This window comes from Martes martes (assembly GCF_963455335.1).
Source record: "Martes martes genome assembly, chromosome: 8".
In the NCBI taxonomy this organism is placed as follows: Eukaryota; Metazoa; Chordata; class Mammalia; order Carnivora; family Mustelidae; genus Martes; species Martes martes.
Window position 1 is genome coordinate 26,805,316 of NC_137895.1, and position 123,776 is coordinate 26,929,091.

The following is a 123,776-nucleotide window of genomic DNA, read 5'->3' on the forward strand; positions in this document are numbered from 1 at the left end:
AATTAAAAAGTAAACAGATGAGCTAAAAATTGGAAGAAAATATTTTAATGCATAAAACCCAAAAGGGGTGCCTGGGTGGCTCTTTTGGTCGGGCAGCTGACTCTTGATTTCAGCTCAGGTCATAATTTCAGGGTTGTGGGATCAAGCCCCAGGCCGGGCTCCATGCTTAGTGGGAAGCCTGCTTCTCTCTCTCTCTCTCTCCCCCTGCTCCACACTCCACTCTCATCCTCTCTCTCTCTCTCTCTCTCAAATAAATATATAAATCTTTTTAAAAACAAAACAAATGTACGAAAGGTGTTTTCAATGCGTATTTCAATGCATAAAATCTAACAAGGGATTATTATTCAAAATATATAAAGAACTCCTACACATCAATAAGAAAAAAAACAAACAGCCCAGTGGGAAAGGAGGCATAGGATAGGAAGAAGGAATTCCCAGAAAAGAAACATAGGACCAAAAAACATAGTCACTAGTGATCAAGAAATGCAAACTATGACAACAATGGCCCTCCATTTCATATCCAGTTGTTAAAAGCACAATACCAAATGTTGAAGATGTGGGGAAATGGAAATGCTCATACACAGGTAGTGACTATAAATTGATATTACCTCTTTGGAGAATAATTTTGTACAAAGTTGACAAATGGGCATACCCAGACAGCCCAGCAATTCTATCGCCATTTTTGTATCCCAGAGAAAGTCTGGTATCTTACCTATAAGAACCCATACTTGAGGATGCTTTTGGCAGAACTGTGTTTGGAGAAACAGATACACTTTAAAGTCTACAAACAAAAGAATAAACAGAGAGTCTGGTATACTCAGAGAATGGGATATACATAGTGGTTAAAATGAATTAACTTTATCTAAAAGTATCAACATAAGTAAATCTTGAAACACAATGTTGAATCCTAAAGGCAAACTACAGAAGGATTAGGTGATACCAAGCCTTGTCATTTTTTTTTTTTTTTAATTTTACTTATTTGACACAGAGAGAGAGAGAACTCACAAGTAGGCAGAGAGGCAGGAAGAGAGAGAGGAGAAAGCAGACTCCCCGCTGAGCAAAGAGCCCGACGTGGGGCTCAATTCCAGGACCCTGAGATCATGACCTGAGCCAAAGGCAGAGGCTTATCCCGCTGAGCCACCCAGGCGCCCCAAGCCTTGTCATCTTATTAGAAGGTATCAGCATCCTTCCAACTTATCTCTTCCCTGAAATACTGGAACAGCCCAATGGCTTACCCATTTGTGTCCCTTCTTAAGCCATCTTCCCCTTGGCAACTCTGGCACATTCCTGCTTATACCTTTCAATGGCTTCCCACAACAGCCTTAATAAAATCCAAATTCCTTTTCGAGGTCTCCTTGGCCTTTCCCAATCCCCTCTCCCCTCCCCCTACCTCCTACCCTTCGATGCCCCACCCCCCCATGCCCCCTGGTATTCACATCACCCCAGCCTCTGTGTGAGTCTTGGTTTTCCACGGACACTTGGAACTCATTCTCATGTGAAGGCAAAAGCACTTGCTTGCTGTTCCTTCTGCTTGACTTGTTGTTTCTTACCATTTAGGTTTTGATTTTAAATGCAGTATCTTCAGCAAAGCCTTTCCTCAGTGCCCTACCAACCCCTTCATTCCCCTAACCCCGCCAATCTGGACCACAATATCCTATTTCATCATTTTCATGCATTTACAGATACTCTCATTTATTCATAGTTATATATTTAGGAAAAGGGTTTCACCATCGCATTCCGAGGGACAAGAACCGTGCCCACCACATAGTGGGCGCTCAATAAATATTTGTTCATTTGTTTATGTCAATGTTTAAAACACACAAAACAATGCTATAGAATGTTACAGGCACCTAGTTATGTAGAAAAAGAGAAAACCAAGGATAATAACTGAGGTAGAGTTTATTTCTGAGAAGGGTAAGAGGTCAAAAGGATCAGAGAGTGGGACAAAGAAGCTTTAAAATCAAAAGAAATACACAACACTTATTAAATACACAACACTTATTAAATCTGTATCATGTTAAATTTGAGTAGTAGTTATACAAGTATCGTGCTTTTCTAATCAAGATATTTCATAATGAAAACACAATTGTGCTTCAAAGAGATATGAAATGACAAAATGAAAAGAGATAGAGAACAAATTAGTAGCCATCAGGGTTTAGGAAGGAAGCATGGGGGCAGTGCCCATACATGGGAGCTCTTGGTGGTAACTGAGAAGTTCTATATCCTCCTCCTGCTTGAGCTTACAACCTCCAGGTAATAAAATGGCACAGAATCATACAGACACTTTATACCAATGTCAATTTTGTGGCCTGCATGTGCTAGTTACATAAGATGTAATCACTGGGGGAAACCGGGTGAAGGGTATACAGGTCCTCTCTGTCCCTCTCTGTATGATCTTCACAACCTGCAGTGAATCCATAGTTTTTTGGTTTTTGTTTTTTTTAAGATTTTATTTATTTATTTGTCAGAAAGAGACAGAGAGAGCATGAGCAGAGGGAGGGTCAGAGGAAGAAGCAGGTTCCCTCCTGAGCGAGGAGCCTGATTTTTGGGGGGCCTGGGGGATCACGACCTGAGCCAAAGGCAGATGCTTAACCAACCGAGCCACCCAGGTGCCGCCATAGTTATTTTTTATAAAGAGAACTATGCAGCCCACCTTACCTAATACAATTTCTATCTGACAGATGAGACAAGTAAGGCCCTGAAAAAGAGAAGCCATTTTTGGTAGGTGGTGCATGGGACACGGGGCAGGGAGGCCTACAGAACTTGCAGTTTTCTTTGAACAATCAAATCATCAAATGCATGGGTCTAGATCCCTTGGTAGCCCTTCCTTAGGACTCTGAGAGTACACGGACTTCCTAGTGAGGGACTCGGACTGTAGAGCATAGCTGCAGATCCCAGATATTAAAATCGGATAAACTTGCCTCAAATCCCAACTCCACCACTTATGAAGGGATGGCCTTCTACTTCCAACTCTTTGAGCCTCGGTTTCCTCGTCGGCAAAAAGGGCAATGTGAATACATGCCACACAGGGCCTTTAAATAAAATAACACATGCAAAGCACTTGGCATAAAACTTGGCACATAGCATGGGAAGAGTGCAATTAAAAGTCAAGAAACACATCCTATTCACTGTAAAACAGGGACGCCTGGGTGGCTCAGTTGGTTAAGCGTCTGCCTTCAGCTCGGGTCATGGTCCCAGGGTCCTGGATGGAATCCCACATCAGGCTCCTTGCTCGGCGGGGAGCCTGCTTCTCACTCTGCCTGCTGCTCCCCCTGCTTCTGCACTCTAGCTCTCTCTCTCTCTCTGACAAATAAATAAATAAAATCTTAAAAAAAAAAAAAAAAGAAAGAATTCCAAATACGTTCACTATTTGTCCCAGGGTCCCACCTTTGCATGGTACCGTCCAACCATATAACCAGTTTTTGTGTTGGGTGAAGTGCGAAGATTCCTACTGTGAAATAGTAAGGGGATGAGGCAAATTCCCTTCACTGCCTATGTCTCCTCTTTGTTATTAGAAAGTGGTTGGGAGACCCAACCAGAGGAAAGGAAAAGAAAAGAATACAAAATAAAATGATTTATTTGATTGGTATGAACCCACCAACTACAATAAGATAGAATCACGCATTCAACGCCGAAAGAATATAGACTCTATTATTAGACTGACCAGACAAAGAGCCCAGAACTGCCATATGCCTCAAGTTCTCAAAGGCTAGACGGCAAGACTCTAGACTGTGGTTGTTTAAAGTTAAAAAGAAAAATGAGGGCCCTTCTTTTCTTTTGGTCATGAACTAACTAAATGTCAAACTCCTGAAAAGCGAGGGAGTCTCTGTGAGGAGAGGCGTCGGGCTCCGTTTTCAGTTGGCCCAAGAAAGGCATTCCGGCTCCAGACGTGCACACACACACACAGTCAAGAAACTGGAGACTCAATTTATTCTCAAAAGGTACATTAAAGTTGACAACAAACCCTCTTGAAATTCTGAAATCAGGGCAACAAAGAATTATAGAAAGAACCAGTCTCTCAAATGAATTGATAGTGACAAGGTCTGTGCTGCGTCTGAAGAAATAACCTAAATCAGGTAGCTGGAAAAGGGAACAATCTAAAATGCAACTCGCTTTTAGAACTAAATCACAAAAATTTGTAAAAACTCTCTGAGGTTTTCCTAAAGGGACTTGGAATCAGTAAAAATATGGGTCTATTATAAAAAGAGAAAAAAAAAAAAGGTTGAGAATGTTTTTCTTTTCAGGAATGAGTGAGATCCCAAAAGCAAAGCCGCCCCCTCACAAACGCCTCTAAATCTGTAATACTTATGACAAGAAGTGCTTGTTTCATTTTGACAAGATTTTAAGCACACTAGTAAATCCGAGTTTAATGCCCATCCAATATTTTGCGAAAGTAATGAAGTCAAGGTAGTAAAAGAACTCTCAATAAATCTCTACTTTTAAAGCATTACTGACAAGAAGAATTGGTACCCTGTGTTTCTGGTTGGCTTATTCAATTTGACATAGTAGCAGAATGTAGTAAAAGTTGCTTAAAGTACTGGTTACATAATGGTGAGATTCTTTTTTAATTTTTATTTAAAACACAAAGATTAACAACCTACAAGCACTAATTTTCCCCTTAACTCCCGGTGTTCGAGAGCTCGTATTCCTCCACTAACTCTCTTATGTAACATTCTTTCTAGCAATGTGAGCAAATATGTATTCATATTATCAGCCATCCGAGCAACAGAATTCTCTACAATGAATTAATTTCATATTAACTACAAAATAAAAACAGAATTACTTCTAAGCTAGTAAGATGAATAAAAGGAACCAGAATATTTCTTCTCATGGAAAAGAAAAATGGAAAAATCATATCCACTCCATTAGTAAATTATTAATCAAAGGGCAGAGTTGGTAAAGAATAGCTTCTAAAGTCTTAAAGGACTTAAAAAGTTACAAGAGTTGGACAGTAGAAAATATAATAGCTAAGAAACATCTTTGTTTCACTTTTAAGCCTTTTTACAGAATATGTAGAAAGCTGTAAAAATGAAAGTACTGTAATATTGAAGGTCAATTTTCGTCAAAATGAGAGGAGATTCAGGGTTTAGCTAAAATTTCCTATCTTAACAGTATCTGCATCTCTCCTTAAATTTAAAAACATTAACTTGAATTCATTACCTTCAGAATTCAAAGAATAAAAAATGTATGTATGCGAAAATGGTAAAAGCATCTGACCTTAGAAACCAATTTATTTTTCCCTTCTTATTTCAAAAACAATTTATTTCCAAATTTCCAAAGCAAATAATCTCCCAGGTGCTTCCTGCCAGTTGTAAAGAACATTCTATTTAGGGACAACATTGGAACAACACATTTCGCCTCCTCTCTCTTCCGGCTGGCTTCCAATGTGTTGCTGGGAAATTAAGAGTTTGGAATTAAGAGTTTTAATTAGGCAAGCTTTCTATGCCTGTTGGTTTATTTCCTTTATTTTAAAGGCATTAGTCTCTGCACGGTGTAGTGGAGCTGCGTACAGAACCACAGAGGGTCAGACCTGAAATGGGAGTTATTTTTATTTCGTTCAGTTTGTTTGTTTTTCCTTTTTGCTGACACCTAGATCCTATTCTGATGTGACTGTGTCTTTGTTTAAGATGACTTTGGAGGGCAAGGGAGCAGGGTTTTAAAGGGGTCATTTTCCAAATAAGCAGGTCATTTGTGAAACAAAACACGTGTGAAAGTTCTGTGATTCCCAAAGAGTCGGCTAAAATGGACAAGGTATTCTGGGGTGCTACTGTGACTTACACAGCAACTTAACAGCCTCTCGAACCACAAGTGTTTTGTAATGTGACTTGCATCTTGGTATCTGCTTATACCTTGTTTTCACCTGTAATAGATTTTAACGATAAAAACCTTAAATTAAAAATAAGAAAATGAGCTGTTTCTGGGTCGGTGGATAGCTTTAAGCATTCGAAGTCATAAGCAGATTAACTGTCCCATGGTGGGGTTAGACTCCAGATATGGAGTCAAATCACTGTGGTTAGAACCACAAGCAAAATTATTTCCCTATCCAGAACTAGGAAAGCAATTAGTTGTCCCTAGACCTGGCCACCCCCTCTGGTATTAGTGAGTGGGTACGAGAGGGTAAGCGGTTGATCGGAAAAGAAACAAATACAAAAAGAGAAAGCAGGAAGAGAGAACACTGATACCAGAGGAGAGAGAGTAGGGATGACAGGCTCCTTTCAGGAGGAACTTCGTACCATGGCTCTGCTCAATCAATGTCCTTTGAACAGAACTAATGGAAGATGATATTATTACACATTTTTTAAAAGGGGGGGGGTTCTGATTCTGCCCTACGATTTCGAGAGACAGTCCGTTGATTTAACTGAAGCCACAGTCAAAGCATGAAGCCATGTTCCTGCCCCCTTGCTCTGGATGTCTCTGGTGGGGCTGTGCCTGAGCTTCTCCCACTGGGTGCTGGGCCAGGCCTCTGGCTGGTTCTAAAAGCCCCAGGGCAGGGCACGTAACGTACCCTAGACTTCATTTCTGGAATGGAAATTTAACTTCCAGGTCATTTAATTAGCAAATGAACAAGCTCATTTGGTCTCAGTAGTAAACATGCTATTTAAAAATTAACAGTATTGAAAGGAAAACCTTCAACTATGCTTACAACTTAGTAGACAGTCATTTATTTAAGGCTGAAATATTAATCGGTGCAACGCTTTTGGAATTGGATTTGGAAATATCTACTAAGATGTTAATGTGCATATGCTTTGACCCTAAAATTCCACTGCTTGAAACGCACTCAACATATATATTCCCATAAGCACACAGCAATGTTGGCACAGAGATTTTTTTTCCTGCATCATTGTAACAGCAGAAAACCGGAAACAACCTAAATTTTGCCCGTTGGAAAGGGATTCGATTCAATCAGCGAAGGTGCCTTCAGAGACGGAATACTACAGATGTTGGAAAGAACCTGGGTGAACTTTTTGTTACATAAAGATATATAAAGCTATACAGATATGGAGAGATCCCAGATATTAAAATAAAAACACTAGATTGTAGAGCAGAATGCATAGTATACTATTTGTCCTTAAAAAAAAAATATTTAAATATGTGCCTAGTGTTTTACAAAAAAGAAACTTTTAACAATAGTGACCTCTGGATAGGAGGTTGACAATTTTATTTTTCACTCCCTATGCTTCTGAACCATTTCAATTTCTAATCACGGTAATAATAACCACGTTGCTAGTTTTAGAATAATTAAAAACTAGCTAACCATATAAGCTTATATTAAACCCACATTAGCAAGACCCAAACGGATGCTCCTGGAGGAGACAATCCACGGAAGCCACATTCTCATGTATATCGGGATGACTAAGCCTGAGGGAACAGATGTTAACCCATTAGATGCACAGCAAAATGTGAAACACAGTCATTTCCTCTCAATTCCCGGCTCAGCTGGTGTATTTCGAGCGCAATGACATCGGTCTGTGTCTAAGGGGCTCCTTTGTCTCGACGCTGCATCGCAGGACAGGTTGGGGGGGAGCTGCCTGGCCACAGCCACCACGGAGCTCGGGGCTCAAGCAGGGCTGTACACAAAGAACTTTTTCTGTATCACCCAGTGGCCCGGGATCCCTTCCGCGGTCACAGCCTGTGTGCACGTGTCGCAGACCTTAGAGCCACCCGCTGAGCAGCTCTGTTAGAAAACTCCCAAGTAGACGGAAGGCAAACCATTACAAGTGAGCTTCCTCCTCCCGCAGACAGGCAGACAGACTGACACACACACACACTTCTTCTCCAGACTCCCGTCTTTTTCTCCCTCCTCTAACTGTTCCTAGAAATACCTACAGGGCTATTTCGTTTCTGGTCTTGTATACAGAAATCAAAATCAGCTTGTGTCCAGTCTCTCGGAGCAAGTCTCGGTTTCTAACCCCATTTATCGGCCGTACAAGTTCTCTCTTCTGATGCTGCATTAACCTGCTCAATAAACGCCTTGGGAAAAGTTGGGTTTGAAGGTCTGTCACTTAAATACGTCTTCCAAATATAAAATTTTCCTCCACTGTAATTACATTTCAATAATGCATTAAAAAAAAAAAGTCACTTTGCTCACAGAGCTTTCTGAGGCTTAACTACTGTGCCAACAAGTAAAAACTTGCTCTCCAGCCAGTCAGTGTTAAGGGAGAAGCCAGTAAGTTTAAAGAAAAGTTAACTCATTGTATTCTCAGGTAATCTCTCTTACTTCTTCGCTAATAGTCTCTAACTTGCCCTTCAAATATTTATAATACAAATGAAGAAAAGGCATGCAAATTGGGAGGCTAACTTTTCCAGAATGTACTCTTTCTCCCAAACCCTGCCCACCCTCCCTACAAAAAACAGTAAGAGTAAACAAACAAATCTCAAGGTTAACCCCAAAGTAGTCTCTCTAATTACTGGGTTGAGAAATGTTATATAGAAAATAAGGGGGAAGTGTACCTTTTTCTAAAAATTTGGGGGCTCATCTAGTGTCAGTAGCTAAAGCTGTATTTTACTGCATCAGTGACTCTTAAAAGTCCAGATAGTTGCTTATTTTTGCCGAAAATCCCTATTAACAATCCAGGACTTTGTCAACCTTTTCGGCTTTGGCATTAATGGAAGGCGCTGTTAACAGCCCTCAAAACTAAAGTTCCTTTATTTCTTCTGCCACTTGAGAAACAGTTCTGCCACAAAATTCTAATAACACTAAGTTCCTACAAATCAACTTGGAAACGTCTAAATGTGTTTTTCCTAGAAAAAGTGCCAGACATCAATTTTATCTGGCAACCATCAAAACACATCAGACCACAAAACTATACATTCCTGGACCTCACAAGAAGCACGACAAGGAATTTGGGCCAGCCAACCAAGGGTTTAGCTGCAACTCTATCTGCAGTCTACAACATGGGCAACAACTGAAATTCACCTCTGCTACCAAGCCAACGAACACCACTCCCCACCCCTGCGGTCCCCCACAAGGGAAGGGGTGGAAATTTCAAATCCACCGTCTCCATTTCTGGTTTGAGATTACAAAGGATTATTCGACTCACCATCACATTAAACTCACTTCCACAGAAACATCCAGAAAGCCCCAGTAATGGAATTTTTATTTGCACATTCCGTGTTATTTTATATGAAGACAAATGACAGAGAACATGGGAATTTAGGTAAAACACCAATTTCCTAGAATGTCACGGTTGGGAGAACGTGTGTAACTAGAGTATGGCATAATTGATGTACACGCTGACCTCAAAAGAGGAAATACCTTTGGAATCTATCAGTCATTTATTCAACACCTAAAATGAAAAACATAGTGGGGATTACAAGGCAGCTTCCCGCATGGAATTTGCCATCTAGGGAAGAGAACAGGACAAGAGTTCGAAACTGTAGGGTTGGCAGGTGGAGAGGAGGGGGACTGAGGGATAGTTATTTTTCATGATGTCTTTCCATACCGCTTTATTTTTTTAAAACCCCGATACATGAATGACATTATTAAAGGCTTAAGAGCTGAACAACATTAGTGACGGGAAGGAAGAGACAGTTGTGACAAGCAGTAGGAAGAATTCTGCTCTAGCCAGAAACCTGATGGGGAGTAGGGGACACGCAGATCTCCCTCTGCCTTATGTCCCAGATCTATCAACAAGTTCTGGCTCTCTCTAGAATCTCCGGTAAATTCTTCCTCCTCATCTTCCTCCCACCACTACCTTAGGCTGGACCACCTGCTCACAATCCCCTTCCTCCAGTACTTGAGTTCTGACCTTTTTTTTTTTTAAGGATTTTTTTTTAAAGATTTTATTTATTTATTTGACACACAGAGATCACAAGTAGGCAGAGAGGCAGGCAGAGAGAGAGGGGGAAGCAGACTCCCTGCCAACCAGAGAGCCCAATGCGGGGTTTGATCCCAGGACCCTAAGATCATGACCTGAGCCAAAGGCAGAGGCTTTAACCCACTGAGCCACCCAGGCATTCCACCTAGATTTATATTTGAAAGAAGAGCTTGATTTCAGTTTGATATTAATGACAAAAACAATATAATTTTTTTTTTCCTGTCCAAGTTCACGGATCCCAAGCATTCTTCCCAGGGATCTGTTGGAAGCCCAGGGGCTGGATTAAGAAGCCCCGATCGAGGGTCACACCTCAAGACCAGCATCCGCATCGCCATCAAATCTGAGGCTATCATTCTCTAGGTCAAAAGTCTCCCATAGCTCCCCTCACTTCCTGGGGACAAAGCAAACACTTCTGAAAGGCAAACAAAACCCTTGGAGCTCTGTTCTCTGCTCACCAACTTGGACTTATCCCCCAACTCCTGGAATTCCCTCACCCTGCTTCTAGCTCAGACCAACTCATGCTGTCAACACTGGGTCAAAAGCTGCTCCCTCCCTCTCTGCCGCCTTCTGTGATGCCTTCAAGCAGACAGAAGCGTTTCTTCTCTGCTTCCGCTGCCTGTTGGACATACCTCACTATAGGGATTCTCTTACTGTACTTTGGTCAATGACATGTGTCTCGCCACAGAATCCCTTTGAGGCAGCGACTGTTTTTGAACTTTCGGCTGCATTGCCTCGTGCCTGTCACATGCTCAGTAAATATCTGATGATGGACCGATGAATGAAGGACGAGATAAATGACATAAACATGAAGAGGGAGAAGTCAAAAGACAATGGCACAGTTTCTGATTTGGGTTAATGTAGAAAAAAATGGAGAACGAAGGGAAAATTGTGTTCAAGAAGTTTAAAATTATGTACAGATTGTAATTTTTTCAAAGATATTAACTCATGAATGCAACAGAGCAGAACTGCCTGTGAAAACCCAGCTTTATTCTGGTATTCCTACTACACATATATATGCTACAGAAGAAGACCCAAACTAGGAATAGGATGCGTGCTAAAACAAGGTTTGCAAATCCATTGTTCGAAATTTAGAATACAGTTTCCCTCGGGAGCGAGTTAAAATTAGTAAGATGTCCAATTTATCTCACAAAATCCGTTTGCGTTGTCACGTGCCTGAATGTCTCTATGTTCGGCTGAAAATTGGGAGAAAGTAAGACTGTCCGATGCTGTTACCATATAGCCAATTAAACAGAACAGTAAGCAGAAGAAGTGAATGGGCACGTTATTTATCCGGAATATTGATATTGGAGAAAAGACAAGTTTAATTTTAGCAGGGTGAGGAAGCCCGGAGAGATATTTATGAAGATCAGAAGGAACTTCTGGTTATTTCGGAAGCTTCTGAGGTAAGTAGCCCTAGCTCTTGAATATGTATAATTTCACTTCAAGACTTACAACTGTTTCCCTTTGGCTCACACAAAGGAAAGAGAGAAGCTGTTTTGCAGTACTTGAAAGAAAGTTTTGGAAGACAAAGGGGAAGGAGGAATGCAATTCAAGAGGCTCTGTGTGTCCTACAAAGGTTACCTGAGGTCGAATTAGCCAAAATATTTAAAAAAAAAAAAAAAAAAAAAAGGAAGCTAGCTTTATGGGGCATGGTATAAGTGGGTACTATTCCTGCTGCTCTCTGAATGTTTCTGGTTTTCTCACCCTTCCTGGGCACTGGGGAGGCAAGACTGCCTGGCCCCCTGGTGTGTGGGCTGCACCATCTTGCAGAGAGCTGGCCAGTGGGTGGAGGGAAGTGACCGGGCTTGGATTTCTCCTTCCCCACCGGCTAGGCACCTCAGCCACGTTTTAGGAGGTGCCTGCTTTGGCAGCCTGGGTTCTAAAACGACTTAGGAGGACCACCCCCCCCACCCTCCCCACCTCCCCCGTCCTCTGCCCTGTGACATCTGGCAGTATGTATGGGCAGAGAAATCTGTTAGGATAGAGCTGTTGCTGTTTTCCACCAACAGAGAGCGTGGGGCTGTTTGTTCTGTAGCGTAACCTAGTTTATTATGAGCGACACATTACTCATCTTGTTTACCTCCAGAGAAGAGAATGACAGGGATGAGACAATGTGTTATGGCTGCCCTGGACAGAGACCTAAAGGAGAACAGAGGAAGGGAGAAGAGGTGTCCGTCGGATGGAAGGGATCTTCCCCGGTGCTCAGGGCTTGGGCCCATCTCGTTTGACTTTCAAAATTAAAGACCCCATAATTACCTGCCGGGCAGACGGGGTATTAACTGCATGTGACTAGAAGGTCCATGGGTACCCGGCCTCGCATACGTCACTGAAGTGGCGCTAGCTGGAGCCCTCAGAGCTTAAAGGCATTTGCAAGTGAGAAAGAGGATGCAAGAGTGAAAAAAAAGCTCGGATTTGGGAGTCATACTGGCTGGAGTTCAAATCTCAGCTCTCCCTCTTAAGTCACTAAATCCCTCTACGTGTCCACCCCCTTATCTCTAAAATGGAGATAAAAACAGAACCTACTTCAAAGGTTTGTTGGGCCGCCAAATGAGGTCCTATTTGTAAAGTGTCAAGGGCAGCATCCGGCATTACTTAATGTTCTAGCTTTTTCCAGTCCCCTGGAAGCCCAAGATTGGGCTTGTTATTGAAGGGCAGCTTCACAGGCATGCCTTGAGCTTAACCAACCCCCATGGCCTACCAAGTACAGCTCCAAGCTGGATCTCGTGGGAGCACTCAACCATGACTGAGCTCCCCCAGGTACTTCCACGGGTAACAGCTGCACACCCCCAAAGGTGTGCCCCGCTTTAAAACAGATCCAGGAAAATCCAGATACGCAAGGTGGATAGATTGGGGCAGGATCAATCATGCTCCAAGATTCTTTCTTTCTTTTTTTTTTCTTCAAGATTCTTTTCATTTTACCAAAGAATCCAAGATTCCAATAGACTTTTACAGGTTTTTTCTTTTTCTTCTTCTTCTTCTTCTTCCTTTTTTTTTTTTTGAATCAACTGCTTGACAAAGAAAAGGAAAACAATAGAGCTCTGTGGTTTTCTTGTCCACTGAGGATCAATCACAAATGAGAATAATCTATGTAGGTATGGAAAATGACTTGTGAGAGCACGACCAGTGCCCACGACTTTCTAGGAGCCCGTCTCTACCCTTGCTCAGGGAGCAAAGACAGCCCTCCGGGTCCCTTGATGAAGAAAATGTATCCAAAGAGTTAGTGTGAGAAGAGATGACACATCCGATTCCAGTTCCTCCATCACAACCAAGATCTAAAACCCCAAGTTCGAACTCCTCAATTACAGGGTCACCCTCAAAGATCCGCAGCTGGGGGGAAACACAAAATTCTTCTAACTAACCAGGATGAAAATGCAATCAATGGACTCCAGCTGTGAAAACGCCCACAGTTAAAAGGGAATTATTTTTCTCAAAATAAATGAAAATGTATTATGGCATAGAGGTAAGATCTACACTATAAGTTTATGTTGAAACTGAGACTCCACAAAAATGCGGAGACTGCCTCTCCCGGGGCCACTCCCATCCCAGTGGGAGAGAGATTGCGCGCACATCTGCGCACTTGGGGTACGTCATTGGAAGGGATCAAAAAAGCAGGAAGGTGCCAAGCTTCTCCTTTTACAGATAACAGAGGCCCTAAGAGATTCAGTGCCTGGCCCCATGTCAAACGATCAGAAATGGACCCCAAGTTTTCCCAGTCCTGAAAGAAAATGTCTGCTACCTGCATTTTGTCCTGAGCCCATACTTTCTAATGGATTACATTCTTTCCAGCTTATCTCTGAACTCAGGCAAAAGACCCTGCAGGCAAAGCATCCCATGATGGGAACCAAAACTACCCCCTGAAGGAATCAGGACTGCCCGGAAGCCAGCAAGACTCCGAGTGACTGACCCCAAGACAATGATTGGCCTTTAGCTGCTCACAGGTCTGTACCTACCGACCCTTCTCCCACATTTCCTCACAGAAACCTTCGAGTGTCCTAGGCACTTTGGAGGCCATCTTTGAGATGTTAGTCTGATGTCCTTCTGGTGTGGGCCTCCCTGAAGTAAATCCCTTCCTTGTTTTACCACCCCTCCTCTCTTTGCCTTTGGATTTTGTCAGTGGAGGGTGGCCGAACCTGGTGTGTTTGGAACCCCCTGAGCCAGGTGCTCCCGCACCCCTATGGCCCAATTACAGTTGTAGTTCAAGTTTCTGCTCCTCACCACCACTTCCTCCTTTCCTGAGAATGGAATCGGCCAAGTCCCCCAGCTTGCCGGGTGTGGAAGCCAGCCTTCCAAGGGAGGACCTAAAGCCCAGACTCCAGGGTAAATATGAGCCTGCAGATGGGGCAGGGGGCCAACATCTGCAGCCCTCCCTATCTCCTCCCAGTCGTGTTTCCTCCTCTCCCTACGCCTAGCAGCTCACACCTACCCAGTCTCCTTAACTCCACTCTTGCTTTGTCCAGAACATTTTCCAAAGGGGCTCCAGAAGCATGATGTAAAACACAAACCTAGTTTAGTTACTGCCCCTTTCAAAAGCTTTTATCCACGGCCCTCCAGATAAATCCCAAGCTATTAAGATCTGCAAGATCTACCCTGACGCACCCCTACCCTCCTCTCCAACCTCTCAGAGAAACCCCTCCCTCACTGAGGAAGTCTGAAGGCTCCCTGCTACCTTTCAATGAGCAGACACAAGGCACCTTCCCCTGAGGTCTTCTCCAACCCCGCAAGGCAGGGTGATGGCACCTGGTCCACAGATAACTATTATTGCCCTTGACATGGCATCTTACAGTAAACCGTTCAGAGAATTTAAGCTTCTATGGAACGTGGGATCCTGAGACACAAACCTTGGGCTCAACAAAACCTGGGTTCAAACCATGACTTCACCAGTTCCTGGTCAAGCTATTTTCTTTCTCCAAGCCTCAGTTTCATTTGAAATAAATGGGGAAATACATACCTTACCCGTGTGTTGCAAGGGTTAAATGGAATAACAAGGCAAGCCGTAGAACATACTAGAACATACGAGATTGTTTGCTAAGGATTATTCCTCTCCTCTCCATCTCTCCTCCTGGGTATCAAAGCTCAATCATGCAAGAACAGTTTTTTACTCTTTCGTATTCCTCATGAATAATACAGCAGGCATGCAATAAATGTTGGCAGAATAAAGGGGAGAGGGAGGAAAGAGGGCTGAGAAGGGAGGGAGGGAAGAAAGAAGGAAGGAAATTCAATAATGAAATGATGAATGAATGAAGCTAGAAGCAAAAAAGAGACACTGATCTGTTAGAGCTAAAAGAGCTATTTTATATATTAGTCACAGGACTTTGAGAATGTCCTGTTCCTCCCTACACCCTCCTAACTCTGCAAGGATAGCGGCAGGCACTACTGTGTCTCTAAGAAAAGATACTGAATCAAGAGACTAGCCGATCTACCAGGAAACAATATAGTTCAATATAGGATTGGCAAACATATTCTTTTTAAAAGATTCCATTTATTTATTTGAAAAAGAGAAAGCTTGAGCATGATGTGGAGAGGAGGCAAAGGGAGAAGCAGACTCCCCCACTGAGCAGGGAGCCCCACATGGGACTTGATCCCAGGACCCTGAGATCATAACCTGAGCCAAAGGCAGACGCTTAACGGACTGAGCCACCCAGGTGCCCCACACACATATTTTTAAAATGCATTCCTCAATTTGTTCATTCCCGTTCTGCTCTAAACACTGGAACTCTTACAAAGGAGGATACAAATAAAGTGATCTTACTCTAGTGAGGTCTCAGTTATAGAGGACAGAGAATACCTCCATCAGTGATGTTGTTGAACCAATCATGGGGGAGGGGGAGCCCAATTTGCTGTGTCTGCCAATTTCTGCAGCGTAACTATTCCCACCGAGGCTAATTTCAATCTGCCAATGATTTACTCATAAGGGTAGAGCTCACAAAATCCCTAAGTACAGTGGACCAGCCCCCCCTTCTCCATACGGGATGCATTCCCAGACCCCCAGTGGATGCCTGAAACACGGATAATGCTAAACCCCACCTATGCTAGGTTTTTTCCTACACATACATCCCTACGATAAAGTTTGATGATAAGTCAGGCACAGTAAGAGATGAACAATAAGGATAACAGAGTGACAACAATATTCTGTAATAAAAGTTGATGTGAACGCAGTCTCTCTCTCTCTCAAAATATCTCACTGTACTCACCCTTCTGGTGATGATGGGAGATGATAAAATGCTGACGTGAGCAGAGGAAGCAAAGCGAATGACACGGGCATTGAGATCATGTTAGGCTACCAGGGACCTTCTGACCCCACGTCAGAACGAGGCTCATCTGCCTTGGGGACCGCAAGGGGTCATGGGTAACAACCACAGCCCACAGCTTGCAGGATAAGCAGCCACGACTGGATTTAACGCCAGGTTCTCAGGAGCCCTAGGGCGGGCCACTGATTCTCCAGCCCCCTTGCCTTCCTCGTGCCTGCCATCTTTTTAGCCACTCTTGCTCATTAACAGCCTCCCAGCCTGATGGCTGAGGAGCCTAATAGGAGAGATCAGAGAAGCAGCTGATTTTTCTGTCAGTGGTTCTAGCAAAGCAGACTGAACAGGGAGGAAGTAGACACTATTAGCTAGAACGTGTTTATGGGTTTCTATTATCCCCATTCTCTCTGCCCCATATTACTGCAAGTAAGTGAAAGCAGATGCCCTAATCAAATGTGCAAAACACAAACACGCTTTCTGACCAAATACCGACTCAAAGGCTACAACCTGGAAATAGAAAGAAGGAGAAGACAGCTATTTCAGAAACCTCAGAAAGGTCAAATTCATCAAGATGGCACAGGGGATGTTAACATGGAACTTTCTCTGGGTAGAAACAACATGGAAAATATTTTTTTCTGAATGTTAAAGATCACAGCAGCCTTCTGGACCCAAATCTAAACAGGAAAAAGCGTACCAAACTAACAAGGGAAAAACCGTTTGGCAAAACATACATTTTTGTCTTAACGCAGTTGGAGACCGGGGAGACTTAGAAAAGTTTTACGAAGTTCTGGGATGAAGTCTCACCCTCTCTGCCGCAGGAAAGGGGCTCCTTGGGTGGTATTTATGCTTCGACAGAAGGGGAAGGCGGCCTCGCACTCTAGATTGCCCTCCCCTTCCCTGGGTTTCTAACAGAGGCCACCCCACGGAATACTTCACAAAAATGTGCTCCTGATCTCTACGGCAAGGCAGCGTTCCTCCAAGCGAGGGACGGAGTTCAGAGTAAGAGTTGTCTATAAAAGCGGTTTTCTTTTTATGGCTCAGTAAATGTTTGTTGATGTGAACCCCATTCTCTGTGACCACACTTGTCGATCCAGTCTGATCCAAAGCTCCTGAAGGCGTAGGAAGGAATCTCTAGGTCTGCTCCAAGATTTCAGCTTCCTTACTGTCTAGGCATTTGGGATTCCGGGGCTTTTGGCGTCCTAGGGTCTCGACAGCTGGTACTCTACTTTAGTAGTAAAGTTAAGGAGCCTGAACTCAAGCCACACAGAGGAGACAGTAGAAGAAAATCAAAATGTGAAGGTGAGAATATGAGGAAAAAATAGGCCGACGCAGGAGGAGAGAAACAAAACGATCACAGACTCATTCTTACAGAGGTGAGGAGGAGGGGGGGAAGGCATTTCCCTTCCATTCAAACAAAGGGCAGTTTAACAGTGAAGGAGCTCCACTACTGACATTAAACACACACACACACACAGCCCATAACAAAACTGTGGCATCTGGGGCTCCCTACTTGTTTCACAACCTGAAAGGAATCAGAGATTGGGAACAGATTTAATCTTCAGGTATTCTAAATCACTGGATTACCCAACTCAAGGAGAATATAATTGCCCTCTTTCACTGGAGTAAACAAGGCTAGGCAGGGCTGAGTCAGATGAGCTAAAAGGCACATTTATGACACAAGGGGGAGAGAGTCAGACAGGAATCCACTGTGCCATCACGCCCAGGAACAGGGGAAAAGAAGGGGTTCCATCGGTGAGGACTGGGGGGATCACTGGGCACCCACAGTTGCATGAGAATCCCCTGTGCAGAAGGCAGAAAGGAGATCACGACACAGCATGGATGACAGGTTTTGGATTTTAAAACCGCAAACAGGGGGCACCTGGGTGGCTCAGTGGGTTAGGCCTCTGCCTTCGGCTCAGGTCGTGATCTCAGGGTCCTGGGATCGAGCCCCGCATCGGGATCTCTGCTCAGCAGGGAGCCTGCTTCCTCCTCCCTACCTGCCTCTCTGCCTGCTTGTGATCTCTCTCTGTGTCAAATAAAAAAATCTTTAAAAAAAAAATAAATAAGACCGCAAACAGATTAGAAGCAGATTAGAAGCGCAGAGGGGTTAAAATTAACGCTGCATGCTAATGTGGGTAGAGACATCATAAAACTCCGTAGAAGCTTTCCCCAGGGTTGGGGTGGAAAGAGCCGAGAACTGGCATTATCTCACACAGCATTCCGAAGGCCTGTTCTAAATCTTCAGAGGCAAAAAAATGTGATGTTAAAAGCACTGGAGGGGGGCACCTGGGTGGCTCAGTGGGTGAAGTGTCTGCCTTGGGCTCAGGTTGTGATCTAGGGGTCCTGGGATCGAGCCCTGCATCAGGGCTCCCTGCTCAGTGGGGAGTCTGCCTCTCCTTCTGCCTCTGCCTCCTTTTTTCTGCTCATGCTGTCTCTCTAGTAAATAAATAAAATCTTAAATATATATATTTTTTAAAAAGGCACTGTAGGGCTTGCAAGGTACAAAAGAATACTGAGCATTCGCGCACGGGGTAGAAGGACACAGCTTTTACAAATGCGAAAGCTGAGGTTAGACTATCTGGGCTCCAACACCAACCCCTGCCACTGAGTTGCTAAACTCTGTGTGTGTGTGTGTGTGTGTGTGTGTATACGTGTGTACGTGTGTGCGCACGTACAGACAAATCTCCTGACCTCCCTGGGTCTGAAAAGCCTCCTTTGGGAAAACGTCAGAACTAAAATATAGGATCTGAAAAGTGATTTCAAGCTTTAAAATTCTAGGAAATAAAAAATTGGGCGAGATGACAGGCCTCTTAGTAAATGAAAGGCCTGGAATGAATGACAACCCTTTTTTGCTTTGAAGCATTAGAACCCAGACCTGACCCTGACCACGGAGACAAGACAGGCCTCGGCCCAGCTGTTCGATGGAACCACAGTCACTCAACCCCCACCACCCTGTGCCTAAACCGACAACCGAGAAGGGCACGGCGCGGTCTCAGGACATTCCATCCCTTGGATTATTTGATGACGTCTCTGTCTCCTACTCTCCTACCAGGGTACAATTTTCTAAAAGCAGAAAAAAGTCCTTCCCAAGAAAATAAACACTCCAAACAACTGTCCCATTCTGTTACCTATTTGGATTACATAATTACTATGAAGTCAAGACTTTCTTACTGACATGCCAAAAAAGAACTCAGCTCATAAGCTAAACTGCCTTTTCTTCACTGTCCAGAGGTCTAAAAAACCCAAGTCCCTAAAAAGCAGACCCTGGACCCCACTACGATGGAAAAAAAAAAAACAACACCACAAAAAATTCCACTACCTCAAATCCGCTCAGAGTGGAAACGTACATCAAAATATTTTAAGTCCATGGAGATAAGTTCTGTCTACTCTATTCTTTTAACGGTAACAACCATAATACATACCCTAATCCCCCAAAGTGCCCTCCATAGGGAAAGAATACTGGCGATTTTTCCTGGGTCTTTTGAGGATAATTTACTCAAGTGTACATCCTAACTTCTTGGTTCGACTATTTGTCGAATGGGGCTAGCAACAACTGGTAACTGGCAGCATTTTCCAGCAACAAAGTAAGACTGTTAACCCTCTCCTGACTTACCCCCACACCAGGAAGAAAACCCCACCAGGCCAAGTTGATGGGAATCCCGCAGAGTACATTAACTAAGGTACCCATACTCTTCCCGGTTGAGGGAGCAGTAAAAAGGAACCGAGGGTTCCTTTTACAGCCTGTTCTCCTGTTCTAACTTGTTCGTCTGGATCAATGTAGAAACAGCAGCAATTTGCTCTTCATAATTCCTCTCCAGGAATAAAAAGGGCTAGGATGTTCCTGGAATGCCTCCCCACTACAAATCAGAAGGTGTACCTCCTGTGATCACTGAACTTTGCTCATTCCACGGGGGTGAAGATTAGATGAGATAATGCATGTGAAATGCTGAAGGAGAACTTGACACACGATAAGCTCGATACATAAACAATGTTCGATACATAAACAATGTTTGTAATTACAACAACAGCAACAACACAGTGAAAAAAACCCCACACTCCCCTGTCCTAAAAAAGACTGTCTCCTGATGCTTATCAACTTCCTTGGAACAGGGAAGATTGAAACGTAAGGTAATTGTTCCACAGCCCAGCCCAGAGATAGGGTTTGCTAACTTCTGGTTTGCTCATAACTAGCCACCTGCTAGTTATGACACCTATGAAGACCTTGCCACGGTCCCATGAGTACTCATACCCCGCTAGTCCGTCCAATTCTCATCAGTGACAAGGATCAGAGAGTCTGAATCAATGAGAACAGAAATGCAAAATACCTTAAAGAAATTCCAAAGGCCCTGGCACCAATCCTGTGGAGAGGTTTTGCCAGAAAAGTCAGACGCCCCACGGGGCAAATTAGGCACAGAATCTGAAGACCCTAATGAAAAGGTCCCCATCATCGACCAGACCCCAGAAATATCCCTCATCTTTAAATTTTTGGCTACAAATAAATTCTTCCAAAGGCACACCTAGCAATCTTTTGTTTGGCTCTGCTGTTTGGACATGCATAGTTATGTTTTCCTTGCAGGCACAAAACCATTTTTCAAAAACTTCATGAAAATATGAATATTTTCATGATTTGGGGATAAGCAGATTTTACTATAATTTACACCCGAATTTTCTAATTCATTTTGGGGCACACACATGATCTGCAAACGTTCACTTTCCCAATGACACACCAGAGTATGTTAACTACGCAGGACATTTTTTTTTTTCAAATGTGGCAAAATAAATACTTTCTGGAAAGAGCTTCATCTGCAACAGTCATGAGACTTTGTGACAAAAAAAAATAGCCATAAAATTTCTAATTTTTATTTTGTATTAGGCCTACTCAACCCATAAAATACTAGGATGTGTCACAATTTTTGTAGGTTTCTAAACCATGGTTTTGGAAGCACCCGGGGCATTAGTGTGATGCCTATTTAATGTGTAAAAGACCAGGCCACTGGACAATTCTCATACTTTCTAAACCGTCCTTTCCAAAATGCAAAATGAGGCCCATAACTTTGGAGAAAGATAAATCATGTTCTACACCTTGCTAAATATTTGGTTGATTTCACGTGACCTAGGTTTTCTTGGCAACTGTCTATTACCATGAACGTGTCCGTTCTCTACAATTCAGAGCAATAAGTGCAACTTGTAAAAGTCAAGGTTTTTCTTTTTATTTAATACATTCTAATCAAATAGTAACAGCAGTAAATAAACACTTTGAAAAAAACAGGCAGGTATCCCCCTATATCCGGAAGAGAATTAAGTCAAAATATTCTACATGGTAGAAGGGAGACAACCGTTGATGTCCATGGTTAGACAATTCAAGGACAACTTGAAAATTTCTACAGCCATTTCCAAAAAGTCAATGGCAACAGGTGGGGGACACAGCTACTTGAAAGGATCAAACGTCCGTATCTACATAGTTTTGTTTTCAGGGATTGAGTTGCACCTGTAGAGCACGACATTCTTGTCTTTAGCCTTAAAGGAAAAGACCAAGTCTTTTCCATGTGCACCAGTTTGAAATAGTTCTGAGATAAGGCTCCCTTAAAACAGATTATACTACAGTACTCATTCACATGAGAGAGTTCATACATGTAGTAAGAAGTCAAATACAGGATTTCATGGTCATTTTTTTGGTTGATTCGGTTAATTGCATAAAATGAAGGATAAATACTCACAAGCATATCTGTTTAACAAAACTCCTAGGTACATCAAGAATGCAAAAAGAGAAAATGGCCTAACGGAGACTCTGACCACCGGGCATCTAAAACTGAAGCTAAGCCTGTGTCAGCCGGGGTTCCTTCCACTGCTTTCGTCCTCCTGCATCCCCTTCTCTCCTTGCTACTGGGGCGTGGACCTTTGACCTACCAGAGAGGAACCTCAGAAAGGTGAGGTCTTCTGAGAAACCATTCCTTTCAGCCTTTACTCGGGACATTGGATTCTAATGGAAAAGGATTAACGGGTGGGTCTTGGTCAGCCTTTAGGAAGGTCAGCATCACTCCCGTGAAAATCTCTGGGGGAACTTTAAATGCCTAGCTACCTCGGCACCCATTTAAATTAGATGCACTTCAGCTGTTTTGAGAATCCCGAGGAGTTATCCAGAGCACTCACTCAAGTTTTGGTTCTCTTTGACATAGCTGCATTCGGAGAGACTCTAGATGAGGCAAGGTTAGAAAGACAGAAACACTTATACCTGGAATTTATACTCTTCCAAGTAATCTTTTAGTCTCGTTGGTAAAGGCAGTCCCCAGATGGTACCGGTACATTTGTTAATGGTGAGTCTACAGAGATGTTGGAGCGGCCGCACGGCTGTGTAGAGCGGTTTGGTCAGGTAAAGGTGGACGGTGCCGTTCCGGGGGGCTTCCGGGCCCGTCCGCTTATCCTTGCACATCTGAACATAGTAGTCGATCAGATGAACCACACTGTCAAATTGTTTAAGCTTGGACTTGACACATATGATAGAGTCCAATCTGAATTTCCCATCTTGGTATTCAATTCGCAGATTAGTTGGTCCAGCTGATGTCTTAACAGATATTGTTAGTAGGTAGTCTGAATGCGAGCTATCTCTAATCAAGAAAGTTCCTTCGGGTGCCTCTTTTAATTTCTCTTTGGCTTCATTAACAGTCATACTTCCCCAGTACCAACCTGGGGGTTTTGTTCGAAAAGAAAAAGGAGAGAGGGTGAAATAGTTATTATAAGGAATTTTTTAAAAATAGGGTCAATACTTGGCAACAGTTTCTCTAGCTCTAAGTAGAAATGGGTGAGGGAAAGTCTCCCAGAGACTAACACTTGTGGGAGAAATTTAATGAAAGGTGGGTCCATTTTACCTTAGGAACCCACACTGAGAGTCTGTTTTCGGTTTTTAAAAAGTTAGCTTTCTGTAGCTGTTCTTTACATTCTCTGAACATTTTTCTCCTCATGAAACAAAACATTTGCAATGATGACAAAGCAGGATGCTTCTAGCACTATTCAAGTGAAATCAAAGTAACTTAGAACTAAATCAGAAGTCAGAAATAAAAGCCATGCCCTTACAAAAGTGGAAGGCCCGACTCCAGTAATTCCGACAGGGTAAAAACTGAAAGAACTTTTTGGAAGGTTGGTGTCCACCGCCCCCTCTCCCCGTATCTGTTCTGGGCTGCATCTCTGTTCAAAGCCCCTGGAAAGCCCTGCTATTTACGTCTTTTCAAAGTGCAGACCCCGTTCGACAGCTTCTGCTTGTTGCTTTGATTAAAACTGCCTTACCAGGCATTGAGAAATGAGGGAAACCCCGACTGATAATTAGTACTTCAAGTTTACAATCTGCAACTCTTTCTCGGACTTTGCCCTAATCCAAATCACAACCGTCGGTCTCCCCAGCATTCTCGATTTGATCTGCCTGCGCCACCCCGGGGTCCACCCCGCTTTCAACAGGGACTTCGAGACTCTCTGCGTAATAAGTCTGACGGTGTGCTCCCCACCCCCGCCCCCAGAAAACTGCTCAGATACTCGCAATCCCCCGGGCCCCCCCGCTGAGGGAAAGCCAGTGGTCGCACTCAAAGACCGGAACTGCAGGTGACTTTCCCCTCTTCCCAGGGCCACCAAAACTTCAACTTTGCCCCAAACGGAAGCTTTGAGGATCCAGATTTTGAAAGCTTGCGTGGTTTGCCAGATTTTTTTCTTTCAGACCCGAGCGAGCCCCGCAAAGCGCAGGACTGCCTCGAAACCAGCAACTCCCTGGGCGAGCGGCCCCTGAAGGCCGCGCTCTGCGCAGGGGCTCCGCCGGCCGCTTTCCTCCCGGCTCTACCGCAGCCGCCTGCACGGCAATCCGTCGGTCCTTGGAACTTGGCCGCCAAGATCCCGGGCAGCCGCGGCAGCTCGGCTCGGGAGCCGGATGCAGCTGGAGCGGCGGGCAGCGCAGCGCCCACTCGCCGCCCTAGTTCCCCGCGGAAAGGGAGGCGCCTGGCACTTTCTCCCGCCAGGGTTCAAGCCCGTGCACCGACCCCGGAGCGGTCGCGGCAAACAAAGGTTCCACAGCCCTATGAGGCTATTTCCAAGAAGCCCTTCTCGCGGTCTGCCCTCCCCTAGGCCTCCGAGTCCCTCGAGAACCACTTTTCTTTCGCATTCCCCAGGAACCGGGGCCGTGCGTGCATCCTCTCCGCGGATCCCCTGCCCGGAGGCGGGAACGGGAACCGAGGGGCCCTAGTTCCATCCCATTTCTTTGCCCCTATCGCGGCCCCGCTTCCTAGCCGCGCTCCCCGCCAGCAAAACCTGCAACCGCGTCTTTGGGGAAGCACCCCTCTCACACGCGTGGAGGCTGATCGGCTCCCTACCTGTTTGACTGAGCTCCCGTAGGGCCTTCGCCAAACGCGCCGCCTCGGGGGACGGCTCCTCCGCGGATCCCGCGGTCCCCCACTGGCTCTGCGTCCCTTCCGCGCCATTCCCGGAGGGCTCGAGGCACCGCAGGGTCATGGGAAAGGGATCACCGTGGCAAAGACAGGTGGCCACCCGCGATGGGGTCAGAGGGGGCAAGCGTCCTTCTTGAAAGTCAGTGTCTGCGGGGTATCCGAAATGGTGGAGGGGGAGGAGATGGGGTGCTTGGGGTTCTTCCTCCCCAGGTCCCAGTGGACGGATGGCAAAGTCCCCCGCAGGCGCGGTCACCCAGAGTTTGCCTGCAAAAAGAAAGTATGGGGTTGGGTCAGTCCAAATTGGACCCCTGTGGCTGGGGTGTGGGTGGGGAAATAGAGACGTGGAAAATCCCGGGGACTCCTCCGCGTCTATGCTCCTGCACCATTTAACCCCAAGCATCCAGGGACTGCCCCGGCCCAGCTGTAGAGAAAGGACAGAAAGCAGGGATCCAAGACGCAGGAGTGCGGAGGGAGAAGGGGTAGGGAGGGACAGGATGAGGGTGGGGAACAGGGTGTCTTCCCGCCCAGGGCTACTGGCCGAAATAGCAGACTAGCAGAGCAGAGTCACCTGTGGATAAGGTGGTAAATACGCCCTAGTCAAAGACAAGCAGAAAAATTGTAAAGGAAAGAACAGGAGACATCCCCAAATTTGCACTCCTGTATCTCACACTCTGCACAGCCCAGGGGCTCCGGGACGAAGCACCCTGAGCCGCCAACCCGCGGCGCCAAGGTGCGGAAGCTGCCGCACCCTCGCCCGGAGGCTGCCTCGCTCCCCTTCCACCAGCTTCCCAGCGCCCGCGTGGAGCGGAGGTGGGGGGCGCCGCCGCGCGCAGTGGCGGCCGCTCTCGGGGCCGGGCGGCAGCGGCTGCTATTGCTGCCGCCGCCGCGGGCGCTGTCGAGGAATCGACCCAAGCGCTCAGCCCTCGCGGGGGCTCGGAGCTGCAACCCCGGCCGGGGCAGAACAGGCGGCAGGGAGCGCCGCTGGACGTGTAAGACCACGATCGCCGAGCCCTTACCTCGGCCTCGGCCGCCGCCTCCACACTAGGCAGCCTCCCCAGCGGACATGGGGCGGGAGACCCGGGAGGGGCCCGGGAGAGGAGGGGTGTCTGCCCGAGTTTCCCCTGTTGACTTTTAATTTGGGAACGAGATGCCTGGGGATGCGCTCTGCGGCAGCCAGAGTTCTCTGCGCAGAGAGCAAACAAAAGCGCCGGGGACCATCGCCTGGAACCCCCGGGCTCCGAAATCCCCCACCCTGGGCAGCTGCTGGCTTTCCCTCCGGCGGCGACCAAGGGGGTGGGAAGAAGAGAGGGAGGAGGAAGGAGCTAGGGCGGGAGGCAGGCGGGTGGGGAGGAGCGGCAGATCTGGTTATTAGGAGGATTATTAATTTGGATGGCAGTTTGGAGCTGGGGAGGAAACTCCGGAGACTTCCCGACGCCTAGAAGGAGCCTAAGAAAGCAGGCAGTAGCGCCCGGCCGCGGGACAGAGCCGCGGCTCCGACTGCGTCCCCGGAGGTTTGGAACTGCGGAAGCCCAGGCCGCCAGGCGCTCGCGGCCGCGCCCCGGTGCCCTCCCCGGCGACCCTCCTTGGGGAAGAGCCTTCGGGCTCCCCGGACCAATACCTGCCGCCAGCCCCCGGCCGAGCTCCTCCGGCACCCCGGCTGCGGGCGCAGGGGATCCTGAGGCGGTGCGTGCGGGGCTCCGGGGCGCACTGTCCGCGGCCCGCGCAGCGCCGGTAGCGGCGGGCGCGGAGGCTCATGCTTCAGGGGAAACCCAAGGCCCGCGAGCCGCTGTGGAGGCGGCGAGACATGGCAAGAGTTAAACGTCTGTCCTCGGAACGGGGTGTGCGCGCGACTTCCCAGCCCCGCGCGCCTCCCTCGCTCCCCGCCTCCCTCCCGGGTCCGCGCTCCTCGTGCGCCCCGCCCGGCGGCTGCGGAGGCCGCTTTCCAGGAACTTTCCAGGAATCCACCTCACGTGACCGCGGCCCCCGCTTCTGCTTTAAAGAGGCTCCGGCACTAATGCGCAAGCTGCAGGGGAGGCGAGCTCAGAGCGCTCGGTGCGGGGCGGAGCGGCGTAGCCGCCTGAGAGTCCGTCCGCCTCCACCGCACAGCTTCCAGTGCTCGCAGGCGCACAGGAGAAGCGCCCCTGCCACCGCCGTCCCCGCTTCGGCGTCCGGAGCCTGCACGCCCGCCCCCCCACGTGCCAGCTGTCCGCGGGGGTCTGAGGACCCAGACCTCCACGGCCCCCCGCGAGGCTCTGCCTCTCCCACCCTCTCCGCGCCTTCTCGACGCGCCCCTCCCGGCTGCACATTTTGTGAGGGCGGGGGGGCGGTGGTTCCTGACAACGGCCCCTCTTGCTTTACAGCACAGTCATGGAGTTGGAGAGGCCCCTTTCCAGGCACCCGCGCTCCCGGGGGAGCGGCCCGGAGGCGGCGCCCTTGCCCAGGTCCTAGAAGGCAGCGAGCGGCTGGAAAGCGGCGCCTCCTTAAGCAGCTCTAGCGGCTCCCAGTCTCCTCCCCCAGGCGCTGCCACTCGCCGTCTCCCGCACCAGCCGCGCCGGGCTCCTCCCACTCTCCTGCTCCTGCTTCTCCGCGCCGCTCCACCGTCTCCTTCCGGCTGGCCGCGCTGCTCACCTGCACTGGCTGCTGAGGGGGGCGCCTTTACCTGCGCGCCCCGGGGGTGCTGGGCGGCCCGCTTCTGCCGTCCCGAGACCTCTTGCCTCGGCGATTTCCCGCCGGCCTGGCGCCCAGGGGCTGGGAATTCGTAAAGATCCCGTCACTTCCCTGCGCGGAGACCCTCACCTCCTCCCACCCGGTGGGAAGCCGCCTGGCCTCAGTTGGAACTCAGCGCCTTGCCGGCATGCCCTTCTCAAAATGTGACCTACTTTAAATGTGACCTACTTTTTGAAAACCATTAACACTCAAGGGAAAACCGGATCCAAAATTTCGATAACCATTTTTCTTTGAAATACTATTCTATTGCATCAGCGCTCAAAAGCTTGAAAGGTCAATGGCCACTTTGAGTTGTAGCAGGGGCTATGGGGAAGTTGGGCGAGGAAGGGGGAGGAGCCGTGGGGGAGGCGCGGCTCACAAACTGTGCCTGGTGCCCCCCCTGCTGGCCCTAGGAGGGAACGTAAACCAGCTCCCTGCTTTCCGGGGCCGGAAGTCAGGGAGAAATTTTCTCAAGAATTTTCCAGCTTTTGAGTAAATAACTAGGCAAATGGTAGGTAGGTGAGCCAAGAACTGAGGGGGCATGTCTCAGCTAACGAAGGGCTTTGTCGACGATAGAATCATGTGCATGGAATCATGTTTTGTTCTTTTAGAGCCTTCCACGTGGAGGGCAGAGCTAATTCAACCCCAGTTTAAACTCCCTATATAGTAGCTGAATGATTCTGCCCAGGTCATTTTAACTGTCTTTGGACCCTCGGCCTTTTCTATAAAATTAAGGGACCTGAATCCAGTCCTGGCTCAGGGACTGGGATGAATGAATGAACAGATCAGATTCCATGTAGGGTTTGTGTATAGTCTGTGGCCCCCCGAATCTTTAAGAACTACTAGCCATCTACTAGGGTTCACTGTATTCTAAATTATACCATATGGCTTCTGTTCCTTTCTAGAGAATCCCAGATGAAGGATGTACATTTTATAAAGATAAATTTCTACTTAATTGTCAGTTGAAATGAATCTGCCAGCAACCCTCCTTAATGGGCTCTCCTGTTGCCTCCTAACCTGCATTATTCCCTCTTTTGCACACACTGTTCCCTCTTCCTGGGACGCCCTTCCCCAGATTGGGTGTGTGGGCAGCTCTCATCATTTAGGCCCCGGCTCAAAGTCACCTCGACAGACAGTCATCGTCCACAAAAATTACAGTGAGCACAATGCCAGCTGTAGGGGCACCAAACTTTGTAGCAAAGTAAGATTTCAACTTTTGTTTCTGAAATGTCTCCAGCCATGCCCAGCATTTTGTTGGCCTTTTTAATCCCTGATAAACACATAGGGGAGCCTCTTAGGAAAATATTTATGGGATCATGTTAAGTGAGAAAAAGTAGAATATGAAATTGTATCTATGCTATGATTACAACTTTATACAATTATGTATGCCTGTGGGCAAAAGCAGAAGGAAATGTGGAGAAATGAAAGCAGCTGTTTTTAGGGTGGCAGGATATGGGTGAATTTTAAAATTTAGATTTCCTAATGCTTTTCCAGTATTTTTTTTTTTAAGATTTTATTTATTTGACAAAGAGCACAAGCAGGGGGAGCGGGAGAGAGAGAAATAGGCTCCCTGCTGAGCAGGGAGCCAGATGTGGGGCTCCATCTCAGGACTCTGGGTTCATGACCTGAGCCAAAGGCCCCGACTTCACCGACTGAGCCACCCAGATGCCCCCTTTTCCAGTATTTCTGATACAGTTACCATTTTCCAAAACTACATATGGATCAGTGTCTTCAGTGACTCAAAGGGAGCAGAGTATAGTTTGTAGAGCTTAGGACCCCAATCCTGATAGCTCTCTCTCCTGAGCTCCCAGACCTGCCACTCAGCATTGCCTTCCAGGTATCTAATAGACATCCCCAGTCTAACATGTCCCAAACTGAGACCTGATGATTTCTTAAAACAACCCCCCTTTAAGACAAAAAAGCAATTCCTCCTTCATTTCCCCCCATCTCTGAAAAATGTCATTTCTAGACTTCAGTTGCACTGGCTAAAAGCCTTCAAGTCATCCTTGACTGCTCTTTTTCCCACAGCCCACATCCCACGTGTTGGCCAATCCTTCAACTCTGATGTCACAATGAACCCAGAACTGAAGCCCTTGCCACATTTCCAGCATACACTGGCCCAAGCCTGGCTTACCAGTCTCAGCCCAGCTGGCGGCTACAGCCTCTTGCTGGCACCCTTGTCCCTCCCTTGTCAGTCTTCCTGACAGAGCGGTGAGAATAATCCTGTTTAAACCAAGCCATGGCATATGCGTCCTCTGCTCCAATCCAAATGGCTACATCACCCCAGAGTGAATAACAAAATCCGAGTAGCCACTCACAACATCCTACAAGATCTGGTTCCATTTACCTCCCTGATCTCGTCCCCTCCTGCTCTGTTCCTTAATCGTTGCTTAAGACACAGTGGACTCCTTGCTGTTCCCAAGACCGACTGCCCTTGCTCTTTCCTCGAAGCCTTCTGTGCTGCCTCCCTGACCCAGCATGCTCTTCCTTCAGACAACCGCATGGTTTGCTCCCTCACTTCCTCAGACCTCTATTCAGGGCCACCTTAGTAAGACCTTGCCTGCCCACCCGATTCAGAATCGACCTGCCGCCTCCACACGCCTTTCTCTCTCTTCGCTGTTCCAATTTTCTCCTTAATGCTGATCACTATCTAACCTAGCTTATATCTTATTTACTGGTCTGGTTTCCTGTCTTTCTCCTGCACTAGACTGTGAGTTTCATGAGGACAAGTATTTGGATTTGCACTGTTCCCAGCTATGGCTCAGCACCTCGAACAGTCCCCAGCATGTGGCAACCATTCCGCTGGATGTGACCGCTGGATGAGCCAGTGGCTGGGTGGACAGTGCTTTAGCAGGTGGCTTTCAAGGTGCACTGCCCAGGCATGGGTCTTCACTCTGCCACCACTTGCTACATGAGTGAACTTGGGCAAATCAATCCGCATTTTATGGAGATAATACTGGAACTTAACGGGGCACCTGGGTGGTTCAGTCATTAAGCATCTGCTTTCAGCTCAAGTCATGATCCCAGGGTCCTGGGATCGAGTCGTCACCACCGCATCGGGCTCCCTGCTCCACGGGGGACCTGCTTCTCCTTCTCCCACTCCCCCTGCTTGTGTTCCCTCTCTCGCTGTCTCTCTGTCAAAAAAAATAAAATCTTAAAAAAAAAATACTAAAACTTACCTTATAGGGCTGTGGTGACAATAGAATATGATCACTATACCTCGTTATCTGTAGCTCTGTAAATCTCTATCTCATCTCTGTTCTGTTCAGTGGGGCAGATGCCTGGCTGCAGTGGGGAACCATCATTCTACTTGAAGAGGAAAGGGAAGGTGATTTTCACAAAGCTGGAGAGTTCCTTCTGTTGTCCGCATTGGGGAATTGCCGAGGCTAGAACATCTCTGCGTGCCAACCTCAGACTGGCTGTCCTTGGTGTGCAATGCAGATGTTCTGGTACGGGAGTTGGCAAGCACTCTACAATGAGCTTTTGCCGAGCTGCAGAGAGTTTTTTAGTTCTTGTCTTAGGAGTGGGGGAGCTACAGGATGATCATTGCCACCATCTCTTCCTTTTAAACTTGGTCAGGTCACCGTCACCACCACAACCACCACCACATATCCCCCACCCTCACAAATCCCTGCGGTTCTGGAACCCATGCCTCTAGAGAGCAGGGGACACAGGTTAGTCAACAGAAGTATCTCATTCCCCTGGACATGGGGTTTCTTTCCAGAATCACAGCCTAAGCAGGTTATTTTCTTAGGATTTGATATAAGTGCTGCAAGAGGAATGATCCCTCCCCTTCTGAGATGATGGGGAGTAATGACCACGGAAGCCAACTTTTCTGCCACGTGGGAGCCCATCAAAGAATGGAAGCAACAGAGAGGACAGCAGGGCTCGGGTTTGAGGGAGAGGAAGAGATTCCTGAGTACTTGACTCCAATATGCCTGGGGCAGCCCCACCCTTGGCCTTCTCAGATACCGGAGCTAATGAGTTAATTTTTCCCTACCTTGTGTGATTTGGGTTGCTGTAACTTGTAATCAAAGATGTTCTTGTGGGGTGTGGTGAGTTGGACGGGGAGGAATCCATGGTAGGGAATGGGAAGAGAATTGAGAAGAAGAAGAGAGCCGTCTTCTACGTGATGAACATCTCTTACTTCTCTTCTGGTGCTTCTCAGTACCAATTCCCTTTTACAATGTCCTGCTTGCTCGAGCCCCATAAGGGAGGACGTTCCCTGGTGTCCTGGCTGGCTTCAGTGCTCTGGGTCAGGGACTGCAAGAAGGAAAAGCCAGGAAGATGGCTTTCCCCTAGACTTCTAGGACCCAGGAGCTTGGGAGATGGCCATGCCCTTCATCTTTCTATGCACAGAAGTTGAGGGGAATCATATTCTAGGATAGTAGCTTTTAGTATAAGGTCAGAGATCTCTCAGAAATTCTAGTAAATTCTAGTAAAATCTATGGACCAGAGTGGGTCATATTTGATCCCTCAGGCTGTTAGGGTTGGTATGCCAAGATTCTTTTTTTAAATGAATCAAATTAAAATTCTGGGGATTTCACCCCCAAAGTGATCCAGATTTGAGGGAGATCCATTCCCTCAAGGCAGTGATCAGCTGAAGCGGGGTCATGGCTGCCCCTATTAAAGGCTCATTCATTAAAGGCCCTCCTGTTTCCCACAGTCCTCACCATTCCCTGTTGTCTTCCCAACACTGAACATTACTTGTCATCTGTCATCACCTTTGCACTGTTGTCTCTCTTATGGTGAAGAACTATTTCTCGGGACCCAAGTCTCTACCCGAAGCAGGGAAATAAAAGATCCAAAAGACTGGGTATTTCAAGACCAATTGGAGAGACCTTATTTCTCCATGAAAGTGAAACACACTCCAGTGTGTCTAATAAGCCAAGGGTGGCCAAGTTGTCATACCTGACCCATTTCATTCTTCTATATCCCTACATGGCCCAGGCATTTGCATACAGGCTCCATCCAAGACTTTCTCTGCAGAAAAGTGTTCTGGAAGCACAGATTCAGGAGATCAATGGACAATCTGAAGGCTGACTGTGAATCCCGAGGGTCCTCTTGACCTCAGGTGAGAACCCTGTCCTAAGGGTGATGGCCTCCATGGATATCCTGCTCCGGAGAGAAAAGTCTGCCTTCCTCATGGTAGGGATTCTCTTTATTGCAACTGGTCTATATAGTCAGAAGATCATCAATTATGGGACATCTGGGTGGCTCAGTCGGTTAAGCATCTGCCTTCAGCTCGGGTCATGGTCTTGGGGTCCTGGGATCGAGTTCCACGTTGGGGTCCCTGCTCAGCGGAGAGCCTGCTTCTCCTTCTCCCTCTGCTGCTCCACCTGCTTATGTGCTCACTCTCTCTCTCTCTGACAAATAAATAAATAAAATCTTAAAAAAAAAAGATTATCAATTATAAGATGGGTTCCAGAAAGGACATTATTTCAGTAGTGCAGAATAATTTTCTTCATCTACTTTCTTCTCCCTCACAATGTTCTAATCCTCTGACTTCTTCGTTTCTCAAACACACCAAGCCTAACCCAGGGCCTTTGTACTTGTTCTCTCTGAAATGTTCTTTCCCCGAAATTCGCATGGAATCGCTCCCTCACTTTGTTCAGGTCTTACACAGAGACGCCTCCCTTTTCTTATCAGTGACCATTTCTTTCTCCTGCTTTGTTTTTCATCTCAGCACCTACTACTACCAGACATGATAATGGTTTTTATTTGTCATTTGTTTCATGTCTCTCTCCCCTTGGAACATAAGCAGGGACTTTGTCTATAAAATCACTACTGTGTTCCCACTGCCTAAAGAAGCTTCTGGCCCCTAGTAGTAAAAATTATTGAATCAATGAATGAATGAATGAATTGAATGCATCTACAAGTAAGGAAACTGAAACGCTTCTACTCCCTTCTTTCTGGCCTGGGTGCCTTGAATCCTCATCTTCCCCACCTAGATGTGCTTCTCACCTTAAACTGTGGTTTCGCCTTTAAGACTCTGGTCTGTTACCAACGGGGACTTAGCTGTTTTAGAACTTCTCCTTAATCTCCTGGAGCCTGATATCACAACTATGGTACTCAGTAGACAGCATGTGAGGGACTCACCTACTTATGAAACATTCTTAAATGTTCCAGGCCTTGGGACAAATATAATTCAGCCCACTCTTAAGGGGATCTCTGTTTAGTGAGGGAGACGCTGCTGACCATTCATTCTAACAAAGGGTTAAAAGTCATGGAGAAGAGCACACACTGGTTTTGCAAACGGAAGGAAGCACCCCTCCAAACCGCCTTGGGAAGTCCAGAAAGGCATCACAGGAGAGGGGATCTTGATCAAGTCCCTTAACTTCTCTGGATTCTTGTTTTCCCATGAAAAATTCGGATTCCATGACCATTAGGTTTCCTTCTCATTCAAATCACCCTCCAAGCCCTGTTCCACGACCTCCCAAAGAGCAACTGACAGGTGTCATTAGACTCAAGCCTGGGCGGCTTAGGTATGTTTGATTTTCCAGAGAAGTTCACAAAGGTCAGGGCCTGGAATGATGATGTGGTAAGTGGAGCAGTCCGAAGAAATACCTGTTAGTAAATAACAAACACGGCTCCTGGCTTAGTCATGGAATTCTGAGAAGCACCAGCCCCCAGTGAACCAGTCTGGAGATTGGCAGTCACGGATGAGACTAACTTTAACCTAAGGCATGTGGCAACTCGGAATAACACAAACACTCACCACCACTGGGAGCCACAGGACGATCTCCATATGCGTTCCACATTGAAAGGCCAGGGTGCTCACCTGGCACATTCGAACGGCAACGGCCATGCCCCAGATAATGGAAACCAATGTAAAATCTTCAATTCCCCTGGATATGGTGGCTTAAATCTCTCTTCACCAATATATTGTAGCCCATACTCGATTTTATTCTTAAAACACTTAGTGGTTAAAAAAAAAATGCCAGTGTGCATGTGAATAAATAAAGTCAAAGTAGATTAAATAGGTTGTTCAGTACTTATAAACAAATCGTCCTTAGGAAAACAGTATAGGGTTTAATATGAACAAAGAAAACCTTTTAAATGGAAAAGGAGCTTGGAGGGTAAGTTACTTTTTAAATAGGTCCTTCAAATCACTTAAAGTGCTATTCCAACAAATGTGGCTGTAATATTTTCAAAGGTTATTTACAGTATTTGAACAGAAGCAAGTGATAAAGAGTCGAGGGGGAAAGTTAGTTTCCTTTGTTTTGGAAAATATAAATATATAAAGCCATCAGAATATATAAAGAAGATAATATATGAATAACCCATTTGGATATATTCCAGGAAGGTCAGATTTGTAACAATTAAGAAATTGTTACATTTCAGTATGTACCAATAATTCTAAAGTAAACACAAAAATGATTTATTTTTTATAAAATTTAAAAAAATCTATTTAAAAATAATTCTGTGAACATCATGCTGGGAAGTCCTGTCATTTTTCCCTTTGGCTTTTCCAGTGTTACTGAGAAGGCTTTTATTTCAAGTTCTCCTTTTTTCTTCCCTCCCATTTTTTAAAAATTTATTTAACACAAAGAGAGATCACAAGTAGGCAGAGAGGCAGGCGGGGGCATGTGGCGGCAGGCGGGGGCAGGCAGGGGCAGGCGAGGTGGGGGAAGAGGCCCCCTGCTGAGCAGAGAGCCCAAAGTGGGACTTGATCCCAGGACCCTGAAACTATGACCTGAGCTGAAGGCAGAGGCTTAACCCACTGAGCCACCCAGGTGCCCCTTCCCTCCCATTTTTAAAACCAATACTTAAAAGAGGCAAATTTGTCTCACAATGTCATCAGATAAATCCTTGTCTTTCATGACATAAAATTAGTAGCCCAAAGTCTACCATGCCTTCTGTTGTGCCACTAGCACCTAGTTTCCCCTGCCCCACACTCATTGCCAACCAGATTAGTTCTATTGTAATCTGTTGATTCCAGCCATTTAATAGACACAAAGATGGCATAATAATGATGATATAATAAATAGAGATGGTATGAATAAATAAATATCACTGATAACAACTGGGAAATCAGAAGACAGTTATGACAATGTCTCACACAAAGACAGTTGCTACAAAAGAATGAAACATTAATTCCTGCTCAAAAGAATGGATAATCTGTATAGCCCCATCTCTATTTAAGAAATAGATTACAGATTCAGAAAGCTTCACTGGTAAATTTTACCAAATGCTAAGAGATAACACCTATTCTTCACAAACTTTTCTCACAAAGTAGACATGGGCATTTCACAATTCCTTCCAGGAAGCCAGCATCTTTCTAGATACCAAAGAGAGAGAAGACAGAAAAGAAAACTATAGACTAATATCTCTCAAAAGCACAATCATCAAATATTAGCAAATTGAATCCAGAATATATAAAGAAGATAATATATGAATGACCCACTTGGATATATGCCAGGAAGGCCAGGCTGGTTCAATATTCAAAATCAGCCAGTAATTCACAATCTCAACAGACTAAAATAGTAAAATCATATAGTTATCTTAATATATTAAAAAAAAAGCATTTATAAAATTCAACATACATCCATCATAAAAAAAAATTTCAGCAATAGAAATTTCCTCCATTCCTTGAGAAAGGAATTTCCTCAATCTGACAAACTTTATCTACAAAAGAAAAACCCAGCTAACACCACTCATAATGGTGACAGATTAAATGCTTTCCCCCTGAGATTGGGAACAATACAGGAATGTCCATTTTTTTTTTTTTTAAGATTTTTTTATTTATTTATTTATTTCGCAGACAGAGATCACAAGCAGGCAGAGAGGCAGGCAGAGAGAGGAGGAAGCAGGCTCCCTGCTGAGGAGAGAGCCCGACGTGGGGCTCGATCCCAAGACTCTGGGATCATGACCTGAGCCGAAGGCCGAGGCTCCAACCCACTGAGCCACCCAGGTGCCCCAGGAATGTCCATTTTTAAAACTTCTTTTCACTATTGTGATGGAGATGCTGGCCTGTGCATTAAGACAAGAAAATAAATAAAAGTACATAGACTGTAAAGGAAGAAGTAAAAATGTCTTCGGTTGCAAACAGCATAATCATCTACATAGAAAATTCTAAGGGATCAAAAGTACAAATAGTTACTACAATAAATATGTGAGTTTAGCTAGGTTTCAGGATACAAGGTCAGTACAAAAAATAAATCGTTTTTCTATTCACTAGCAACAAACTACTGGAAATAAAAATGTTAGAAATATCATCTACAATAGGTTTAAAAGCATGCAATAATTAGAGATAAATGTAATCAAATATGTGCAAGAGTGGTACATGAAAAAGAAAAAAAAATTTTAAGATTTTATTTATTTATTTGTCAGAGAGAGAGAGAGAACAAGAGAGCGAGCACAAGCAAGGAGAACAGCAGGTAGAGGAAGAAGCAGGCTCCCTGCCGAGCAAGGAGCCCAGTGTAGGACTGGATCCTGAGACCCTGGGATCATGACCTGAGATGAAGGTGGATGCTTAACGACTGAGCCACCCAGGCATCCCGAAAAGTAAAATTTTTAATGCTGAGGGGCGCCTGGGTGGCTTAGTGGGTTAAAGCCTCTGCCTTCAGCTCAGGTCATGATCTCAGGGTCCTGGGATCGAGCCCCACATTGGGCTCTCTGCTCCGCGGGGAGCCTGCTTCCTCCTCTCTCTCTGCCTGCCTCTCTGCCTACTTGTGCTCTCTGTCTGTCAAATAAATAAATAAAATCTTTAAAAAAAATTTTTTTAATGCTGAAAAAAGTTAAGGAAAATTAAGCAAATGAAAAAAGAGGCCATGCTCATGGATGGGAAGGGTTGATATTGTGAAGCTGTCATTCTCCCTAAATTGATCTATAGCTACAACACAATCCTAAACAAAACCTCAACAACCTTTTTTGTTGTGTTGTAGAAATCAACAAACTGATTCTATAGGAAATGCAAAGGACCTAGAAATCATTTTTGAGAAAGAATAACAAAGGTAGAAGATTCACTCTGATTTGATGATTTCTTCTTCTTCTTCTTTTTTTTTTAAGATTTCATTTATTTATCTGAGAAAGAGAGAGAGAATGCACAAGCAGGGCGAGGAGCAGAGGGATACTCAGAAGCAGGCTCTCTGCTGAGCACAGAGCCCAATGCGAGGCTTAATCCCAGGACCCCGGGATCATGACTTGAGCTCAAGGCAGAGACTTAATTGACTGAGCCACCCAAGAGCCCCTTGAAGATTTATTCTAAAGCTATAGTAATCAAGACAGAGTAGTACTGACCTAAAGATGGTGATACAGATCAGGGAAACAGACTAGAGTCCAGAAATAGATCCACCAAAATATAGTCAACTGATTTTGAACAAGTAATTTGATGAAGAAAGGATAGTTTTTCAATGGTGCAGGAACAATTGGGACATCTGTACACCAGAAAAATGAACCTTGGCCCTTACTTCATACCGTACACACACATTAATTTTAAATGGATCATAGACCTAAATGAAAGAGACAAAATTATAAAGCTTCTGAGAAAATACTGGAGAAACTCTTATTACCTTGGGTCAGGCAAAGTTTTCTTTGATAGGACACAAACATCACAAAAGGTAAAAAAAAAAAAAAAGAAAAAGAAAAAATTGATGCATTAGGACTTCAACAAAATTTAAAAATTTCTGCTCTTCAAAAGATAATGTGAGTATTTCTCAACGAAGCTGTCTTAAAAAGATAATGTTAAGAAAATTTTTAGGGGTGCCTGCGTGGCTCAGTCAGTTAAGCATTTGCCTTCTGCTCTGGGATTTGGGGACAGGGCCCCACATTTGGCTCCCTGCTCAGTGGGGGCATCTGCTTCTCCCTCTGCCTGTTGCTTCCCCTGCTTGTGCTCATGAGCTCTCTCGCTCTCTCTCTCTCTTTTTCAAATAAATAAATAAGACCTTTAAAAAAAAGGAAAAAGAAAAATTTTTTAAACTACAGACTTGGAAAACTATTAGAAAATTCTGTATCTGATAGTAGACATTCTAGATACAAGAATACTCATAAAGAACCTTTACAACTCAAGAAGAAAATATAAAAATCCAACTAAAATGTGGTCAAAATATTTAAATAGACACTTTCATCACAGAATATATATAAACAACAAATTAGTTATTAAAAGATGCTAATTTGAATTTAGAGAAATCTAAATTAAAACATGATAAAATACCATTGTGCACTCACTAGAACGTCTAAAATTTAAAAGATTGACATTACCAAACACTGGCCGGCATACGAAGCAACTGAAACTCTCATATTGCTGGTGAGAAGGGGAAATGGCAAAACCACTTGAAAATAGCTTAGGGTTTCTTGTAAAATCAAACATACGCTGCTTCTGTTTAACAACAATATTACCCCCAGGTATTTATGCAAGAGAAATGATTTCATATGTTTACACAAAGGCCCGTACGTGAATGTTCATAACAATCTTAGTCATAATAGCTATAGACTGGAAACAACCCAAATGCTCAGCAACAGGTAAATAAGTTAAAAAATTGCACTACATCCAGACCATAGAATAATATTCAGCAATTTTTAAAAAATTGAAAAAAGAGCAAACTACCAACACATGCAACAATTTGAATTAGTCTCAAGAGCGACACGTTAAGTATGAGAAGCCAGGCACAAAAGGCTAAATATTACAGGATTCCATTTACATGATTTTTTGGAAATGGATTAGATGTTACCAGAAAATGGGAATGGATGAGGAGACTGACCACAAGAGAGCATGGGGAGACTTTTCGACTTGGTAGGAAGATTTTACATCTTGAACAAGGCAGCAATTACATGACTGTATATAACTGACAAAATTTATTGAACAATACACTCTAAAGGTGTAAATTTTATTTTATGTAAATTATTCCCCAATAACCCTGACTCCTAAAAAGGTAAAACTGAAGAATAACTAACTTGGAGAGGAACAAAAAAGGAGGAAATGCTGAAATCCGGACATTATTCAGTCTAAGAAATCAATGTACCTGGAAGATTCCATCATTGAATAACCTTCCTTTCCTCGAACCCACATTTTGGCACCAGTACAGCGCTCGCCCTAGAAAGACAAATAAGAAAGGTTAAGACTGATTTTTTTTATTAAATCCCTACTACTTAAAGGTCTTGAACACATACCCTCAACCCCCACCTTAATTCAAGTGATTCAAGAAAGAGAATAGTTCAGGGTCAGTGAAATTACAGATAAGAAAAGATACTGATTTACCTTTCGTACAAAAACAGATTTGTAGGTGCCTGGGTGGCTCAGGGGTTAAAGCCTCTGCTTTTGGCTCAGGTCATGACCCCAGGGTCCTGGGATCGAGCCCCACATCGGGCTCTCTGCTCAGCAGGGAGCCTGCTTCCCCCCCACCTCCGCCTGCCTCTCTGCCTACTTGTGATCTCTGTCTGTCAAATAAATAAATAAAATCTTAAAAAAAAAATAGCACTCTTACTAGATCTTAAATGCTATAACCACAAAAAAGAAATAATATTACAGGACAAGAGTGGTAATCATGTTGCAATATATAAATGTATGAAATCAACCTGTGGTTTACCCTAAACTTTTACAATGTTCTATGTCAATTATATCTCAATTTTTAAAAATAAAAATAAACAGATAAAAAACAAAAATACCACTCCTACATTCTTCCCATTGCAAGGACCTTTTCTTATCTGTCATTTCACTGGCCTCTTCATTCTTAAGGTCTCAGCTTAGTCATTGTTTCCTTTGGGAAGCCTTCGGTAACCACCCAAGCCTGGGGCCCCCTCTGAATGTTCCCGGGGCATCTCAGCTTCTGGGTAAGTAAACACCCACCACTTCATTGTAACTGCTTGTTTTCCCCACTAGTCTTATATTCCATAAACCGGAAGACCATATCTTATCTGTCTTATTCACTGTAGTAACTGTACTAGTAGTATCAGTAATAGCAGAATAGTAGTAATAAGAATATGGGCTAATGTTTATCAGAAGAATACCTGTTAATATATAAAGTACCTAAGGGTTTTGCTGTATTAACTGATTTTTAAAAATTTTTTGAAGTTTTTTTAAACTCATGTCTACACCTAACATGGGGCTCAAACCCATAACCCTGAGATCAAGAGTTACACGCTCCACCGACTAAGCCAGCCAGGTGCCCCTGATACAGGAACTCCATCTAGACTTCACAGTTACAGGTAGAGCCTATTATTCAACGTAGGTCCTATTGCTATCACATTTCACTGATGAGGAAGCTAAAATATAGAGAACCAAGGGACTCGGTTGAGGTCGACATTCTTTTTTTTTTTTTTTTTTTAAGATTTTATTTATTTATTTGACAGACAGAGAGCACAAGTAGGCAGAGAGGCAGGCAGAGAGAGAGGAGGAAGCAGGCTCCCCGCGGAGCAGAGAGCCCAATGTGGGGCTCGATCCCAGGACCCTGAGATCATGACCTGAGCCGAAGGCAGAGGCTTTAACCCACTGAGCCACCCAGGCGCCCCTGAGGTTGACATTCTAAGAAGAGTGTTGATAAACAACAACAGCCTTTTACTGTTGTTCACTGCTCCCTAGTTCCTAGCATAGGGCCTAGCAGAGAAAAGATGTTCCCTAAATGTTTGCAGAATTGATTTGAGGTGAGGAGGTTGTAGTTGAGCTGGCAGCTTCTATCTGGCAGAGAGGAGAGGGCAGGCCTGGCAATCTTGCAAACACCGTGTACCTACACCAGGCTTATGTGCAGGGACACAATGGTGAAAACACTCTCCAGCAAAGCCATCCCAATGCCTGAATGGGCTCCAGCCTCTCAGAGCAGCTCCAGAAAGATTTCTAGGCATGATTCATTTTATTTCCAGGAGCCATGCTCTAGACACAGCCCTAGAATCCCCCTTCCTGACTGATCTCACCCTGTGTTGACAGGTGACCTCGTAGTCCTCCTACTTCCCCCCTAAAATGACTCCATACCCCCATCTCACCCCTTCTTTCAGGTGCTCTCTTGAGTGCATGTTATGTGACTTTCCTGGACTGCTGCTGAGGAGAGGACACACCACTGTGACAGCGGTGCCCCAGATGGGGGCTGTTTCTCTGCATGGGAGTGTCTCTTGTGTCTTGTGCTTCTGGAAGCCATAATCTGATCTTGATGAAAGAAAGTGGCATGTTTCCACTCACTCCTGTTGGAACAGGACAGAGGGGTGGTGAGAATTGGATGTCCTATTTGTCCTTCTCTGAATAAATAACTCTGGGAGTCCAAACCCCACTCCTTTGCTGAGTGGCCATAAGCACGTTACTTAACTCTCTGAGTCTCAGTGTCTTTGCTTCTGACGTAGGAATAATTCTCCCACGTAAGAATATTGTGGGGAGGTGAATAAGATGGTACGTGTGATGGTGATAATACAATTTATAAATAATACAACACCATTTATTTCTTCATATATTGTAAAGCTTAAGCCCAAAAGTCATAGCACCTGACAAAGAGTAGGTGCTCAATAAATGGTTATGTTTTTGTTTTTGTCTCAGTTTCCTATAAACGATGGTAGTCTCAACCCCCAAACCAAAACTTCATTTTAAACTTCATTTTGAGCTTTATTTTTCATCCTAGAAGCCCTCCAGATGTTCTCCCTCAGACACTCCCAGGTGTTCCATTTAAATAGCCACCATGTCGATTCTGCCCTAAGTACTTTTCCATTGCATCACTGTGATGGCTGATCTTATATATCGATGTGACTGGGCAGAGAAACACCCAGATACCGGAGAAAACATTCTTCCTTGGTGTGTCTGTGAGGGTATTTCCCGAAGAGATGAGTGTGGGTAGACCAAGTGAAGGAGATCACCGTCCTCCTCCCCCATGTGGGTGGGCATTGTCTAATCTGTTGAGGGCCCAAATAGAACAAAAAAGCAGAGGAAGGAAGAAATTGTTCTCTGCCTCAGCTAGGATGTCTATCTTCCGCCTTCAGGCATCACACTCCTCATTCTCCACTCATCCTGGGACTTAGGACCATCACATATCCCAACACCTTTCCTTAGGCCTTTGGACTTGGACTGAATTAAACCATTGGCTTTCCTGGTTCTCCAGCTTATAGACAGTAGAGGATGAGACTTCCCAGCCTCCATAATCCTATCAACATATACACACACACACACACACACACACACACACACACACATATGTGTATATAACACATATATATACATATACATATATACATATATATACACATATACATACATATATATATGTGTGTGTGTGTGTGTATATATCTTCTGTGGGTATTGTTTCTCTGGAGAATCCTGGCTAATAAAATCACCTACGTCTTACTGGAATCTTCAGGCAGGAGCTCCTAGGATGATTGTTTCAAGGAATCTCTTGTATTTTGGGAGAGGGGGGGAGAACTACTGTCTGAACGACAGCCTCCTGATGTCAGTGGATCAGTTCCTATCTCCTGGGAACTTCCGCCAACAGTTTCCTATCTTCCTTGGAATGCAACTTTGTAATCAGTGCTGTGTATCCTGTCCAGATCCCCTTTCCCCAGCAGGTCTAACCAGCCCATGACTTCGGCAAAGATTGGCTGCTACAGGCTTACTGCTGTACCCTTCCCTGCACAGTTGCCATTGACCCATGGGAGCCACCTTGCCCAGAAATATGTGGGAGGTTAGTCTCCCTCCGAGCAGCCCATAGCCGATGGCTAGCTGATATGGGACATAAAGGTTCATTCCTCTTACCTCAAGCTGGAACAACTTTGTGAGACTGCGTAGCATGTTCTGACTCCACTTCTGACACCAAATATAGGGTTTTTCCCAACACCTACCCATTTTCCAACACCAACTGGGTGTCCACAGTTCAATTCAATTCTAATACTATCTACGCCTGGACTTAGTTAGCATGAGATCCTACAAGTTAAAGGGCTCAGTCCCACAGGACTGCCTCCACTTCAGATGCCAGCACCAAGCGGGGCCCCCAGGTGACCAGCACTTCTGCCTAATGGGCTACAGATTCAGGAGGTCCCCATGATGCTCCCCCCCACCTGGGTTCAGTAATTTACTAGAACAATTCGCAGAACTTGAGAAAGGGCTCCACTTACTATTCTAGATTATTATAGAAAATACGAATCAAAAGCGAGATGAAGAGGCACAGAGGGTAAGAAGTGAAATGATCCCAAGAGCGGGAGCCTCTCGGCCAAGGGGCATGCCCCCCTTCCGGCACGGAGATGTGCTTCCCACCCCGTAAGCTCGTCCAACACCATGGTCCAGGGGTTCTGCGGAGGTTTTATTCTGTCCGCACGGTTGATTCAATCACTGGTCACTGGGGACCGACCTCCATCTCCCGCCCTTGTGCCTTCCCAGGCAGTGGGGGAGCAGGGCAGAAAATTCTAAGCCTCTCATCGTGTGGCGGCCTTTTCTGTTGACCAGCTCCCAACCTGAAGCTAGCTAGGCCCCCACAGGGCTCATCTCATTGGCAGACAAAAGATAATCATTTCTAAAGGTCCCAGGAGAGCTGTACCAGGTGTACACTTTGACTGTATCACAGGAAACAAGCGTCCTTGTGAGATCCTGGCTCTAACCCAGGACACGCCTGGAGTTTTCCACGCCTCATAGGTACTCGTGTGCCCTTGGTGTGAACTTTGGTGCTCCTTAGGATCGAATCTGGATTTAATTCATCCCGGCCTTCCTGTAACACCTTCACCATGCCTTACACACCAGCTGTTGTCAGAAAATGTTGTGGAAGGACTATTTCGTATTTTGAAATCGCTTACACAGCTGGGCAGAACTGTGAAGTGGCTGACTTCTTTTCTCTAATTTCCTTTCTGCACCTCCACCCCCAAAACTGGGTGCATGAACGGCGCGATTCTCTGGCATGAGGACGAGGGCAAAGGGCTTCTATACGTGGCTGGCGAACAGGCAGGTGCGGCTGTCCCTCCAGCAGGTTCCGTCGGGGGCCAGAGAAACACAGCAGCTCGGTGCCTCGAGTGGTTCCATTCTTTCCGGCTTTTCTGCCCGATCAAGTTAAATAGTCCCTAAGAGTAAATAAATGTGGCAAAGATAAAACAAATATTTTTTTCCAATGGGATTGGTTCGTTCCTTGTGGGTTCAGATGAGGGAGAACCAGAATGTTTTGATTAAAGCAGCTGTTGCCATGAAATGATTTGCTCGTTTACTAGTGGGCTGTCTTACTTCTTGTCATTATCTCCCAAAGTGGGAATTCTTGGTATTATTGAGTGGACAGCTCGGAATAGGAAAATGACAAGGTTCCTTAACCTAATGTTCCGACCATGTTACAAAGTGTAAAAACACTGACTCCAAGGCAAATCCAAGGCTATGTGATCACAGAGCAGGGCAAAAAGAGAGGCACGCAGGCTCTCTGTGTCCTGTGTATGAGTCTTTCCTGATTGTGTGTTTCCGACAACTTAGTCTTCCACTTTCCTTTCTTTTTATATATCATATGTGCATCTCCCCCAGAGGCTACCATGACTTGGCTTCCCGTAGGAGGAGACGCGGTGTTGCTCCGGTGATTCCCACAGTATGGTTGGCCATGGTTCAGCCTAAAAGGTCTTCATGGTCCCATGAGGAGCCACGGACTGGATGGTGATGGTGGTTTCATTATTCACCATCCAGAGCGATGGGGACCCTGGATGGCTGCAAACGCTGATGTTGACAGAAAACATTTATTGGATCTGCCGGGCATTGTTCTAGGACTTTTGGTGTATTAACTGATTAATGCCTCATCACAACTCTGTGAGGGAGGTAACTTTAACATCATCATCTTACACACGAAAAAACTGGGCCTGGTAGATGTTAAATAACTTGCCCAAGCAGAGAAGTTCTAGGTGACAGAGCCAACTTGGACCCCACATATTGTGGCTCTAGACCCAAGGGTTACAAATCACTACACATACTGCCTAGTAGTGTTAGTCCTAATAGCAACCAATCACATTTGAGTCTTAATCGTAGGCCAGCCACAATGCTTAGTCTAATGTATTAACATCAATCCTCATAAAATCTTGATCAGATAGGTGCCTTTTTACTGAGGCACAGAGAGGTTAAGTAACTCGCCCAGGGTTACCCAACCAGGAAGTGAAGGAACCAGGTTTCATCTGCTCTGGTCTATTTGTTTGCCTGCCTGGCCTTAATTCCCCCATGCCATGAGGCCTGTTCCTGGTTTCTCATGATTAGGATATAGACCCTTCTGGAGTGTTATTCTACCTGCTACCGGAAACCTCCCCTTCTCACTCTTGGATCACATATTCTGGGGGAGTCCCACTCAACAACCCTGGCTCAAAGGATGGGTTTGGGGCTTCACTGGAATTCCTGGAAAAAAGGGGTCCCCCTCATCCCCCAAATTGCTGATTGCAGCTCATCTGCCCTGAAAATGGCAGGGCCACTCCCTGAGCTCTCGGAGCCCTTTCTGTAGGGGCTGTTCGAGATTCCAATGATCCTCCCTGCTGCCGGGAGGTAGCTGCTGGGCTCACCTTCACCAGAACGCGGGATGAGCGGTCCTAAAAAACGAGGTCTCTTCTTCCTGCTGCTTCGTCAGGGAGCTACTCTCTGGAACTTAGAATCTCCAAAACACAGATCTCTTTCATGCCACCCGGCTTAGCCCTGCTCAGTACTTTGTTTAGTCTTTGCTGGCTTGATTTGAGCATCAGGATTGAACACCAATGTTCAGCACTTTGACTCCTCTCTAGCCTCTTCTTTGTCATCCTCAGCATCCTGAAAGTTTAAAAAAAAAAAAAAATGCAGGAAAATCTCTGTTTGCTACGATCCACCCGAAGGGCTTGTTATTAGTTGGGCTTCTGCTGCGTGAATGTTATCTAACAATGACTTCAAAATCTCTGTGGCATATCGGAAGCATTTCTTTTTCTTCCTCCCAGGTCTGTTGGGCTGCTGGGACAGCTCTGTGTTGGGCCACAGATTGGGATCGGGTCCACTCCACATTTCTCTCATTTTCCTTGGACCAGAAGGTGCCCGGGACAGTTCTCCTCATGGTGGAGGGCCAGACAAGAGGCCAAGCCAAACTAGAGGAGCACGTTTAAAGTCTCTGCTCAGCTCATGTCCATTCATGTATTCCACTGGCCAAAAGCAAGTCATATGCCAAGTCCGACACCGGTGAATGGGGGACATATACTCTGATCCCTCCAGTGGGGGGCACTGTAGAGCAACATGGAAAGACTGGATGCATTCCAAGGGAGGGGGGAGAATTGGACTAATCCAATCCTATCACTGACACCCTCCATTTTGATAGAGAAAAGTACATAAAAAGGTCATTTCAAGGATTTCTGCAAAAATTTTCTGAAAGCTTTTTCCAGAAGTTACCAGGATTAGTAAGATTTCTTTCTAAATTTATGGTCCCTGAGAGCAAGGATTAGTGCTCAGAATGGCGACCCTTAGACCTATAGATTCCAAGATGATCCCAAATCCAATTATAATAACCATGTTCTTTCATTCATTCAACAATGTTTATCGGGTCCTGTTACAGTTCTAGGTTTTAGAGGTAAATCCGTGAACTAACCAGCACTGCCTTCATTGTGTTTACACGGTGCCATACTTCCTGTTATTTGCCCACAGGGCAGATGACTTGCATGTACAGCTGTTAAGGGGAAATCAGACGCAGACACAGGACAGGTAACAGAGTGTGCCATCGATAACATGGGGTGGGGAGCTACACGCAAATCCCAGCCGTCAGCAGCAACTCCACGCAACCCAATCTCTCCTTTCAAGGAAACAAATCAGAATGCAAGAGAGTAAGAGCGATACTGTCGGAGAGCTCATCTTAAACCCTCTCTGCATTGTAAAGATAATAAATCTTTCACAACTTGGCTACTTTAGATATTGCTCTCGTCTCTACAGCGACAAAAAGACAGAGATCCACTTCAGAAAGGTTTTCAACCGTAAAGACTGAAGTCAAAGAGCAAATCGAGTTTCTGGTTAATATCTCCCAGGGGCTCTGCAAGTATTGCAAGAAATGCCACTCTGGGACAGCTCCAGCGGAACCCCAGCCCCATCCTTCGAGAGAGCTGCTTCCTCTGCTGCTGCTCAGAGGAGTGGAAAGATGTCAGATGGTTGATCTGCTTGAAAGACTGGAACAGGTGTAGTTCATCCTTAAGCAGCAGGGATCCTGCCCTGGGAGGGAACCAGCCCTTTTCTCATGGGCTCGCTTTACAAAGATGTGTGCCCTTGGGCCCAAGACCCTGACTCACCTCCCCCCCACCAAACCAGACTCTGTTTCCAAGCAAGCCCAGCTGGAGTAAGCATGTTAACACCATGCGCAGATGTCTCCCTGAGACACAAGGCACGGCCGGCTCTGTCACACTTGTTCCCCCAGGCTCCGGACACGTAGTTCTCAGACCTTGGCGGGCATCAGGACCACCTGGAGGGCTTCTTAACCACAGACGTGAGGGCTCCACACTAGAGTTTGGGACTCATTAGGGCTGGGGTGGGTCCTCAAATTTCACTTCTCTAGTAAGTTCCCAGACCCTGGATGCTGCCAGTCTGGGTACCAGCCTTTGAGAAGTACTGCTTTAGGGCATTGCCTCTGGCCCTGAAAGGCCACCTGAGCAGGGCTGTCCTCAGAGCTGAGAATGTTCCCAAACAGACCCTAGTTCTCCCGCTTCTGACCTGCCCGACTTCAACTTCCCTCAATTCCCATTCACTCCTCAACTCCCTCTGCTAGTCCCCGTGCCCCCACACTCCACAGAAAGTGTTCTTGCCAAAGTGGGAAAATGATACGCCTGCTGCCAAATTTCACAGACAGGGGACATCACGCTTGGGCGTCTCACTGGTTGCGTCACAAGTCAGCGCATCCAAATTGAACCCAGCACCTTCCTCCCCACAGTATTCGTCTGGTGTTTGACCCGCTCCGATGCCTCGGTTCCCTTCCTTCTGATGAGCATTCCTCTTCGTCACAGCAGCTGCCCCTCCCAGTTAGCACAGTTCGGCTGTGACTTCCAAGTCAACCCTCCTGACACCTTGATTTGGGACTTCTGGCCTCCACAACTGTGACACAACACATTTCTGTTGTTTGAAGCACTCCTCCCTCTCCCCTCAGCTTGTGGTAATTTGTTATAGCAGCCATAGGAAACTAATACATCCTGCTTCCATTCTAACAGGGCGATGGGGGGTGACGGGGGACCCCTGCTTAGGAGATTTCACCTAAGACAGTAGGAAATTTTAAAACTTTCTCGGGGCAGGTCTGGTCTTGAAAAATAGTCCATTCGCCAGCCTATCCAATATGAAGATAGTCGCCATTTTGGCACAGATTCTTAAGCAGGACTATCTGTCTCTTAGACTAGTCCTATTTATCTGGTACCTTGAAGTTGCAGGGCATTCTCTCTCTGGTAGATAGGAGACAGGCTTTCTTTGTGGAATAAATTAAGAAAAATTTCTAGTTTCACTGAACATCTCCTTTCCCAGAAAGTTTAAGATAAATTTTCTTTGTAATTTCTGATGGTAAGTACAGATAACAAATTTCCTTACCAGCTTTTGTAACCTCAATGCTGTCACAGAACTTCCATTGCTGTGGGAAATGGTTCTGCTACGTGGCTGTGATGACATCAGCCTCTATGAGGGAGAGAAGAGAAACAACAGGAAATTTGGCTGTTAACTGATAGATGAAGGAGGAACTGGTTTTTAAGTAAGTTCCCTTAACTAAGCAGCATTCTCAATTACTTGGCTTTATTTATTCAACCTATTTGTTTCCGTTAAATCTCTTGAAGTATAAGTCCCTGGTCAGAAAATCAGGGCATAGACTGCAGAACCCATCACTTTGGGGCCCTAGGTCATACCTCATGTCAGGCATGAGCAGAGGGGCTAAGAAAGACCCAGGCACAGGGCAAGGAGATAATTTTTTTTAAGATTTAATTAATTAATTTATTTTTCAGAGAGAGAGAGAGAGAGCACAAGCAAGGGGGAGCCACAGAAGCAGAGGGAGAAGCAGGCTCCCCACCGAGCAAGGAGCCCCATGTGGGACTCAATCCTGAGCCGATGACCTGAGCCACAGGCAGACATTCAACCAACTGAGCCACCCAGGAGACAAGGAGATAATTGGAAGGAAGGAAGGAAAAGAGAGAGAGAGAAAGAAAGAAAAGACAGAGAAAGAGAGAGGGAGGGAGAGAGGATGAAAAGAAGGAAAGAAGGAAGAAAAGAGAAGAGAAAAGAAATACAGGCGGCTAATGAACAGTTGAGTGGGGCGACTTCACTAGTTATATCAGTCAGAGTTTGCCAGAAAAACAAAATCAGTAGGATATGTACATATTTAGGAATTGGAATTTTATTTTAAGGCATTGGCTCATGTGGGTACAGGCGGTCTAAAACATGCAGGGCAGGACAGCAGGCTCGAGCCCCAGGGAAAAGGTGACCAGAGTCTTTTCTCTGAAGGCTGTCAACTGATTGGATGAGGCCCACCCACATTCACTATCATGAAGGATAGTCAGCTTTACTCAAAATCTATTGATTTAAATGTTGATCTTCTCTACAATATGCATTCACAGCAACATCTAGACTGCTGTTTGACAGCCTATGCTGGGCAGCATAGGCTAGCCAAGTTGACACATAAAACTAACCATTACCTTAATAACAAAAAAGCAATATAATTGACAATAAGCTATTTGTCACACAGCAGGTATCCAGAGATTGGAAAGAACTACACCCTTTGTTGAGAGAGAACAAAATACCCGCACACCATTGTTGGAGGCACGACACCAAAACTTTTCTGTAGGGCAGTTTGGTTGTATTAAAGTGTCAAATGTGCATCCCCTTTGACCCCACAATCCCACTTCTAGGAGTTAATATTCAAACAAGTACAAAGTGCTAGTAGGTATGTGTAGATGGGCCAGCAATGTTACATATAATGATAAAAAACTGGAAGCGGCTTCAATGTCCACCGATTGTGAGCAGGTTAAGTAAATTATAGAACATCTGTATAATGTACACCCTAGACTTAAGAAAGAGTGAGGAGATTCTATATTCCTGACATGAAATGATCTTCATAGTATGATGTTGCATAAAAAACCAGGTTTCAGAACATCACATAGAGTTTGATTTCATTTACATGCAATTAAGTTAATTGGTATATTTCCTAGAAAAGACATTTACCAAAATTTTAATTGTGGTTATCTCTGGGTGGTGGAATTTCAGGTTCTTTTTGTTACCTTTATTGAGGGCTTATTATGGGTCAGGCATTCTTTTTAAGCATTTTACATGGATTCAATTCAGTTAATAACCTGTATTATTTGCATTTTTTTTAAAGCAAAAGCATGTATCATTTTTCCCCCCAAACTACAAAGCGGTTTTTAAAAATAGTCCTTCTGTTCTCCTACATGAGAGGGAGCCCTTGTTTCCTAAAGCTCCACAATTCTTGGAACAACTGAGAGTCTGAAACTGCTGTATGCAGATCCTACCAAGCGTTATTATTGGGAATCTCTCCGTTTTGCAAAAAATTAACTTTCTCTCATTGCTGTTGGAGTGTTTTGCTGGTTTGTTTTCATGGCCCCTCTCTTGTTTATTATGGATTGAGTGAGTAACATGTTCCCTTTTAGCCCTCCTTCTTACTTCTAACCCTCTCCCATAGTCAGCCCTTCTGTACTTAATTTGCGTCCTTTTCTTTCTGCGTGTCCTTCTAAAATATGCATTGTTTAGGGTTGCTTGGGTGGCTCAGTTGGTTAAGCGACAGCCTTCAGCGCAGGTCATGATCCTGGAGTTCCAGAAATGTCCCGAATCCCACGTCAGGCTCCCTGCTCAGCGTGGGGAGTCTGCTTCTCCCTCTGACCCTTCCCCTTCTCGTGTTCTCTCATCCTCTCTCAAATAAATAAGTAAAATCTTTAAAAAATTGATAAAGTAAAATATGCATTGTTTAATATGCTTGTATTTTTAATTTACCCAAATGCCCAAATGGTCTGGTTTTATTTCTCATTCCTGGGTCCTCCACCCCCCACATCCTTCTTCCCATCCAGCACCAGTACTCAATGCTCTCACTGTTTCTGCTGTTGCTGCCTCAGGGATTTCCCGAGCTGCAAGTGTCCTTCATCAACCCTCCGTCAACCACTCACCCCCAATCCTGTGGCTGGCCCCAGCACTTAGGCTTCACCTAACAGTCAACCCTGGTTTGTTTTGTTTTTTTCATGTGCATGGCCCTCTCCACTGAGAAACTTGGTACAACTTCACTCATTTGTCAGCCTGGAGGGAACTGCAAATCTAGCAATGAGCATCCAGTCCAGAGCATTCAAGACATCTGGACAAGGCACTATCTCCCAGCTCTCCTACCTCCAAGTTACCCCCCTACCCTCCTAAGTCACTTTCTCTTCTCCACTGGGTTGAAACAGCCTTGCTTTCCAATTTGTGCTAATGCTTACATCTGGAGGCCTGAGCCTCAGCCCGAAGACTCCTTTAGGTCTCTTCCAGAAGCTCTAACGTGTCCTGCGCCATGTCCCTGCCTGAGAGTTCAATATTTGCAAAAATAAGAATGTAGGGGCACCTGTGTGGCTCAGTGGGTTAAAGCCTCTGCCTTCGGCTCGGGTCATGATCCCAGGGTTCTGGGATAGAGCCCCACATCGGGCTCTCTGCGCAGTGGGGAGCCTGCTTCCTCCTCTCTCTCTGCCTGCCTCTCTGCCTACTCTCTCTGTGTCAAATAAATAAAATCTTTAAAAAAAAAAAAAGTATGTGATGAGTCCCCACTGTGGCCTTTCTATAATTTCTGCCTTCTACTCATCCCTTTAGCTATCTTTAACTTTAGTCTGATTTAATCTGCAGAAAAATGCTAGGGGTGAGGCACGGTCAGAGGAGGATTTATCCCAAAGTTAATGAAGCTTGAGTTTCAAGGCCCCTAACTTGTAAAGGCCCTAGAAGCAGTCCTAATAATGTGTTCACATGGGGCATGTGTTTTGATAAATTTGCAGAATTTTTTTAAAAATTGCAGAATTAAGGTATTTTAACCATAATCAGTTAAGACCTCTGTCTTTGCTCTCTGGTTTTCCTTTCTTCACAATCTCTCTCCTGTCAGAGAGCTTCGGAGAGGGGCCTTGGACATTATGGGATCTAGCTAAAGGAAACGTTGGGTTGGGGATACACATAGTAAGGTTTGGTGGATGTATTCAAACGTTTCTTAAGCACCGTTGTGTCTCCTTCTTACAGTATTTATATCCTAAAATTGCATTCTTTTTTTTTTAGATTTTATTTATTTATTTCAGACAGAGAGAGAGACAGAGAATGAGCGCAAGCACGAGCAGAGGGAGAGGCAGAGGGAGGAGCAAACTCCCTGCTGACCATGGAGCCCAAACTGAGGCTCCTCCTGGGACCCTGGGATCATGACCTGAGCTGAAGGCAGACACTTAACCAACTAAGCCACCTAGGTGTCCCCAAATCATATTCTTTTCTTAAAGAGGGGTTCTAAAATTATAATGCTTTCTTCCACTTCCCAGAGCTGAGTCTTCCCACACAGTGAAGCCCAGTGTAATACCCTTCAGCTCATGTACCCCTGAGGGTGACCTTGGTTGTTGACGATGGTTTTGTCCTGATCTTAGTTTTGAAACATTCCTGTTGTAGGTAGACCCCTAATTTCCACTTAAAAAGTACAGCCCTTGGCTCATAGCATGGCTTCCAACACACATATCTTTTTTTGGTTTTCCTTCTGGGGCCTCTCCCCATCATCGCCCTACACACACACACACACACACACACACACACACATGCACTTTTATATCTGCCGCGTTTGAATCTCCTATTTAAGCATCACAAGCTGGAGCGCAGAATGGCAGTGAGCCAGTTTAAAAACTGAGCTAAAATGTACAAGGCAAACACTTTCAAGAATGCCTACAGCTGCCAGTCTTAACCTTAGCGGGCAAGCGTAGGAAATAGGCTTACGCGGCAGGCACTCTGTCTAGGTCTTTGGAATCAAGGCGGTTTAATGAGGTAAAAATATTTCCACCTCTTCACCTAACAAAACGGTAAAAGGATGAAACTCTTAAATTAGAAAAGTTCCTCAAACTAACATCTCAGCAAAATTTTTGGCACACAGAAGTAGTGCTCAAGAACTATTAAGTTAACGGAATCTCATTTTTAGAGGAAAGCACCTCCAGTATGGCAAATGGACTCCATTTCCACTTAAAATGTCTTGGAAGAAAGGCTTTTCCATTGGCCTATATTTAAGATCAAGTTTTTTTGTGTGTTTTCTTTCTTCCTTTTTTTTTTTTTTTTTAGGGGAGAGAACTGTTTTTATCTCCTTTTTCTCCCTCTACAATGCCTTTCCAGAAGTGTTAACCCTACCTATAGTTTTAAAAAATGTTAACCTTCATTTCTCTGGCAGTAATCCATTCGTGTGTTGATTGAACAAATATTTATTGAGTACCTACAATATTTCAGGCCTTATTCTAGGTACTTTTATTTATTTATTTTTTAAAAGGTTTTATTGATTTGACAGAGAGAGACTCAGAGAGAGAGGGAACACAAGCAGGGAGAGTGGGAGAGGGAGAAGCAGGCTCTCTGCCGAGCAGGGAGCCCAGTGCGGGGCTCCATCCCAGGACCCTGGGATCATGACCTGAGCCGAAGGCAGCCCCTTAACAACTGAGCCACCCAGGTGCCCCTAGGTACTCCGGTACTCCTTTCTTTAGGGGAATTTTCCTATGTTATTAAATCTCTTTGCAAACATGATTTAATATCATAAAATTTTATAATAAGCAGGGCCCAGAGTTAATTTAGCCATTCTCTTTTTGTTAAACATTTAGATCATCCTTAATATCTCCCTATTATAAGTAATGCAGTGATGATCTTCTTTGTAATAGATGCCTGTCCATATCTATGATTAATTCTACAGGACAGATATCTACAAGTGTAATTACTACATCAAAGGGTATGAACACTTAAGTTTCTTGATAAATACTTCTGGCAGGCTTTCCAAAGCATATTATCACCTCTTACTTCCCCAGTTCCTCTTCAACTGAGGAATCACCCACTACTATTTAAAGACAGGAGAGCATAATCCATTCCTTCTATAGAGGCTTGCTGATTCTTAAAATAATTTTACTTCCAGATGGCAATAAAAGTAATCAGGCTGTTTTCTTGAACACCTCTAGTCCTTTCTGTACCACACTCATTTTTTTTAAAGATTTTTTATTTTTATTTTTTTATCTAACACAGAGAAAGGGATCACAAGTAGGCAAAGAGGCAGGCAGAAAGAGAGGGGGAAGCAGGCTCCCCACTAGGCAGAGAGCCTGATACAGGACTCGATCCCAGGACCCTGAGATCATGACCTGAGCTGAAGGCAGAGGCTTAACCCACTGAGCCACCCAGGCGCCCCCACATTCATTTTTTAAGGATCACACTTCCACATTCTTTTTGCAAAGGAAAAAACACTTAAAGAATAGAGAGTAGCCATATACTCGTCTGTTCATTAGTATCCCTCCAGACAGAGAAGAGGTCAATCTGGGGAGGAAATCATCCATGAGAAATACAGAATCATGCAAAGGTATGTAAGAATATAGTAATCATCTTCATTACTGTTCATATTAGGGTTTGGGGTGGGGGAGGGACAATGTGTAGCTAAACACATCCCTGGATAGCTTCGCTCACAATAACAGAACAGTGGGGTAAGTGAGCCTTCCTAGCTCATCAGCATCTCTGCTCTGGCAAATCAAATGATAAAAATACCTCACAGAGGTTCTTTTCAACGTAGAAGTAAATTTCATTGCATAGCACTCGGTCCTTTAGTATTTTCTGGAATAAGTTCATTCCCTCTCAAGAAAAATTTCTGCTTTCCAAGAGAACCAGTGCCACCCTGAGAATGTCCCCAGCACATGGTGCTCGAGGAGATAACACTAGGGGGAAAAACAGAACCAGGAGCAAGTCCCCTTTGGTCTAGTTTGAGGTAGAATATCTGCTAACTGCATTGTCTTGTTGTCTTATTTGTATCAGAAGCCCCTCTGAGCAGGAATTTTGTTTTTAAAATGGTCTGCTTAGGACAAGAGGTATGAAGATTGAAATTCAAGCTTTTCTCTTTCCTGGAAGCCAGGCTGCCTAAAGGGAACTGACTGCCTGGGATTTTCCCCCCGACTCAGTCCAGGTTGTAGCAAAACCCCCAACGAGGGCAGACTTTCTTCCCCGGCTGACCAAAAGGCGTTTTGCCAAAGAGGAGAACAGAATCTGTGGTGGGTGAAGAATGACCACCATTCCTTCACCCATCAACAAGGTACTGAATGTTTAGTACATGCTAGAAACTAGGCTGGGGGGACACTGTGCAAGTAAAATGGGCACATAACCTGCCCTCGTGGAGTTTGCTCCTGAGTGAGGAGAAACACTAAACAAATGATCACGCCCATAAATATAAAACCATAGTCTTGGTAAGTGCCAGGGCATCAAGAACACAGACCATGAATGCGTACGATACGGAATGAGCTTAATGGGGATGGCAGGCAGTTGTGGGTCGGACTGTGTTTCTGTCAGAGGGAAAAGCATGAACAGAGGGACTGAAGTTCAGAGAGTGAGGAGAAGGGGGCGTGTGCAGACTCCAGAGATGTGATCAGGGCCATGCAGGGCGTTCGATCTTCATCCTAAATGGGTCTTTAGGTTGTCGAAGCCCATATTTCTTGACAATTCCACTCTTAAGTACTTGCCCAAGAGAAATAAAAACTTATGACCTCAAAAGACCTGGATATTTATAGCAGCCTTAAAACAGTCTAAAACTGGAAACGATCCCAACGCCCATCAACAAAAGACTGGATGAAGAGGTTGTGGCAATATTCATACTTAATGTAAAGGAATAAACACAACACCATGGAACACTCTCAAGAAACTTCCATTGAGGGGGCGCCTGGGCGGGTCAGCCAGTTAAGCATCGGCTTTCACCTCAGGTCATGATCCCAGGGTCCCGGGATTGAGTCCCTGAGTTGGGCTCCCTGCTCAGCGAGGACCCTGCTTCTCCCTCTCTCCCCTCCTCATGCCCTCTCTCTCTCTCTCTCAAATAAATAAATAAAATCTTAAAAAAAAAAAAAACTTACATTAAGTAAAAATAAGCACAAAAAAGTCCACACTTTGTGATTATATTTGTATCAAATCCAAAGCCAAGCAAAACTAATCCATGGTGATAAAAATCAAAAAGCAGTTGCGTCGAGGTGTGGAGGCAGGGAGGGGCCAATGACTAGGAAAAGGGAGCAAGGGAACTTTCTGAGGTTAAAAGATCTGAAAAAGAAATGTTTTGTATCTTGTTTGGGGTGGTGACTTCCCAGGCATATTTAATTACCGAAACTCCTCAAACTGTACTGAACATCTGTGCATTGTGTTATTTGTATAATATATATCAAAGTTGGGTATTTTTTTTTTTTAAGTACAATACATACTATAAAGTGTTTTAAGCACAGCAATGACATGGGATTTGTCATGTGTCAAGAGCCCCCTGGCTGTGGTCTGGAGAAGGATAAGAAGGGGCCAGTATACTCCTGAACATCAGTGCATACCAGCCCCTCATCAGCCTTTAAGTACAATTCAGACCTCCCCTTGTTGACATCCCCCAGGAACTGTGCAAAGCAGTTGTCAATGGACCACAAATGAAATTCAGCTGGAGGAAAAAAAAAAAAGCTGGGAAACTGGGCTAAGAGTACTAAGGAAACCACAGACAAAGGAAATAGGTCCAATTCTATTACATAGGTTCTTTCAAGACAGGATTAAAGTAATTGTGCTTGTTTTAATTATTTCAAATCAGTTAAAATGTTTTCTTAGGTTCTCCTCCCCACGTCTACAATTATTCTTCTGAGATTAAGAAATGGAGCAGGCTGGGGACGCCTGGGTGACTCAGTGGGTTAAAGCCTCTGCTTTCGGCTCGGGTCATGGTCCCAGGTCCTGGGATCGAGCCCCGCATCGGGCTCTCTGCTCGGCAGGGAGCCTGCTTCCTCCCTCCCTCTCTGCCTACCTCTCTGCCTATTTGTGATCTCTGTCTGTCAAATGAATGAGTGGAATCTTTAAAAAAAAAAAAAGAAGAAGAAGAAGAAGAAAGAAATGGTGTAGGCTGGAACTGGTTGATGCAATAGGCAGGCAAAAATTATCTTTTATCTATAGTTAGAATGAACAGAATTAAAATGAGATGAGAATTAGGTTATGTCTCCACAAGAACATGGGCAATATTAAGCAATGGAAGAGGGTTTGGGGGCAGGACTGGGTTGTCACATCATGTGTGCTGGAATCCTGAGGCACCAATACAAAGTCAGAGGGGCACCTGCTTGATGAAGGTTTAAAAGAATGACAAAATCTAATCATTTCAGAGTTGGAAAGGATTCTCAGAAAGCATATCAGCCCACACATTTCACAGAGGAAATGCAGAGGTAAAGGGAACAAAATTACCTGGAAATATTCATTACAAACATTTGATTAGGATGTCACCAAGCATTCCCACATTTATTGCCTCATTAAATCCTCATAAAGTGCTGGCAAACAGCAATTATTAATTTTTCTTGTCAGAAGAAAAGTTGGGGCTCAAAGCGTGGTGCAGAGAAAGCTCGTTCTCATCAATGCTCAAGCCTCTCCCTTTGCAGGACATGCCACAAGGTCACAGATCTCAGCTCTCTGGAAGCTGGTGGGGGGTGGGGCTGGCAGAGAACTGAGTTCTGGCCAATGGAATGTAGCAAAAAGCCCCCCCCCCTTTCTGGGCTTACTAAAACTTGGCATACAATCCTCTCTCCCCCACATTCACTCTTCTCTTGTGCCCGCCATTAGAGCATTAGATGCACGGGATCCAGTAGAGGACCTGAAGCCGCAGGGGATGAGGAGCCACCATGTGGCAGGAGCCTGGGTTCCCTGAATGACTCTGTGGAGCAGAGATTTTTTTTTTCTCCCATTCGCTGACCCAAGTTCCACTGTAACAGGAGTGAGAAATAAACCTTTGTTGTGTCTAGACACTGAAGTTTTGGTGGTTATTGTACTGGTTAGACTAACTAACAAAGAAATGTTAAGGGACTCATGCAAAATCTAGATATTAATTTAACAAAAGTCTACTGAGCATTTGTTATATGTGCCAGATATTATGACACAATAAGGCCCTGTGTGAACATCAATGAATTAAGACAAATCTGGGCTATGCCCTCATGGGGCTTAAGCTAGTAGCACACAGTTACAGACAGGGCTAGGATGCAAATGAAACCTGCTAACTCTAAATTTCTTCTATTTTCTACTCCACATCTTTCCTCCCAAATAATATGAATCAAAATATATTACATTCTTCAAAGATTGCTTTGAGAAATAGAAGATGCATCCCACTATATGAATTATAGGATGGAGAAAAAGAGATAGAGTTTCTTTGTTAAACTTCTATATCCTTCAAGACCTGATGAGTCTCGGCCAAGAAAAAATTTCCCTGTACTTGATGGCTCAGTCAGTTAAGCATCTGACTTCAGCTCAGGTAATAATGTCAGCATCCTGCGTCCTGGGATGGAGCCCATGATGATGACCTCCACCGTTGTCATCATTGTCATCATCATGGGCAGGCTCTGGGCTCAGCATGGAGTCTGGTCCTCCTTTCCCCCCTTCTCCTCCCCCTCCCCCTGCTCGTGCTATCTCTCTCTTCTCTTTCTCTCTCTCTCTCCCAAATAAATAAATAAATAAAATCTTTAAAAAAAAATTCTCCTGTACTGTAGAGCTTTAGTCAGTAGGAGAGACTGGAAAACCATTGTGTTCATTTATTTAAATTTTCAGTTATTTAAGGATTAACTTAAACCATGTATTTCAACTTACATTGTTGAAAATGGCATGAGTCCATTCCCCTGTATTACTAAACAGCAGGTGATTTTAACTCCTCCAGATCTAAAATTCTATGAGCCTATGACTCTTCATTTTTTAAAAATTTTTATTTAAGTTCAATTAACATATAGTTTATTACTAGTTTCAGAGGTAGCATTTAGTGATTCATCAGTTGCATACAACACCCCATGCTCATTCCTTCAAGTGCCCTCCTTAATGCCCATCACCCAATTACCTCATCCCCCCACCCACCTCCCCTCCAGCAATCCTCAGTTTGTTTTCCTAGAGTTAAGAGTCTCTTATGGTTTGCCTCCTCCTCTATTTTCAACTAATTTTATTTTTCCTTCCCTTCCCCTATGTTAATGTTTTGTTTCTTAAATTCCACAGATGAGTAAAATCATATGGTATTTGTCCTGCTTCTGCCTGACTTATTTCGCTGAGCATAATAACCTCAGTTCCATCCGCGGAGCCTCTGACTCTTTGTGATAACTGTGGCTTCCTGGTACCTCGTGATCACTACTCAGAACTTTTCTCACTATAATGCATTGTTACAGGGCTGGGTTATATCTTTCAGACTCAGGATATCCCAAGCAATTGATTGGATTTTTTTTTTTTTAGAATACCCAGAGCCTAGTTTCTTATGCTTTTCTAGATGATTAATTTTGGCAAGTATGTAGGACAAGCTGACACAGCCAATAGTCCAAGTTTTCATTTGTCTCTCAGATCTATTGCTCTAAAAAATTCAGATATATATGTACTTATCTAATTTTTCCTCTTATTCAAGTGAATTTCACATGATCATTATTACATTGGTTAAGATTCTTTTGTTTATAAGTAACAGAAAGACTCATTCAGATGGGTTTGAGCAAAAAGTTAATTTTTGATTCAAGTAATTAGGTCTGGGTTTCTCTTTCTCCATCTTTTGACTCCATGTCTTTTAGGTTGACTCCATTCTCAGATAATCCCTTCATGTTCATGAGATGGCTGCAGAAATACCAACCTCATAGACCCTTAAGTTCATATCCTAAGGAGAGGAAAAACATATCCACTGTGGCATTCATAGAAATCCTGAAATGTCCTCAGGCTGCACTGGTTTAGGTCATGCAGCTACCTCAGGAACACACGTGCAGGCTGCCTTAGGCCTGGGTCATGGCTCCACACTTGAAATGCGGAATGCATTGAGACCTCACAAGACTCAGAATGGGGAAAAGGTAAATCCCCAGAAGAAAACTACAGGCTAATTCCATTGAGGCAGGCAAGGAAAAACCATGGAACGCAATGACTTAATACTGCATTGAATACATTAATGATTATAAGCATTGAACCAAAATCAGATTCCTTTTTTTTTTTTTAAGATTTTATTTACTTATTTATTTGACGGAGATGACAAGTAGGCAGAGCAGCAGGCAGAGAGAGAGGAGGAAGCACGCTCCCCGCTGAGCAGAGAGCTCGACTCGGGGCTCGATCCCAGAACTCTGGGACCATGGCCTGAGCCGAAGGCAGAGGCTTTAACCTACTGAGCCACTCAGGCACCCCAATCAGATTCCTTTTAAAGAACAAAGCCATTAACCAACTTGTATAGCTGTCCTTGAACTCAGCAAATGTCTGGATAACACAAATATTAAGGGTTCTACTACCCTTAAGGACTAGAAAAGCTGAAAGAGTAGACGCTAAAACCTGTCAAAATGACTGTTAGAGAAAGTGTAGGCTTGAGCAAGCACTTGGTAGGTTATCTGTAACTAAAGGGGAGAAAGTTAAGAAAGTATACGTCCTTTATCCTACAAACCATTTATTTGTTTCTTTAGGAATGGATGATTTAATAAATAAACAAGATAATATACACTCAGAGCAATAATGTGATGGGGAAAGTAAGGAAGGGAAATACAATTTAGACTAAGATTGTTAATATGAAAAAGATCCATGGGAGATTACCTGGGATAGATGTTCTGATATTAGGCATAAGTAGGAAAAAAATCATTTTGGACAACTGCTGTTTTTATTAGTAAAAACAAAATAGCCATTTGTGGTCACTTTGTTTCCTACCATTTGGGTTCAATATTTGAGATGTTTATCAAAATGAAGTTAACTTCATTTTAAAGGATTTATTTTTTTTTTAAGATTTTATTTATTTATTTGAGAGAGAGAGAATGAGAGCTAGAGAGAGCATGAGAAGTGGGAGGGTCAGAGGGAGAAGCAGACTCCCTGCCGAGCAGGGAGCCCGATATGGGACTCGATCCTGGGACTCCAGGATCATGACCTGAGCCCAAGGCAGTCGCTTAACCAACTGAGCCACCCAGGCATCCCCATTTTAAAGGATTTAAAGGATAAAGTGTTAAAGACCTAAATGTGAGACCTGAAACCATAAAACTCCCAGAAGAAAATGTAGGCAACAATTTCTTTGACATCAGCCATAGAAACATTTTTCTAGATTTGTCTCCTCAGACAAGGGAAACAAAAGCAAAAATAAATCACTGGGACTATACCACAGAACAAAAGGCTTTTGCACAGCAAAGGAAACCATCAACAAAACAAAAAGGCAACCTACTGAATGAGAGAAAATATTTGCAAATGGTATATCTAATAACAGGTTAATATTGAAAATATATAAAGAACTTATACAACTCAACACCAAAAAAACAAATGATCCAACTAAAAAAATGGGCTGAGGACCTGAACAGAGATTTTCCCAAAGACATATAGATGGCCAACAGATGCATGAAAAGATGCTTAACATCAGTCATCACCAGGGAAATGCAAATCAAAACCACAATGAGATATCACCTCATACCTGTCAGAATGACTAAAATAAAAAACACAAGAAATAAAAATGTTGACAAGGATATGGAGAAAATGGAACCCTTATGCACTCTGATGAGAATGCAAACTGGTGCAGCCACTGCGGAAAACAGTACGGAGGGTCCTCAAAAAGTTAAAAATAGAACTACCCTATGATCCAGCAATTCTACTACTGGGTATTTACTCAAAGAAACAAAAACTCTAACTTTAAAAGATGCATGCATCCCTATGTTTATTGCAGCATTATTTGTAATAGCCAAGATATGGAAACAACCTAAGTATCCATTGATAGATAAAAGGATAAAGCTGTGAGTTTTACATATATTATACTTATATGTGTTTATATGATATATATACTTAAATGAGTTTATATATATGTATGTATAAAATGGAATATTACTTAGCCATAAAAAATTAAAAAGCCATAAAAAAGAATGAGCTCTACGGCGCCTGGGTGGCTTGGTCATTAAGTGTCTGTGTTTGGCTCAGGTCATGATCTTGAGGTCCTGGGATGGAGCCCTGCATCAGGCTCTCTGCTCAGCAGGGAGCCTGCTTCCCCCTCTCTCTCTCTGCCTGCCTCTCTGCCTACTTGTGATCTCTCTCTCTCTGTCGAATAAATAAATAAAACCTTAAAAAAAAAAAGTTCTTGCCATTTGTAACATGGATGGATGTAAAGGGTATAATACTATGTGAAATTAGTCAGACAGAGAAAGACAAATACCAAATACCATATGATTTCACTCATATGTGGAATTTAAGGAACAAAACAAACAAATTTAAAAAGAGATAAACCAGGGGCATCTGGGTGGCTCAGTGGATTAAAGCCTCTGCCTTCGGCTCGGGTCCTGGGATCGAGCCCTGCATCGGGCTCTCTGCTCCGTGGAGAGCCTGCTTCCTCCTCTCTCTCTGCTTGCCTCTCTGCCTACGTGTGATCTGTCTGTCAAATAAATAAATAAAATCTTAAAAAAAAAAAAAGAGATAAACCAAAAAAACCAGACTCTTAAGTACAAAGAACAAAGTGGTGGATGCCAGAGGGGAGATGGGTAGGAAGAGGAGTGAAATTGATAAAGGAGATCAAAAGAACACTTATCTTGATGAGCACTAAGAAGTGGATAGAATTGTTGAATCGCTATATTGGACATGTCAAGTTAATATAACACTGAATGTTAATATACTTTAAAAAGGGGGAAATGAAGTTAACCTTTGACAATATAAATGAAGTAATAAGCTTTTGACAATACAAATTCAAACAAGATTTATTTGAAGTCATTGTATGAGTGAGGTCTCTCTCCTTTGGGGAAAAGTGACTGAAACCCAAGTCAAAACTATTTTAGGCAAAAAGGAATCTGTGTTGGAAGGCTCATTGGTTCTGAGATGGCAAGAGCACACCTGGGCCTCGCAGACAAGGGATCAGAGATTCAAATGCCACCTGGAGTCGTCTTTCATCTCTCATCTCTGTTTCTTCTGTACTGGCTTCTTCCTGGGAATTATGCCACAAACATATCGGTTCCCCACCTCTCTGTCTTAGAAAGGAAGTAAGCCTCTTCCCCAGGATCAGTTTTTCAAATCCCAAGGAAGGACCCTCACTGGCCTGGTTTAGGTCATCTGTTCACTGAAGACCAAAACACAGTATTTTGATCAGCCTTACTTGATGTGGTTACTCATCTTTAGTCCAATAAACTTTAGCCAGGAGTTGGAATTCCCTATAGATGTTTGTGGGAGGAAAATGGACATTTTCTAGAAGAAAGGGGGTTGGAATACTTGGTCGACAAAATCAGAGATGTTTACACCAGACACCCCATTCTTTTCTTAATGATAAAGACTATTAAAGTCAATAAACATAATTATCACTTTAATAAGTAGAGACTTAACAATTCCAACACTAGAGCCCACATGTCAGAATAAAATGCTTGACACAGGAGATAACCCAAATATTTCACAAGTGGCTTCAGTCTTTGCTTTGGTGCCCAGCCTTTGCAGATGGCCTCACTTAATGCTTACTGAAAGGGAGAGCTTCACCCAGATTCCTAAAATGAATCCTAATCTCTGGAGTTCTATATGCCACTCTGGGACTCAAGGTCTAATCATCCTTATCTTGCTTCTGACCTCAAGCTTCATCAGACCTCTCCTTTACTTATCTTTACTTAAGCCAAGTTTCCCCCTGCTCTCTGACCTTCCATTCCCTCATGTGATCACCATGTGGCCATAGGCCTTCACAGACAAGCCTCTTAAAAGGAATAATACCCCAGATCATAGTTTCTAAATACCCTTTTCCACTCAAAGGAATCAGGAGTCCTTAGACAAATGGCTGATGCTAGGGCTAGGGCAAGGAAGAATAAGAGGAGGCTGAATATCCTATAGTGTGAGAAAGTAAAGAGGTACTCAAAAATGATGGGACATGTTAAAGGCTTGAACGGCTCCTTATGTCACTTGACTTCTTAGCAGCATACAAAACTCCTAATCTCATCCTCCTTTTTGAAACCTTTTCCTTCTCTAACTTCTGGTCTTTTTCTACTTCCAATTCTCTTCTTTTCTCAATGGCAGCTTCTTCAAAGAGTCTTTTCTAAGTATCTCATTTTCCACTCATCTCCTAAATATAGGTGTTCCTTGGGATTCTGTCCTCAGCCCTTTTCTCATTTTATTCCCTCCCTGGTGATCTTAGCTAACCCCACAGCTTTAATTATTACATAAATAATGGCTCTCAAATATTTATTTCTGGGTATACTTATGTATGGGTAGAGATGAGAGGTAGATACATAGCACAGACATCTCTCTTAAGCCATAGAGCCATATAGACAACCAAAAGCCTCCTGGATATCTACACAAAGTTTAAACCGTGATTATGTCAAAGATAACCTGTTAAAAAGTGAAGACATTACCTTTCTCTCATCTAGCATTCTTTATTTCTGTTATTGGTACTACCAACACCTGATTGTCCAAGCAAGAAACTCGGATAATTCTTTTTTTTTTCTTTAGAGATTTTATTTATTTATTTGACAGACAGAGATCACAAGTAGGCAGAGAGGCAGGCAGAGAGAAAGGAAGGGAAGCAGGCTCCCCGCTGAGCAGAGAGCCCAACGTGGGGCTCGATCCCAGGACCCTGGGATCATGAGCCGAAAGCAGAGGCTTTAACCCACTGAGCCACCCAGGCGCCCCAAAGTCGGATTATTCTTTCTTTCTTTTTATTTCTTTTCAGTGTAACAGAATTCACTGTTTTTGCACCACACCCAGTGCTCCATGCAATATATGCCCTCCTTAATACCCACCACCTGGCTCCCCCAACCACCCACCCTCCACCCCTTCAAAACCCTCAGGTTGTTTTTCAGAGTCCATAGTCTCTCATGGTTCACCTCCCCTTCCAATTTCCCTCAACTCCCTTCTCCTCTCCATCTTCCTATGTCCTCCATGTTATTTGTTATGTTCCACAAATAAGTGAAACCATATAATTGACTCTCTCTGCTTGACTTATTTCACTCAGCATAATCTCTTCCAGTCCCATCCATGTTGATACAAAAGTTGGGTATTCATCCTTTCTGATGGAGACATAATACTCCATAGTGTATATGGACCACATCTTCCTTATCCATTCATCCGTTGAAGGGCATCTTGGTTCTTTCCACATTTTGGTGACCGTGGCCATTGCTGCTATAAACATTGGGGTACAGATGGCCCTTCTTTTCACTACATCTGTATCTTTGGGGTAAATACCCAGTAGTGGAATTGCAGGGTCATAAGGAAGCTCTGTTTTTAATTTCTTGAGGAATCTCCACACTGTTCTCCAAAGTGGCTGCACCAACTTGCATTCCCACCAACAGTGTAAGAGGGTTCCCCTTTCTCCACATCCTCTCCAACACACATTGTTTCCTGTCTTGCTAATTTTGGCCATTCTAACTGGTGTAAGGTGGTATCTCAATGTGGTTTTAATTTGAATCTCCCTAATGGCTAGTGATGATGAACATTTTTTCATGTGTCTGATAGCTATTTGTATGTCTTCATTGGAGAAGTGTCTGTTCATATCTTCTGCTCATTTTTTGATATGATTATCTGTTTTGTGTGTGTTGAGTTTGAGAAGTTCTTTATAGATCCTGGATATCAACCTTTTGTCTGTACTGTCATTTGCAAATATTTTCTCCCATTCCGTGGGTTGCCTCTTTGTTTTATTGACTGTTTCCTTTGCTGTGCAGAAGCTTTTGATCTTGATGAAGTCCCAAAAGTTCATTTTCCCTTTCAAACTCGGATTATTCTTAATGTCTTTTAGCCAGATACAACCAGGAACACATCTCTAGTTGAAGGGGGTGAGTTTATGACTCACTTCAGGAAGAACACACAGCATAGGGAACCATGGAACTCAGTACGAGAGCATTATAAAGAAACCATTATAAGGTTTGCTATTTGTGTGAGAGCTTTGAGAGGGTCTAAGGAAGCAGAGACCTATTCTAGATTGGATGCTGTCACAAAAAGAGGGGGAATTCTATGACCGAGATCTCAACACATCTTACATACAGAATGGACAGTCCAGAGCAAAGGTAATGCTAATAATTGGTAAGAAGTAGCTGTCATTCATTTCAGCTGAAAGAAGGGGGTGTTTGCAATTTGGTGGATGGCACAGTGACTGCTTTCATCTGTGCTTAGACAAAATTAGGGAATGAACTTATTTTGTCTCATGTTATTATGGCCTCAGAATAATCTCGTCTGATGGAACTCTGTGAGGTTCTTATGCCCAGCAGGAAATAATATGGCCTACATGTAAATGCCAGGCTGGCTTCTGAATGTCAGGAGTTGCCATCTCCCCCTTCCTCATTCCCATATATTATTATGGAAATTATTCCCATGTGAATTAGTTACTGGGTCTTAGTAACTTTCTCACATATCTCTGGGCTTTGTCCTCTTCTCTCCATCTTCTTTGCTTCCTCTCTAACCCAGGTCATTGTAATTTGTCATCTGAATGACTACATCAGTCACTGAACAGTTCATCCAACATTTCATCTCCCTCTTGTTCCAGTCCATCACCTCCCCTCTACCCTTTGCCCACAATGATGTGGGTAAATACAGCATGCCTACTTAAAATCTCCTTTGTTTACATTACCAGCCCTGTTGCTAATATTTAAATGGTAAAATTAAAAATCAGTAAGCTTAGCAAGGAAAATTAGTTTTTTTCTTTTCTCCCTAAAAGGAATCAAAAAAGGTGGATGAGGAATCAACTGAATATGGAGACTGTTTTGATATTCTAATTCTCTTAAGAAATTATGACTCAACGTGAATCAATAAAATGACAGGATTGCTAAAAAACTTACTGTACTGGCACCATTAGCAGAAGTGTACTTATTGTCCAGACCAAGAAATTTATGTGCAGTTCAGTTCTGGGTAATACGTTTTAAGAAAGACATTATTAAAAGAGTATGTCCAGAAGAGGGCAACCAGGAAAAGGAGGTTCTGGAAACCATGTCATATGGATAATCAGAACAAGTGAGGCTTACAGAAAAATAAGGAGGGATAATGACAAGTGTTTGCAAATATCTGAAGAGCTGTCATATGGAGAAGGGAGTAAATTTATTTTGTACAGCTTTGGGAGTAGGATCAAGTTTGAAGACTACAAATCATAGGAAGATTGATTTCCATTCAATCTAAGAAAACATTTACTAATAATCAGAACAGTCCAATGATGAGTTGGCATCCTGGAAAGGTAATGATCTCCTAGTTACCAGAAGAGTTCAATTCAAAGCTGAATAATGGTCTGGAAAGTATACTGTGAAACAGGAGTTGTTAAATCTTCTGTTGAAGGGGATGGTTCTTTAATCTGTTGTGGTCTGATACTTTTATAAATTACAAAAAAAAAACCCTAAATTACTAAAAATGAAAAGAAAAAAATTAAAAGTAGGGGCTTAAATTTTTTACTATCTGATTCAATGAACATTATATTTCAGCAATTAGAATTAGAACAAAAAACTTTGCTCACTGTAAATACAAATTTAAGATTAGAGGATTTCTAGAACTCTTAACATTTTGTTGTTCTTCAATTGTAACAGAAGAAAATTATGAGTGAAATAGTAATTCTCTAGATTAGGCCATTACATACATACTTTGAATAAATACTATATGTATGAATATTTTAAAGTTTTTAATGTGCCAGATTAGTTAGTTTCTTTCTTACTAAAATATCTAATCCAGGTTGGATTGACAATACTACTTTCAGGGAATGATGTATATCGGAACTGCCTCTTCTGTGTTGCCTTAATATCATGAAAGAACTGTATTTACAAAGTAATGATGAGGAAAATGGAAAAAAGAGGTTTTAAAATAATTTCCACATGCTCAGACTACTCATTTTTAGCTTTGTCCAAAATGAAGCAAGTGATGCTGTGTTTTCAAAATTCATTTTCAATTCACTAGTTGCCAGTTAGAACAATGTATCCATCCCATAGATAAGACAATCTAAACCCCCAAACAAATCAGTAACGGAATGGAACGGAATGGCCACAGTATTTGCTATTTCTCCCTTCAAAAAGTAGAGTCTATTTCCCCAATCCCTGAACCTGGGATGGATTTGTGGAAGTGATGTCGTGCCAGTTTGCAGCCTAGGCCTTAAGAGATCTTGCAGCTTCTAGTCTCATACCCTTGAAACCCTGAAGCCATGTGAATAAGCCAGGCCTGACTTGCTGGATATTGGGAAACACAAAGTTCCCCTTATGGTTCCAGCTGACAGTCACCAATCACTGGACATATGGGTGACACCAGCTAAGACCAGCCAGCCTCATCAACCCAATTAAGACCTCAGATGCATTGGCAAATCCAGACAGGATCGATGAGCCTAACCTAGACAAAAAGATTTACCCAGAACTGTAAATAAATACAGGGTTGGTTTTTTTCAGCTAGTAAGTATTTGAGGTGACTTGTAACTTAGCAAATAGGAAACTGATATTCAAAGCTTCATCCAAAATTCTCCTAAGAGACAGACCCTGCAAGTAGTTTTAAACACTTACTAAGAAGTCATTAACCCCTTTATTTTATTTTATTTTTTTTTAAGATTCTATTTATTTATTTGACATACAGAGATCACAAGTAGGCAGAGAGGCAGGCAGAGAGAGAGGAAGGGAAGCAGGCTCCCTGCTGAGCAGAGAGCCCGACGCAGGGCTCGATCCCAGGACCTTGGGATCATGACCTGAGTGGAAGGCAGAGGCTTTAACCCAGTGAGCCACCCAGGCACCCCACATTAACCCCTTTAAAAACACACACACACACACACACACACACAAACCCCTAAAAAAACCCCTGAAAGTGAAGGTTAAAGCTATCACGTAAAGATCATTTATTTCCCTCTGGAAACATTAATCAGGAAATAAAGTAGAGTGTCTTTTTTTTTTTTTTTGAAGATTTTATTTATTTATTTGTCAGAGAGAGAGTACACACAAGTAGGCAGAGAGGCAGGCAGAGGCAGCGAGAGAAGCAGGCTCCCTGCTGAGCAAGGAGCCCGATGTGGGACTCGATCCCAGGACCCTGGGATCATGACCTGAGCCAAAGGCAGCGGCTTAACCAACTGAGCCACCCAGGCGTCCCAAGGTAGAGTGTCTTTGAAAGGATAACTTGGATGAGTAAGAAACTGATCTAATGTTTTAATCAGGGGCACATCCAGTGGCATGCTAGTGGTGGTTCATAGCAATCTGAGATCCAATTATTAAATTTTCAGAAATTTTGTGAGCCAGTTGTTAAACTGTTGGTAGATTAAATCAGCTGTAATGGGATCATTTACACCTTGGAAATTGGCAAACATGACCAGGCAGAGCCAGTTGTTGAACCTCTACTAGTATGCCAATAAGCACATCTATTGTTGCAGGCAAATTTCATCAATATGTGTATGCATAAATATACATATAAACATACCCTTAATGTTTAAAGGAGACATTGATTGGTTCTGCCATGAGTTTTGCCCATTGAGATTGGGCAAATCAGTTAGTCTTAGTGAATTTTGGTTCTCCTATCTGTAAAATCAAAGTATGTACCCAAAAATCATCCTGAAGGTGTCTTTTGGGTCTACTATTCTATCTTCTATGATCCTACTGATGATAGTTATAGCTGGGTGTCAATGATGAAAAAGGCCAATGGGATGAATTAAAATTGTCACACTAACCACAACTTCACTCTAACTCGAGACTTAAAAAAATGATACATTAGTAATTCAATGTGCTTTGGATTATGGAGAAGCAAGAAGTGAATTCTGACTAGAAGGGACAGGAGGGCAGGTCTGGGCAAGATATTTTGTCAATCAGGAATGAGGTCTCATCTTTGAAAACACTGTGGCTTCAACTCTACAGGTGTTTAATAAAATTTGCTGAAATAATTAGATGCCTGGAGAGAACATTAGAAAATACAATCTTGCTGAATTAAAGACTGACTCAGGATGCTACTTGCAATTTTCAGATATAATTGTGGAACTCTGCCTCAGTTTCTTCATCTAAAAGTGTACTAATTTATAAGCAACACTGTAAGAATTTAGGCAATCACAACTGTGAAGCAGTTTAGGTTCCTACAGGAAGATGTTATATAAATATGATGTGATGTTACTAAATCAAAGCAGGTGTCTTTGTGCAAAACTGGAAAGCTATTACATATTTTTCCTGAGCATTTCTTCCTGATGTGTTAAAACATGACTTCTTTCAGAAGATTAAACAGCACATTAGAAAATAGTAGGGGGTAGTGGCCGAACTGCAATTGGGACAGTATTTACAAATTATTTTGCTAAGAATATTAGCAAGTCATTTTGAACTTCAGAGAAAAAAAGATCTAAAACATCATTCCCTTTGACTTTAAGCCACGGAGACATTTATTTATGCCTTTAGCAAATAAAGTAATTTGCTAACCTCTTGTATTTATGTGCTGATATTCAAGTTGACTCATTTCTGGAAATTGAAAAATACACATCTGAAACTGGAAAAATATTCCTTAAGTCAGGGTTTGTTCACATTGCTAGAGCCTTCTAAAACGAAGGCATATGATCTTGCTTTCTTCCAAAATGAAGGCATATGATCTTGCTTTCCTCCATTCTTAAAAAAATGCTTGGAATCTAAGGCTGCTTTCTTAAAACACGTGGAAACCACACTTTCAATCCTGCATATCAATACTATTCCAATGCTAATATTATTATGTACTTAGCTGCATGCAAGTAAGAATGAAGGCATGATGTGACATAGCCTTTAACGAACTGAAGAACTTTAGATTCTATTCCCAGGAAAACACACAAGATACATATTCTCGAAATTCTACACAACTTCAGGAGTTTCATAGATAGCCCTCAACCCCAAATCCCATTCATAAAATGGGAGGTTTACAATCCTTTGCACTACAGCAATTCTTTCATCAAATCGTATGTCTGTGGTACAATGAATGTACCAGGCCATATTAAGCACTAGGGACACAGTGGTCTGTGTGGCCAGTCAGGGACCTTGGAAGCTACAGAGTTTACAGTCTTGTAGATAAGAAGGATATTTACCTAATCACACACAGACAAATACTTAACCAAAAACTTTGATTAAGTGCTCTGGAGTAAGAATTATATCTAATTTTCTTTAGATACCATGGGGGCAAGAAGAGACTAGAAGGAAATATTTAGAGCAAAGATTGAGATCAAAAAAACCCTACCAACCTAGAATTCTGTACCCTGCAATATTATCTTTCAAAAGTGAAGGAGAAATAAAAACTTTCTCAAACAAAAATTTAAAGAATTTGTTGCCAATAGACCTATCTTACAAAAAAATACTAAAAGAATTTCTTTAGAGAAAAGGAAAATGATATGGGTCAAAAACTCCGATCTACACAGAGAAAGAGCAATGAAGAAGGAATAAATGAAGGTAAATTATAAACTTCAACTTTTCTTATTTTTCACTGATCTAATAATTTTGTTTAAAAAATAGCAACAGGGGCACCTGGCTGGCTCAGTTGGTGGACCATGCAATTCTTGATCCGGCGTTGTGAGTTTGAGCTCCATGTTGGGTGTAGAGGTTACTTAAAAATAAAAAATATGTTGGGGCTCCTGGGTGGCTCAGTGGGTTAAGCCTCTGCCTTCGGCTCAGGTCATGATCTCAGGGTCCTGGGATCGAGCCCTGCGTTGGGCTCTCTGCTCAGCAGGGAGCCTGCTTCCCTTCCTCTCTCTCTGCCTGCCTCTCTGCCTACCTGTGATCTCTCTCTGTCAAATAAATAAATAAAATCTAAAAAAAAATAAAATAAAATAAAAAATATGTATTTTCAAAAATAGCAACAGTGTATCTGATTTTATTTATGAAAAATGAATGAGAAACATACTTATGAGAAATGTATGAGAAATGAATAACAGCAATGATACATGAGACAGGAGGGAGGAATTAGGATTATTGGGACAGTATTTACAAACTATTTTGCTAAGAATATTAGCAAGTCATTTTGAACTTCAGAGAAAAAAAGATCTAAGACATCATTCCCTTTGACTTTAAGCCATGGAGACATTTATTTATGCCTTTAGCAAATGAAGTAATTTGCTAACCTCTTGTTAAGGTACTCGTACTGCCCATGATGCAATATAGTGTTACTTGAAAGTGGACTTGGCTTAGGTGCAAATGTATATATGCAACCACTCTAGGGCAACCACTAAAAAGATTAAAAAAAAAGAAGTATATTACAATAGGGCCTGGCATGTGGGAAGGCCTTAAGCGGGGGAGGGAAATAAAAGAATAACAGACAGTGTGCTAAGAAGGGAGAGTAAACGGAATCATATAAATTAAAACCACAAAAGGCAGAAAAAGAGTAAAACACAAAAACAGAAACAAAGAACAAGGGCAACAAACAGAAAACAGTAGCAAATATAGTAGATAATAACCCAACTGTATCAATATAATAATCACTTTGAATGTCAATGGTCCAGGGACGCCTGGGTGGCTCAGTTGGTTAGGCAGCTGCCTTCGGCTCGGGTCATGATCCCAGCGTCCTGGGATCGAGTCCCACATCGGGCTCCTTGCTTGGCGGGGGGCCTGCTTCTCCCTCTGCCTCTGCCGGTGCTTGCTCACTCTCCCTCTCTCTCTCTGACAAATAAATAAAATCTTTAAAAAAAAAAATGTCAATGGTCCAAATGCATCAATTAAAAGACAGAGATTGTCAGAGTAGATAAAAAACAAAATTCCATGTTGTCTGTAAGAAACCCACTTAAAATGGAAAAACACACACAGATTAAAAATAAAGGGAGAAAGAGAAAGATACACCATACTAATTCTATTCAAAAGAAAGTAGGAGTAGCTGTATTAAATTCAGACAGAGCAAACTTCAGAGCAAGGAACCCTATCAGGGAAAAGAAGGGCATTACATAATGATAAAAGGGTAATTTTTCTAGAAGACATAACAACTGTTAATGTGTATGCACCTAACAAGAGAATGCCAAAATATGTGAGGCAAAAACTGATAAAACTGCAAGGAAAAGTAGATGAATACAGTATTATAATTGCAAAATTTAATCCCCTCTATCAGAAATGGACAGATCCAGCAGGCAGGAAATCAGTAAGAACATAGCTGAACTCAAAAACACCACCCATCAACTAGATATAACGGACACCTACAGATTACTTCAACCAACAGTAGAGTACATATTCTTCTCTAGTTCACGTGGAACATTCACTAATACAGACCACATTCTTGGCCATATAACACAATTTATCAAACTTAAAAGAGAAATCATACAATGTCTGCTCTCAGACCACAATGGGATTAAACTAGAAATTATTTACAGAAAGACAGCTGGAAAATCCCAAAATACTTGGAAGATTAAATAACACACTGCTAAATAACAGGAGTCAAAGAAGAAGTATCAAGAGAAATTAAACAGTATTTTTCACTAAATGAAAATGAAACAAAACTTATCAAAATTTGTGGGATGCACTATAAGCCATGCTTAAAGGGAAATTTTAGCATTGAATATACGTGTTAGATAAAGAGAAAGATCTGAAATTAACCACCTGAGTTTCCACCTTAGGGAACTAGAAAAAGAAGAGCAAATTAAATCCAAAGTAAGCAGAAAAAAAGAAATAGTAAGAATTGGAGTAGAAATCAATGAAATTAAAAACAGGAAATCAATAGAAAAAACTGATGAAACCAAAAGCTGATTCTCTGTAAAGAGCAATAGAAAAATAATAAGCCACTAGCCAGGCTAACTAAGAAAAAAAGAGAAGACACAAATTGCTGATACCAGAAATGGAAGAGGGGACATAACTAAAATTCCCAAGGACAACTCTATAACCACAGAGAACTTCAATGAAGTTGAGCAATTCTCTGAAATATACAATCTGGCAAAATTCACACAAGATACAGACTACTTGAATAAGCCTGTATCAATTAAAGAAATTCCACTGGGACACTGTCAGTTAAGCATCTGCATTTGGCTCAGGTCATGATCCCAGGATCCTGAGATGGAGCCCCACATCAGGCTCTTTGGTCAGCAGGTAGCTATTTTCTCCCTCTACCTGCTGCTCCCCCTGCTTGTACTGTGCATGCACTCTCCCTTTCTTACAAATAAATAAGGTTTTAAAATAAATAAACAAAAAATAAGTAAATGGAAACTGCATCAATAATAGACTTCCAGAACATAAAGCACCCAGCCCAGAGATGAATTCTACCAAACATTTAAGGGAGAAATAATACCAAATCTCTACAATTTTTTTCAGAAGATAGAGCAGAGGGAATACTTCCTAACTCATTCCATGAAGCCAACATTATCCTAATACCAAAACCAGACAAAGACTACAAGCCAATGCCTAAAATGAACACAGAAGCAAAAACCCTCAACAAAGTATTAGCAAATCAAATTTAAAAAAAAAAGTATAAAAGAGATTTATGCACCATGATCAAATGAGATTTATGCCAGGTATACAAGGCTGGTTCAACTTTCAAAAATCAATTAATATAACCCTCTAGTATTGAAGAAGAACAAAGAGGACTGACATTGTCTTATTTCAAGACTTACTATAAAGCTACAATTATCAAGAGAGTGTGGTACTAGTGAACTAATAGACAAAATATTTCAACAGAACAGGAGAGCCTAAAAATAGAGTCACATAAATCTAGTCAACTGATTCTTGACATAGGAGTAAATCCAATACAATGAAGCATCCACATGCAAAAAAAATTGATTCTAGACACAGACCTTATATGCTTTCTAAAAATTAACTCAATAGACCACACACACACACACACACACACACACACACACACATCATAGACCTAAATGTAAAATGCAAAACTATAAAATATAAAACTTTCAGAACATAGGAGAAAATTTAGATGATCTTGGGTTCGGTGATAACTTTTTAGATACAGTATCAAAGGCATGATCCATGATAGAAAAACTTGATAAACTAGACAATGAAAATTAAAAATTTCTTCTCTGTGAAAAGACAATGGAAGAAAATGAAAAGACAAGACACAGAGTGGGAGAAAATACATGTAAGACACCTATCTAATAAAAGACTGATATACAAAATATACAAAAAGACTCTTAAAACTCAGTAATAACAAATAACCCAATTAAAAAATGGGCCAAAGACCTTAATGACAGACACTTCACCAAAGATATACAGATAGAAATAAGCATATGAAAAGATGCTCCACTGGCAATATATTAAGGAAATGCAAATTAAAACAATTAAGATACCACTACACACCTATTACAATGGCCAATATCTAAAAACACTGACATCCCCAAATGCTGGTAAAGATGTGGAGCAATGGAAACTCTTATTCACTGATGGGAATGCAGAATACTCTGGCCATTTTGGAAGCAAGCTTGGCAATTTCTTACAAAACTAAACATGCTCTTACCTTACAATCCAGTAATCATGCTCCTTGGCATTTACTCAAAGGAGCTGAAAACTTATGTCCACACATCTATGCACAGAAGTTTATAGCAGCTTTATTTATAATTCCCAAATTTGGGAGCAACCAATATACCCTTCAGTATATGAATATATAACCTTCAGTAGTCAATGGATAAAATGTGGTATATCCAGACTATGGAACAATTTTCAGCATTAAAAAGAAATTGGCTATCAAGATAAGACAAGACATACTTTTCTTTCTATAAAAAGACATAGTAAGTGAAAGAAGCCAATCTGAAAATGCTACATTCTGTATGATTCTAACATAAAACATTATGGAAAAGGCAAAACTATGAAGACAAGAAAGATAGTGGTTACCAGGGATTAGGAAGGAAGAGGATGAAGGCAGACACCATTTTTAGGGATTTTTAAGGCAATGAAACTACACTACAGATACTATAATGGTAGATATATGCCAGTCTATATTTGTAAAAACCCACAGAATGCACAACACCAAGAGTGAACCCTAATGAAACCTATGAACTCTAGGTGATGATGTGTCAATGTAGATACATCAACTGTTAACAAATGTATTATACTGGTGGGGGGATATTGATAAGGGGGAAACTATGTATGTGTGGGGATATGGGAAATATCCATACCTTCCATTTAATTTTGCTGTGAACCTAAAACCGTTTTAAACAATAAAGTCTTATACTTTTTTTTTTTAAGGTTTATTTGTTTGAGTTGGGGAGGGGCAGAGGGAGAGGAACAGTCTTAAACAGACTGTGATGAGCAGAGACCCTGAGCTCATGACCTGAGCTGAAAGCAAGTCAGATACTTAACCAACTGCACCAGTCAGGTGCCCCTAAAAATGAAGTCTCTTAGGAAAAAGGAGAAGTATATCCACTAAGATGTCAATAACAGCATTATTTATAATACGGGGCAAACAAACCAAGATTATATCTAAAAGTAGGGAGTTAATTTTGATAATCAGATTATACAATAATACACATTTGTTACATGAGAGTATTTAATGATATGTCAAAAAAATCAATTATATTAAATGAAAAAAGCAAGTTATAAAATAGCATGTATAATTAATACTACTTTTACTTTCTGAAGTATATTTATGCAGTGAAGTAAAACAGAAGGAAAGCAAAAATTTCAGTGTTATCTTTACAAGGGATAATTATGGGTAATTTTTATTTTCTCTTTATCTGTTTTTTAATTTAAAAAAATAATGTATTATGTTCATGGTTAAAAAACACCATTATAAAAAGTAAGGGCTCAGTAGATACTAATTAAGTAGATACAATCATCCTTAGAAGGGACCATTTTTTTTGGTATTAGCCTAAGCAAAAAGTGTAAGGCCTCTTCATATGTATTAGATGTTTGGCAAATGCTTCACAACAGAATGAATAATGGCCTCAGAATATTTCAGCACACATAAGTTCACTACTGCCATTTATTCCACTAGTCATTCTTACCTAAAGAATATCCAAATACTCTCTGGTAATTAAGCACTTGAGTTAACTACCTTTGGGTGAGCAACATCGGAATTGAACACTATGTGAGAGTGCCCTCTCGTGGTTCAACTGACAGTGCTTTTTATCAGCTTGAGCTGTGTTGATCTGCCTCACCAACAGACACAGAAGAACTGGGTAGTTAAAAAAAAAAAAAAAAGAACTGGGTAGTGAATTTTTCATGAAGCTAAATTAATTCCATTTAAAGGACCGTCCCATCCTATGTAGTTTTTACGTTTCAAGGAAAAAAGAAGACAAATAAATAAGTAGACATTTACTAAAATGCTTGTGATGGCAGATAAGTTGCCCCTGGAGTAGTGGGGAATGGAAGGAGCAGAAAGGAGGTGATAGTGGTGATAGAATACATACTTATTTAGCAAAACTAAATAACAGCAATCCACGAAAACCAAAATTCCAACAACTACAGTATTAATCTGTATTTCCAATACAGTAAGATTGAAGTTAATTCTCTAAGCTTTGACATGTGGATGTGTGGTTTAAGCATCTTACAGTTGAACAATCTCCATTTAGTACATGTTTGTACTTAGGAAAAAAAAAATTTTTTTAAAGATTTTATTTATTTATTTGACAGACAGAGATCACAAGTAGGCAGAGAGGAATGCAGAGAGAGAGAGGAGAAAGCAGGCTCCCTGCAGAGCAGAGAGCCCAACGTGGGGCTCGATCCCAGGACTCTGGGATCATGACCTGAGCCGAAGGCAGAGGTTCTCACCCACTGAGCCACACAGGTGCCCCAAGAAAAAAAAATTTAATTAAATTCTTTATCCTTCCTACTTTTAAAATGCGGCATATCTCAATTTTTATAAAAATTTGGATATAAATCAATCTGAAAAAATTTAACCATTTTTCAGTGTCATTAAACATGTCTGGCAAATGTTTCTGATTGTTAAGTTCTATCAACTTGTTTTTCTTTTATCTTTCCCCTCAAATTAATGTATTAATGAAAAAAAGTAAGCCGCTAAAAAACATTTGCTTTTGGTAACAGAGGGTGGCCATTATTAATTATTTCCTTTACTCTTCCCTATTTATTATTCCATACATCCTACCAAATACTTAAACCTTCAGATAGAGTTACTTTATTAAAAGAACTAAACAACAGACTTTAAATGAAGTTTTCATTTCAATGAATTTCATTTCAATTTCACTCAATGAAATAATTTTTCACATCAAATTTTAAAGTACCACAAATATGAGTCTGAATAAAATACTTCTCCACTTTCTTAAGAGATTCCTCACCTCCTAAATAGAAATCACAGGGGCAGTAATGCCATCAAGGATCACATATAAGGTGGTACTGACAATCAACAGCAGAATAACCTATTAACATTCTCATAACCCTAGTTCAGTGATACTAACATTTTAACCAGAACTGCATGTATTCTGAAGCCAGCATAATTTTTTGAAGAGCCAGAAAAAAAAACCCTCGAAACAAATTATATAATTTGTAAGCAAAATGTACTTTCTTTCTAGGAAAGTACATTCTTGGGTGAAAGAAAATACCCCTTTCACTGTAATGCACTATAAAAAAGCTTTGGCACATGACCATTTGGATTCTGGCTCTTCCACTTGCTAAGTAGGTAGGGTTCAAGTCACTTGGCCTTACCCACAAAATGGGGATAATGCTCTTTCTTTAAAGGATTTTTGTGAGAATTTAATAATAATGCATATAAAGGACACAGCAGACAGCAGAACTAATTAAAATTAACTACAGTTGGCCCTTGAACAATAAGGGGATTAGAAATACCAATCCGCCATGCAGTCAAAAACCCATCTATAAATGTGACTCTCCCAAAACTTAATTACTAATGGCCTACTGTTGACTTGTCGCCTTACTGTTAACATAAATAACATATAATTTTACATGTTATGTGTATTTTATATTGTATTCTTACAATAAAGCTAGGGAGAAGAAAATGTTACTAAGAAAATCAAGAGAAAATACAGTTGCAGTACTGGACTATATTTATAAAAAAAAAAAAAATCTGTGTATAAATGCACCTGCATAGTTCAAACTCATGTTGGTTAGGGTCAACTGGAATTTAATTATTTCCTAGAAGCTACAAGAAAGAATTGTAACATTTATTTTCTGGGTGGACCTCATGAGTTTCTTTCCAAAGGCAATTTAAAAATCTCCTTGAGAAGAACCATGCACATTTCTATTAATCATATTTATACTACTAACAATATTTGGTTGATGATGTAAAAATACTTAATCACATGAGACACATAAAAATAAATGGCAGACCTTTATGTCTAAAGTAAGATGAAGTAGGTTTCTTTAAGTAAGAATGTCAAATCCACAATTCCGTAATATATATAAAGAAACATACATTCTAAGATATGAACACATTTTATTATTATTTTGCTATATAACACGTTAGTGAATATACTCAATGCATTTTCTCAAAAGGCAAATGAGACACAAGATAACATCTTTTCGATTCCTGAAAACCTCAGTATCATCTGTCTTTTGGAGGATCCAGTTTCCTACGACGTCTATGATACCTTGAAAAGAAGAAAATATTTAAGGTATTATTTTAGTAAATGTGAACTGTTCCTGAAAGAAACACCAAATTTCTATGATTAGTTTGTTGTTCATTAGTACTCAAAGATCTCAATGAAACCTAATATAGATAGAAGTTAGATATATCCAAGATAAATATTTAAATTTTTCTTAACAAGAAGCCACTTTCCCCACTGTGAAAATTTTTTCTACTAAATAAGCATTTTGGAAAGGGTTTTTTTTTTTGCCACTCTTGAAGTTAATTTCAATATGGTAACCTGGATAACTGATCCTTAATTAAAAATTAACAATTGTCTTGGGGTGACTTGGTGGCTCAGCCAGTTAAGCAGCTGCATCCAGTTCAGGTCATGATCCCAGGGTCCTGGGATGGAGCCCAGCATTGGGCTCCCTGCGCAGCAGGGAGCCTGCTTCTCCCTTTTCATCTTCCCCTCCTCCTGGCTTGGGCTTGCTTGTGCTCTCTCTCAAATAAATAAAAAATAAAATCTTAAAAAGACACACACACAAAAATTGATAACTGTCTTTTGAACACGCTCTATTAAAGTTTTATTTATAAGGGGATGTTCTCCCCTAAATGGAGGTCTCTTAAAATCATGTTTTAATATATAATAGGATACAATTAATATTGTTTCTAGAAAATGTACGTCACAAAAAATGTAAGAAGTGCAAATTAAACAGTGAGGAACTTTTGTTTTTGCAATCACAATTATTTTAAAAATCATAACGCCCAACCCAAGCACAGGTGTGATGAAATAAGCAACATCAGACCCAACTGGTTAAAATATTAACTGGTACAATACTTATGAAAAGCAGTATGGCAATATATACCAAAAAATATTTTTAAATAGTCATAGCTTTTGATCTCGTAATTCCTCTTCTGGAAATCTAGTCTAAAGCATATAGAAAAATAGTTAAAATATTAACTATCTTAATACTAAAATATTAAATATTAATCAGGGAGGGGGAGATGGAGGATGTAAATTTATATATACAGTATGATTAAAGCCATGTAAAAATACACAAACTAACAAAACTTAGGAAAGATATAAAAAGAGAACTAGGGGCGCCTGGGTGGCTCAGTGGGTTGAAGCCTCTGCCTTCGGCTCGGGTCATGATCCCAGGGTCCTGGGATCGAGCCCCACATCGGGCTCTCTGCTCGGCGGGAAGCCTGCTTCCTCCTCTCTCTTCTGCCTGCCTCTCTGCCTGCTTGTGATCTCTCTCTGTCAAATAAATAAATAAAATCTTAAAAAAAAAATAAAAAGAGAACTAAAATGTATTGTTAGCAGTGATTGACTTGGAGTGATTTCACCAGAATAATTTTTCTTTTTGCTCCTTTGCATTTCCTTATTTTATTTATTGATTTAAGAGAATTTCTACACAGAGTACATGTGTTTATGGTAATGAGTTTTCTTCAAAAATTCCCTTAGGACTGCATTTTGGCAAGTTGGTCTAAGTTTTATTTAATTTTCTGGTAATGTGGAAATCCAATGTAAGGATTTCTACACCATAAATGGTAAGACACATAGCTTGTGCTCTTTACTTGTGATTAAGATAGTAAAGCATTCTTTTTTGCTTATTTTATGGTTTCATACTGGCAACTCTCCTATACATTGTTTTTTGACACTGATTTTTTTTAAATTGCAAAAAAAGAAATTAAGTTTGAAAAAATGAAGTACATCTATATGAAATAACACAGAACATTAAGTTGTAGAATAAAACATATAGCATAATATAATTTACATAAACTTTCCTACAGGTACTTATACTGGCATAGAAAAATTTTAGAAAAGTATCATTTTCTTAAGGGTTCCAGATATGGGGGCGCCTGGGTGGCTCAGTGGGTTAAGCCTCTGCCTTTGGCTCAGGTCATGATCTCAGAGTCCTGGGATCCAGCCCCGCATCGGGCTCTCTGCTCAGCAGGGAGCCTGCTTCCCCCTTCTCTCTGCCTGCTTCTCTGCCTACTTGTGATCTCTCTCTCTGACAAATAAAATAAATAAAATCTTTAAAAAAAAAAAAAAAGGGGTTCCAGATATGTGCCAGATAATCAAGGTTTTACTAGTGCAGCCCTGAAAGGTGTTCTCTCAAAGCAGCTAGTCACTAGAATAGGGATTTGGGAAGTCACACTTTCTTTTTTTTAAAGATTTTATTTATTTATGGTGGGGATAGAGAGAGAGAGAGCATATGCACGTGAGTGGAGGGGAGGGGCAAAGGGAGAGGGAGAAGCACACTTCCTGTGGAGCAGGGAGCCAGACATGGGGCTCGATCTCGGGACCCTGAGATCATGACCCGAGCTAAGACAGACGCTTAACCAACTGAGCCACTCAGGTGCCCCGGGAAGTCACATTTTCTTATGATACATGAATTTCAATATCTGTTACAATCACTAGCCAGGAGCAAGCACCTTAATTTTAGGGTACCCTTATAACTTATCATCAGACTCAAACCCTTGAGAGAATTAAAAACCCATCCTACTAATAATTAACAAGAGAGTTAAACCAAGACTATTCATGGAAAACCAAGACACACTGTTACCCTTCTTAAATTATACAACGACTCAGTGACATCTGAAATAACTGTCCACAGCTCTTAATCCAGAGAACTTTATCTCCTGGTTTACACTGCAGTCTGATATTCAAATCTGTTTCCTACCAATGGGAGTAACTAATTTTTGTGGCCTCCATGGAAAACTAATAAAAGTTATTTAAATAAAAGAGTATTGCTATTCATACATTTATAGGATTGCTCTACATTTCAAGAAACTTAAAAATTATTTTCCAAATCCTTCTTACTTTCCATCCAGCCTTCTTTCAATCCTTCCATCCTTCTTTCCCTCAATGTAACTTTACACCTAGTAAGAGCTATGTTAGCTTACTATCTTCTCTTTTAAGACGTATTATGAGAATCAGGGGCATTTACCCATTCACTTATTAATTTTTAGATGTGTGAGCATCTACTACATGCCAGCGACTACTTCTAGAGGCTAAGAATTCTATAGTACACAAAACAAGATAAAATCTCTACCCTCATGAAGCTTACATTCCACTGCAGGAGACAGGAAAACAAGTTAAGTTGGACAAGGAAGGTTTCAGGGAGTAAAAATCCAAAGGAAGTGAGAAAGCTAGGTTCGCTGGTACTAGCAGGAAGAGAATTCTACGTAGTGAGAACAGCATGTGTAAGGGCTCTGAAGAAAGGCATGTTCAAGGAACGGTCAAGAGGCCATGTGGCTGGAACAGAGTAAACAAACAGGGAATGAGAGTGGAGAGGTAATGGAGGATCAGATCATACAGGTTCTTATAGGTTAACAGTTAAGGCCTTTAGCTTTTTTCTGAGTAACATGCGAAACTATTGGAAGGTTTTCAATAGAAAAATTATAAGAACTAAGGGAAGTATAAACAATGTTACTCTGGCAATGTGCTAAGAACAGACTGTAGAGAAGTAAAGTAGAAGGAGGGAGACCAAGCAATTGAGTAATTCAATAAACCAGGCAAAAGATGGTGACATGGACCACGATGGTGGCAAAAGGAATGGTGGTAAATTGTCAGACGTGGATACATTTCGGGAGACAGAGCTAATAGGATTTGCTGACAGACCAGATGCTGGGTGTGAGACAAAGAGAAGAGTAAAGAATGGCACCAAGGTTTCTGGCCCAAGCCACCAGAAGAATGGAGCAAGCATTAACTGAGATAGGGAAGGCTGAAGGAGAAGCTGGTTTGTAGGAGACCATCAGAAGCTCCGTTAGGAGACAATATTAAGTTACGGATGCCTAATAGACATGTCAAGTAGGCAGCTGGATGGATACAGTTCTGGAGGTCAGGAGACAGGTCTTGACCAGAGACAGAATTGGGAGCCATTAGAATGCAGAAGGTATTTAAAGCTACGAGACCAGATGAGATCACTGTCTTTGAAAATGGGACAGGAAAAGGCAGAGAACTGAAGACTGATCCTTGAGGACTCCAGAACTTAAGAGGTAAAAAAGATGAAAAGAAATCAGTAGGAGAACCCAAGATAGTATTTGGATATGTAAAAAGAGTTTCAATAAAGTTATTAAGGTTGGATTAAGGAGAAAAAATAACAAAATACCCACATACAACCATTAGGGACTGTAACACTGTTAAAATGATGTGTTCTGCAAAGAATTACAATGGAAGGAATGCACCATCACACTTGATGCACCTTTCAAAGAATATGTTCCAAGTTTCATGACTTCAGGTAACTGTTTAATTTGTTTTCATACCCGTTATATCATTAAACAGGAAGTAGCAGGAGCCACATGGTTACATATGTTATCTTTTGAAATCAAACTCTGCACAAATGAATGTAAAAATAGTTATTCAGGCAAAGGCAAAGAAGGTAAGGAACTAAAAGTTCAATTTAACCCCAAACTCAATGTCCTGGGTCTCCTCATCACCAATTTCCCAACACTTAAAAATTCAAAACAGCCCTAGCACCCACTCTCACCATAAAGCCAAAAATCTAAGACTCTTTGAATTGCCATTCTAAAGTAAGTAAGATCATCAGGATTAGGAAAAGGCAAAAGGGAATTCACCAATTTCGTAGTAACAATATTAACTTTAGACTTCCAGGCTTGAGATGATCAAATCACCAATGTTTATTGGCCACTGGGCTATTTCAGAATCAGTTCTGTACAGTCATACTTACCTACCCTTCCAGCCCACCCACTCTGGGTGAGGTCAATAATTAAATGCATGTAGGTTCAGGACTGAATGAAGTGAGGCAATACCTTGGGATCATAACTCACTTTGCTGACCTTGATTAAGAATTTGATAATAAGGAACATCTTACTCTACCTGAAACTCTAAATAAAATGGTAATTGAATAAACCTACATAATTTGATAGCTAAACTCTGGGAATAAAACTTCTAAGAATCACTTGAGAAATTTATCAGTGGACCATCCCCAAAACTACCATAAATAAAGTACCATTTCAAAGAAAAACAGAATACCTTCAAGAAGCTGTGAAGATAATTAGGTAAGATAATATTTTATCAGACAGTAACTGAGATCCCACATACTGTATTAAGACGACAGTATTAGAGATCACGTGAAAAGTACAAAACAAAAGAGGCATTCCTGATGAAGAGAGAATAATTTAGAGCAGAAAATGTAAATAAAAAATTACCCACAAATATAAATATAACATTAACGTTATCTAGCCACCTATAGTTATATATACTTGGGCTAACGGGGGTAACAGCTATTCAAAATAACTATAATCAAATTAAATTTCATGAAGAAAGTGAGCTAAGAGCAAATGGTAGAAAAATGAAAGTACTGAAAATCAAAGGAAATAGCATTTAAGATGGCTTGATACTGAAATGAAAAGTCAAATTGGACAAAGCAAAATCCAAATATATTCCACTTCTAAGAAATCCACCTAAAATATAAAGACACAGTTAGGTTAAAAGTAAAAGAACAGAAACAGACAGATCATGTAAACACTAGTCAAAAGAAGGCTGGATAGGCTATTAATACTAGACAAATTATATTTCAGAATAAGAAATACTAGCAGCAATTAAAAAGAAGACTTCATAAAAATAAAGGTGTCAATTCATCAAGAAAATATAATAGTAAACATATATACAACTAATAACAGAACTTCAAAATATATGAACACAGAATTAGGAGGAGAAACAGAAAAATCCATTAAGTACAGATGTAGATTTCAACGTTCCTCTAACAATAATTAATTAGATAAACAAAAAATTAGTGAACTTGAAACTTGAACAACACTATCAGCCAAGTAGACCTAACTGATATTTTTAGAACACTACCAGCAATAATAGCATAATATACACCTACTTTTTAAATGTATGTGAAACATTCACCAAGACAGACCATAATCCGGGCCATAAAACAAATCTCAAAGACTGAAATCATTCAAAGTATGCTCTCTGATCACAACAGAATTAAACCAGAAATCAGTAACAGAAAGGTAACTGAAAATTTCCAAAATATTTAGAAATTGACTCACTGCTAAATAATCCATGGGTCAAAGAAGAAATCACAAAAGAAATTAAAAACCATTTTGAACTTAATTAAAATGAAAACATCAAAATTTGTGGAATGCGCTAAAGCAGTGCTTAATGGGAAATTTACAGCATTAAAAACTTAAATTAAAAAAGAAGACAGGTTTCTAAACAATAAGACTTAAGAAACTAGAAAAGGAACAAATTAAACCCAGAGTAAGCAGAAGGAAGGAAATAACGAGGAGCAAAAATAGAAAACTGGGGCGCCTGGGTGGCTCAGTCAGTTATGCATCCAATTCTTTTATTTTTTTTTTAAGATCTTATTTATTTATTTGAGAGAGAGCGAGAGAAGGATCACAAGTAGGCAGAGTGGCAGGAAGAGGGAGAAGGAGGCTCAATCCCAGGACTCTGGGATCATGATCTGAGCCAAAGAAAGACGCTTAACAGACTGAGCCACCCAGGTGCCCCTGATCCAACTCTTGGATCTCAGCTAAGGTCTTGATGTCAGGGTCCTGAGTTCAAGCCCCAGTGTAGAGCCTACTTAAAAAAAAAAAAAAAAAAAAAAAAAAGGAAAGAAGGAAGGAAGGAAGAGAGAAGGGAAAGACTGATGAGAGAATCAATTAAAGCGAAAGCTGGTTCTCAAAAAAATCGACAAAGTAACAATAACAAAATAACAAAGTAACAACACCAGGAATGAGAGAGATGACATCACTATAGATTATGAAAATACTAAAAGGACATAAAGGAATATTATAAACTATGTACAAATAAGTTCAACAATCTAGATAAAATCGGCAAATCCTGAAACGATCTGATAAAAACCACCCAAGCTCCCTCAAGAAGAGACAAACTACATAGTCCTATCTATTGAGTACAGAAGTTGAATTTGCAGTTAAAAATCTTTCTACAAAGAAAATTCCAGACCCAGATGGCTTCATTGGTAAATTCCAATATTAAGAAATAGTACCCATGGGAAATAGTACCAAACCTACTCTATGTTGCAAGCATTACTCTGAAACCAAAACCAGACAAAGATATTATAAATCTATAGACCAATATCCCTAAAAAGATGTAAAAATTCTACAACAAAATTTTAGCAAATAGAATCCAAACAATACATAAAAAAGAAACATATATGTGTGTGTGTGTGTATATATATATATCTCATCACCAAATAAAGTTTAGCCCACAAACAAAAGGTTAGTACAACAATTTGAAGTCATTCAATATAATTCATCACATGACTAAAAGAGAAAAATGTTATTATCATTTCAACAAATACAGAAAAAAGCATCTAACAAAATTCAACATCCATTCATGATAAAAACTCTCCACACAAGGAATAGAAGGGATTTTCTCAACCTGATAAAGGGCATCTGTAAAAAGACCCACATTGAAACATCACACTTAATGTTTAAAGACTCAAATGCTTTCCCTCACTAAAACTGGAAAAAAAGCAACGGTGTCCATTCTTAACACTTCTATGCAACATTGTACTTGAGACTCTAAGCTGTGAAATAAGGCAAGAAAAAGAAATAAAAAGCATACAGATTGTAAAAGAAGAAGTAAAATTGCCTTTATTCAATGATACCATGATCATCAACACAGAAAATTCTAAGGAATGTATTTTATTTTATTTTTTTTTTCCTAAGGAATGTATTTTATTTTTATTTTTATTTTTTTTAATTTTATTTATTTATTTGACAGACAGCACAAGTAGGCAAAGAGGCAGGCAGAGAGGGAGGGGGAAGCAGGCTCCCCCCTGAGCAAAGAGCCCAATGCGGGGCTTGATCCCAGGACCCTGAGATCATGACCAGAGCCAAAGGCAGAGGCTTTAACCCACTGAGCCACCCAGGCGCCCCTCTAAGGAATGTATTTTAAAAACTACTAGAACTACTCTCAAGATCACAGGAGACAACATCAATAAACAATCATATTTCAGGGTGCCTGGGTGGCTCAGTGGGTTAAAGCCTCTGCCTTCGGCTCAGGTCATGATCTCAGGGTCCTGGGATCGAGCCCGCATCGGGCTCTCTGCTTAGCAGGGAGCCTGCTTCTCTCCCAGCTTCTCTGTCTGCTTGTGATCTCTGTCTGTCAAATAAAAACAAAACAAAACAATCATATTTCTACAACAAATAAAACTATTATAAACAACAAATTTTTGGAAACTGAAATTAAAAACCCAATACTATTTATAATAGCATAAAAAATATGAAATATTTGAAGTAAATTTAACAAAAATATAGCATACTCATATACATAATTTATATAAAACATTGTTAAGTGAAAATTTTTTAAAGATTTAAATAAATGGAGAAATATACCATTTTAATGGTCAGAAAGATTCAATACCATTAAGACAGCAATTCTGAAATTGTTCTAGAGACTGAATCCAATCTCCTTCAAATTCCAGCAGGTTTTTTGTAGAAACTGTTAAGATGATTCTAAAATTTATATGGAAATGCGAAAGACCTAAGATTGCTGAGACAACCTCAAAAAAAAGAACAAAATTAGAGGACTCCGCCTGATTTCAAGACTTAGTTAAAATTATTTAGCCAAAACAGAATGGTATGGCAAAGATAGACAGTGGAACAAAATGGAAAGTCTAAGACCCACATATATGGTTAACTGAGTTTCAACAAAGCTGGTAGGGCAACTCAGCAGCAAAAGAGAATATATTCAACTAATAGTGTTGGAACAACCGGAGGAACAACTGAATATGTATGTATATATATATATATATATACATCTCCAAAAAAATGAACCTCAACTTGTGTCCCACACCAGATATAAAAATTAACCATGAATGGATCAGAGACCTAAATGTTAGAGCTTAAATTATAAAAACGTCTAGGAAAAAAACATAGCAGAAAGTCTTACTGACCTTGGCTTAGGCAAAGATTTTTTTTTTTTTTAAAGATTTTATTTATTTATTTGACAGACAGAGATCACAAGTAGGCAGAGAGGCAGGCAGGGGCGGGGGGGTGGGGGGAAGCAGGCTCCCCGCTGAGCAGAGAGCCCAATGTGGGGCTCAATCCCAGGACCCCGGGATCATGACCTGAGCTGAAGGCAGAAGCTTTAACCCACTGAGCCACTCAGGCACCCCATTAGGCAAAGATTTTTAAAGTAGAATGTAAAAAGCCTGAACTAAAAGGAAAAATTTATAAGTTGGACTTTATGAAAATAATAAAAATTTTTATCTTAAAATACACTATTAAATGAAAAAGCATGCCACAGAAAGAAAATATTTGCAAGATGTTTATCTCACAAAGGACTTTGATCCACAAGTTTTACACCATAATAAGACAACAAATCTGCTTTTTAAAAATAGTCAAAAGTTTTTTACTTTTTTTACTCCAGACCGTATAATTCCATTTACATGAAATTCTAGAAAGGGAAAAACACAAAAATCTAGAAATTCATGAAATTCTAAAGAGACAGGAAGGAGATCAGTGACTGCCAAGGGTAAGGGTTAAAGGAGAAAAACTCACTGCAAAAGAGAGAACTTTTTAGAGTGATGAAACAGTCTTTATTCTGACTATAGTAGTAATCATACAATTGCATACACATTTGTCAAAACTCATCACAATGTGTACTTAAAACTGGTGAATTTTTCTGTATGTAAATTATACCTCAAAACCATCTATCTAAGAAAAGATACTTCAAAAGGAGTAAGAGGAAAACTATGAGTAGGAGACAATATTAATAAGTATCATTACCATATCATCACTGAGCATATACTATATGCTAGGCGCTTAACTCCCATGATTATATATATTTTTTAAAAGATTTCATTTACTTGTTGACAGAGAGAGAGAGAGCACAAGCAAGGGGAGCAGCAGGCAGAGGGAGAAGCAGGCTCTGGACAGAGCAGGGAGACCTACATGGGACTCGATTCCAGGACCGTGGGATCATGACCTGAGGTGAAGGCAGATGCTTAACCGACTGAGCCACGCAGACGCCCCTTACATTATTATATTTCATATCAAAATCATCATGTAGTATTTAACCCAAGAATATGAAAACACTAATTTTAAAAGATATGCACACCTCTATGTTTACTGCAACATTGTTTACAATAGCCAAGACATGGAAGCAATCCAAGTGTCCGTTTATAGATGAATAAAGATGTGGCATATATATAGAGAGAGATATAAATCTCTCTCTATATGTACACACATACGCACACTTTTTTCCAACGGAATATTACTCAACCATAAAAAAGGATGAAATGTTGCCATTGGCAACAACATGGATGGATCTAGACAATATACATTGCTAAGTGAAATAAATCAGTCAGAGAAAGACAAATACCATATGATTCCACTCACGTGGAAATCAAGAAACAAAACAAATGAACAAAGATAAAAAGAGACAAACCAAAAAACAGATACTTAACTGTAGAGAACAAATTGAAGGTTACCAGAGGGGAGGTGGGTGGGGAGACAGATGAAATAGGTAAAGAGGATTAAGAGTACACTTATTACGGTGAGCGCTAAGTAATATATAGAATTGGTGATTCACTATATTGTACACCTGAAACTAATGTAACACTGGAATTAATTAATTATATTTTTATGCCAGGCAAATTAGGCATTGTTATTTCTATTTTCTTTAATAATAACAAGATTAAATACATAGCTAGTAACTAGTAGAGGAGATGATTTGAGTAAGCCCAGTCCCCTTAAAAACAAAGTTGTACGCTCAGAAAAGAACTTGGCTTTACTGGAGTTTAAAAAGCACAAGACTGACTATAATATGAGATAGGTGTATTCATACAGGAAGAGTTTAACAGTGTTTATGGGGCATAAGGAATGAGTAAGTATAAAGAAAATTTCTACTTTACACTTCACTGCATTGTTTAAAAATACTTTATACAAGCATTTTGTATCTGTTAATAAAAACTTATTTACAAAGATACTATATACCTACAATTATTAAATTCATAATGAGTCCCAGTCTTTTGATTGCCAGGATCTAAAAACTGTGAAATATTTAATAAAACATCCTCTATGCACTACCTGATGTTTAAGAAGACCTCAATGACATCTAGAAATCAATACTTGAAAATGGCTTACATTAGTCCAAAATAAATACTTAGATACCAAATACTTGTTGAATGATTAGTGATCATACCTTAGCTTATTTAAAATTCTGAAAGATGATGCATCACAAGGACAATATCTATTAGTAAAAATTTTCTTTATATACATAAGCTAGTGTCTGGAGTATTTCTGCTAAACTTTATTAGGAGAGATACAGGGATAATCAACTGCATCTAATTAAAGTCTGCTTAAAATTGCAAGTGCCTGGTAATCCTGATGGGACAAGACATACCAAGGATTAAATTAATTCGCAGTCAAAAGCTAATAAGCAATAACAAGATTAAACAAGTAAATATTTAAACATCAGGGCGCCTGGGTGGCTCAGTGGGTTAAAGCCTCTGCCTTCAGCTCGGGTCATGATCCCAGGGTCCTGGAACCAAGCCCTGCATCAGGCTCTCTGCTCAGCAGGGAGCCTGCTTCCTCCTCTCTCTCTCTCTGCTTGCTTCTCTGCCTACTTGTGATCTCTGTCTGTCAAATAAATAACATCTTTAAAATATAAATAAATAAATATTTAAACATAGGTGGGATACTACACATAAAAGTCTGAGGCTAACACGCATGATTTTAAGACTCCCTAATGGTCTTCCTGCCTTCAATTTTGTTCCCTTAGAGTCCCCTTTACAGGACTTTTATAACTACAGTGATTTGGTTATACACAAAAGATGGAAGACAACTGTAGCAATACGGAACACACAGGAAGAAAACAGGTACTAAAAGTCATCACAGAAGAATTTCAGGATAGGGCTTGAACTAAAATATCTAGATAATGAGACAAAATAAAATATAAATACAAGTAATGTTATGAATCATGGAAAGAAATCACAGAATACACTAATGACATAGATATGGGACTAAGAAATGGTTTACTAATTTGTTTCTACATACTCTAAACCCAGAGGGCATGTATAAACAAAGTGGGTACTAAATATGAAAGAAAAATCAAAGAGGATATAAAACAGAAGCAGGAATTGAAAGACACCATGGTGGCCAAAAAATTGCAGATTTTTTCCCTGGGAAATTAATACAGAAATATCACTTTTATTAAGAAAGATTATTAAGGGAGGAACTTTTTTTAAGACAGAAAAAGAAGAGCTATGTTTTTGTTATAATGAATTTAAAACTTTGGACAGATACCTATTTTGAAATTTCTATGAAGAATGATACTGGGAATAAGACCAAGAAAATAAATGGTCACCTGGGTGGCTCCGTCAGTTGGGTGCCTGCCTTCTGCGTGGGTCATGGTCCCAGGGTCCTGGGACTGAGCCCTGCGTCGGGCTCCTGACTCAGCGGGGAATCTGCTTCTCCCTCTCCCTCTGCCGCTCCCCCCCTGCTCGTGTACTCTCTCTCAAATAAATTTTTAAAAATCTTTAAAAAAAGTAGACAAGTAGACCAAGGAAATAAAAAAAAGTGTAAGGGAGCACAGCATCTATATAGTAAATGTAATTAAAGCTCCTAGAATGAATTTCAGCAAGACACAGAGTATGAGACTAGAGCCCTAAGGAATCTCTATTTTACCTAAGGATAAAAGAGGAAATACCTTCTGAAGAGAAACTAAATAAGTAAACCAAGCTCTAGATCCATACATCCATTTGCTTTCAGAATTGCTCCCCAGCAGAAGGATCCATTGACCCTTCAGACTCAAGACGACCAACAATGAGTTCATCTTCCTGTCAAACCTGTTTCCCCACATATATGAACAGCACCACCATCCACCCAAACACATCTTCAGAAACTTGGGAGGCTGCCTGTCTCTTCCCACACTTAGCCGGTAACTTACCACTGTTAATTAAAATTCTCTTTTTTCCCCTCCTTTCTCCTTTTATTTCCTCCTGTTATCACAGTCCTTTCTTTTATTTTCCCCATCTCTATTTCCATTTCTGGCCTTTTCATTGAGATCTTCAATAAATTTCACCTAGACTATTGTAATAGTTTCCAAACAGGTCCCCCCTGACTCCAAACTTTTCATTTACACCTTCCATGTATCCCAAGTACAGAACCCACTTCATGATTTTCTAATGCATTAACTTTTCTTCTTAAAATTTGGTAATGAAAATAAAATCTAACTTCAGCACAACACAAACTCCTTCATAAGACTTACACTCCCTCCTCATATTCTGGGTCCCATCCAAGCTGAACTACTTGCAATTTCCCCAGTATACTCTATGACATTCTGTTCCATCAGCCTGTGGAGCCTTTTCCCCATGGCTAGCTCCTAACCATTCTTCAAGGCTCAACTGCTTGACTTTGTTTATTCACTGTATTATTTTCTCTCCTTGACTATAAACAACTTATAAACAAGGACTGTTTGATCTTCCAGCACTCAGCAGAGCAGGTAGGTGAATGTATATTCATTAATTCCATAAGCACGTCCAGCCATGAAATGTGCCAGCCTAGTGCTTAGTTACTGGTTGACTAAGTGAGTAAGAACAAAGTTTGCTCAAACATAAACGATTAAAAATAATCAGCTCTCAGTTTTGGTAGGAAATAAGACACATATAAAAGAAAGAAGAATCAAAAGAAGAAAAATAATTAAAGCCAGGGTCAGGTGATAAGAATCCAGGCAATAAAATATGAGTATAGCAAACAGGGCAACTAGTTGCTAAAGGAACTCAGAACCATATACACTGCCAATCATTTGCTGTACCATATTTTTTTTTTAACAATAACTTGAAATCTGTTAAATAAATGGATAGGTAGGCTGAAAACAAGATCAATTATTTGGCAGAAAGATGAATAAAAACAGTAAATGACTACATCACAGAACAGAAAAATTTTCAAGAATTCTTGCAAAATTCACTGAAAGCTTTGGTTAAATTTCCCCACTAAAATAAAAGAAAAAATAAGTACTATTTCGTTTTAGCTATCCTTCATGTACATCTAAAAATACAACTTAGTAGGTGATCATACTGGGTGTTAATTTCCCAATGCAGAATACAATCTCAGAAGTTTGTTAATGCAGGAAAAGTCATGTATTCTTTTAGTTGTCAAGTGGGGGTTAAAGAAAAGAACTTACTGTCCACGAGGATACCAACGGTGCTTAGTAGTAAAGAACATTTTGCTAAGTTGTTCTATCATGGGTCCTTGCTCCAAATGCTCATTTTTTCCTTCTAATCTGGTTTTCAGCACTTGGTCATGTGTTTCTTCATTATTATGCAGAGGATCTGGCCGAGGGATAGGCTACAAAATAATCAGTAATCAACAAGATCAAAATGTAGGTATGTTAACCAGCATTTGACTGAGTTTACAATTCAATTACCACACTCCAGAATTCATTATAGTACCTCTAGGTAGGTTAGTATGTTTTCAGAACAGAATTTTACTTAGTTGCATTATTCCTTAAAGAATCAAAAACAGGGGCACCTAGGTGGCTCAGTTGGTTAAGCATCCAATTCTTGATCTTGGCTCAGGTCATGATCTCAGGACTGTGAGACTGAGCCTTGCCTTGCATGTCAGGCTCCGCACTGGGTGTGGAGTCTGCTTAAGATTCTCTCTCCCCACCCCTACTGTCTTACACTATTGGTGGGAAGGCAAGCTGGTGCAGCCACTCTGGAAAACAGTATGGTGGCTCCTCAAAAAGTTGAAAACAGAGCAACCCTACAACCCAGCAATTTCACTACTGGGTATTGACCCTAAAGAAACAAATGTAGTGATCTGAAAGGGCACCTGCACCCCAATGTTTATAGCAGCAATGTCCACAACAGCCAAACTATGGAAAGAACCTAGATGTCCATCAACAGATGAATGGATAAAGAAGATGACATACACACACACACACACACACACACACACACACATATATAATGGAACATTACTCAGCCATCAAAAAATGAAATCTTGCCATTTGCAACAACATGGATGAACTAGAGGGTATTAAGTGAAATAAGTCAATAAGAGAAAGACAATTATCATATGATCTCATTCATATGTGAATTTAAAAAACAAAACAGGATCATAGGGGAAGACAGGAAAAAAACAAGATTTGTCTTGTTTACAAACCGTAAGAGACTCTTTTTTTTTTTTAAGATTTTATTTATTTATTTGACAGACAGAGATCACAAGCAGGCAGAGAGGCAGGCAGAGAGAGAGGAGAAAGCAGGCTCTCCACGGAGCAGAGAGCCCGATGCGGGGCTCAATCCCAGGACCCTGGGATCATGACCTGAGCTGAAGGCAGAGGCTTTAACCCACTGAGCCACCCAGGCGCCCCCCGTAAGAGACTCTTAATCATAGGAAACAAACTGAGGGGTTCTGGAGGGGAGAGGGTTAGGTGACAGGGTAAGTGGGTGGTGGACATTAAGGAGGGCACATGATGTAACGAGCACTGGGTATTATATAAGATTGATGAAACATTGACCTCTACCTCTGAAACCAATAATACATTACATGTTAATTAAATTTAAATAAAAATAAATTTAAAAAAAGATCCTCTCTCCTTCTTCCTCTGCCCCTCCCCCACCTCTCTTTCCTCTCCCTCTTAAAAAAAAAGAGTCAGAAATATTTTTCTTCTCATACCAAGTTTTGGAGTTTTTCTCCAATAATAAATTTCTCATTTAATGTTATTGTTCACCCAATTAAAAAAAGCACTTATTACTTTAATTTTTATTTCCCAAAACTATAAATTTTGCCCATTATTTTTTAACTTGGAAGTTTATAGTCTCAGGTGCCTGGGTGGCTCAGTCAGTTAACCATCTACCTTTGGCTCAGGTTGTGGTCCTGGGATTGAGTCTCGCATTGGCTACTTCTCCCTCTGCCTCTCTCTCTCTCTCTCTCTGTCTCTCATGAATAAATAAATAAAATCTTTGGGGGGAAAAAAGTTTACAACCTCTAACCTTGCTTATCATTAAAGTGAGATTCAATGAAAATGGTATTTCTTATATCCAAAGCAAACAAAACAGTTTCAGTGTTTTCATCTTAGGTGACTGAAATGTCATCAAATGATACTTTATGGTAATATGAGTACTTTTTCACCTAAAGACATCAACTATTAAAAATCTCATTTCCGGGGCGCCTGGGTGGCTCAGTGGGTTGGGCCTCTGCCTTCGGCTGGGGTCATGATCTCAGGGTCCTGGGATCGAGCCCCGCTTCAGGCTCTCTGCTCGGTGGGGAACCTGCTTCCTCCTCTCTCTCTGCCTGCCTCCCTGCCTACTTGTGGTCTCTGTCTGTCAAATAAATAAATAAAATCTTTAAAAAAAAAATCTCATTTCCCTCCCAATACATTTGAGTGATTATAACATAATCCCATCAGTAACCCTAGCTCCTTAAAGCCTTTAAGAATCACTGTTCTGGAAAGTAAAGTCATGTATATTTTAAATATTAAATGAGAATGTATGTAACACAAGGTGGTAACACTGTCTTGCTTTACAAATACCATATATATGTATTACAATACATGAAAGTATGAATTTATAACCAGAAAGAAAACAATTCAAACATAAATGTCTTTACATTCATACACTATTAATGACAACTACTATATCCTCCCATTGTATTAAATGTCATAGCATATATTTATATTTGTTAGGCATATGGACATGAAAAAAAAAGACTTCTTTAAAAAGCAGTATCTAAGCGCATGAAGGGGGCACAATTGGCTCAGTACAACAGAAATGCAAAGTAACAAAAAGATATTGGTGAGAGGTAGAATAGGAGCCAAGTCAGAGCCTTGTTACAGAGTGCAGAATACGTTCTATAAGGGATTACAAATATTACAAGTAAAGTAGGAAAGAACACACAATAAAGAGATAAACCTTAAAAATAGATCTTGAGGGGCGCCTGGGTGGCTCAGTGGGTTAAGCCTCTGCCTCTGGATCTCAGGGTCCTGGGATCAAGCCCCAGGTCGGGTTCTCTGCTCAGTGGGGAGCCTGCTTTCCCCTCTCTCTGTCTGTCTCTCTGCCTACTTGTGATCTCTCTCTCTCTCTGTGTCAAATAAATAAATAAAACCTTAAAAAAACAAAAAAAAAGGGATCTTGAGGGTAATTGGATGGCTCAGTCAGTTAAGCGTCTGCCTTTGGCTCAGGTCATGCATGATCCCAGGGTCCTGGGATGGAGTCCTGCATCAGGCTCCCTGCTCAGCAGAGAGTCTGCTTCTCTCTCTCCCTCTGCCCCTCCCCCTGCTTCTGTGCCCTCTCTCTCTCTTTCTCTCTCTCTCTCTCAGGTCATGATCCCAGTGACCCGGGATCGAGCCCCGCATCGGGCTCTCTGCTCTGCAGGGAGCCTGATTCCTCCTCTCTCTCTGCCTGCCTCTCTGCCTAGTTGTGATTTCTGTCAAATAAATAAAATATTAAAAAAAAAAAAAAAAAAGAACTTGAGCTTTGGTCTCTAATTCTACCACTTACTAGCTCTGTGACCATGACAAGTTATTTAAGCTCTTAATTTCCCTTTCTGTAAAATCAGAGAAATAATACCTACCCAAAAGGGGTTGGTGAGGATCACATGAAATAATAATATATGGTATGCTTAGCTGTCCCTTGTACTCTTAATTAAGAGTTCAATAATGGTAGGTAGCTACTAAGATTTCTTTAAGGCCTCAAACAGGAGAGAAGTGATATAAATTTACTTAAAAAAAAAGTTCTCCTTAGGCATTTACAGTAATTTTAAAAGATTATCATTTGTATGTAAAGTGAAATATAAGTTAAGTGTCTTTGCAAGTTACTATGAGACCCTCAGAGGTCTAGCAAACACAAGTTTAGAGCCTATAATAGTTTTCTCTATTTTAGGTGACTGTACTTGTTGCTAAAGATCAAAGTTTTCAGCATTATCAAAAGTTAAACTGTTTTCAAGTATTCATGAATGTTCCATTGTCTCTATTCCTATTCCCAAGCAGGCTCAATTCTAATATATCACAAATTCTCTCTGCTTTGTATGATTAAAAACACTTCTTTTCCAGGCACATAGATAAAAGACATTGGAATTAATGGATTCTTCAAAGTCTACACCAAGAGCCTCTGGCTGATTCAGAATTGATTTTTAGGTGGTATTTGATCTTCTTGATCAAACTTCAAAGGAAGGATACATGACTATTTCAGTAAAAAGAAAAAACTAAAATAAAACTGTCAACTTTAAGAAACATTCAGAACTGTCATCCTGAATTTTCCGTGTTTCTCTTAAGAATTTTTAAAATTTGACTTTTGAAAATTTCCACCAAATCAGCCACTAAAAAGAATTGCTTAGGGGCGCCTGGGTGGCTCAGTGGGTTAAAGCCGCTGCCTTCGGCTCAGGTCATGATCCCAGCGTCCTGGGATCGAGCCCCGCATCGGGCTCTCTGCTCAGCAGGGAGCCTGCTTCCTCCCTTCTCTCTCTCTGCCTGCCTCTCTGCCTACTTGTGATCTGTCAAATAAATAAATAAAATCTTTAAAAAAAAAAAAAAAAAAAAAAAGAATTGCTTAGTACTTGCATTTTAAACTTTCCAAGTCACTATTTTTGCTCCTGGTATATTATCTTTATTTTCCTAAACAAGAAATCCTAAGCTCTAGAAAAATACTTTTAGAATATTAGTACTTTTAATAAAATATATACTCAGCAAAAGAAGTAGGATCTTTCTACCTGGATCTATAGTAAACAAGCAACATGTTTTAAAAACCAAAGATGCAAATCATCCTAACTTTCTTAAAGCCAGTCTCAGTAGTTATTTCTACATATGACCAGGATCTTTGTATGCAGTATGCTTTCTAGGGCCTAAAGAATCAAAGGGCACACTGGAGTTATAGCAGCCCTACCTCCTTTAAGAAAAGAAAAAAATTAAGACTAAACTTCAAGTCATGTTGAAGGGTGTTTATTTATTATCACGTACTATCTGCATGAGATTTGTAAATCTAGATTCAAAAAGAACACACTGTATTCTAAATTCTAACAATAATGTGTTTGCAAGAATGTTTCTTATTGTGCAGCCTAATCTATATTACTTGAACAACAAAAAAATTCCATGCCTCCCCATGTGAATGTCTCTTAGCCCTAAAACAGAAAACCCATAAGCATGAAGAAAAGAGGAACAAATTTATTCATTTAATCAACAAATATTTAGTGTACGTTTACCAAGTACAGGTGTTATTCCAGATGCTAAGGATATACCAGAGAACAACATAGAGGAATCCTCATGGAGCTTACATTTTAGTGATGGGAGATAGACAGAAATACAAGAAAGTATCTGTTGTGCCAGAAATGATACAAGCTATTGGGAAAAGACAATAGGAAGGAGTCCAGCCGCAGGGGTACTACATTAAGCCCCGAGGTAGGAGTCTGCCTAATGTACCTGAAGAACAGCAGGGAGGCCAGTGTGGTTAGCAGTGGAATGATGACATGTAAAGTGATAGGAGCGATCTTCCAGGAGAGAGAGAGAGAGAGAGAGAGGAGAGAATATAAAAGGGAAGGAGGAAGGAATACTGATGACATGGGAGAGGAGACAACTGCTACAATGGGAGTGCAATGGAAAAAAAGGAACCAGGGAACTGGACATGTATGCAAGGGAGTGATTACAATGATGGACCATGGAATCTATGCCAGGCAAGGAGAGAAGTGAGAATGTGTGAGATGCATGAGGGCTAAGAAAAAGTGCTTTGATCAATGGATGTAGGTATCAGTACAGAGATGAAGAATTCTTGGAGCTGGGAGACTGGGGGAGCTGGTAGGAAGCTAGTGGAATTCTTGAAATCTAGACGGGCAGGAAGGAGGAGCAGGTATTTGCGACTAGAACATCTCTAGAGTACAGCAGTGGGAGCGGGGGCTGAAGCAGGGAAAAAGATCAAGTGAGAGGTCAGGGCATTAAATTATCTCCATATACTGCAATAACAAAGAATTAGGATGGAAACAGTATCAGAGGGAGTGATGGTACATCTACAATCTCTGAGGAAGAGTGGAAGGATTGGGGGAGGAGAAGTGAACTGAAGGATGGTAGATAACAGCCATAAAAAAAGGGAGCAGGGGCGCCTGGTTGGCTCAGTGGGTTAAGCCTCTGCCTTCGGCTCAGGTCATGATCTTAGGGTCCTGGGATGGAGCCCCGCATTGGGCTCTCTGCTCAGCAGGGAGCCTGCTTCCCCCCCCCTCTCTCTCTCTGCCCACCTCTCTGCCTACTTGTGATCTCTCTCTCTGTCAAATAAATAAATAAAATCTTTATTTTATAAAAAATAAATAAATTTTTTTTATAAATAAAAAAAAAAAGAGCAGATGGTATAGTTTAATGATACAAACTACAGAGCCAGAAAATTGTTAGGGAGGAGGAAAAAATGGTCTGCATATGACAACAAGGAGCTACAGGGATCCCTACTTCCCCTCTAGGTCTAGTAGTAAAAGGGAATAGGGAAGAAAACATCAACTACTTAAAAACCTGCTGGGGAAGTAATGGCCCCAGGGTCTAATAACGTTTCTGTCAGAGACAGAGATGAAGGCAAAATTCTGGAAGTTAATGTGATGAGAGATTTTAATGATGATAGTGAGTGCTAAAAGTAAAGTAGAAAGTTGAGACAGGAAGGAAGGATAGGAAAAGTGTCAGATTCAGGGATGTAAAAAACTATACATGGATGAAAGTCTGGAAGCTAAGAAATGACTTTGTGATTGTGGCCTTGGTATAACCACTAAAAGAGAGATAAACCATGTAAGCAGAAATATAATACAAAATAACAATGGAGGAGGACACAATATAGCATGAGCTGGAGTATTTACAAGCCAAAAGTCAGTGATTTATGCTTATTTTTTACACACTGCCCCAAGAAATGAAACGAAACAGGTACTGGATTATTGCCTATGATATGTGGCTAGAATACAAAGTAGGCAGACAAAATGATGAAGTTAAAAAGGGAATAAAAACTAGCAAAATAAAATTAAGCTCTTTTCTCAAATCTACCACTATTCTGGCCCTAATGATGATTTTTAAAAATAGCTACCACTAGATGCATCATGTGATGATTTGAATTATCTAATTATTTTCTCCTCAAAGAGCAAATCAAACATTACCAAATATAGTAAACTATGGCTTAAAAACATAGAAGGAAGCATTTCAAATATAAAATAAGAAAAAGACTTGGGTCAAGCTAAAATAAATTGTACTGAAAACAAAACCAAAACTTCCTCTATCTCATGCTTGGCTTCTGAAGAAATATGGAAAAAATTAAACTAGTCCTTAAAATACATGCCCATGTTGGAAAAAACTGGGGGGAAAAAAAAAAGAAATTCACCAAACACTGAAAGGATTATCAGAACCAATACAATATAAAAGGTATAAAACAGCATGCCAAAATACAAGTTTTTCATGATTTATTAGTTTAAAATATAAGGTAGTATGGGACAATATGTTTTGTAAATCTGTACTAGTCAAAAATCATCTATCAGATTTTCGACCAGAAAACTGATGCCATAACTGTGTTTAAATGGTTCACTCTGTGTACTGAAAAAGTCTTTATTTAAAGAAAGAAGACGAAAAAGATAGGAGAAAAATTGAAATAGTAAAATAAAAACAAAACAAAAAAGATCTAATCCAAATAAAGGAAAACAAACAATTCCATTCTCTTTGGATATGGTAAGAAAATGTCAATATTTCTAACAACAAATTATAAATTACAAGAGATTTTCTTATACATACTTGTGTATGTTCATATGGAATGTCCACAGAAGGGTGGTAGCACACAATTGTCCTGCCATCAGATGTCAAAGCAAGCTCTACTTTGCTAAAAAAAAAAAAAAGAATGTTTTAGAAACAGAGTTATATTGTATTCAAGGCAGAATGATTTTCTTAGAGATAAAATTAATTAATCTTAAGTCCCTGAAGAACATATGCTATGGCACTGGACTGGCAGACCTGGTACCCATATCATAGGGGACAACTCAGACCATCCCACAAAATACGTCAGCTTAACTACCACAACAAACCATTAATGCTTAAGCTGCTATTTTACCTATTTGTTTTTAGACTACCCAGATCTTTGGAAGGGATCTTCATGTTTACTCATCAGTATTATTAGACCTTTTTTTCCTTATCTAAAAACTACCCTCATGGCACCTCTGTGGCTTAAGTTGGCTAAGCGTCTGCCTTCAACTCAGGTCCTGATCTTGGGGTCCTAAGACTGAGCCCCACCTTGTGCTCCCTGCTCAGCTGGGAGGCTGCTTCTCCCTCTCCCTCTGCCTCTCACTCTGCTCATGCTCTCTCTAATAAATAAAATCTTAAAAAGTAAAGACTACTTTCAAAAAGCTATAAGAAGTATATTACTTTGTTGAATGATTAGAATTAAACATCAGCAAAGTACATAATCTTCCAATCATAAAGACTGCAGCTGAGCCCTTTTTCTAGATCAAGTGCCTTCTCCAAGTGCCTTTGGTGGAACAGTACAGCTGTAAGAAGCCTCCCGTAAAGAGTTCTGCAGTCAAATAAATTTGAGAATTACTGAATACTATCCCTTCCCTCCATTAATATCCCTCAGAAAAACACATTATGGGCAATACTCCTCTAAATATTTTTTCAAGGAATACTCTGGCTGGATCTCATTTGACTAAGACTGTTTTTCAAAGATCCTAGCAATTACAATTATACTTAAATCCATATACATTCTAAGGAACACAACTTTCAGTTTTCATTAACCTTACAACAATGTTCTCTAGATGTCTATAAATTTAAGCTTCTAGGGTTTCTATACTAACCAGATTTGAACTAGATCTGCAATTACTACAGCATATTTTAGCTAACAAAGGACACAGTATTAGGTTGTTTCACCATGATTTTAAGATCAAATAGCATAACACAGCTATAATGAACATTTAATCTATCAAGTGATTTTTGATGAAGAATGGAGTTTTACATGATACAAAAAACACTTCTAAGAATCAATCTTTTCAGGTTTAAAAAAGTGTTACCTATTACCTAGTCTAATTTCATTGCTATCTTAGTACTTACTAAATATGCACCTAAAATTCAAATTAGAACTAGTGTCAAGAGGGAAGAAAATATATTTTTACTAAAATTTGCAATAAAAACATCATAGCTTAAGAAAATATGCTGCAGTTTCTGTACATCAGACTCTACTACAGAGAAGAAAACAACATCGTATTCATATATTATGCCTAGTTCTTAGTATAGTGACTAGAATTGAATAAGAACCAAATAAATTGTGACTGAATCAAATTATTTGTAATTTAGGGTTATTCACCATCAAACAAAAGATAAGATAAATAACTGCTTAAGCTAAAAGATATGAACCCAAAGAGAAAAAACTATAAAAACTAATTAACTTTTCTAAAAAGCTAAAGAACGCTTTCAGATAAAAGACATTTCTAACAGTATGTCTGTCTTAACAACAAAATAAGGATTCATTGAAACACAATGATAATGATTTTTATTTAAAACATTTATGAGCCCAGATACTGTGTAAATAAGGCCATTGAAATGATTTTTAAATACAAAATTAAAGAATAATCAGAAAAGAAAGCAGAAGATACCAAAAACAAGAAATAAAATTAAATCATTTCAGATACGACTAACAGACTGTTATTTTTCCAATTGAATTTAAATACATACCAATTATAGTCATCTGGTAGAGGAGAATATGTGGATTTATGACAAACACAACATAAAGCTCCGTCTGCAAAAACCCCAAGCAGTAAAATGGATTTAGTTAATTTGAGCATATGTTCTCATATAAATATAAAGCTAGTTTCATTCACTCAACCAATATTTACTGCGTTTACTATGAAACAGGGCTGTATAGAGACCAGGGATTCAACAAGATCTAGTCCCTGCTCTCAGAAAGGGTGAAAATCTGGTGAGAGACAAGTAAACAAACAATTCCAACATAAATGACAAGCCCTGTTAGGGTGGGTAGGCACTGGGAGAGGGCACACAGACAGGTTACAAAATAGGACTGTGCAAGTTTAAGAACGCCTTTCCAGTGAAGATGATGTCTAAGGTGCTCTGAAGGATGGAGGGATAAGCAGGAGTTGGTAGGGGTGAGTACAATGTTCCTTCCAGGAAGTTACAAGTGCTAAGGATCAGAGGAATACAGGAAGTATTTAGGTATTCTAAAAACTTGTAAAAATAAATAAATAAATAAAAGCTTTTGTGAGACCAGGTGCACAGTTCACAAAGGGAGAATGGTAAGTGATGAAATACAAAATAAACTGTTCAAATTTAACTTTTCTTAATCAAAATGCTCACATTTCAAAGCATATTTTCCTTTTTAAGAATACCTGCAAATTCAAGAGCCATAATTACTTTAAGTTTCTCCTATGTTCAGAGAAACAGTGCTCCTTTAAATACAAAGAATGTAAATGTAGCTCAGTACAGTTAAAAATGGTTCTGAATAGAGGAGTCCTCCCCCATCAATGTTTTTGCTTTCTGCAGTCTCAGTTACCCAAGGTCAACCGCAGCCCAGAAGCAGATGAGCCTCCTCCTGACACAGTGTCAGGTCAGCAGTAGCCTAACTATACCACAATGCTACGTCATTCACCTTGCTTCATCTTATCACATAGACATTTTTATCTCACGTTATCACAAGAAGAAGGGTGAGTACAGGACAATAAGTATTTTGAGAAAGACCACATTCACATAATTTTTATTACAGTACATTATGAGAATTGTCCTATTTTGTTATTAATTATGGTTGTTAATCTCTACTGTGCCTAATCAGTAAATTTAAGTTTATCACAGGTATGTATGTATAGGAAAAAGCATAGTATATATAGGGTTCAGTACTACCCACAGTGTCAGGCATCCACTGGGGGTCCTGGAATGTAACCTCTGTGGATAAGGGTGAGCTACTGTATATGCCGGCTAAAGCCAAGGATCAACTTCTCTCAACTGAGCCTCTTGCTCCACGGTATGGAATACAATCTCCATTTTGTTCAAACACCATTCATCCTTCAAAGTCTAATGCTACTCAAAAAAAAAAAAACAAAAAAAAAAACAAAGTCTAATGCTACTCTTCCATGAAGTCCTTTTTCCCTTTCCTTCCCCACAACTCCCATCACAGATAAAAGAGTAGTCTGTTGTACATATCCCAAAACCTATGCCTCATACCACATTGCTATACCTTCCTTGTGGTCTTTTTCTTTCCTGCTTCAGTTATTTATATGTATCAAAGATGTGTAAAGAAGATACATTTTTCATCTTTGTATACTCCTCCCTTCCCCAGGACTGCATACAAAGGTCTAAACATAAATTCTTACTCCAAAGCATAAAAAGTGCCTTAACAAAACTAACTTTTATCATAAAAGATTGCTCAGCAAAATGTCAATCCCAAAATTCTATTGATGTAATATAATAAAACACAAAGAATTAAAAATTTAACCTCATCTCTCAAAAGATTTGATTTTCAATGATCTGTGCTAATACAGAGAGGAGCATTCAGCATGACAAGTCAGAGGATGACGTAAACATCATTTACACTTATTTTCTTCACACTGTTGGGAATCTTCTCAATTATGTATGAATTAATACTAAAAGAAGTTTGTAGTCTCTGAATATAAACCAGCGAGGTGATACACATTCACTGAAAGAAACGGGGTTGGGTTGGGTGGCAGAGGCAGGACAGACAGAATTAAGTGTTTTTAAAATAGGCAGGAGGGAAAACTCAAGACAATGGTACTTCAGTTCAGCAAGAAACTGTTAAATTTCCACCCTGTCCTTCCAGATATTTGTTTGTACCCTCATCACATACGTAACATTCTATGTCATATTCAGTTGTTTCTTATTTCCATGTCTGTTTCGCCTACAAGTGTAGATAAATTCCTTAAGGCCAGGAATCACACCTTGATCATGACTCTGTCCCCTATAGTGGTTACTAACAGAGAAGTGACTGCTGAACTGCCCCTAAAACACTAATTCATTCCCAATTAGTACATAATTAGAGATATTCATCTGACACTTTATCGAGAGAAAAACTCTAAATATGGTAAATATCAGAGGTTTTAAATATATAATTAGAATTGGGGCCCCTGGGTGACTCAGACAGTTAAGCATCTGACTTTTGATTTCAGCTCAGGTCATGATCTCAGGGTCCTGAGATTGAGCCCAACATCAGGCTATGTGCTCAGTGGGGAGTCCGCTTGGGATTCTCTCTCTCCCTCTCCCTCTGCCCCGCCCCACACATGAGCGCATGCTCTCTCGCTAATAAATAAGTAAACCTTTTTAAAAAAAGAATGCCAAAGTTAACATCAGTCAACTCAATTTATCAAAAAGAACTTCAATGAGTCAGCTCTCCACAACTTACAGGCTATTCTTTTTATGTACACACGTTTAACTGCTTTTTGATAAGATCTATAAAAACTGACAGTCCTGGGGTGCCTGGGTGGCTCAGTAAAGCATCTGCCTTCATCTCAGGTCATGATCCCAGGGTTCTGGGATGGAGCACCACATGGGGCTCCCTGCTCAGCGGGAAGCCTGCTTCTCCCTCTTCTGCTTCCCCTGCTTGTGTACCCTCTCTCACTGTCTCTCTCTGTCAAATAAATAAATAAAATCTTAAAAAAAAAAAAAAAAACCTGACAGTCCCACTTAACCTTCAAATACTCAATATTTTAAGTTACTACAGGAAAGAATATACAGCACAAAGCGTATTCGACTAAATAAGATGGGAAGACCCAAGTTTCGATCACAGCTCTCATCTACCAGATATACAACCTTGGGTAAGTTTCTGAGGGGTCAGAGAATTTAAGTTTCTTCATCTTCATAAAACACCTACCATGTAGTATTATTCAATGTTGTAAAATTCAAAGTGTAAAGCTCAAATGACCTAGTATGCTTAAAAACACGTAAAATACTCCCTACATTCCCATTGTTGATTGCATATTTTGGAAGGTTTTAAATGTTCCTTTTGGCACATGGGAGGCCTTTTTATTTCTGCTCACTGAACTTTCTCCCTTTTGCTTTGCCTCTAGTCTTACTGTTCTTCCTTTTCATAGGAGGTATCAGTAACAGTAATTCTACTTTACCTTCAATAATAGTAATGATAGGACTTGTGGAGAATAAGGGGCTTCAGGATACAAGAAGTTAGGCAGGCACTGAATATTAGGATGACTGAGTAATAATGCAGTAATTTTCTGGGGTAGCCTAAATTAATTCATAGTTAACCAGATATTTTGGTAACACCAGTCCATTCCAACCAGTTCACAAACATTTATCATCTACCACGTATGAGAGGTACTAAGGAAACCAAAATAAATTAAACATTACAAATTTATAATCTAGTCGGTAAAGTATACATAGATAATTTTCACTTATCCTGGGGCAGATTAACTGGTTTTCAGATTGACCTCAGTGATGGCTAATTGCTACATGAACTAGGAAAAAATGATTAGGTCTGATTTATCATCAGCCGTGAGGCTGGGTTCTAGTCAGAGCCAAGCGGAGGACAAGCAGAAGTCTCTCTCCCAATTCTCAACAACAAAAATACTCCTAAATAATCAAGAACTGACTACTGTTTTGTTTTGTTCTCATTTTTGTTTTTTAAGCGATGGGGAGAGAGAGAAAGAGAAAGAGAGAAAGGAGGGGAGAAGGAGAAAGAGAATCGTAAGTAGCCTCCACACTCCACAGAGCCCAATGCGGGGCTCTGTCTCACAACCCTGACACCCTGAGCCAAAGGGGTGCCTGGGAGGCTCAGCAGGTGAAGTGTCTGCCTTAGGCTCAGGCCATGATCCCAGATCAGCCCTGTACAGAGTCAGCTATTGGGTTCCCTACTCAGTGGGTAGTCTACTTCTCCCTCTTCCTCTGCCCCTCCCCCTCCATTTGTGTTCTCTCACTTTCTCCCTCAAATAAATAAATAAAATCTTAAAAAAAAAGAAATAAAGTCAGATGCTTAACCAACTGAGCCACCCAAGGACCCCCTGATTTTAGTTTACAACTAGTCTCATAACAATTTCCTCCTTAATTCACTTGATTAATTATACTTAAACCTTTTACCTCGGTTTTCAACTCTTTTCCCCTAATTCAATAAACATTCAATTACAAATGGCAATAAATAGGAAACATGAAGGAAGAGATTAAGGTCAGCCAGAGATGTGTAAAAAAGTTGGCTAGCACAACTAAAGAAAAAGCAAACCGATTATTACACTCTAACCATATCTGCTTTAGATTTGGAAGAAGAGAGTTCACAGAGGAAAGGGAGAGTGAAAGCAAGACGGGTTGGGAAATAAGATTTTAATAGTCTATTTATTTATATGGGTCAATGTTTTGACTATCAAACATGTATCCCTAGGCTTTGAAGAAAATATTAGACCATGCACATTTCTTCAGAAAAGTACAAATTATATATTATATAAATTATAAATTTCTTTTTTGGGGGCACCTGGGTAGTTCAGTGGGTTAAGCCTCTGCCTTCAGCTCAGGTCATGATCTCAGGGTCCTGGGATCCAGCCCCACATCGGGCTCTCTGCTTGGCAAGGAGCTTGCTTCCCCCTCTCCCTCTCTGCCTGCCTCTCTGCCTACTTGTGATCTCTCTCTGTCATAAATAAATAAAATCTTTAAAAAAATTTTTTTTCTTTTTTTTTAAAACTAGGTGCCATGCCCAACACAGGGCTTGAACTCATGACCCTGGGACTGAGAGTTGCATGCTCTGCTAACTAACTGAGCCACCCAGATGCCCCTATAATAAATTATAAATATTTTATATACTATTAAATATAAAATGTATTTTTATGTTAAATATAAGCATACATACATATTTTTAAATGGCTAAGGACAAAGAAAATACAAACTGAAATCAGAAATACAAACTGAATACAAACTGAAATTCAGAAAGTTCCTCTTTGTCAATCCCTCACTTGCCCTCAGCTAAATCCGACTAGTGGTATATACAGAAAACCTTTTTGGTCCAAACCTTTTACGCCGTACATATATATATGTATATATATACATACACACACACACATATGTATATGGTAGATCATCTTTTAAATGCACAAATGGGATCATACAATAAATACTGTTCTGTGGCATACTTTCCCCCCTTCTATTTAGAGATCTTTTCATGTTGGTGACAGCTGTTTGATCTTCATAAAGATGTGCCAAAAATTTATCCATCCCCCCCCTTTTTTTTTAAAGATTTTATTTATTTATTTGACAGACAGAGATCACAAGTAGGCAGAGAGGCAGGCAGAGAGACAGAGGAGGAAGCGGGCTCCCCGCCGAGCAGAGAGCCCCATGCAGGGCTAGATCCCAGGACCCTGAGATCATGACCTGAGCCAAAGGTAGAGGCTTAACCCATTGAGCCACCCAGGCGCCCCTATCCATCCCCTTTTGATAGCCATTTAGACTTTCTCCCCTCTCCCATCATTGCAAACACTCCCATTAAGAGGCTTATACAATAACTAAACACTTCTTTTTTTTTTTGCCTAACAACTAAATACTTTAAATTTTCTACAGTGAACATGGGTTTCTATATTTGAAAAATTTCAAACATGAAAAAAAGCTCACTTTGAATTGGAAATAAATGTTTCCAGAGAGTTCTGTTTGACATCACCCATTTTACTGCTGCTAATGCCATGGTGAATCAAGATCCTTATCGGGTGGTATGAAAGATGATTTGAAGAGAAACCGATTTTAAAATCTTCTTCAAGGTATATCTATTTTCATTCCTGTATAAAAGATAAAGAAAAATTAGTACTACCTATGATAAATTAAAATGATACAATATATTGAATGCTACCAGAACAAGAGGAATTGCTAGCTAGAACTACAGTCACAAGAAGAACTTCTGAACAACTTTCCATTTCCATTTGATATATGACAAAAAAAAACACCACCAAAATATAAGACCTAAAGCCCTGGAACTATGTCCATTACTATTTTTCTTAAATTCAAACTTCTCAGCACCTAGTGTAGTTCTTTCCACTTAGTGAACACTCAGGAAATGTGTAATTCTGCTTAGAAACAGTCACTCACACATGCTATACTAAGCATCCTCCTTCATAATGCTAAAGTGTCTGTGTACAGCCTCTCAGGTGCCATACACAAGATCTTATTACATCGCTTGAAGTAGGATTGTTTCTAATTAAATTAAATATTAAACAAGGTCTAACCTTTACCTATTAAATACCGATTTAGAGGAACACATATAAACACCAAAGTCCCAAGTAAAATTTCACCCTCTTATATATTTATAAGATTTTTAACTTTGCAAGGTGCTTTCACTACCATTTCATTTTACTCTACTGATCATGACAGGTATCTTTATTTCATTCATGAAAAAACTGAAGTACAAAATTTAAATGATTTGCTTCCAAGAACTTTACAGTCAGTCACTTATAAACTGGGAAACTTCGGGCAAGTCATTAATTAAACGACCCTTTGTTTCTTCACGGTAAAATGGGGAAAACAACCATAACCTCCATGGCTTTTGTCAGTAAATGACTTATAACCATTACTACATCCCTTGTTTTTAATCCGCCTCGATGATTCTTCATTCCCTTCCCGCAACAGTGATAAAATGGAATTGGGACATAGGCCTTCATAGTCTTATTTATTAGACTAAATTATGCAGCGCGATTCCTTGCACCGTCAGTACATTTGCACTACTTTCCTTGAGTTCATACAGCGTGGTTTTTACAGGTTATAACCTCGCTGCCCTGTACATTATATGCTCTTTCACAAGTCTGTGAAGCAGGCATCTCCATTTTATATACTGAGAACCTGAGGCTCAGAGAGGTCAAGCGATTTACTTCCCACCATACCACTGCTTTATAGGTTGCATGGGTGGAACGCAAAATCATGGCTTCTGACCACGAACCGAGGAACAAAATATCTGGGAGGACCTTAGGTCCCCTCAATCACGGCAGCTGGAAGGTCAGATTACTCACTCCAGGGATAGAAATTCAGACAGTAAATTCCTTGGCCCATAATTCAACCCCGAAGCAAAAGCTGCGGAGAGCCTCAAAGCATCCGCGGTTTGAGGAACACGCTACCATGCGCATCGGGACTAGCACCCAGGGACAGGACCGAAAGACCTGGATTGGAGGGGTCCCCAAGCGATCCGCCCAGGCACGAGGGGAGCCCCACCGGAAGGGCACTGCCATACGCCAACCCTTCTGCAGGACGAATCCAGAATGTTGAAACTAGGGGCTTTACCCAGCCAGGGACGACAGGTAGGAGACATCGACATCTCTCCATAAGGATTTTGGACCTGCCTAGCTTCTAGGAACTCCTTGACCGGAGGAAGAGAGGGCAGCAGTTACCTGACAGCCGCTCACCACGAGCCCGCCATTTTACCTCAATCCGGGTCCTAGAAGACACCGTTTCACGAGCCTCCCTGGCCCGCGGGGCACTCTGGGAAATGTAGTCTCCGCGGGAAGAGCTCCGGGTGGAATCGTGAGGGTGGGATCCACTAAATTTGTTCCTGTGTTTAGTTGTAGCTGTTTGCCTCAACCTTAGCTCAAAAACAACACAAAATCGCTGCCCCACGCACACATCCTTAGAAAGTAACAAGCACTATCTTTTTAAAAATTTTATACGAATTATTAGAGGAGCTCAAGGCCGATCCTTGGTGGGTAAGCTAAGGTTTCCTGGGGGATAAGAAGTAACTGAAGGCCAGTGGGGTTGGATTTGACGTTTGACACAGGGAAGTGGGGAGGCCCTTCCACCTGAAAGCCCAAAACTGTGTTCTTAGAATTGTACTGGCTATTCATTATGGGAGGAAGAAAATGTGCAAAATCCTGGACATTGCCTTTTATTTTTGTGAGGAGAGAGGCCGCTGGGCCTTTGCACTTCCGGTTCTCATTGCCAGCAATGCTTTTCTCTCACTTCTTCTCATGACAACTGCCTTATTTAATACAGGTCTTGCTCTGATAACATCTTGGAGAGGACCATATCGGTGGGTGGCTCAGCTGTTAGGCATCTGCCTTGAGCTTGGATCATGATCCCAGGGGGTTCTGGATGGAGCCCTGGGATGCGCTCCCTGTTTGGCAGGAAGCCTGCTTCTCCCTCTCCCACTTCCTCTGCTTGTGTTCCCTCTCTCACTGTGTCTCTGTCAAATAAATAAAATCTAAAGGAAAAAAAAAAGAAAAGAAAGAAAGAAAAAGAACTTCATCTGCCCTTAACCCTTTGCTCTCCTTTATTTTTCTTCGTAACGTTTACCATTATGTAACATTCTATTATCATTTGTTTCCTTGTTTAATATCTGTTCTTATGCTGGAATGCAAGCACAATGAAGGCAGGAACAAGTATCTATCGTGTTCTATACTCTACATAAACCCAACATATAGGACTGCATTTGGCCCCGTTGTAGGCCTCTAATATTTGTTGAATGAATGAAACAATAACCCTGCAGATATCCAAAACAATAGATAACTGACTGCTGAAGCAGCAGTTTAGCCTGAGAATTCCTTTCCTAAATGATTTGCAAAAATCTGTACATATCTACATTTTTTTAAAAAGAATTCATAACTTTTATCATGTATTCAAGGGGGACAATAAACTCCTCGAAAGTCAAGGGCCATGTGATTTGAGTGGCTCAATTGGTTAAGTGTCTGACTCTTGATTTTTAGCTCAAGTCTTGATCTCAGGGTCATGAGTTCAAGCCTGGTTTTAAGTTCCACGCTGGACTTGGAGCTTACTTAAAAAACAAAAATAAAAACTTAAGGCCATAATCCCGAGTGGTTAATATTGAAAATAAGTGGACGTAATATAAGTTCACAGTAAAGAAAAATAAATGTGAGTTGCTTTGGTGTCTTGCCTTACTTCTACAGAATACCAAGCTTGTTCTGCTACTAATCTTAGAGCCCATGTCTGTCCTTTCTAATCTTGTCCATCTCTTCAAAGCTGTCTTGTACTGTCTTTCTGAACTATGTTGTAGGAAGAGACAGAGAGGAGAAACAGACTTGAATGAACAATCAACTGGACTTGTTAAGCATTTGTTACGCAATGCAGAAGAGGGCTGGATCAACGATGACTCCAGAGGACACAACTTGATGGCTGAGAGCTGCGTGGGGACCACTGACCAACAGGAAGACTCACTTCATGGGACCAGGAAAAAAAATGACAAAGCTGAGATGAGAAAAGAAACCAACCATGTGCATGGGAAAGAGAGCAGAGACAGCTCTAGGCAAAGAGAACAACTTAGAAGTCTAAAGGGGGTAGAAATAGCTTATCTTCTGCTGGAATATGGTGTGGAGGAGAGTGACAGGAGATGAGGTGAGTAAGAGCCAGGTCATGTTGGGCATTACAGGCCATGTAGTGACCACATGGAATCAGAACAGAGGCCATATGCATCGATGTTATGCTAAATGCCGTAAGGAGTCGCTGAAGTGTTCTACCACCAAAAAAGAGACATGATATGATTTATGTTTGTATTTATTTTTATATTTTAATTTTTTAAAGCTTTTATTTATTTATTTGAGAGAGAGCGAGCCAGGGGGAGGGGCAGAGGGAGAGGGAGAAGCAGACTCCCTGCTGAGCAGGGAGCCCGACATGGGGCTCGATCCCAGGATCCTAGATCATGATCTGAGCTGAGACAGATGCTTAACCAACTGAGCCACCCCAGGTGCCCCAGATTTAGGTTTTTAAATGATTACTCCGGCTCTACTTGCGAGGAGTGGTGACGTGGTAGAGGATGGCAAGCATGAGAGGAAGTGAAGGGCAGAGTGTCCAGGTATACATTGAAAGTAGAAATGATGGCTGAACCTGCTGCTGGATTATTGGACGTGGGAGTTGAGAGAGAGGAAAGACATCTCAGGAGATGTTTTGATGACTACCTTGAAGGTGGTGTGGTTCAGGAGATAGGGGAGACTGAAAGAGGAGCAGGCTGGGCAGGGGAGGGGAGGAGGAGTGAGGATAGCGATGAGTAATTACATTTGGGCATTGCTGAGTTTGAGATATCTCTGAGATGTAAATGGAGATATAATAGAAATATAAAAGGAGGCAGGTGGTTGGACAGATGTGTCTGAAGAATGGAGTGTAGGCTAGATGCCAATTTGAAGCCAGGGAAATGTTGAGTGCATATAGGGAGAGACTGTAGAAAAAAAGAACAAGAAAAAGGCCCCAGAATGTGGGCCCAGGGAATTCCAACATTTAGACGTTGCATGGAAGAGGACACCCAGCAAGGATGTCTTGGAGGTGGCAAGGGAGAGAGGCACTATGAAAACCAAGAGACCGTGGAGTGAGAGTAGCTAAGAGAGGCATGTTGTAAAGAAATTTGATGCCCTCAAGTTTAAAACTATAATTTCCCCCAATACAAACTGGAAATGCCAGCAATAACTTACACTGGCCTACATAAAAGCAGTTTAAATTCATGCTAGTAAAGTGATGAAACAGACAAAATTTTGGCTTCAAATGGTTTCAGCTAAGAAGGGGATGGCCTTTTTTCTTCCCTAACTTCACAGAAAAAAGTCACTTTTTATATAAATCAGAGATCAAAGACTCCAGAGCAATAACTGCCAAGCCATGAGGGCTAATCTTTCTAAAAACTCTAATTTATTTTTTATTACATAAAATTGTCTACAGTTTTGAGTACTTACCACGTGTCAGACATTAATCTTCAAACAGTTTACATAGTTTTTTTTTTTTCTATTCCTTCTGAGAGTCCTAGGAGGTGGGTATAATTATTGTGACTGTCGTTATACAAATGAAGTTCCAGAAGCACAGAGAAGGGAAATAACTTGTTCGGCGTCATGCAGGGTACACCTGGTAGACCTGTGAATTGAGCCTGGGAACTACTGACTACAGCACCTGTCAGCATAACCTGTGCAATGCTCATTTCCAAATAGAAAATGTATATTTAAAAAAAAAAACTAATACAGATGTTAAAAAAACCACACTCAATAAGATAGTCACTGTAACACTTCAGTGTATAATCTGCCACTTTTCATCTCTTCTTATGTCCATATTAAAATAGCTAGCATTTATTGGACACGTTATGTGTACTGTTTTAAGATCCTGGGGAGCCCGGGTGGCTCAGTAGTTAAGTGCCTGCCTTCGACTCAGGTCAAGATCTCAGGGTCCTGGGATCAAGCCCTGCATTGGGCTCCCTGCTCAGTGGGGACCCTACTTTTCCCTCTCCCACTCCCCTTGCTTGTGTTCCCTCTCTCTCTGTGTCTCTCTCTGTCAAATAAATAAAGAAAATCTTTAAAAAAAAATCCTATGCCAGTAAATAGTGGAGCTGACATATGAACCAGACAGCCTGGTTCTCCCTCAATCTCCCTCTTTTTCACACAAACGCATATTTATGTTTTCTTTTATTCCAAAAATATACATATGCAAATAAATAACATATACTTGCATTTATAGATTTTCTTTTTTTAAAAACTACATGTATATGTATAATAGATGAATAACTCAACAATGTATCATGAACATCTTTCCTGTGAATAGCTTAAATAATGTCCGGGGTTTTCTTGAAAGGTTTTATTTATTTACTTGTCAGAGACAGTGAGCACAGGCAGGGGGAGTGGCAGGCAGAGAGGGACCAGGCTTCCTGTTGAGCAAGAAGCTTGATGCAGGACTCCATCCCAAGACCCTGGGATCATGACCTGAGCTGAAGGCAGAGGCTTAACTGACTGAGCCACCCAGGTGCACCTCTCTGCCCAAATTTGTATCTTGATTCCCTTATTTCCTAACTCTGTTATTTGGGAAAATGTATTTTCTTAATATTTTTGAGTCTTAGTTTATTCTTTATAAAAGGAGTATAAGAATGATCTTCCCTACTTTATAGAATTGTTGAGTGGGTGGGTTAAAAAAAAGAAAGTAAGTAAAATGCTTAGCAAATGTAATGATCACTTATTTAAAGCTAGCAATAATTATACCTTGTAGGTACTTAGTAAATATTTGTATAATAAATTTTTATGAATATCTTGCCCAAGGGGATTACTTACTTCTTAGGCACGAAAATATAATCCTTCCCTTTTTTTAAAAGTTTTTTTAAAAAAGATTTTTATTTATTTATTTGACAGACAGAGATCACAAGTAGGCAGAGAGGCAGGCAGAGAAAGAGAGGAGGAAGCAGGCTCCCTGCTGTGCAGAGAGCCCAATGTGGGGTTCAATCCCAGGACCCTGAGACCATGACCTGAGCCGAAGGCAGAGGCTTAACCCACTGAGCCACCCAGATGCCCTAGTCTAAAATGGACAATAATAATAATAATTTCTAGCTGTATCACTTAGGGTGACAGCAGAAGACATGTCATACTCAAACTGGTATAATTCCAGAAGAGTTTATCTACAGAGGGATTCTTTACAGAAGTGTGAGTGGAATTACAAGGAGTAACAGTAGTGTTACTCAGGCTTGGTAGCACTGGCTGTTCCTTCCAGACCAGAAGGGACAAAGAGAGGGAGTGCTTACTAACTGCAGCCCAGAAAGAGAAAATCCTATAGTTGGTTACCTTAAGAGGAGTAATAATCTTTCATCGAAGGGCAGAGCCAGCCTAAAGTGACCTCCCCGGGACCAATCCATGTTAATAATTACCCTGACCTCCCTATCATTCCCCATCATTCCCCAAACCAGAGGGCAGGGAATCCCCTCCACATAGGGTAGTACATTCAGATCAACTTCCTGGGCAGAGAGCAGGATGGACAAAGTAAAGAGTGGATCTGGAGGAGTAAAAGGAAGATAACTGGCATCCTATCAGAATAAGTGTTGTTAGCATGCCTCTAGTGTTGTAACTGTAAAGCCAGAGGTTGGTGCAAAATCCAGTTGGCTGTCACTTATGTATAAGCAATGCAACTCTCCCATACTGATAGGATGTGGAAAGAATTCTGAATAGTTTCAAGCAACAAGTAGCTTTATTGAATATGTTGGTAAATCAAACAGTGAAACAACCTTGGTAAAAGATTAGGGGCTCCAATCACTAAGAATTAAGTAAATGTGTAATGTGAGTTCAAGTGACAAGGGCAGTGAGATGACCCTATTTGGTGGACATTGACTTGGAATTCCTATTGGCACCACAACCATAAAAGAGGGCTCTGCTTCTCCCTCCAGGTCATTCAGAAGATGATCCTGGAATTCTGTCCTTCCAGACTTCAGCCTCACAACCTATCTAGAAGGCCCCCCTAAATTGCTTGTGTAGGTAATCTCAGTTTACTTGGGGTTCCTTAATTTTTTTTTTAAGGAGCGCCATTTTATTTATTTTTTCTTTTTTATTAACATATAATGTATTATTTGTTTCGGGGGTACAGGTCTGTGAATCATCAGTCTTACACAATACAAAGTACTCACTATAGCACATACTCTCCCCAATGTCCATCACCCAGCCACTCTATCTCTCCCACCCCTTTCCACTCTAGCAACCTTCAGTTCATTTCCTGAGATTAAGAGTCTCTTATGGTTTGTCTCCCTCCACAGTCCCATCTTGTTTCATTTTTTCCTCCCATCTCCCTCAACCTCCCACCCTGCCTCTCAAATTCCTCATATCAGAGCGATCATATGATAATTATCTTTGATTGACTTATTTCACTTAGCATAATACCCTCTAAGTTCCATCCACATTGTTGTAAATAGCAACATTTCTTTTTTTGATGGCTGAGTAGTATTCCATTAGAGGGCAATTCCATGTCTGATCTGGCTCATCATTTACCTGTAGAAACTAATGTTGTGCTTGGTACTTAATAGGAACTCACTAAATATTTATTAAATAATTGAGTGAATGAAATCTCCGCAGTTTCTTATGTATACTCTTCACTGTATCTTCTATATCTTAATTATAGAACTTACCACATAAAATATATTAATTTGTTTTAATATTTGTTTCCCATACTAGAAAGTACGTTCCAGATTGGAGATCCGACCCAGTTCATTTTAAAATATTTATTGGTTGGGGCGCCTGGGTGGCTCAGTGGATTGGGCCTCTGCCTTCGGCTCGGGTCATGATCCCAGGGTCCTGGGATCGAGCCCCACATCAGGCTCTCTGCTCCGTGGGGAGCCTGCTTCCTCCTCTCTCTCTGCCTGTCTCTCTGCCTACTTGTGAGCTCTGTCTGTCAAATAAATAAATAAAATCTTTAAAAAAATAAATAAAATAAAATATTTGTTGGCATTAAGGAGGGCATGTGATGTGATGAGCACTGGGTGTTATATGCAACTAATGAATCATTGACCATTAAATCAAAAACTAACAATGCACTATATGTTGGGTAATTGAATTTAAGTAAGAAAAAAAAAATACCAGTTGCTAGAGAGGGTCTAGTACATGATAGGCAGAGAAAGAAGGAAGGCAGAAAGGCAGGAAGGGGGAATGCATGTCGGGCATTAGGTTACTGCTGAACACACAGAAAGAAGAATATGGCGTTCCCTGCCTTACAAGGAAGGGCACACAGCGTGGTGAGGGACATTTGCAAACAGATGACCAGAGTGAGCACTTGCTAGAACATACTGTGCAAGGTGTTTTGGAGAGGAGGGTGAGACGAGCGGGCTGATGGGGTGGGGAACGTGAGCAAAAAGGCACCCAGATGTGAAAATCAGGGTGTTAGATAGAGTGTAGGTATGATGATTCATGGGATATTTAAAGCTTCGATGAAATTGTCTGGCCCGTGGGCTGAGGTTGCATACGGGGAGTGGAGACAGAAAGGAAGCAATACGTTAAGAAAATGTCAAGAGGTTTTGTAAATTGAAGCTACGAGGAATAAGTTCTCTGATTGGTGAATTTAAAATAATGAGCTGAGTCTGCTCAGCCTTGTTTCCTTCTCTCTTTTCTTTCCCTCCCTCCTTTTTCCCTTTCTTTTCCATTCTCTCTCTCCCTTTCTTCTTCCTTTCTTTATGTCCTTTTTCCTCTTTCTTCTTCTTTTCCTCCTCTTCCTCTTCTTTCTCCCCCTCCACTTCCTCCCTCTCCTTCTTCTCTTTCTTCTTCTTCAGCAGTTTGTTTTCTGTTCTCCAGCATTCCCAGCTCTGCCCTGGCTGGGGTTATGGGGCCTGCCGTTGTTTGGCTGTGCTAAGCGACTGGGGAGCAGATTGGGGGGGGGAGTGTGAGTAAATCCAAGTTACTGCAGACTTAGAGCTATGTTCTCCAATCAGCTTTATTAGTAATGAAAGCAACGAATGTGCTGATCTCCATCTCTTTCAATCTGGTTGTAGTTTCAGGAGGGGAAAGTGGGTTTTATTTCTTGGCCTCCTCAAAACCCAAGAATCTGGAATACTGAACACTTGGGCCAACTTAAACACGAACAATGTGAAATATCTAACACCCGGACCAAGAAAATTAGAGCAAGCAGGAGGAAAGTTATGGGTTTGGGGTCAAAAAGGATCTAGCAAAACAGGAAAAAGAACAGTAAAAGTCAAGGTTGCTGTTGCAACTGTTTTGTTTTCTCCAGCAGATGAGATAATGTGGGATAGTGACTCTCAAACTCTGGGCCCTTCAGTAGTGTCTGGGGAGTGTGTTAAAAACACAGATGCAGGGACGCCTGGGTGGCTCAGTTGGTTAAGCGGCTGCCTTCGGCTCAGGTCATGATCCCAGCGTCCTGGGATCGAGTCCCACATCGGGCTCCTTGCTCGGCGGGGAGCCTGCTTCTCCCTCTGCCTCTGCCTGCCACTCTGTCTGCCTGTGCTCACTCGCTCTCTCTCTCTAACAAATAAATAAATTTAAAAAAAATTAAAAAAAAAAAACACAGATGCATGGGGCCTGTGACTTGTACTTAGAAGACTTTGGGTGGGGCCCCTGCACCTGTATGTTTAACCAGCCTCTGAGGTGTTTAACCCTCCAAAGTTTGGAATCCTCTGCTCCAGAGTTTATTGGATCCCAAGTCATTGTTACCAAAAACAAAACAGTTTTCAAAACATTTCTAATCTTGCTGGAACCAGGTGGGCAGTTTTGCAGAGAGCAAGTGACACAACTGAGAAGCATATGATATGGGAAGCCAGCAAGACAGACCGGTGGAAAGCATACTAGGTGGAGAGAAAGGCAGGGCCAGTTTAGCTGCTGGGCTGAATATATAGTCACAGGCCCAGCTACGCAGCAGCAGCTGAAGCCCAAGGTCATGGCATGCAAACAGTTCTTTGGGAACCTGGAAGGGTGGCATGCATTTGCAGGGAAAAGAACCCTAGGTTTGACAGTTCCTGTTCCAGCTACGCTTCTGGCCAAAGGTATTGAGTCACCATCCCCTGGAATCCTGTTGCCACTGGGAAATGGCCCAGAGAAAGGTGTACCCCCTCCATCTACCTTTATAGAAACACGGAGGAGTCAACGATGGTCCTACAGAATGCCTCCAGGGGCGCATACTCTCCATGGGTGAGAATACATTCAGAAATGTTCTGTAAAGAATAAAGCACTAGACAATGCTAACCCTTATTACTCTGATTCTCCTGGCTCTCATCTTTTCTGATGCCTTCCACCTTGACATAGTGTTCTTACGACCTTGGATGATTCTGCTCAGCTCCTTCTTACAGGCTGGCACTGTGTTGGTTAACAGTTTATAAGTGCTCAGCTACTTACATTGACGTCTTGAATAGGAGGCAGCAGACATTTTTTTCCTTTCTTCTTTTATTTTTTATTTATTTTTTAAAGATTTTTTAAAAATTTATTTGACAGAGAAGGAGAGCACAAGTAGGCAGAGGCAGGCAGAGGGAGGAGAAGCAGGCTCCCCATTGAGCAGAGAGCCTGACACAGGGCTCAATCCCAGGACCCCAGGATCCTGACCTGGGGTTCAGGTCCCTGGGATTACGCCCTGAGTCAAAGGCAGACCCTTAACCGACTGATCCACCCAGTCACCCCTCCTTTCTTCTTTTAAATCAGCGTGGCCTTTTCTTCTTCCCCTACCCACTTCCTCCCTGAGTCAGTGTTCATGAACTCTCTTCTCACAGATACTCCTGTCTTGATCGCCCACGAAACGGTTTTCTCATGCTGCAAGAAACAATAAGGGTACTTGCAAACAAATAGTTCTGCCCCATGACTACCCCCCTGAATTGAAACAGGGCCTCTCTTTGAGATGGCTGAGCTAGGATTTTCCAAACTCGGCTACTCTATTTTGTCTCTGCAAAGCACAAGACAGTTGCTGAAAAAAACAGTTGCCCTTCAGGAAGTTGAGACGTATAGGGATGAACATGAACATCCTGTGGTTTCTGTAAGCACTCACTTATTGATCGTGAACCTATGTAATCTATTCTCAAAGAGGTGTTTATTTCCCCCCTGCAGTTATTGGTTCATTCCCTTGACAAATATTTTTTTGAGAACTATCATAGAGCAGGCCCTGAGCTAGGCCTCAGGAGTACCCTGGAGACCAAAATGTAAGACATCCATAATGTGGAGGAGCTCAGGTATGAATGTCCTAAGATATTACCTGCAGGGTAAATAGTACTTATGAATCTGCTAGTTTAAGATCACAGTAAAAAACCAGGAATATTTGGGGATGGGGTTGGGGGTAGGGAAGGAACAGGATGAAATAAACCAGTGTTCTGGGAGTAAGAGTTTGTTGTGGAATAGAATTCCTCTAATTCCTTCAGCACAGCATTCTTGCTTTTTCCCTCCCTATATCATAATGGAAAGGCACTTGCAGTTTGAGTCCTGGAAGGAGCAGAGACTGGGAAAAAACAAAAACATAATTGTGAGGCCTGACAAAAAGTCAAATATCAATTAGCTAAGAATTCTGCCTAGCACTATTCAACTTAATAGAGCTATCTGGTCACTATCATTTATTCGATATCATGGACCAGCATCTTCTTGATGAGTTTTGAGTGTATAGTATCATCCTTGATCAGCATTGAAAGAACTTTGAGAATTTCTTAAGACTGTTGAAATTAGTGAATTAGATTATTTAATGTTTTAAATAGGTAATGCATTCACATAGCCCAAAATCTAACAGGTATAAGAGTGTGAGTGAAATGTCTTTCTTTTACCTCTGTTCTCCAATACCCAACACCCCTTCCTGAGGGAATCGATTCAATGAGTTTGGTGGGTTTTCTTTTTTTTAAATCCATATTTTAGAGTAAGAATTCTTTTTTTTAAAATTAGCCTCCTGCAATCTTTTTTTTTTTTTAAGATTTATTTATTTGACAGAGAGAGAGGGAACACAAGCAGGGAGAGTGGGAGAGGGAGAAGCAGGGTTCCTACTGATTAGGGAGCCCACGTGGGGCTCGATCCCAGGACACTGCGACCATGACCTGAGCCCAAGGCAGACAGATGCTTAGCAACTGAGCCACCCAGGCATCCCTAGAGTAAGGATTCTTAACTAGATTTCTAACTTGAGAATAGTCCTCATCTTGATCCTGTGGCAACCTGTCCTTCTAAGACGATATCCTGTTCTACAGAACTTACATGAATCAGAAGTTCGGATTTTGTTTTCCAGAGGAGTATAGTGTGAGTTGTTCTCAAGGGGGAAAAGAATGGGAAAAACAACTAGAAGAGACTTGCAAAAATATATTTTATCATTAATATTCTTGAGTGTTTCATGCCATCAAATAGTCTCCACCAAACAAAGTTATACTGTCATGTTTTGAAAATCTGGTTTCCTAAGGAGAACTATACCTGGTTCTATGAAGATTATGAAAATAACAGTCCTTGTTAAGTGCTATGTGGTGTTCATTTAAACTTCACAACAATCGCATGAAGTGTATACATTTCATAGGTGAAGAAAATGAAGGATAGCAAGTGTTTAAGTTCTCAAACCTAGACTAGGGCTCCCTTACTCTTAATTTGCATGATACTCATCTATCCTAATAGAGAAGAGCCAAGAGAAGGCATGTAGCAACATTTTTTAAAAAATACATTATTGTTTACTCAAAATCTTTATTCTCAAATTTTAGGATCTGTCAAGAGTACACATATTTTAATGCAGACTCCCAGGCCTCGGCGCTGACTTAGAGAATAAGAATCTCTGAGAGAAGGGCTCCAGCCAGGCATGTTTATTTTAACCAGTGCTTAAGAGTGACAGGCAGGTGACACTAACCCAGTTGGCCGTAAGCACAGTGACAAATGTCATACCTGTGACAGTTTGTTTTCCAAAGTTGGCCACAACCGTATCTTCCATCACACACAAACTATGCCGGTTTCTAGAATCTCTCCACTCCCCTTTCAAGAGGTGGATTCCATGCCCCATACCTTTGAAACTGGGTGGGTTTTTGTGATTAGTCAACCAATAGATTATAGTGGGAGTGATGCTATGTGAAAAAGGGCTAGGTCAAAAAGACCATTCAGCTTCTGGTTTTGCTAGCTAGAACACTCACTCACTCTTGGAACCCAGCCACCAGGTAGAGAGAAAGCCAAAGCTGCTCCAGGGAGAGGCCCACTAAGAGAGAGACTAATAGCCAGCTATGTGAGCCATCTTGGAAGTGGATCTGGGCCCAGTCAGGCTGCCCAGGCTGACACAGCACAGCACAGAGCAAAAATGTGCCTTCCTGCCAAGCCCTGCCCAAACTGAAGATTCAAGAGCTCAGCAAATGACTGTTGTTGCTTTAAACAGTATGAGCTGGTTTGTTAGGCAACAATAGCACACTTTTAACCCAATAGTTACTCTGCCTTTCTTCTTTTTAGGGTGAATTCTCCTGGAAAATGTTCTGAAAGCATCCTTGTCCAATGTCATTTATTTTCTCAGATTATTCTAATTACAGAGCCACTTATTTCAGACTCTTGGTTATGTGAGGTTCTCATTATTACCTCTGAGGCTTGGTTTCTCATCTCAAAAGCACTGGTAATAAGAGAACTTACCTCATGAGCTTTATAGGTAGTTGAGACAATCCATGTAATCATTTAGCATTGTGCCAAGCACAAAATAATTCTTATTATTTTTATTAGGTTTCTTGCATTCATAGTCTCCATTTCTTTAATGCAACATGTATACAAATATACACACACACATATATACACACAGACACAATATACATATATAGACACATACATACATATATATACAGATATATATATAGAGAGAGACACATAATTTTTCTTTTTTTCTTGTAGTCCAATGCCATTTTATGGGCTATTTTCTATGTCTGACATGCTCTTCCCTACTAGGTCAGTTAGACTCTTATTAATCCTTGAGGGCAACTCTTCTCCTTTGGGAAAGAATTTTCTGACTTCTCAGTCAATTAATGCCTGGGCTCTGGGCTCCAAAAGCGCCTTGGAGGAACCTCTATTATAGCCTTTAACACACTGGGTTGTAGTTAATTTCTTGTCTCTCTTCTCCATTGGACTGGAAAGCAGTCAGTGTTGTCTCTGCATTCTCACCCACCAACACAGCACCTGGCACATCCAGGAAACACTGTGGTTAAGCAGTTAAGAGGTCCATGTTTTGAGAGACTTCCTCGGGGTCAAAACAGCTCCATTTTCTCCTGGATAATCTTGGAAAAAGCTAGTTGACATTTCT

The 123,776-nt window shown here is 41.3% G+C and overlaps 2 protein-coding genes across 6 annotated transcripts; both read right to left on the reverse strand.

The window, feature by feature from the left end:
• Positions 1-20,905: 20,905 nt before the first annotated feature.
• On the reverse strand, positions 20,906-26,726 carry SOCS2 (suppressor of cytokine signaling 2). Of its 2 annotated transcripts, none has more exons than XM_080811693.1 (3): positions 26,102-26,726; positions 24,409-24,747; positions 20,906-22,744 (listed from the first exon to the last, which is right to left on the reverse strand). In XM_080811693.1, exons 2-3 carry the CDS (start codon positions 24,545-24,547, stop codon positions 22,287-22,289), a joined length of 597 nt encoding a protein of 198 aa, XP_080667819.1. In that variant the 5' UTR covers positions 24,548-24,747; positions 26,102-26,726; the 3' UTR covers positions 20,906-22,286. The 2 variants fall into 2 exon arrangements, with proteins under 2 accessions (XP_080667819.1, XP_080667820.1); XM_080811694.1 differs by lacking the exon at positions 26,102-26,726 and adding an exon at positions 25,500-25,763.
• A 9,222-nt stretch (positions 26,727-35,948) lies between these two features.
• Positions 35,949-110,817, reverse strand: MRPL42 (mitochondrial ribosomal protein L42). 4 transcript variants are annotated; one of them, XR_013967283.1, is made up of 9 exons: positions 110,744-110,791; positions 108,987-109,147; positions 103,101-103,164; positions 101,175-101,259; positions 93,621-93,784; positions 48,599-48,682; positions 45,595-45,835; positions 39,153-39,223; positions 35,949-36,162 (listed from the first exon to the last, which is right to left on the reverse strand). XR_013967283.1 is itself a non-coding variant. In XM_080811578.1 (6 exons), the coding sequence occupies exons 2-6, from the start codon at positions 109,054-109,056 to the stop codon at positions 79,457-79,459; spliced, it is 429 nt and encodes a 142-aa protein (XP_080667704.1). In that variant the 5' UTR covers positions 109,057-109,147; positions 110,744-110,817; the 3' UTR covers positions 79,329-79,456. The 4 variants fall into 4 exon arrangements, 1 of the variants encoding a protein (XP_080667704.1); XR_013967282.1 differs by lacking the exon at positions 45,595-45,835; XR_013967284.1 differs by lacking the exons at positions 35,949-36,162; positions 45,595-45,835 and having other exon boundaries at positions 38,960-39,223.
• Positions 110,818-123,776: the final 12,959 nt, after the last annotated feature.

Coding starts and splice junctions, on each gene's coding strand:
- SOCS2 (XM_080811693.1), bottom strand. CDS start 24,547: ATGACCCTGCGGTGCCTCGAGCCCTCCGGGAATGGCGCGGAAGGGACG. Junction 22,745..24,408: donor ACGGGAGCTCAGTCAAACAG/GTAGGGAGCCGA, acceptor CAAAACCCCCAG/GTTGGTACTGGGGAAGTATG.
- MRPL42 (XM_080811578.1), bottom strand. CDS start 109,056: ATGGCATTAGCAGCAGTAAAATGGGTGATGTCAAACAGAACTCTCTGG. Junction 103,165..108,986: donor ACATTTATTTCCAATTCAAA/GTGAGCTTTTTT, acceptor GGGTTTTTGCAG/ACGGAGCTTTATGTTGTGTT. Junction 93,785..101,174: donor TTCCATATGAACATACACAA/GTATGTATAAGA, acceptor ATTATTTTGTAG/CCTATCCCTCGGCCAGATCC.